Raw genomic sequence first — 101,760 nt, 5'->3', positions numbered from 1 at the left:
TAATATTAATTAAATGGCCGTGTCTGTATTTTTCAGGAAAGCTATATTTTCACAACTGATATTTAAATACATATTCACCAGTAGCTACATATTTCTACTAGCGAAAATATAATTTAACTGATATGTTCTAATATGCTGCTCTAAAATGTCTATTAAACGCGATTGCCAGTTGTAAACGTACTTTTGCTGTTCAAACCCAAACTTAAGCAAATGCAAGTTTTAAATTTTTTATTTTTTAGAACTTATCTCTCAAGGGAAAATAAGCGAAAGAGTAAGTACATATATAGTATCTCGCGTATTGGTCTACTCGGGTATTACACTCTGTTTAAAATATACAGTAGCTATCCTTACCGATAAAACTACAGATTTCTGATATAAGAGTATTGGTTTATATATATATTGAAACCGAATTTTGGTCAATAGTATGGCGCAAAAACAATTATCACTTCTCAGAAGACAAAAATTCACGTCTAAAGCGTGTCGGCACCGTCGAACGTCGTTATAGATAACCGAGCGTTTCTACTGCGACGGTGAAGACACGATTGTATTGCTTTTGACGTGGATTTTTGACTTCTGAGATGTGATAATTGTTTTTGCGCCCTACTATTGTACAGGGTTAAATAATATGTAATAAGCTTCATTTTTGTGATTAAATGAATTGGCGCACAGTGGATTCAATAAAAAAAAACATTTGTCCGGCAAAGGTTAATTAATGCCTTTGGTTACAACTAGATGAGATTGATAAATTACAGTTTTCCATAGAGGAGCAGCAAAAAAATATTATAAAGGGGGTATTGTGGAATGAAAGTTAGGTGAACTATGTAAAATATGGCAATTTTAATATGTTGGTATTGATCTATTTCGCATTTATAGGAAAATAACATTATTTTACATATTATCGATGAAAATATTGTTTCATGTAATATCGAAGGGTTGTGTATAAGCCGACCTTAATATTGCTTAGCACGTGTCACGCATACTAACACATTGTTGACATGTTTTAATTAAGAGCTAATGTTTTTATGTGTGTTAGTGGTTTGTTTTGATTTCCGTTTCCGGTTCATCTCGTATGATTCTTCTACTAAAACAAATCTTAATATGAATTTAATCATTTATAAAAGAAATGTACATATTATATATGTATAGTTATAATTTTGTGAATAATTGATCTCATTATTGAATAATTAAAAATATTAATATAACTAACATAATCTAGCCTTACAGAATAGATAACATTAACTATATATATATATATTTAATCTGGAATACCAAACACTATCCAACTAACTTATTGAAGATAAAAACATTCCTTTAGTGTTCACACAATAAAAGTTGAATCATATATTTAGAAACAATGATGATATTTTCTAGAAAGATGTATAATTACATCTTCAAGTGTAATTAAAGAGAGATGGCATAATAAGTTTTTGAGATCTGTTCGGAAATTCACTTTAAATTGACGCAAAGTTCAATTTTTCACTAATTAAACAAGTTAAGAAGATGGTGAAAGGTTCGTAGAAAGGTTTGCAGATAACTTTTGTGTAACAATATAACTATTAAAATATTATTTATCAAGAATTTATGCACATATGTCTGGAATATTAGTATTTATCAAGACTTTATTGATATGTCTGGAGTAAAAAAGCAGTGCTTCAGATTTTATAGTTATTAATGTTTCATTTTGTTGTATTATGTAATGTGAAATTATGATCTTATAATCTAATTCATACGAAAGAAATACACATACATGTTCAACTTGCAATGTATTTTGTTCATAAAAAACAGAAGCAATCGTTTCTGGGAAGAAATCAAGTCGTAAATTTGTTCTAAATATAGAAAGGTTACAAAACAGGTATGTAATGTGCTTGGTTAAATAGCACGAATTGCGTTGTTCGACCCTCTAAATTCTAAAACTTTTCAGTTTTAATATTATAACGTTATACTTATGCATACATGTGCAGTATGTAATTATATATTTATTTATAATTTTATAGCTGCATGGTGATGGTAAAACCGAGATCGGAAATTATCCGAAATATCTAGATTTCTATGTCTGTATTATAATCCAATAAAATAGAACAATCATTTCATTATATTTCGAGTTTTATTTAGGACAAACTCGGTTTTAAACTCATATCAATTGTAATATTTTTTTTTTTTTCGATTAAATTAAGACCATCGTGGCCTAACATGTTACCCCAATGCGCCACGATGGTCGAAAGCAAATTATAAATTTATAAAACATAAAAAAACGTATATATATAAATAAATATAACAATACTTAAACATTACAAAAAAAAATATAAAATATTAAAATTAAAAGATATAAACCGGATCAGATCCTCGTAGCTAACATTAAATAAATCAATTTTCAATGCCAGCATATTAAGGAGCCGTATGGCCACAGCTATAGGCGAGTCGGCAAGTGCGGATGTCCTAGCCTTAACTGCCATCAAAAGAGGTCTCGATCGTGATTCTCGAAAATGTTCCGGAACCCAAAACTGGAATTCCTCGAGAATAGCTGGATTGTCGACAGCACCTTTTAGTAGTTTGAAAAAATGCTTAGCGACATACAGCTTTCTGCGAGAATTCAGCGAATCGTATCCCAACGCTCCTAAAAGAAAGGCGCTGGGATATAAGAACGGATAATAACCAAATGTCCTTTTGTAAAGGTATCTTAAATACCTTTTTTGAATTTTTTCTACTCAAAGGGAATATTTGGCTATTCGGGGATTCCAAATTATAGATCCCGATTCAAGAATGCTACGAACTAAGGTGTCATAGAGGATGCGAATAACTGACGGATCGTCAAAGTGAAAGGCATTCCTCATAACAAAACCGAGCATCTTGGAAGATTTATCACAGACGTCGTGTATGTGTAGAGAGAACCTCCATTTGCTCTCGAAAGTGATTCCGAGATCTTTAATGGAAGTTTCTCTAGGCAAAATGTTACCACCGAGATGGTAGAAATAAGCTGATGGCGAACGGGATCGAGAAAATGACACAGTATGGCACTTTCCGACACTAAAGGGCTGACGGTTAACGGAAGCCCATCTCCACAGAGAGTCTAAATCACTTTGTAGAGAGAAGGAGTCCGCAACAGATCGAATGCATTTATATAATTTTAAATCATCTGCGTACAGAAGAAAACTTGAATTTTTAATTGCTGTATTTATGTCATTAATAAATAACACAAAAAGCAGAGGTCCCAAATTGGATCCTTGAGGAACCCCCGAAGGGGTAAAATATTCTTTTGACAATCGGCCACCATAGGTTACAAACTGTCTACGATTGCTTAAATAACTCTAAAATAACCGAGTTAAATTATCTGAGCAACCGAGGTTCGACAATTTTTTTAATAATAACGTATGACAAACTTTGTCAAAGGCTTTCTCAAAAGCTGTATACACGACGTCTACTTGAATTCCGGCATCGAGAGAAGTTGTCACCGTTTTGGTGAACGACAGAAGATTAGTAACAGTGGAACGGGCAGGACGAAACCCGTGCTGTTGGTCTAATAAAACTTGCTGTATCGTAGCCTACGCTGGTCTAATAAAACTATGCTGTATCGATACCTAGAGAGTTGGTCTAATAAATCTGTAATATCTATGTAATATAGTGTTATATACTCTGATTTTGAATCTATGAATTCCTATAATTATATAATTCAATAAGATTGCGACGCAATTGCGATGATGCAATGTAATTAGTTCATCGACCTAAAAATCGTGTTATATGAACGTTGTTTATACTAAAGCAATTAGAGCAAACAAGGGATCGATTCAGTATCATTCGTTTGAACGAAACGATAAATCGATGGGACATTTGAAACTGGAAACAGTACTATACTTGTTCTCTTTGTCACAAAGAGATGTTGCGTCACATGTTATATCACAGGTCGATCGAAGGGACAAATCGATGGTGTACATGTTACTTTATGGAATATGTCTTAAGGAAATGCGTCACGTGTGCAATGTATATAAATATGGGAATTGAATAAACAATAGATATAGACTTAACAATAGATATAGGCTATATTATCTTAATTACTAAAGAAGAGAATTTCGTTTTCAACGAAAATGATCAATTCATCAGTAATTGTTGTTTCCATAATATTTATATGCTTTTTTTTAAATATAAGTCGTTTTTTAGTTTCAGAAGAATCCCATATTCCTACTATGTGAACTAGAGTAAAAAATTTTATCATATTTTCAGTGTGCGAGATGATATTAAAATATTATATATCCTATTTCTCAAACTTGTTCATTCATTCATGGTTAATCAAAATAACTATTTGATACTTTTTATTTCGTAAATAATTTTCTTTATGTAATATATTCACGAATAGAAGTACTATTTGTATCACTTCTATAAAAATACAATATTCATCAGCTAGTCGTATCTATATATTATATATGGGATATAATGAAGACACGACAATTAGCTGAGCAATAATCTTGACGACATTAAACTTTTTTCTATAATAGTGTTATAAAATTTGCGGGTACCCGATGAAAATCGGTATTTAGGGACATTCCCCTATTTATATAAGTATGCTAATTAGATGTAAGAAAGGGGTGTCCACGTCGTCTTAGTCTAAAAATAGACTTGCTGGATCAAAACTCGTATGAAGGGTTTTTGATCTTACGAAAACAAAAAGTTATAATATATAAAGCTTGCACTTCACTCTCCGAAAGTAGGCGACAGTTGGCCAAGGACGGGAAATATAATGTGAAAATTCGGGCTTACTTCGGTTGAGCTCGGTTGTCCCCGCGCTAAAATCTCTCGCAAGTTCTCCGAGGTCACCGCGAACGGGAGGTAAAGTGGGGGTAATTTATCAACTTCGACCGCCTCGAAAAATTTCGTCGCTTTCCGAAGTTGTACCCGAAGACGCTTCGAGCGCGAGCGGCGAGATACTTCCCCTTTCGCTCTCTCGCGTGACGAGAGAGAGAGATAGAGATGGTTTATCGCAAACTGAGATAGAACGATTCAATTTTAATATGGGCGTCTTCACGATCGCTGCACTGTGTGGTATTTTTGCCCGATCTGGACGGCCAAAATTATTTCTCCACTTCAGTTGATTCCATAAGTGCTCTTAGTCAAATATATAATATTATAAGTGCTAAAAAATACAATTATTTAAAGTATTTCTTTAATTGTAGGCCCGAGGAATAGGAATTCCGTGTTGAACGGTCGTGCGAATTTAGCCGCGTAGCGTAAAAAAAAAAAATTGTATATGTCACAAATTTGCTGTTTTTTATTAAGAAAAAGTATTTGACTAGCATTTTATCATACTCGGTATCGTTTTTTTAAATATGTATATATTTAGTCATTCCAAACAAATTTTTATTTTATTTCATTAGTACGCGATCCACAATTTGACGTTTACTGATTTTACCACGGTAACCATATTATTAAAAAATTACAATCATTACAAAACTGTATTTTAAATTTGACGTTAACATTTCTTTAATTGTAGGCCCGAGGAAGAGGAATTCCGTGTTTAACGGCCGTGCGTAGCGTAATAAAAAAATTTAGCCGCGTAGCGTAAAAAAAAAAATTGTAAATGTCGCAAATTTGCTGTTTTATATTAAGAAAAAGTATTTGACTAGCATTTTATCATACCCGGTATCGTTTTTTTTAAATATGTGTATATTTGGTGATTCTGAACAAATTTTTAGGTCGTAACTTTCGCGACTAAGCCCCGTCCCATTTTTAAGAATAATACATTTTTAAGGTATGCAATGTGTTAAAAACCGCAAAAATCCGCAGTCAATTTTGCATGTATCATAAAGAGAAAGACCTAAGCTATATATTGTATATAAAATCTCAATTCAGCAAATTGACTTTCCATACTTTTCCTTAAAAAATAATAGAAATTATTCATTAGTTGCACACTTGAACGTTTCCTGTTTATTATTTATTAGTGACAGTGAAGCCTCGATTCAACATAAAATGTCTTATTTACTAACATTGATCTATTCCGGTGCATTGCAATCATCCACCATCTCCTTTTTCTCCATTTGGCTTTAATTTTTTTTGTGTTTAAAACACGCACGTAGTTATAATACGCGAGGGCACATAGGGCGGTGACGGCACGTTCTCCATGTTGAGAAGCGCGCACGCGTATGAAATTCCCGGCTGTGCGAACGCTATTCGAAAAACTGCGACCTTGACCGACTTCGGTCGAACTTCCACTAGGACAACTTTCGGAGAGTGAAGTGCAGGTATAACAATATATAACAATAGACTTTATGTAAATCTCGGCTAAACTAACTTGTTTTAAAATTGCGGCAATCCAAAAAATAGTAACTCTGATAAAAATAATCTTAGAGAAAAAATTAAAGATGTAAAAAACATTTAATAATAATTATATTATTGGAACTACAATTAATGATAAACATTAAAAATAATATTAATTGTTAATTATGTAGAATTAAACAGTTTTTAAGGACACATAAACCGCCATAGTTAACAAGAAAATTATTATAAAAATAAAATTTAAGATTCAAAAGTAATATTTTATCAAAATGGCAACTATTTGAAAAACTAAAGAAATCGTAGTTATTTTAATCCGGCAGGAATTCGGTGAAATATTGTGTAAAGTTGTAACGTATTTTCGTTAAACTGAGATCAGTCTTCGTTACAATGAAAACATTTTGTATGAAGTTTTTGGGGGACAAATTGAAGATTCGATATACTGGGAATTTCGTTATTTCGGTATTCGTTACAAAGAAATTAAACTTGTTCTAAAAATAGATATTTACGTAGATCTAAAATTGTAAAGAAAAAAATAGGTTCCTGATTCGGTGAATGCCTTAAATGAGGTGGGGTTTTCAATGGGGACGTTCGGCTAAGGACGGAAGCATGATTTTCCGCTGCAATGCTGGCATGATTTGAGATTTGCAATAGCGGCCCGACAAGTGCCAAGCAAAATATAAGTGCGCTATCTATCTGCTCTGATTGACGACCTCAGAACAACTATCTAAAAATGGTGATGGATATTGGAAATGGTTTACATTCTAGATTAACTGCAATTAAAAATGGTGATCATTTTGTGAAACAAGTTTTTAAAATGGAATGAAATTTACTCTACCAGACTATCACTGCAGCACTGTCGCTGCCACAAGTACAAGACCTCTGAGGATCTTCCACTGACATCATCCTTCCGTCAGCTTCTTCACCACCGCTCGGAGAATAACCATACTCGCCCACCATAGTTTGTAATACATTATTACCAGTTTCCAACGGCGTCATTTTGGCTGTGAAGTCGCACCCTTAGAGCTAGTAAATCCTAAAAAACAAAACATTTTTAAGAAAGTTTTTCGTCGTGAAGATCAAATTATGTTTAACCTTGCCGCAGCTTTATGCATCGAAGTTATTCATATCTTAGCACAAAATACACGATTTTAAAATAAGCTTACTATAGACAAATTAGTGTTTTTTTCTGCTAAATATGTCCCCTCCCCCTGCGTCCGCGACCGTAGTTTCAGAAGTAATGCTCTAAAGGTATATCAGGTGTTATTATTTATTTTGTATTTGATATATAACATAGTAATTTAAATTTTTTCCAGAGCTTAAGAATTACGATCGAATAACAGTCGTAGTTAAGCATCGTGGCATCGTTTGTTAGCTTTGCGTAGCAACCGCGTTGTTTACTACGACATTTCGTAGCAACGCCTCGTTTTGACATTGTTAGCTTGTTTTGTGGAGTTTAGTTACAGTTTTGAGATTACAATCTGTCACCGCAAAGCCTAGTACGAAATGGACAAACTGCGCATTTCTGAGTCGCCCTTCGACAAAAGCGCGAATGCTCAGGAGAGCGCGCGCACTGATGACAGTCAAGGCAACAATCATAGCAAAAAAACCAACGTGCTAAGCGAAATTTCGAGAAAGGACTTCTTCGACTTCATGAGGACTGCCTATTTGGTCTATGAATGCGTCGAAGGGAACGTGGAGATTCCGAACAATCCGAAGATCGACTGGGACGAGTTGGAGAAAAATCCGGTGATAAAGCTACTCATGGACAATCTGCCTGCCAGCAATGAAGATCTGATGGGAAGAAGGGGCTCGCTGGGTGGTGTGGCTATGGAGTGTATGGAAGGAGCTTCAACGTCGTATCATGACGGAAAGGATCCATCGCAGTTGGGAAAATTTAGAAAAGGTAAAAAAAAACATTATATTTATTTTAATACATCTGCTACTTACAATAAAATGCATAATTATGAATATTAATATAAGTTACAATTATTGTAATATAAGTTATGAAAATCAATAATTGCATTAAACATTGCGATTATTTTGTATACATCCACCTAAAACGACAGTTCACAAGTAACGAGATGTCATCATGAATAATTGAGTTAGCTTCCGATGATATTTGATTGTAATATTTTTGTACTATTTCAAATGTATCTTGCTGCCTTTAATGGAATTATACCCCACCATTTTTATTTTATTATTAGTTGTATTATTAGGTTTTATGAAAATGTTTTTGTCAGCTTTTGTTGTTTCTGATATATTTTTTTGAAAGCTGTCAGTCAACTGACTATACTATATTTGCGTTAACACAGTCAGTTCAAGAGCTATCCATTTCATCATTATCCATAATTGAAAAATATGTCAAGTTTTACCATTAGCTCTAAAGCACACGATATAAAAATACGTTCGATCTACTTATCATTACTCCTGTATATTATATTTTAAACAAATTTATAGAAATTAAAATAATTACTACATTTTTTTATATTTATCGATCAATGATTAGTATATCGAACGCATATCCGTATCGTGTACTTTAAACTCAAACTTGCCATATCTTTCTCAATTATGAATAATGATGAAATGGATAGCTTTCGAACTGACCGTGTTAACGTAAATAGAGTATAGGTAATTACTAGAGAACAATTCAGACTTACACCTGAATGAACACAAATAAATCTGAGAATTCCAGCAAGCGATAACAGATATATCTTAATTTTTTACGATTTTGAGAAGTGATGCGGTTTTTTTGCACGCGACTATATTTCTACTAGCGAAAATATAATTTAACTAAGATGACGTAATGAAAGTTTTAAAACTAATTATAGTTTTATAGCTTTCATTAGGTCAAGTCCAAAATACAAACTTTAGCCAACTCATCTTTCATGGGTAAATAGTGTAAGCGAAAGAAGTACAGATAAACGTCGCATATTGCTCCATAGTTTCTCTGAACTTGGATATTACACTATATTTAAAAAATATTATATGAATGACTTCTGATATGAAAGTATTAGTTAAAGTATATTCAAACCAAATTTGGTCAATAGGAGGGCGCAAAAACAATTATCATTACTCAGAAGTCAAAAATTCACGTCAAAAGCAATAAAATCGTGTCAGCGCCGTCACAGTGAGAACGCTCGGCAACGAGCATGCCCACTCCGTTCACGATCGCGTCCTCCTTTGATGTACGTTAGGGCTAGGACGTCCGCACTAACCGACTCGCCTATGGCTGTCGCCATCCGGCTCCTTAATATGCTGCCATTGCACACTGATCTGTTCAATGTCAGCTACGAGGAGCTGGTCCGGTTCGTATCATTGAATTTTAATATTTTATGATTTATTTTTATTGTTTCTTTTTACGTATTATTTTTTTGTTTCTTTATTATATTTTTTCTGTGTATTGAAATAATACTATGTATTGTTTTTTGACCATTGTGACACATTGGGGTAACCTGTTAGGTCACGTTAATTAATTTAAATAAATAAATAAATTATGAAGTTTGATTTCGAATACTTTGGCTTGTGCTGATTAAATCGACACCGGTTTATAATTCTATATCATAGATTCGTATCCCTGTGAAAGTTATTTTTGTAATTTTTCATATATCGAGAAATTATATTTATATTAAATAAAAACCATTTATAATTTTTTTAGGGACATTTATGCAAAAAGTCACCGTTGATAAAATAATTTGATTAGTATTATATTTATTATTATTATCAAGCATATATAATATTGTATATGAAGTAACTAATTATTAGAGAATTTTTAATACCGACATGTACGACTTAGCTTAGCTCGGTTTAATTAATTATTACGAGATCAGGAAAATCTAGGAAAACCTAATCTAATCACTAATTCCGATTTCATAGACAGTTGGTATTCGAATCTAGGTCTTTCAGGTAATAGTAACCGACTTGTTGTTTGCATTTAACATGTCACTTCGGTTGTTAAAATGTTTACTTCACACATCTCATTATACATAAACAACGTTTTATTATCAAAGTCAAGCTGAACGATAGAAATATTGCACATACATATATGTATGTATGTTTGTTATTATTGAAACTTGTTTGACTTTCTATATTTAGCACAAATTTACGACTTGAATTCTTCCCTGAAACGATTGTCTCTGTTATGAACAAAGCATTTCACCTCTGTATATAATCCTTAATAAAATTATTTCTTTAATTCATACATACATATGTACATACATAAGTATGTATGTAGTATGTACATATGTATGAATTAAAGAAATAATTGGTTATTGTATTGTCGATTTGATCATATATATTAATTATAATATTGACTAAGTTTTAAGAATTTGTTGTAAGGATAATTAAATTAATTGACAAAATCAATTCGATATATAAATGTCCAATACGTAGTTTATTTAGGGGCAGGAACATATGTGTTAAAACCATTATTAAGGATCTTAAAGTGATATAAAACTATTTTTATTATGTGTGGATAATCGCTTATATGAATCTATCAAAAATGCTTTTCATTTTTAATAATTGAAAGTGGAAAGTTAGTTACTGAAGGTTGATTTATAAGAACCTTGAATTGATCTATTAAAATTATTTAACTCAATCAAAGCTTTATTTTTTTAATTCCAAAATACGACACAATTTGTGAGATTCAATCTGTACATACATTACATACTTGTAAGCGTGGTCAAAAATGAAGCGAAAATATGAAATTGTAGCAAAACCTATAAAACTATGCGACACATTTTTAGTTCAAGGGGTTGCGTTTCGTTTGTGCTATATTTTAGGTTGAACCAAAAACCATGAGGCATGACGAGACGCAATTTATTGCGGTTTGTTCCAGTGGAGCAGAAAGCACATAACGAACAATATGCCGATTCTCGGAATTCGTCTTACCTCAAAGTTTACTAATGTCTTTCGGATGTTTTGCCACCTTTCGTTTTCATTTAAGCAGAAAGTTCGCTTTTTAGTCTTATTATGTCGAAGCGTGCGTTCGCAAAATCGAGTTCAATGTCAAGAATGCAGTATGCATAGTATTAGATCGATATTCAATTTATGTTTATAATTTTTTCTGTATTTGCTAGGTGACTTTAGAAGAAATTCCGTCAGCGTGTTCAGCAGAAAGGCCCTATCTAACAAAAGGGATCCAAATGTCGACCCAGAAGAGAGTTTTATTGAGTCGGCCCTGAAATCCAAGCTGTCCGATGTGAGCATTTATGATTTATGACGCATAATTTATTTTTTATTAATTGTGTTTATATTTTTTTAGATTCTAAACGAAGGTATACTGGATTCAGTTCTGCCGTACATGGTCGGCCACTCTAAATCTTCGAAGTCAGTCACGTGTCATCAACCGATTATCAAAAAGGGGGCAGCTTCAGCATCTGGAAACGATACGAAAAAGTCCACGACTTTCAGCGGTAAGTTACAAACAACTCTTGTTAGATGACGTGCTGCGCGTGGGAGTTTCAAAGCATGGGTAGTTTTTATAGGGATAGAAAATATTACAGAATTTTATTGAGGTAATTTACAAAATTAACATACGATTTCACAGGCATGAACTAATAAAATATTTTATTTACTGCTGTTCAAAACCCTTTATGTGCTAGGTGCGGCTTGTAAGTGCGAAATTCAGATTTATCCCACGCTCAAGTGCCGAATTAATTTTCATAAAAGTCACGTAATTAATAAAAAAGTAAAAAAATAAAGATTTAATTTTGAAGGTGAATATAGATTCAGCTTAGAATAAATATAAGCTTATAAATAATTAAATCATTAAATTTATTTTTCACTGTATAATTGATTAATTAGATGACTTTTTATGAAAATTAATTCAGCACTTAAAGGGTTAAGGCGCGTGCAGATTAATCATTTTTGTTATCTTATTATTTGTATATTTTAGTGCCCCGTTGATGTTAGATGCAGTATAATGTCAAATATGTTTATATGTTTTGTTGTTTTATATGTTTATCGGCTAAAAGCGGGAGACTGGGACGAATAATTTTTGTATTGGGATGTTTGGATTTCGTTTATTTACGTCCAACTTATGTCGTAAATATTTATTATTTAAAGAAAGAATTGACATTAATATTTATTAATTTTCGCTAATAGCGCGTGCAGATCGACTATTTTTGTTATAATTCTAATTAAATTTTTTAGTGATTTCAAACCCGTTGACGTAAGATGTAATGTAAACCTAAAATTAATTGTGAAATGTGTATTATATGCAAGAGACGCGAATCTTCGTTTTGCGATAATCAGTTAAAAGCGGGAGGCGAGGACGAAACTATTTTATACTGCGATGTTAGGTTTTTGTTTATCTTTTTTTTGTAAATATTCACTATTTATTGTGGAAATCTACTTTACACAGTCGACCGTTTTTTAAACTAAAATAAACACACAAAACATTTTTATTATAAGAATGGTTTTAAAATCACAGTATTCACGTGTACACGTGTGCACTCCAAAAAGCAACTCAAGACACACTGCATGGGCAGTGGAAGAGGTTCCAAATGTAAGTCAAGGGCAAGAAGTGGAAATAAACTTTGCTTTTATACAACTTTGCGCTTCACGTGTGGAACCAAATATGTTTGATTTAGAGAATTTAAAAAAAAAATCTTTACTACGTGTTGAGTGAAACAGCGGAAAACGAGTACCGCGTAAATTGAGGGATAAGTGTATATATTTTAATTATATTTTTTTGTTTTTTTACATTTAATTTATTATACAAAACAATGTGTTTTTTGCCACAAAGATTTATTTATTTATTTATTTCATTAGAGTTTATAAAAAAAAAACTAAAATTAATCGTTCTTCAACGCTTTTACTTTGACAATATATAAAAAATATTTGTTATTATATATTTTTTAAGACTGTTTATGATAGACAATGATAAATACAGGCAGTTCTCGAGTTACGACCATTCGGAGTTACGATGAAAAAAAAGTTGTAAAAATTTTTTTTTTTATGTCATATACATAATTTCAAGACTGGTTTGATAACTGTTCTATTCCAGAAGTAAAGAAGAACTGTGATGAAAACGACATAGCCTTTAAAATTTTATTGATTCTTGACAATGCTCCAGGCCATCCTCCACACTTAGGGGAATCACATCCAAATATAAAAGTGGTTTATTTACTTCCAAACACCACCAGCATTCTACAGCCGATGGATCAAGGGGGTATTGCTAATTTCAAAGCCCATTATTTAAGAATCACTTTTGCCCAAGCAATTGCAGGAACAGAAAAACATCAGACATTGAGAGAATTTTGGAAAAATTACATCTTTCATGCAATAAACAATATCTCAAAAGGATGGTCCAAAGTAACGACGAATTGTATGAACGGCATATGGAACAAACTCTTTAAAAGATATAATGACAATATGTATTTTAATAAAGAAGGGGAAATAGATGAGATAGCAAATATTATTTAAAAATGTGCTCAACAACTTAATCTGGAAGTTGATAATGAAGATGTAATTCATCTTTTGGAAAATGATGTTGAGGAACTCACAAACCAAGATTTGATTGAGATTGAGGAACAACGAGTTGCAGAAAAAATGTGATGGATCTAAAAGAATTAGATGAACTCGAAGAACCACCAAAAAAATTTGTGTTAAAAGACATGGCTGCAGCTTTGAGCCAAATCAATGATGCTATTAAAAAATTTGAAAATATGGACCAAGACATCGATAGATCTTCGAGGGTACACGGCCTTATTCAGCAAGCACTTGCGTGTTATTATGAAATTTATAGAGAAAAGAAACAACAAACTGTACAAACAAACCTGGACGTTTTTTTAAGAAAAACAAGCACTATCACTGCACTCGCTGAAAAATCTCAAGAATTAACAATGGATATCAGTAGCACAGATGATAAAAATACTCTAGATCAATTCTTATAAATAAATTATTTATGTAGATATTTGCTAAAAAGTATTTAGTTAACAACTTGAAGTCAGCAATAAAAGTGGTTTTTGTATTTCGCATGTATGCATTGTTTTTAATTATTTTTTGTATGATTTTCGATTTACGACCTTTTCGAGTTACGACCAAGGTGGTGGAACGGAACCCCGTCGTAACTCGAGAACTGACTGTAGTACATTTTTAATTTATTTAAAGCTAAGTTTTAGGCTTCAGAATCTGGAATAGATTATGTAGAAAAGGAAGTAGAAAAAGTTTCCTCTACGAATAATGCTGCAATATTTTTTACAAAATCAATTTAAATTGTCATTTTGTGAAAAGTGCTTCGGTTGAGTTAATTTCTTATATTAATATTTATTTATTATTATAATTTAGTTTTATGGAACATTGTATTTATTTAAATGCTAAATCGCTTAAAATAGTTCCGTCAAATAGCACCCTTGCAAACCTATCTTAATAATGTATCGATAGCTTATGATTTTTTGCCACAAAGATTAAATTATCTGATTTATATATCGTTTTTTTTAAATCGGTTAATGAACGATACAGTTTATTTTGACTTATAAATGATGGTTTGAAAGCAGCGCATTATTTTACTTATGAATTATTTAAATTTGTTGTAGCAAAACATTGTAAGCAAAATAATGTTTTAAGACAGCTACACGTCACACTTAGCCGTAAAATGGTAAAAGCGTCAATAACGAAATACTTTATTATTGACAAGACCCAAATTTTACTTGGAAAAATTATAAGTATATTGTAGAACTCAAAACTCAATCGAGTTTATAATGTACAATTCCTCATATTTTTTTTTATTATTTATTTAAAACAAATAGTTTTGCCTATTTTGTCAAATAAAAATGATTAACTTTGTGGGAGAAATCTTGCAATACAGTGCAATTATTTATATATTTGTATTATACATTTGCTATAAAATGTTTGGAGCCGCTGAATCACTTAATAGCCTCAAGCGTTAACGATTACAGAATGTGTTGACACACGTGGTCAGACTCGAATGAGCAGCAACCCTCGACATTTTTTTTAATACCCATATTAGCCGACACCTTTGTGCTATGTTAATATTTCAACCGAACTATAAAAAGCAAATTAGTTTATGAGGGTAGAAGTTAAAATAAACAATAAAACCGCCGACAAGGAGAATCTTGGAAAATATGATTTTATAAGCTCTTCATATTTATTATTCAAGGATTACTGAACGATCAGAAAGCCAAAGACAAATCAAGCGTAGTACCGCGCATAGGTCGCAGAAAATCTTCGACTAGCGGCGATAAATATTTTTCTAAATCTGAGTAAGTCTTATTACATCCATAAGTGCAATTGATATTGGTTGTATTTACAATGCTAATAGTTGTTATATTGTAAAACAGAGGCGAAGTAGAAATTCATGTGTGCGACGAAGTGAAAGGTCTGAAGAAGGACTTCAAATGTCCTCAGAAACTCCTGGTATCCAAGATGGGTTATTTCGCTGACGTCACTTCGGGTCAAAAATTGGAAGATATGGACATATCAGTGCACTGCGATATACAGATCTTCGACTGGTTGATGAGATGGGTGAAGAAAGATTCGATTCTGGTATCCGATTGGCCTCAATTGAACCCGACGAACGTCGTTCCTATATTGGTTTCAGCATCGTTTCTACAGGTATAATTAATATAATGACTATATAGTACATAGAACATAATCTTAAGTTACTACTAATCAAAATTGTTTTACAGATGGATCCTCTGCTTCACGACTGTTTGATGTTTTGTCACGCAAACATGAGTGATATAGTAAAGACTAACACAAACCTGGCGTGCCTCAACGATTCTATATTGACTAGGTTGAGAATATTTTTTTAACATCTTCGTAAGATTCGCACACTTTGTTTAACTTTATTATGGATTATCAAAACATTTATATTGAAAGTTACTCAAGTATGTATATCAACTTTTAATTAGGAATATTCAACACTAAAACCGCTAAGTTAGATTTCTGGCTTAACTGTTTTATTGTTAAATAATTAATTCGTCAATATTTTGATAGTTGATGGAAAAAAAATATCCATTGATATGATCTAACTCGTATTTATTTAATCATTATGATATTCATCCGGTAGAAATCGAAAAAAACTGAGAACATATGGGATTCGAACCCAGGTCTTTCTGATTAGCGACTCATTAGTAAACCAGCAATATGCGCTCATTCTGCAGTACCACAAGGATCCAATCTGGGTCCTCTGCTCTATCTTCTCTTCATTAACGACATACATGCATGTTTCAGAGTATTCGCACAAATGCCTACTATTAATTTTCGACATTTTAAAAAAAATAACTTGAGAATAATATTGGAGTATAATATATTTTTTGCAACCAGTTTTGGTATGTATGTGTGTAGTAATTATTACATATCTGTTTTACTGTAGATGTTTATTGAAGTTGGTTATCATTTATATAAAATAAAACTAGAATTTATCAAAGATTCCAAAATTTTAAGTTCTGCTACTGGATTAGACAGTTAAAATATTCTAATGAAAAATACCGTTTCAGACTCGGCGCCATGTACACCAATACGGAAATGGAAGCGATCAAGGACAGAAAGGACAAAATTCAATCTAGGCTGTTCTGCAAGATGATATTGTCATTGGGTGAACCAGTACCCGAAACGCTGAGGGGACACTATGCAACTTTGGCGACTTTGTACAAGTGTAGCAAGTACTTATTTTTTAATTTATTTTATTATTTAATGATTTAATAAATATATGGCTTGATATGAGAAGCAGCAATGTTGAAAGATTTGCATGCTGCAGGACTTCATACTCGATTTGTGAGATGATATCCAGTCGACCAATCTTTCGTAGTATACCCTAACAATACGGGAGATAAAGCGTTACCTTGACGTATCTCGATTGCACTCTGATGTTGAAAGTTCTTATAGAATCAGCACACGACTTTCTATGGTGTTCCTCTTTTGTATTAGTTTAGTGTGCGTGTTTTTTGGATAAAAAGTGGAAGCTGTGGCGTACGCTGCTTTATACGATTAATGATTCTTCATTTTATTACAGATGCAATAAACACTTACAAAAGCACTTAGCCAATCATATTCCATGCGTACCTTCGAGTATGACCATAGACCGGTGGGGTAATATCATCAGCTCACATTCCAGGTAATCCACTGTGATTCATAAAACTCAATCATTTTACTCTAATAATTAAATTATATTTAACAGAGAACTGAGTTGGAATCCGAGTGAGTACATTTCATCGTTACACAGCGAATTGAAATCGTGGCGCAAGGTTTACTGGAGACTCTGGGGAGAATCTCATTTCTTAAAATGCTCTGTTTGTGAAAATTGGTTTCCGGTGTATCAAGTAATTTGTTGTTCATCTGCTACATTTAAATGACAATTTAATTATTAATGTTATTTCTTGAATGAAGATGGAGTGGTGTTGCTATCACGCTGATATGCCACAGTATTTCTCGCTGGAGCCGACTAGATCCACCTGCTTACCGATAGGTCGCTATTCATGCTGTGGAGAACGAGCGTTTAGGTTTCAAGTTTTAGGCAATAGCACGGTGAGTCGTAATTATTATTATTTAAGTGACGTTGAATTTTGTGTAAATGTATATATATAAATATTTTCAATAATTATGCAAGAGTGGCATAAAACCACTCTTGTTTTGATTAATTTGCGACATGACCGATACAAATGCTATTATGGCCAAGAAATGTTTGGCCCAAACCGAACGGGAAATTACCACTCTGTCGTTCTTGTACTACTATTTTACGTACTGTGCTGAATTTTAACCAATAGGAGAGCGAAAAAAAACAATTGTCCTTTCTCGGAAGTCAAAAATCCACGTCAAAAGCATAGACATTTTAGAGCAGCATATAATTTCACTAGTGCCTATAAGTTAAATTATATTTTCGCTAGTAAAAATATATGTATATCTACTAGAGAAAATGTACTAGGGAAAATATAACTTGACTGAAAAATACTCATTCACTGAAATATTTATACACCGTACGTAAATAAATAATGATAAGTATGTGTATAAATGTATATATTACTAGGTATGAAAACGTTGAAATTATATAATTTTACTTGCACTTGTCAGATAAATTATATTTTCACCGGTAAAAATATATATCTACCGGTGAAAATGTATTCCGAATTGATTTCACTAAAATTATATTTAAAAAAATATTTTCTGGATAGATTCGAGACTGTTTTTTCTAGATTTTCTTTGCGGGATAATTGGAGCTTCTTCAGCTTTTTCAGCTTTTTCCAGGGGGGGGGGGCAACAGTTGGCCAGTTAGTAGTTGTCTTTTAATATTTCAATTTCATTAAGATTCATAGAATTTTATTAAATGACATGCATTTTTCTGGCCAAATTCAAAGGGGGGGGGGGGCAAACTTGACCCCCTTAAATGCCATGTCTGTCAAATTAATAAAAAAATCGCACGTTCCTTAGATATTCCAAACAGTCTGTCGCTGTAGATTCGTCCAAGCCCTTATATACCATTTTCTGAAAAGGAGGGCGTGCTTGCTGTATAGTTACCCTACTAACTCCAGGACTATACCACTTAGGATTTCTATTTGTATCGCCCTTATAAAATTATTTATTATTTTTCAGCAAGGGTGTCAATTTAGAGAGCATTGCCCAGAGCAAAAGACTGATCACGACGTAGCTATTCTGACTGTGTATGGTGAATTCAGAGATATTATTTTTGTGGATCCTTCCAGGCACGTCGTTCAGGATAGATCGACAAGATTAGTTATGAAAGGTTTGGTGTATTACTAAGCAATAATTCTCGGGAAGATATTAATTTATATATTTTTAGATGGAAACAACGATGATGGTGGTAAAAATAGCAATAAAGAAGTGTTTTGGTGGGACGGTTTGAAGCTAGCACCGCCTCGTCAGCCCCTAGGTCTTTTGGGTAAACTCTATTCCGGTTCCATAATAGGAAAAGCTCAATGTAAGTTATTATTTTTTTAATATGTCTAATAATTGTGTAATTATCATGATTATTTTTTTGTAGCGAATAATAAAATGCAACAAAACGAACCATCTCCTACTGAAAGTATTACTAAAAGCATATCTATGCTACAATTTTCATCTTCTAATACAGCTGTTAATTTATCAGTGAGCAGTAGTTCAAATTTTATTAATACAGAGGCAGATTCAAAGCCAGAGTTATCTAAAACAGTCGTGGTATTAATTAGTGTTATTTAATAATATTTATAGTTTGAGGATAGATACATAACCACTTTAAAATTTTACAGCCAATTGTTTCGCCTAACACTACCAACAAAGAACAGAAGAGTAACGTCGAACCCAAGGAAGTGTCTTCGTCTGATAGTGGAGAAGCGGAAGAATCAGACACTTCAAGTGTAGAATCTTCTCATAGTGAAGAAAGTAGTCCTCCTCGTTCTCCTGTTCATCGAAGAGGTTTAATGCGAAGGCGTCCCCGATTTCTTACTAGAAGGTATAGAAGAAGAATTGTATATGTTATATTAGAAAGATTTTTAATAATTGAAGCAATTTATTATAGACGTTTAGGAATGGGTGGAAGACAATGGGCGGCAGCTCTGTCTGCTAGAAGTAACCAAGATCAGCAGAGACAGTATGAAGAACGTGCTGCTAGACAAATGAGAATTCTTTTAGCTCGAAAAGCTGCAGTGCCTCAGTCGAGATTGATGCAGCCGTTAGGTATGTAATTATGCTATTTGTAAAAAATTACTCTTATTTTGTAAAATTGTTAATGTATATAATTTTAGGTGGAGTTTATGTCCGTTTGGAAGCAGAGTGGAGGGAATCGAATTTGCCTCCGACAGTTAATGCTCAAAGACCAACTCGTCATCTATACTCTGCAAAAGGAATAAGAGCTAAAACTACGAAATAGTTCAATTTTACAGTATTAAATTGACATATATCAACGTCTTTTCTATCACAACTTAGCGAAAAATCTAATTTAAAAATTTACGGACATATACCATAATAAATAATAATTAAAATATCTTTAAATTCTGTTTTGTTCAATGTTTTGTGTTTTGTTGATCATATCTAATGAGAGTAGAATGAAAAATGCCATTTTACTGTATTGCCATCTATCGACAGATTAATGTAACTAAGAAATCGCTGATATTTTTTTCTGAAAAGATAAAGACTGAATGACTTATTTATCTTTCTATATATTTAATGTGATTTTAGTAGTTTTATTTTATATCTATGAGTAGACTATGAAATTACTTATTTTATATTATTAAATTACTTAATATTAATGCCATCTAGCGGCAAATTTACTCAGCTAAGAACCTGTTCAGATTTTAAATATCAGTTGGTTATACTAAAATTTGATTTAAACGACAATTTTTTTAATACCAAAGTCAGGCCATTTTTATATAATAGTCCACGATGTAAAAGTTATCTTGAATATAAATAGTTATTTATATAGTTTTTCAGGTGATAATCACTGGAAAAACCATGAAAAATATCGATTACATACAGTTTATTCACAAACCATACTTCTAATTGTGACATTTTGTAAAATGAAAAGTTGCTATGTACAATACATACATATTTATGGCATATTAAATAATTATTTTAGGTGTGTTAACTGTTTTAGGTGTGTGAGAGTACAAATCAGAATCTAAAGCATTAAATAATTATTTTAGGTGTGTTAACTATTTTAGTGTGTGAGAGTACAAATCAGAATCTAAAGCATTTTTTCTCAAACCAGTTAAAACTAGCATAATTACAGCAATAAAATTAGTGAAAAACCTGTTAACTAGTCTGTTGGCGCCTGTCTGTTTTCCCATCCTCCACACATTTCCGCTTCTATCTCAGTGTCTGTCCGGTCTCTTCGTCCCCCTACAGAGTGTATCTAGACTTTGTGCAGTACACGTATCATAGTGCTCTGAGCTTTAATTAAAATACTTTTTAGTTACCCAGTGTTTGTGATTGTTTTTTTTAACAACTATGGCTTCTTAAGGATGTGGCAACTCACCAGATTGTTTTTGCTTTATTTGTGGCAATTATATTGTAAAAAAACAACAAAGAAACATTTCAGATTTGGTGGAAAAAGTGTACTTTGCTTATTTTGGCATGAAGTTGGAGGATCAGGACAAGCCTTGGGCTAAATTTTGTACGATTTGCGTGAAAGAACTGAGGCAGTGGTTTCATGGTGAAAAGAAATATTTCCGATCTGATATACCAATGGTTTGGAAGGAGCCAAAAAATCATAGTGATGACTGCTACTTTTGTTCTAGTAATGTGCAAGGTTTTAATCTGAAGAACAAAAATGTGATTTATTATCCTAACATTCCGTCAGCAATATGACCTATCCCACATTAATCTAGAATATCTGTTCCCACTAGAAAATATTTTAGACGATATTGAAACACTGCCCCAGACATGACAGTGATGACAGTCCTAGCAGCAATGATCCAAAACTTTTCACCCAGTTCAAGTTAAATGATTTAGTCAGAGACTTAGATCTTCCTAAGGAATCTGCAGAACTTATCGGTTCCAGATTGAATGAAAAAATCTTGGCCAATTACAGCCTGGAATAAAAAAGCACTGAAAGAGAGTGCCTTATTGATCCGAAAAAGTTCTACGTCCACCACTTTACAAAACAAAGCTTTGCCAAAAGAAAGATAATGTTTTAAGTATCTCGGTGACCGATTTTCTAGTTTGTCAGAGGCAACGTTGAAGAAAGGTATTTTTGCTGGACCTGACATCGAAAACTTATGAAGAATGAAAATTTCAAAACAAAAATGAAAAAAATGAGAAAGAGGCATGAAAAGCATTTAAACTTGTTGTAACCAACTTTCAAACTACGAGTATATTGTTGAAGATATGTTGAAAAATTCAAGATCTTGGGCTGTAACGTGAGTTTAAAAGTACATTTTCTCCATTAATATCTAGACTACTTTCCTAAAAATTTGGGTGCAATAAGCGAGGAGTAAGGTAAAAGATTTCATCAAGACACAAAGATAATGGAAATGCGATACCAATGGAGATGGAGTGTAAACATGATCGCGGAGTATTGCTGGATGTTGAAACAAGTCTATAAAAGAAAAAGTGGAAAAAAAGAAAGAAAGAGAAAACGTAATTATAATGACTTGTAATTTTTTTGGTATTTTTGGAAACATTTATAATGATTTTAGTTTTCATATTTGTGTATTTCTGGTTTATGTGTCAGTGTCAAGATTAAAACACAAATATATTAAAATTGCATTTTGTGTCATTTTTTTAATCTTTTTGTGAAATAACCCAAGTGATAGAAAAAATGGATGTAATTTTTAAAATCAGAACTAAATCAGTATAATAAAAATATTTTTTTTATTTTAAATAAATAAATATTTATACAAAATTAGTGATTAAAAAAGTATTAAAAAATAAATGAATGTATGTATATGTATTAAAATTTAGAAAAGGTATTTTTAATCGTCATGTTCATGGCCGATTGTTGTCGTTCGCTTCGGTTGGCAGTTTCGTTCGCTGCGGTTGGCAGCGCGCCAGGTTGACAGTTGCGGCGTTGCGGCGTTGCGGCCGGCGGGGCGAAGACGACGTCGCGTGTCACATCCATGTAGGATGCAGAACTCCGGGGGCGGCGGGGTCGGAGGGGGCGCGGCCCACTCGTCGTTCTGGAGGCGCGGCGGCGGCGTCCCCGGCAGGCCGAGCCCCAGGGCGGCGCCCCCCCAGGCGGCAGCCTCGTTCCGCGACTTTCAAGAGTCCGTGGACGACGCTTGGGACTTGGGCGACGACGATATAGTCTCGGGGATGGCCAACGCGAACATATCCAAGGTGATCTCCTTGTCGGCCGCTTGGAGCGTGATCGACTCCCACAGGAGGGAGTCCGAGGCGAACGCCGTCGCCAATGAAGTTTCGGCATCCGTTCCCGCGCGGGCGCCCGCCGTCGAGCCTCCGCAGCCCCCTCAGCCGCCGGCTCCTCCGGCGAGGCACTATCCGGGTCGGCCCGAACAAGTCCGTCCCGGTACGTTCGCCGCTAAGGAAGATAACTACGAATCCAAGCTGGAGCGGTTCAACCAGCTCAAGGAGAGCGAGGTGCTAGATATAAACGAACTGAAACAACTCAGCTGGTCTGGTGTGCCGGTTAAAGTGAGTATCTTGTACATCCGATCGCAAATTATTAATCTCGGTGAGATTAGAAAAATATAGGAAAACCTAATTTGTGATGATGTATCCCTGATATGTTCTTGCGCATACTCAGCATCAACTCTATGAATACCGTCATTCACCTAGTTACAGAATTTAACTGATTGTTCACTGGTCGCTTATAGAGCAGACGCGACGCTCTCTATTCAAAGCTTGTGTACATGTAAACGTATCGAATTGTTATAGTGAAAAAAGGTTGCCAAATTATGTCTTTTAATTATATTAAAAGTTCTGTCTGGATTGACTTGGAAGTTATGAAAAATTAACATGATAATTTTTTTCATTTTTTTTACAATAAAATATCCGTTCAAGGTAAATATTTAATGTATTAAAAAGAAAAAAGTCATTACATAATTATATTTAAAGTGAACTAATCGTAAATCGTGGCATTACACTGTGTGATACTATCTTAGCTTTAACCGTTTAAGGACGCCGGTTTCCGTTTACGAACGACGATATGATTTGACACGATTCCACCATATTTTCCAACGTTTACATTTGTTCCATCACAGCTGATAGCAAGTAAATGTTCAAATGAAATTTTCTTCTGATATTATTGTTTCAATTTTCCAGATGCTATAATATTTTGAATCTGTCTTCTTCCTAAGCTAAATACAAAGCTGAAATATGCGAAACTCTCTTGTTTTCTGTTTTACTCTGCGCAGCTTATCGTGGTGGTCGTTCAGTTAGTCTTTTATCACCTTCATCCTTATAATTGTCATAATAACAAGACGAATTAAAAATTAATAGTTTAAATGAAAATACATTGGAGGATATTTTATAATTATAAATAAATATACTTCGACATATTTATATACTTTAGTTCTAATTACAATACCTTTAAATAATTAGTAATTATTATTATTTATGTAATATTATTGTATCAATTAATATAGTATGCTTATTACAAAAGAAGGAATAAAATGTTCTAAATTATGGTAGAAAATATTTTTTTAACCGCCGAATAGCCACCTCTCAATTCTTAATGTTTTAAGTTGAAATATCGAATATTTATTTATTTTTTGTTTATTTTAGTGTTATATAAATAAAATTAATAAATTCTTTAAAACTTTTATTTACATAACGAAAGAAGAAAAATAAAATTATAAATATTTTAAAAGTAAAATATAATTTTTTTACATATATAGTTAAAACTTTAAAAATAACATAAAAAAATATATATTATTTTTATTGGGTTATAGCACATGTGGCATTTGATAGTGATTTTGCGATTTTTTTCCTAGGCCAAAAATAACATTTTGGACGATTCTATTCACTTGGTTCTGGGTCATGAATTATCGCAGTATCAGGTTTCTCTCCTAAATACTCCTATATTTGCAAAATAAAAATATAGGAGTATTTAGAACGAAAACAGGAACCCTACTAATATTTTTTTTAATTGAATCGGAACGAAAACCCAAATGAAAAAAACACGGTTTGAAGCCCTCTTAGATTATCATGTTGAAAGAATTACATTTTTTCATAAATATTTTTAAAACCTAACGAATGTTTCAGGTACGCGCTGTGACCTGGCGTCTTCTATCAGGCTACTTGCCCGCTAACTCGGAACGGCGCCAAGAAGTCTTGGAGCGGAAGCGTCTCGATTATTGGCATTTAGTGAAGCAGTATTATGAAGCCGAAAGAGACGACGAAACGTACCGTCAGATTCATATTGACATTCCGCGAATGAGTCCCCTCGTTTCACTGTTCCAACAGACTACCGTGCAAATGATGTTTGAACGCATTCTGTACATATGGGCCATAAGACATCCGGCGTCCGGTTACGTCCAAGGCATCAACGATCTGGTGACACCGTTCTTCATGGTGTTCCTGCAAGAGGTGGTGCCCATCGGGGAGGACTTGGACAACTGGCAAGTAGACACTTTGTCGGAGCAGCAGCGAAGAGTCATCGAAGCCGACTCTTTCTGGTGTCTCTCAAAGTTCCTGGATAGCATTCAAGATAATTATATTTTTGCTCAATTAGGAATACAGCACAAGGTGATTTAATTTTTTATTATTATTTTAATACAGAAATGAGTTCTTATAATTCTTACAATTCTTTCTCCAACACTCTTGTGATGGAGGAAGTGCTTTTGGGCAATAAATTAAATAGTTAGAATTTAAATCTACTTTGGGTCAGAATAAAAATCAAATCTTTGTTAAAATTTTATAAACAGGCTGGTTATAATTATGTTATTTAGGGTCAGAATAAATATCAAATGGTTAGAATAAAAATATAGGACAATCATGGGAATTAAAAAATTATTATAACATTAATAAATATAAATGGGCAATAAATTATTTATTTTAGAAATATTTTAGAAATTATTTATTATATTATTCAGGGTCAGAACTAATATCAAATTCTTAGAATAAAAATAGATCATTATTTAATTCTATTATTCAATAAATAATTTATTTTAGAAATATCTTATAAAATGTCAAAATAGTCAACACTCCATGAATAACTCTCAATAAATCTATTAAATTGTATGTAGAACGTATGATACGCAATGCAGGCTAGCTAACGAGAGCACGTCTCCTCGCGCGCTCAAGAGAAATACTATTGAAACTCTGATAAATATGTAGTACTACGAGGGGGTAGGTCCCGCTCATCCGGCTGTTAAAAGCTGGGTGCCCGCCCATAGGGTTGGACTCGTAGGGCCCAAGTACTGGTAACGGCAGTGGTGCACGCAAAGGATGCTAAAGTAGTTATACTCCCGTATGTATTATAGAATGTGGAAGTTCTACATACAATTAAACAGACAGAGCGACAAACGAAGCGGCGGCGGAGAGCTCTCTTGCTTTGTTGTGATGACCATGTATTATTATGCTGATTAACTGTCAGCATAAAATTGCCGTTGAAGTTAAAATACAGATTATATAATATAAATACTGGCTATTCTTTATAAAGACTGACCAATGAACTGCAATAAATACTGATAAACACCAAAACGATTCTGATTATCTGTCTAAATAATTCTTACCATTTAATATTTATTCTGACCGATGTACTCTAACCTTAAAAATATGAACCCTTTTTTGTGTGGGGCAAGGTGTAGGTTAGTTTGTCATAGAACTCATGTTATTTTGGGGCTTCCTACTCCACTTCTAGACTATACATAAATTTCAGTACGTTTCGTCCCTTTTTTTTATTATTATTAATTATTGAAAAATCTATAGCACATGCTGTGGTGTGAGCTGGTGCATTGTCGTGATGAAGCAGCTGGCGTTGTTTTAGATGCTGTCAGTTTTAATGATTTATTTCACAAATTTTTGGTATAGATATATCTTTTAACTCTGCTACAAATTAATCAGTTTAGGTAAATAGATATAACCTTAAATTGTGAATTATTTAATAAGTCCATGCCACATTTCAGGTCCATCAACTGAGAGAACTGATCTGTCGGATAGATTCGCCGCTGCACCAACACCTCCAAACGCACGGCGTCGACTATCTGCAATTCTCGTTCAGGTGGATGAACAACTTACTGACGAGAGAGCTTCCCTTGTCTTGCACGATCCGTCTGTGGGACACGTACCTCGCCGAATCGGATGGTTTCGCCATATTCCAGTTGTACGTGTGCGCCGCCTTCTTGCTGCACTGGCGCGACAAACTCCTCAAAGAGAAAGACTTTCAAGGGCTGATGATACTGCTGCAGAATGTACCGACGCAGAATTGGCAAGACTCGCACATCGAGATGCTTGTGGCCGAAGCGTATCGGCTCAAGTTCGCTTTTGCCGATGCGCCTAATCATCTTCAAAGTCCGGCTAATAGTCTACCAAAAAATATGTCGGGCGCGAGATGACGGGCGCGGGACGAACTCATCGGTTTCGAAGTCGGCCTCGGTAATCTATATGCTTATCGAAAATGTCAGGCCTAACTGAACAATTATACTGTCGTTGAGGAGTAGTTTTTAATGACGCCACAATTGAATTAAGTGAGATTCCTAGAATCAATCCTAGACTTGTTCGATTTATTTGAAGATATATATCAAATTATAATGTTTCTGGGTAATAAGATAACTCATAGATTGAGAATTTATAGAAGTATTTCTAAAGTATAAATACGACCAGTGTAACAATATGTTGAGCTTATATGATTGCAATTGAGTGAAGTGTTGCGTTGATAAAAATCAATTCAAGGAATCTTATTATTCTAATAAGTATATTTTATCGATTGTATTACATCTGTTATATGTATGTATCAGATTTATTAAACGAGACCTCTGATCTAATATCAAATATTTTTTACAAGTATGGGATTGATACTATGCGTTGCAAATAAACTCATGTCTTTGATATTTTTGTAATTTTTATTATTACATAATATATACTACAGTAATAATGTGTATGTATACTTTTAACAGTTATGAATTATATTTTGTAATGTTTGATTAAGATCTTGTATGTTTTATGTTAATATTTTCAAAATTTACGTTTATTTTAGTTAGTAATCGTACTTCTGTGACAATACTGTTTTTTGTCGTTATTTAAATGTGTAATTTTCGCACGATTGAATTGAGAATGTTAGAATAATTAGTAAATCCACTGAATGTATAGTTATTGTATTTTTTTATGATTAGTCATTTTCAAGTTTTAAATTGTGATTTAACACAATAAGATGCAGCTGCATAAAAATAATTACAATTATAAGTTGATTAAATTGCTTTATTTATTGTTGCAGAAGTAATAAATATATGTTTATATTTTATCTCTAAAACCGTCGTTATGTATCGTTGATGGATATAGAAATATATTTTTAAAACATATTATCACTTTAATAACAGCGTATTTATTGCACTGCATAAATTTCTATAGCTAATATTTCTCGTCATCATATACAGTGATATCTTTGGAATTTTCTCATCAGATATGTATTTTTATTTTATTTTTTATGTACAGGTGCCTTATAAAATATTTTTTAATGCTCATAGTTATCAAAGATCAATATCAATAACGTAATGGATGCGACAGTCGTTTAAAAAAATGTTCGTAATAGATTAATGTTACAAAAAATATTTCAAAGGAGAGATGGATGATATTTTGAGTGTGTGAACTATTGTTTTTGTAGCATTAATAATACACATGACATGAGCATTTAAAAATATGTTTTAGATCATCTGTGTATTATACATATAAGGTTCTAATTGTAGTGTTATTTCGTTTAGTTAATTTTGAACAAAATATGAACGAACAGCCATCGTTTAACATTCATATTGAAACATTTGCCAAAAGCTTTCGATTGATGTAACTTTAATCGACATATCAATGAAGTATGCAAAAAATTTAACAATTTTCAGATAATGTTTAGATAGAGTTATTCAAATTGTCAAATTGAAATGTAAATAATGTCATGCAAAGTATATAAGTGGGTTCTGCGGAATTCCAGGGTAGTTTTAAGGCGCATTTGATATGCAATATTTCGTTTTGGTGATTTGGCGAGTGGATTATATTTTGTCGGAAGCGTGTTTGTTGTTGTATTTTTTTCGGTTGCGTATATTTTAATTTATTGTATGGATAAAATATGATAACGAACGGAAAGACTGTTGTAAGCTTTGAAAGACGTTTTTTAAAGCACGAAATTAGATCAAAAGCTCATCAGAAATATGTCTAATTAAGATTCAGAATTGTATATTATATACTTGTTTTTATTTTATCATTTTTATTAGGATTGTTTTTTATTCGACAATAAATTAAAATGTACTGCGACGACACTGAAAGAAATATTGTGATAAAATTTATATGAAATATATTATATATTTAAAAAAAGACTTGTAATTTTACATTGCTTATAAAATATCCCTTGTACTAGTGTAATGGTCGTTTGTCTAATGTATCCGGACATCTGAAATGTTTACTTTCGTGTCACTGGTGATATATCGACTGACCTCGGAGCTTCTCATTATTACGTTTATTTTGCACTAATCGTTAGTTTCGCGACTACGATATGATGATATCGTCAACAGGTAATTATTAAAAATTATATTTTTATTAAACTGTTTATCAAAATTATAAAGTAGATAATTAAAATTTATTAAATTAAGTTTATTTAATCTACTGAAGTTCATATCATTAAGGAATAGGATTATAATTATTTAAAAATAAACTCATACATTAACCCTTTGCACTCGTAATCGTTTTTGCACTAGGTAAGTAGCCAACTCGAGAAAAATTAAAAATTAAAGTTATATATTATATGTAGAGCATAAATATTAATAAACTAATACCAAACACGACGAAATCAGAACAAATACTTGCATTTCTCTGAATTATATTTTAATTTTTTTAAATTCTCTCAAGTACCATTGGTTGACAATCCATAACAATAAATTAACACAATAGGGTGACGACCCATTTTAAAATATTTTTGGGACCGAAAAATATTTTATAGAAAAAAAATAATACTAATATAATTCAAACTTTCAATTACAATTTAAAGGTTAAAAGTTCTAAAAAAATCAATATATTTCACACTGCTCAGTTTCAAATTAAGGATTAACAATAATAATTTAATTTTTTTATTTTTCTCTACAATGTATTCTAGATTGATATAATACTAATAAAATATCAAACACGTATATATCCTTTGGTTGTTTTAAGAATGTATTACTAGCGGCGTAAGGTAATCAAATTCTCACCATTATAATTACAATACATAGCTGAAATATTTTACTTTTCCTCTTTTATTTATCTTCAATGATAAAAGTATATTATTTTTGTTCATGTTGTCCATCTAGGGTTAACTTAAAAAAAGTGCAATCATACCGTTTTTGCTCCAAGTGATACATTTTTAGATTAACCAGATTTTTATTTGATATAAAAGCTGCACAAAAGCAATATATGTATAATAATAATGTGCGTACATAGCGATGTGCGAGTTTATTTTTATAAATACAAGGTTTAATAATAGGCAGCTGCTGCATTGCTCGGTCTTCTATGGGTCGTTTCGGTCGATATTTGGCGTGGCCCTGCTTGATGCGAGTTCAGATAAACTCGTTTATTCCAAGTCGGAAGCGAAGTGGTGGTAGGATTAAGTTTATGATGCAAGTGAGTTTATATGCTGTGCTCAACCTTAAATACCTTTTTAGAATTAGAGAAAATTTTTCGCCCTTCCAGTTCTTAATTGTCTGGCTAATGCGATGACTTTGGGTGGAAACAAATTACGAATGTTTGTCTAATAAATATCTAATCTATTTATTTTCAAAAATCATTGAAAAATACACACATAATTAACATGATCATTGGTAACTGAACTAAATTAAAACAAATTAAAAAATATGTAATTCTTAATAAATGCTTAAAGTAAATTGATTTATCACCTATTTTTGTTAAATATTTATTTAATAAAAAAAATATAATAAACTCAATTTAATCAGACAGAAAAAATACAGCACAGACCTTTCTTCGCATAGAATCTTCAATATAATTGGTTTCCGCTGGATACCACTTGAAAAACGATTTCACTTCTATATGCTTATTATTTTTAACGAAAAAAAATTCAATCATCAGTTTAGTATGTTTAAGGTAGTAAACTAAACAAAACTACAATATCTAATAAAATATAATATTAATATTAACTTCCTAATATTTTTAATAATATTTTTTTATAAAAACTTGAAAAGTATTGGGGAGATCTCAGATTTAATTGTCCACAAAATGAGGAATTTAATAAAGGCAATTTTAAAATAATTATGTTGCCAATATCTTGGTTGGTTTACGACCCCAGATTTATAACACGACCACTTATCGATAGAGCTTTTGCAGTGTAGTTGTTTTCCGAACACGGTGCTCAATGCACCATTGTTTAATAGCTTTTGAGTGTCGTTTATCTATCTAATATATAGTACATAAAATATTAGTTTAATAATACCACATCTTGACTTATATAAAATTATGGATAATGAAAATCCTACTCAGCGGGAAAGTGAAAATCTTTGAAGATTACCTGATCCGTCGGAGGAAGAGGTACGTAATATAATTTTATTTACATATATACGCAATACACTATAATCTTAGCAATATGGATATGTTGTAAATATGCATTGTATATGATTAAAAAAAGTATTATAAAATCGAATATCACGTGTGAGATTTTTTAAGATAAGCACGAAATTTTTATTAATCACGTGTGTTTTTGTTGATGTTGTTTGTTAAATTATCTTTTTAGGCTAAATACAAAGCCTGAGAAAGAGATGGCAGAAGGAGAAGTGGCAGTTGCTAGAGCTCATGCCTTCGTACTGTTCGTCTCAAGGATTGTGGGTTTGGCTCCTGTGCAGTTCAACCGACTCACAAAGCCTTTTAAGGACGTGCCTTCTAAATGGTCTTTAATTATATCGAAAAAATACTGTATCATCAGCTGTTTCATCTTCACTGTTTTGGGTATGTTATTTTTACATCAAACTGTGATAAAATTATTGACAAATTAAACATTTCAAAAGATCTTTTTCATAGTAAAGTCAGCATTATGTGGCCACTAGATTTTAATATAAATATATTTATTTATTACAATATAAACTATATAGGCTATAAACATTTATTTTAGCAGTATACATTTAAGATTTAGAAACCTAATTTTTTTTGTTTTTAAAGATGCAATTAAGCATATAAAGATTTTATATACGAGGAGCGGTTGATAATTAGTTGATGAGTGAATAACATCTCGGAACAAATATTAGGTGGTCCGTAAAATATTTCCAATTATTAACACAATTGTTTAGTCACGAGATCTCTCTTCTATTGTAATACAAAATAGAGTGTTTGGCGTACTTTAGAGATATTGTATTCGATTGTTCGAAATCGTTAATGAATGACCTTCAATTATAATAAATTGTGCAAGTGATAAAAACACAGTTTGATATGTATTATGTCATTAAAAAACATAAATATAATTTTATGTTTGTCAAGGTCGAGTGTTATATTTTACATATATAATACATCTTTGTAGCAAATGATTGTATAGTGTAATTATAAATAATATTTTAAATACAATTTGGCCCTTTCTTATTATGTGATAAAAATAAGAGTCTAATTTGTACATAATAAAAATATAATTGGTCAAAAATGTTACATACATATGATACTACTTAATTATTTTATAGTCTCAAAAGCCATGCATTTAGAATTTGATATCGAAATGGATATTTGACAGTTCGCTAATTGCCTTTCAGAATATAAGACTCATTATCTTTCAGGGCTGAAATAAAATCAATATTTTGGATTATTAGAGACAATAAAATATCTTATTATTATAGTCCATTTTTTTTGTCTTTAATACAACTTGTATCGAATATATTATATTTCTTATATATCTTAAAGTATTTAAATATGTTTTTTAGAGGAACTTTAAAATAGCTATTTGAATAATAAACACTTAATTCATTACTCATTAAAGTAAATAAATGTATATGATACGTTTTAAGGGATGTTTAGATATTATTTTATTAGTATAAATAGTACAAATACAAATATTTATCAGTATATGATTTCACATTTATCCTAATATCATAATACCACATAAAATAAATATTTAGTCCAATTATGCTTGGAATATGCCACATTTGGGATTATCTTTCCAGACGACGTGAAAGATTAAGAAGAGGAATGAATAATTTATTCACCTTTCGTGAGGAATTTTATCTCCGCACGTTTGTTTATTCCACGCCATCATTTTAATATTCTACAGGTGCTACCATAAAAAAATGAAATAAATTGGCAAAAGCATAATCTCTACGGATTTCTTTAGCACTTTCGAACACTTTTATTCCTCCGGCAACAATAACATTAATTCCTGAATTATTCAGCTAATATTTAGAATCTGAGTCCCTTGCCATAAGAGAGGTACTTTATATTCCAAACGCAGCTACCATCAAACTTTGATTGCTATGACATGAACCTCATAAACGGGTCATGTAAATTGCTTCCGAAGAGATGGTCAATCAGACGAGTGCTCCGGAAGTTTTATGATAATACTTTTTTTTAAAGGTTTAGGTTGGGATTTGATTGTTGTTTTACTGTGTAGTGATCTTCAGCATTTACGGATTGAGTCGAGAGCTTCGCACGCCGCCTAATATGTCTGTGCGCTTGAGGAGTATGACGGCTCGAGTTGTGGGCTCTGGAGATGTATCAGCTGTGCTAGTCACTTCGGCTGTTGGAATTTATGGTGCACCAAACCGATTAAAGAGGCTGCTGAAAGTGTTAGAGCTTCTATCAAAGGTATGTTATATGAATATTACTTATTTTAATTAGTAGTTAATAAGATTGCCAATTCTCAATCCAGTACAAGACTTCATAATCCGTTTCTTTTGTGCAACTTGTTTATGTTTATTGCAATGATGTTATGTACAAGTGAAATGTGTTAAATGATGCAGTGAATTAAATCCTGGCTAAAGAAGTGCTGTTCATGATTAAGATAGAAGTGTGTTTATCAGTGACAATCACTGATAAACACATTATTTGAAGAAAAACATATTTAGCTTGGTTAAGGAAGTAGATTAACAATATTTTATGTAATTATACATGGCTCACAGATCCATTGCGCATCGAGAAATATAATCTTAACATTAAAGGGGTATAATATTAATACTAAACATTTCTGTCGAAGAGTGTATAAATAAAAAAACAACCCGAACACTAGAATCAATATTTTACGAGGGTGTTTTTCGCGTTTTAAGTGGTTGTGAAACAATTTTTTTTTGGCACGGTGGAGGGTGGTGTAATCCCTCGTCGCGGTAAAACACTTAGTAAAATTCCATAATATCCGCAAGTCCATTAACGTCAAGCTCGCGTCAATGGAAAATTATATGGCGACGTCTTGGGAAGGGAGACTATGTGACGTCTTCCCCAAAGAATATTCGATTCTATAAAAAATACTGTCATTGTTATATTATATGTGTTTATACTCTGATTTATATTATTAAATATGCTTTTAGGTGGATAATAGTCTGGGAGTCAAAATGGTTTATAAGAAAGAAAAAAAATTGTGCATCATTATAATCGTTGTGCTGATTGCTTGGACTTGTTTACTCATCGACGACTTTAGTCTGTATGAAAAGATAGCTGAAAGTACTAACAGTCAATGTAAGTATTAGGGGTACCCATAAGTAATGTCGTATTTTTTAATGAAACTCAAATTTATTTTTTTAATTATTTATTTAATATATTTATACAAAATTATTTCCATGATTTGCGATGACTTTGCTCCATCTATTTTGTAAATCAAAAATTCCTTTCTTATACAATTCTGTAGGTTTAGAGTCGAAAAAGGACGAAAGGGTCGATTTTATCTCATCTTGTGTTTTGAATTTTTTTTCTTTTAAGAAATGTTCCAATGAGCGAAAAATATGGTAGTTAGTTGGTGCCATATCTGGAGAATAGGCCGGAAGCAATAAAGACCTCAAATTCAATTCGTCCATTTTTTTTTTGGTCAAACCAGCTGAGCGTTGTCATGCAGGAGGATTAGCTTTTCGTTTATATTCACTAAAGCTGGTATTTTTTTACGCAACTTAGCGCTTAAGTGTTTTAATTGGTCACAGTACTCTTGTGATGTTAAAATATCGCCTTGTTTTAATAATTCATAATAAATTATTACTTTTGCATCCCACCATACACAAAATACCACTTTTTTTTGGTGTAATCCAAGTTTTGGGATCGGGGCTGCTTTATCTCCTTGATTTAACCATTGTTTCTTTTTGTAGCGTTTGAATAGAGTACCCATTTCTCGTCTCCCGTGATAAAATTATGCAAAAACGAGCTCGACTATTTTTTTTAAACAATAGTTCGCAGATAGTTCGCCTCGAGTGCCTGTTACGGTCGGTCAACGCATGTAGGACTCAGATTCCTTTTTTTCACATCTTCTCCATATTTTCAAGCACCTTTGAGTTGTCGACAATGAAGTACAGACTTGACTCGATAATTCCTTGATGGTGAGACTAGGATTTTTGTCTATGTCTTCTCTTAGGGCTGCTTCATCCCCTTCACGGGGTTGTTCACTTTTCAGCTCATTTTTTAAATCAAAATTTCCCGATTTAAATTTATTAAACCATTTTTTCCATTCCTGGATAGTTAATGCGCCTTAATAAACCTCGCAAATGTTTCTTGTTGCCTCCAATGCGTTTTTTTTTGCATAAAACTGAAAAAGCATGCAACTTCGCAAATATTCTTCAGATGGACACGTCTCTATCATTATTAAAAGGGACACGTAAAAAATTTTTTTTTCTCCGCAAAATGAAGATAAAGACCTTTCACAACACACCAAATATTCGGATACGTCTTTCTTAGCCAAATGACTGAATGCAACTAACCTAAAACCATGCTTTCTGAAAATACGACATTACTTATGGGTACCCCTAATATGTATGGAATTGTTTATAAATAGCTTCATTATTTTCATACTTAACTCTATGTACACATGATGCAAAGTAAAAAAAAAGTTTTAATAAATAAATTTAAAATGGTCAGACATATTTACGCTTGCTACACCTTAAATATTATTTCTGGGGTTAATAAAATTATTTTTTAATTATATAAATATGTATTCTGTTACATTTTTTTAAGTTACGTTGCTGCAAAATTATTTGCCATTTTATTTGCTGTACTACGTGGTTGTGATGCTGGAGGTGCAGTTCGCTTTCCTGGCATATTCCATTTATATACGCCTAAAGAGGCTCAACGAAGTATTAGCGACGACCGGAAGAAATTTGTCCTTGGTAAAAGGTATATAAAGTACGAGTTTTTCCATTCTATTTTATCCTGCACGTGAAAGCAGGAAACGTGACCGAAATTAATTTGACAGTCTTTTATGACGCTGTGAAAAACTTTCAGATCGAATCCTTGTGGATTCCAAGAGAAATATTTCGCTCGTTGCTGAGAGTAGCAACAAAAATGGTTATATTTTTATCCTTCAACAATTAAATAGATAGAAAGTAATTTATTATATATGACGATATTATTAATCATAGATACAAAAATGGAGGATTTGCCAACGACTAACACTGAAGTATTTGTCATCAAAATGAGTCTACATGACGTGGGACCTAAAAAGATGGGCAATTTTGTGGACACTCTGGGATTTGTGACAGGTAACGAATCATTTCATGTCAGATTTTTATTAAAATGTAGCAATAATTAAGAATGATTTATACGCTTTATATTTATTTATAATATATCTCATTGCTTTGTGTCGAAATGGTTGCAATTTTTTTATCACATCTTCTCTAAAAAAATAAGGTTCTACAATATTTTAATTGAAATAATGATTTTATATATATTCAATAAAAATTTATCTTAATCTGATTAATTATCATAATATTTTAAATCTTTTTTAATATATTATCAAAGGATTTATATTTTTTTAATTATCATCAATATATATTTTACAGTATTTAATTATATTAACCAATTCTATTTTGCACCCATTAATTATTACTTCCGCATTTTCTTCAATATCTCCCTTACTATTTAATAAAATTAATTTCAATTTAAATTTTTTAAGCAATCATTAACCAGTTTTAATAATTAATAATATTAATGTCACTAATTTACAAACTTTGATTTAGGTCTGGTATCTCACTACTTACTTAGTAGTGTTTGTATTTACTCCACTGTAACGCATTGGGCTTACGCCTGTCATGTTGCAATGAAAGATTTACAATAAATAAAAATAAAGTGCATACAAAAATACATTATTTTAATTATAAGCTCTGTTATTTTCTTTGAAGCAAATATCTAGATTAATTTTTTTAAATAATATGATATTTATGTAAGAAAGTGAAAAACTTTTTTTGCAATTTTTTAGATAAGTAATTAATGAATTATTAATTTATTATATAGCCTAATTTTATTTTATTTTAAAATATAGCCTGAATTTTGTTGATATTTAAGATTGTACTTTCACTGACGTAAACAATCACTTTTTTTGTGTTCTCCTTTGATTGATTGATTGTCGCGTATTTTTTTAGTAAAAAAAGTGCTTGATGTCTAAGAAAAATGTTAGTTTTTTGCGATTCCCTTATTTTTACTATATGGAAAATTTTTTATGAAACGCTTGTTGATATTGACATACAAAAATAAAAATACATATTTTTATTGTTATAATTTGTTATTAAAAATATTTTTTTAATATAAATACGACATTTAATACGCATCCTACAGTCTACATATTAAATTATATCACACCATAGTAGCTTCTCACAATAATCTAATAATTGCTATTTGACTCATTTCAGACGAGGACAACGTGACTTCTCAGGAACCGGCCGAATGTATAAGACGACTCTCTGACTTGCACGGTGTCCTTTGTGCTGCTGCACGCGAAGTGGACACCAGTTTTGGACTTCCTGTCTTGATCATCTTGATTAGTACTCTACTGCATCTGATCGTGACGCCTTACTTCCTAATTTTGGAAGTGGGTAAGCACTGAGACTAAAAATTGCCACCGATTAAGGACGTGAATCACTTGCGGTCGTGACCGGGAGCACATTCTACCATTTTTTTACTTGTATCTATTATACGGATTTTATGCTTCTTTGTTTCTCTTCTACTTATATGAAGTAGGCAGTACTACAATACGCAATTAGAGAATATTTTAAAATGATTATAAATGGATTTTATGTAATGGATGATTAACTCATAATATGTTAAGTATATGTCTCTTTCGTCATTCATTTTTTATTAAGGATTAAAGTAAGATCTCATTTATCGATTATTGGTATAGAATAAATCTGTAAAAGTCATGGATGCATTTAAAACAACAATCGTTGCACTAACACGATAATGCACCGGCACACACCGCAGCACGAGCAATGTATTAAGATGAGAAATAAATGTTGGTAGCTCTGTTATACTGCTGAAGAATTTGACTCGCATGTTAAAAGGCGTTGTGCCAATCATAAAATAAGAAAGTAGATAAATCATAAGAACAATCGCCCAATCTGATGCTTGATACAAAAGCTGTCATGTAATAATTATTTCTCAGTGGTGTACATACGCTTATAATATAAATATTTATTTAAACAACATTTTAGGTAAACACAAAATATGCCAGTACACGTAAAGTGTCGATCGTGAATGATTACATGAATCATACAATTTATAGGTGCTAGATTGTAAATCACGCAGTGGCGTTGTTTTTCCATTGTTCACATAAATAGTGACACAGATAAGCATCGTGTTTTAAGCACACTAAGCACAAATCGCACTCTCATTATCCCTATTGAACTGAAAAACGCAATTTTATTTATATATAATGATAGGCGGACCTCGTCGACCTCACAATTTGATCCTACAGTTCCTATGGTGTACTGCTCATGGTCTAAGATTGTTCATGTTAGTCGAACCATGCCACCGAACCAAAAAAGAGGTATTTCATATTTGAGCTAAAATATTTATTAGTCAACATTAACGCACGTCGTTTTACAGGCAGCCAAGACCGGAGACATTGTTGGAGAAATGCTGGGACATTGGAAGGCAAATAGCGTCGTTTTGAGAAGATTAGAATTGTTCTCTAGGCAACTTTTGCATCGTTCTCCGGACTTTACAGCTTTGGGAGTTAGTAGCTTAGATCGTCCGCTTATAGCTAGTGTAAGTATATATAGATTTATACATAGCTTTAATATTTAAAAAAAATAATATAAGACTGACCAAATTTTTTTTACGATGCTTGAAGCCTTAGAAGTTTATCTGGCATTTTTTTATTAATTTATCACACACCAGATAATGCAATGTCATGTAAAGAAATCGGTGTCGGTTATGACAGAAATTATAAAAAGTAGTTTCGGTCCGTCTCTTATTGCTAACAGTATTACTAATAATCGTAATTATGTTTGATTCTATATATTTATAGGTAACTGCAGCAGTGACGACCTATCTAGTAATACTGATTCAATTTCAAAAGCAAGATGATGAAGAAAAACATTGAGTATCTAATTATTCGAATCACATATATTTATTTTTATAATATATAATTATTCCTATTAAATATTTATATTTATTATACAATTAGCGATAGTGTGTGTAAATAAATAATGGCATATCGTTTGTGTGTTTATTTGCCTCATTACTCATTGATCTGAGTCACATGAATGAATCATGGGGTTAGCGAGGGTGAATGTTTTTTTTTTCGGAACATCGTTTGTGCTTTCATGGGTAGAAATGACAAATCTGGCTGCTCGTTACGTCACCATAAACGCTATACATAAGTTTCGTGCTATAAACGTTTTGAATAGTGGATGAATTTTGTATAAATTATATAAAATCATTCAGTTCACGTTAGACCACGGCGCTACCCTCTGATTGGTTGAAAGTGCAGTTCTACTGCAAGGGTTGGCAAAATTAAAATATTTAAAAAATCAAGATTTTAATATGATTTAGTTTGGAGATTATCTAGATTAATTCATTCCTTAAATGTTATGTAAAAACTCTTTATTGATTTTTTGAGTAAAAAGAGTAGTTTTGATAAGGCCTATAACAACGGTAATAAACTTGATATAACTAAATTATCATAGCCGTTTAAAAATCAAACAAGGGTTAATAAAATCAATAAAAAAATATACGTTATGTATATTTATCAGGGCTGTGGAGTCGTTAAAAAAAAACACGACTCCGACTCCGACTCCAATTCCGATATTTACCAACAACACGACTCCACTCCGACTCCGACTCCGACTTCGACTCCGACTCAAAAAAGTTTAATTTTATCAGGTATTTTTGGTGTTTTTCTACAAGTTTAATATTCATACGCTATACACATTCATTATTACGCAATTAAAAATTGATAAATTTCATAATTTAAAAAATGCTCGGAGTCGCTCATTTTTCACGACTCCGACTCCGACTCCAACTCCGGCCAAAACACCACGACTCCACGACTCCAACTCCGACTCCGACTCCGACTCCACAGCCCTGATATTTATACTAGCTGTCAGTATCTCACTATCGTGAGGTACCGAAGCTAGCGAGTGTGGGACTACCGGACCCTCAACTTTTTGGGTTTTAAATACTATTTTTGTTTTAAAGGGTCTTATTTTCAAAACTTGCGTAAATTTACTATGACCAAAATGATCATCCATCAACAAGGAAACAAGACAATAGAGTAAACCATCGTTATGAGCAGAAAAAATCACATAAATAACATGCAGGTGTTCCTACAGTAATATATATTCTCCGTCATTGAGAGAATATTTATTTGTTGCAAAACGGTCACGGATATAATAAATCATGATTCCCGTTGCAATATACGGCCTTGAACAATCCACATGATTCCCGTTGCAATATACGGCCTTGAACAATGCCCATCGAGTGAATGTCGCTTTTTAAAGGCGTATACCTATTTCGCTGTTCTAAGAAACGAGTACATCTATTGGCTGGATGATCGCTGCATGAATGTGATTCGTCAGAATGCTTTGCAGCCCTGGATACGTAAGCCTGGACTTCGATGAGGAGAAGTCAGTCACAAGCAGCTACTCGCAATCCGACTCCGTCGGACACTCGAATACGATCATGGACGCACACAGCTTCTGCGCTGTCACACCAGTCAGAACTCTAAGGATCGTCTACTGACATCATCCTTCCGCCAGCTTATCCACCACCGCTCGGATAAAACATCTCGTCATTTATCGTCTGTCGCAACATATGTAAATATAATGTAATAAAACTAGTTTTCACCAAATGTCTTACTTTCTAAGAAGTTACACCTTTAGGGTTCTCAAAGCTTAAAATTTTATCATTAACTGTGAGCTTAAGTGTAAAATAAATCGAATCATGATATGAAATTTAAAATAAAATAAAAAGGAAAGACTAAAAGTAAAAAATATTAAGATCAGAATCATCAAAATATTAGGAATATCATTTATAAACTTATGTAAGTTAGATGCGGGAAATAGTTAAAAAAGTTCAATACAAACATTAGTGGTCAAGAGTTAAATAGTAGCAGCAGGCGTAGGAATTGTGTTCATGTGAGGGGTGTCATTTTTAATAATTTTACTCATGTAATTTTATAAAATATTTTTAAATGCAGCTTATTAGAAGACAATTTGTTTTACTATACTTTTTTTGAAATTTAAAGTTACATTAATATTTGCTTACAAATTAAATAACATGTACACAAAAGCGACAAATAAAATAACACATAAGCACAAAAATTAAACTGCTAGAACATTACAAAAGTAATTTACATATATCAAAATTCAGGAAATAACACTTATTTCCAAAAAACTTAAATGAATAAATTTAATTAAGCTACAATACCACTAACTTCATTTCATAATTTTGCTACTTATGTATCTGACTTTTTTAATTTTGCGCAGAATTTCAAAGATCCTTTAAATAAATATAATTATTATAGTCATTATAAAATGTGTACTTACTATTGTTGTTTCCAAAAGCAATAAAATATTTGTATTTATTATAAGAAAAGAGCATTATTATATAATAAAAATAAAATGTTGAATATTTCTTTTGAAGCGCAGGCTAACACCTTCCACGATGTATGGCTGAGAGGCAAATAGTAGTGGATTCTAATTAGAATGTAACGGTAAACCGTCGAGCTCGATAGGGAATCTTATGATGCCGATGTATTATATGAAACGACCATATCTACAATTAGAATATATTAATAGAGGTGCAAGAATATTAATTTGACACATCTTTAATATAGCGCTATGGGTTTTAAACTTCATTTGAAAAATGTATTTAAACTATACCTAAAACAGTTGTGAGCTCAAGATGATTCATCATATATAGATAAAATACTCAACAAAATTATATGGAATCCATGAATATTTACGAATAAACGTTTTGACAACCCTACGCGGAAGTAGCTGCGCACGCATCCCCATATTCCCGCCCCCTCCTTATTGCAGACTTTTAGTGTCCGGGCATTCATTCTATCAGGTGTTGGCCTCAGCACTCCACTGCTTCATTACTGACACCGCATTACATAAAAGTAAGTCGATTCACGTTATTCTACACGTCAAACTTATACGGCACACAAAATTATCTCGTTTAATCTAGTTGAATAAACTTGACTGCCTATTAAACGTCGTAATTTCGTTTTAAAACACTTTCTTACATTACTTCCAAACTTGGTATCGAGTTAACTCGAAACAAAACCATACATAATTAAGTGGAGGGTGAATTAAATTAAAGTTATTTAATAAACATTAATATTCATGTGAGTGTTAAAAAATATGAACAAGCACAAAAAATGAATGAATTATTTATGATTGTAAATTTAATTAAAAAAAAAAATAGGGTCAAAAAAAAAATGTTTTTGCGTGCCTCGTACATTTTACCTTAAAAATTCATGCATGTTAATCGCATATGTATTTTTAATTTACCTGAAAAGTATTTTTTGGTCACGATATGTATTTAAAGTTTTTTTTTTTAATTTTACAATTTAATTATAATCCAATCGATATAATTTTGTTACGTATCAAACGCTTCGTTTATAGTTTTCCGGTTGGGAAAATAGCATAAAGCAACCCATATGTGTTCGATACGGCATTAGATAATGTCGAACGTGAGCTGCGCCGCGGACAATGGACAAATCGATAAACAAGAATAAAAATATAAAACGAACTATAGAATTTTGCGCTTCTAACGCTTGAACTTTACATTAAGTAAATAAATGGCCTTATTTATAAATTGAAAAAATCTTAATATTGTTAGTGTCATTAAAAATAATTTACTTTTATAATAAAATTAGCTGCAATTGAAGATTTAATTGAATTCAATAATTAAAATAATAAAGTCAACACGTTTTTAAAGCGATAGGCGTCGTCAGAGTTGCGTCAGAGCTTGCGCATTAACCAGTGCTTTTCAAAGTCTGTGTATAAAATATTTTATTTTTATTGTTGTAAACTACAGGCTTGGCCATAATAATGGGGCACCCCAATAAATTTAATATATCTTAAAAAATCATAAAAATAAAAATGAAAAACCGATCAAGGTTGCTTAAAGTATTTAGTAGGCTTACACTTTTTTTTGTAGCGCAATTTTGGATTTAAAATTGGGTGGGGCAAACATTCCTTTTATTTTTTTTATAAATGCACTATAAAATTTAGGTCTAGTAACTGTGCAGGCCATTCTAAAAGCGTCAAAATCTTTGACGCAAACAAACCCCTGATTTTTCGCGAAGTATGGATTGCCTTCCTGGAATCGGGTGGTAGCTTGGAAATATTTTCCTGTAGGAATCCAATAAAATGAATTCCAACATTGAATTATAAATGTTACTATTCATACTAACCTTTCAAATGTTCAGGTTTCCTATCGTTGCTGCTGCCATGCAACGCTTCCGCAACAATTTGACTTTGGGTACTACGCAATCAGCTATATATTTTTCTCCGACTCTTCGGCGCATGCGTACTACACCAGAGGTCCCAAAAAACTAAAATAAATTAAGATTTTAATATTTTTTTATATTAACCAATATTAGTTTAAAGTTACCTCAATAGCCTAATCTTCAAACGTCCAATCTCGGTGTTTTCCGGCCCACTCTAACCTTCGAGTTTTATTTATTCATGAAAGCCACAGTTTGTGTCGGGCTTTACAACCTCTGAATCCCACATTGTTAAGCCGTCTTCTCACCGTCTGCGAATAAACGGATGGCTATTCGCTTGCATAAATTTCAGCAGCCAGCTTTGACGATGACTCACGAACAAAGATTCATTCTTCCTGGGCAGTTGTCTTTCGTTTTCTTCCAGTTTTCGGCTTTGATTTGTAATACCCAGATTCGTTGAACCGTTTCAAATCATTTTGGACAGTGTGTCGTGAACAATTAATGAGATTTATACAATAATTTCCGATATATTCAGTCAATAATATGCAATAAAATTATATTCGCTATTTAGCTTCACTTAAATCGCGTTTTCTAGCATTTGAAATAAAATATATTTATTTTCTTATTGTTCATTTATTTATACAAATTCCTTTGTTTAGTGTTCAAAACTAAAATATTTCGGCCAGACTATGTTCTTATAAAGAGTTACACACCATTTTAAGGCGTTCCTCATAATCATGGCCAAGGCTGTATATTATCGATTAAGTCAGGTCAGTTTTTAATATTTATTTTACACTAACATTCAACGTATACATTTATATACAATTATTTCCTTTGTATTCTTAGCTTATGAAGCAAATATTTATTTGTTGTTAACTGAAAAACAAATGCACTCATTGATAAATCAACGGATAGTACATGTAAGTGTTTTTTAAAAATGATTTAAATCGGTTATAACGCATAAGAATAATATTGTTGTATTTTATAAAATCAGACAGTATTTCTAGTAAGTCTTACTATCAATCTATTTTTTTACATACCCAAAAAAATTAATTAGCTCAGATTTAAAAGCATAAACATATTTACTAATATTTGGGTCACAACTAACTTCAAAAATATGTTTCTTATTTTACTTTTAATACAATATTTTACTATAAAAATTTATAGAAAGCCGCTAAATTAAATAATTAATAACTTTATATTATTATTTCGCATTTGAAAGATTGTGAATATATAATTTAGATTAGTTTTACCATATCTCGTTAGGAATTAAAAACCTCTATAGAATGTCAGAATTTGATATAATACCCGAAAAAATATAGGTTCAAATCAGAGCGCTTTTTAATTTCTTTTCTATTAAGAAAATTTGATTTCAGTATTATTATATAATTATAATTCCAATCGATAATTACAGATTTCCGTAATAATAGTAAATAATTATTAAAATATATATCATTAACTTACAGATTGATTTCAGTCTGGTGTGCCACTACTTACTTAGTAGTTGTTGATTGTACTTATCCCATTGTAACGCATTGTATGTCATATTGCAAGAGTACAATAAATAGTAATACAAATTTAGTTCTTACTGTTCCATTAATTGTAAGCTGTTGAGTAATTAAAAATATTTTCTTGGTCATAATAGTACCTGTTAGTTTTTATACTGATTTAGCTAAGCACACGTACGGATTTGCCCGAAGGACACTCGGACAGATCTGTCCGGGCTCTCTCATATTTTTTAATACTCTTCGTGGCATCGGAAAATCTGCTTTAAATTTAATTTAAATGATATTTTTTTTAGTAAAAAGCTTGACAAAATGTGAGTTCCGGCACATTTTTTGTTTAAAAAAGCCCTGCTTGTAAGTGTTGATTGTTACTCTATTGTAACTCATGTTTTAGGAACATTTACATAAAATAATATATCTGCATATTAAAATAATACAGGCACGATTGTATCGTTTATGACTAAGAGCATAACTCTGCCTAAGACTGCATATTCATAGTAAATTGACCACTCATATGTCACGAGTCATTATTATATACTTTACACTGGATCATATCACGTGTTCAGTTTATAATCGAGTATCTAGTTAATATGTTCTGTATAGAAGGCGTTTTTCTATTATGTAACTATTGCTGATACAAATTAAAATAATATTTAAAGAGTAGCCAATAGATCTGATCAAACATTCACATTCAAAGCCTATCACTCTCCCTTACTTATAGATTATTATCTTATGTAATAAACGTGTACTCGCAAGGTTTGCGTCGTCATATTATATAAGCACACAGTTTTCTTTTCATCAAACGTGTCAAGCATGCTTTGGCGCAGACACACAAGCTCACACTTCATACAAACACTCCATGATCGATCGGCAAAGTTGCTTTAGTTACGTGTTTTATTTTTTTGTAACTCCAGTTGAACGGTCTTCGTAGAAATTTCCGAAGGATGTTTCATCCCTGGAATAAATTTTCATAGCGGGCGCAAAACAGCGCGGTAAGAATTTTCCAATAATCACGTATACCGCCAAGGCCTCTCGGAGATTAAGGGACTACTTTTTGTTAATCGGGACGCCATTAATATTAATTAACAAAGATGTTATGCCAAAGTTTGCTTTGATTTATAATAAGGTCTGTAATGAAGCGTTTTTGCGAATAATTATCCATGAAGATACATGTTTATGTGTATAACTATCATTAATAATAATATTAGCTGTTGTGTTTGTGAGTAAATGTGATGAATGTATGGTTATAAATAATATACAATAACAATATCGATTTGTATATGTTAACAATTTATTATGGACGATGTATTTTAATCTGCTAGCACGTTAAGGTGTAGCTTGAAATATTTTTTTACGAAATCTGGTACGCATACCATCTAAATATATTATATTTGACCCTAAGTATTCATTAATTAAATATCAGCTCTCTAGGATATATTTAACGAATCGACGAATCAATGAGCCTCAATTTTTTTTATTTGACGGTATCGATGCACAAAACTCGAAATATTTTCTTTGTTCAAATTAGTAGCTATTTTTAATTTTATTTTTTGATCAAACTCCTTGTCAAATAGTGACGATACAGCTATTTCGTCAGTTGAATACCATAAATGCTGACTAAACTTCTTTAAGGCTACTTTTGAGACGATATCGTCAATATTTTAATATGCCTTCATCGACTTGAAGAAGCACAGATCTTAGTGAAGAGCTTCTACTGCTGATATACATTGCATTCATAGCTTAACATAGGATGACACAATAAAATAAACAGAAACTTAACTACGTGTTATCAATTGCGTGCACCATTGCCGTTACCGGTAATAAATCCTTACGAGTCCAACCCTATGGGTGGACACCCAGCTTGTGACGGCCGGGTGAGCGGTTCCGCCACCCCCCGTATTACTAATTTTCTCTCCCAAGCGTCTTAGGGAGACGGGCTCTTGCTCGCTGGTCGGCATTGCGTATCATCCTCATGTTAGCACCACCCTGCAGGTATTCATGCTACCTCAGTCGCAGCCTTTAGCCCTCGGACCCCAGGAAAAGTCGATCCCTTTGGCCTGCTTACGTTACTTTGCTATGCTTTGTTCTTCCTAGGTAGTGCCTCGCGCTCTACCTCAGATGGCTAGCCCGAGAGGTCACTTCCCCTCAAGAATTTGTGATTTAATTCTAGAAGACACTCTCCCACACTGATGAATGGCGTGCGTCCAGCGTGTGGTGGACTGGCGCCCAGAATGAAACAAAAATTAATTTATATTTCAAAACATTTTTACGGGTAACCAGTGAAAATATAATTTATTTGGCAGGTGTTAGTAAAGTTATATTATTTAATATATAGATTTACATACTTATTTATTTATATGCGATGTATAAATGTTACAGTGAATGTGTATTTTTTGAAGAAGTTATATTTTCATTAGTGAAGTCCAAATACATTTTCATTAGTAGATATCTGTTTCTTAATTTAACTGATAGGCGCTAATATGCTGCTCTAATATGTCTATGAAGGTCAATTTTACAGTTGCGAAACGTCCATTTGCTGTTCAAACCCAAACCTAACCTAATGACTTCTAAAAATAATTATTGTTTTAGAACTTAGATTAGGTCAAGTGCAAAACATAAACTTAGCCAACTCAACTCTCAAAGGAAAATAAGCAGAAGTATAGACAGAAGTCACATTTCGCATATTTTCTGCAATTCGATTTTACACTACGTTGTAAAAATATGTTAGCTATCCTTACCGATAAAACTATGGATTTCTGATATATGAGAGTATTGATCAAAGTGTATTGTAAGACGGCACGATTTTATTGCTTTTGACGCGGATTTTTGACTTCTGAGAAAGGATAATTGTTTTTTGCGCTCTCCTATTGATCAAAATTCGGTTTAAATATGCTTTCTTTATTCGATATTCACTTATTTTAAGTCATAATATTGTTATAAAAAGTCTAGATAACCGAGCGTTTCTACTGTTAATCACTATTTATTGAATCAGAACCAAATTAAACATGAAATTAAATTCCCACGCCAGTTTAACAAGGTTCTTTGCCAAATAAGCTTCATTATGATATTATATAAAAGGTGTTATATATACTTTGTATTAGCTGATCATAATCTGTCAGCTGATATTTTTTATGTATGTGTAATACATTCTGTATTAAATATTTTTTTAGTACAAAATGGCGAGACTTATTGAAAGCACTGTATTATAAAAATATTTGTATTTAAAAATAATTATTTTAACACTACATAATTACAAAATAAAGACGTAGGAAAAAACAGAAGAGCAAAAAGCTTTGCGTCCGGTATTCGTATTCGTCTGTTAGCTACGGTAACTCGCAACAGTGAGATATTGCTTACTAGTTAAAAATAATAATGAAAAAATATATTTATTTTAATATTAAAAAATATATACAATATATATATATATATATATATATATATATATATATATATATATATATATATATATATATATATATATATATATTAATGCAAACATTAAGAACTTAAAAGACACTTACTAATCATACGTTAGAACCAGTTTCAATTGTACATAATTTGTTAATCACGAGCACTTTTCATATCTCGTGATATTAATAACAACTCACTAGTCATATGTACATAACTTATTTTTTTTATTATCTTAATTTGTTGTATGTATGAGTTGTATGATCGATAAGAAATATTTGTATTCTTAGTCAATCGGTATTTTATGGTAATGTAGAAGCTTGTTAGTTCGATAATTTATTGGATTAAAAAGTTACTATTTGTGAGAAAACACAAACGTTTCATGTTTGTAAACATACATATGAAAGAAAGAAAAACTTTTACTGGATTGATCTCGACATAAACTTTTCCTAATCCGTTTGGACAATAGGACTCTTACAGTTCGGATCATTTTCGTTTGATATATGAAATTGAGTTTAATTCTGATAAGCGCCTTAATACCTAGTGTACAAAAAATATCATCTTACATTATTTCTTATAGCCCATATTGTTTACATTATGATCCATTTTCAAGTATGCTTACTGTTAAATTAGGAGAATAATATGGCTTATTATAGATCATATATCTTTAGATGTGCATACTTTGCATCTTTACAAACTTTAAACTCATATATATTTATTGTGGTATGGCTCAGGCTTCTAGCAAGAGTTTTGGTGTACCGTGGATGAAAATATATGTTTATTTTACATATACTGTGAATTAAAAAAGCTACTCTCTTTCGTTGTATAAAGCAATACTGTCAGTCGATACATCCCCCGAGGGATTTCATCAACATTTCGTTCAAAAAAATGTTCAGTTACATAACCCCAATATTTTATTACATTACGTAACGACACATTTGCCTATCGGCACCGTCAGCAATTATGATACATTTGTTTGTCGAAAACGTTATGCGGGCATAAAAGCGTCCCAACTCTGACAACTGCCCTTTATGATTTATGTACAAAGCAAACTTGGCCATAAACCCAAGAAAAACACGGGGACCCGGAATAAATCGCTTTTTGCCACCCACAGCCAACCAACCATCCATGACACGACCAAAGATCAACATTGGCCAAATTGCCAATTTAATCGAAGATCTCTCTCAAAGCAAACATCCGCCTATATGATTAATGCCTCTTGGGAATCATTGCCAAGATCAAACATTTTTATTTTTATTTTGATAAAGAGTGTGATTTTGCACTTCTGTCTTACTAAAAAATCGTGAATCAGTGTATCACTAGCGATATGATTTTATTTTTGCATTTTTTAAAAATAAAATTATGTGAATTTTTATTTTTTTAAATTAAAATTTACTAGTTGGGATCTGGAATTCCTAATATACCTGTAGATAAGCACAGTAAAAACTAGCTCTTAATGTGCCGTTTAAGAATTTAGATTAGAACTTGCAATAGAGTTTGCAATATGATGTATTTTTTATTGACTCTCAATTACCAATTTGATTCACGTTGAAAGCTGCACTCGTGGGCAATTTGATGTCGCAATGTCACAAGCGATACATTAGATCTGCAATATAACTGGGATCAAAAAGGGAAAATATAACTTCACATTGTATTAGTTTTTTAATAATCTTGCGATACTATTCGTTTTCATCCGATCAAAATAAGGATTTGCTTTAAGTATGGGTTTTTATTTAGTTTTTATCGCATGGTTAAGCTTTGTACTCTTACTTACAAAATCCACGTAAATAAAAATCAGGATTACTGAGCAATCTTGTGATTATTTTGTTTAGTGTTTGGATTGGTTTCTCTCCCGACTTGTAAGTTGAATCATTTTGCGATCACTCTATATTACCATAATTTCTACCCTTACCCGACTGACGTGTGCTTATATTACCCCTAAATTAATATCATTAAATTAATATAAATTTTGCGCGATAAAATATTAACGCGGCAAAGCGAGTTTATGAAGTCATTAAAAATGTTGGAGAATTTAATTTTACGATCGCGAAAATCATTACAGCCAAGACGATTCGCTCTTGGTGTTATGGTTGTCGGGGTGCTATTTCATGCAATTTAGGGGTGCTATTTCGACTTAATGAGTGTTCGCCAGGGCGCAAAATGACATCCGAGCGCCGCTGGCGACAAATCAGTGCTAAACTTGGACGATTTCAACTATACTACCGGTGGAAATTAAGAAAGTTCCGACCGAAAGAAAGAAATCTTCGTCGAGAAGATTTCTTTCTCTGTACATCGGAACAATACATTGGGCGAAACACGAGTATTACTATAAAAAGAAACGTAAATATGTTCATAATGGTGTTTCCAAATAATTTTAATATATTTAAAAAAAAAAAATATCTAACCGATACAACTTGTATGTCTGTACAATCATAATTTTTTATGACATTTTGCTGTAAATGTACCATGATTTTAGTCAACAAGGTCTTAGATATAATCATTAGCAACAAATCCTCATCATAATATAATAAATTAAACTGAAAATTATAGAGATATTAAACAATATTCGTGAAACACATTTATTGCGGTCGCCTATTGTGTATTCGGATTATAACGGTAACGAACCTTTTCCTTTTGTATTATAATTATTAAATTCAAGTGACTATCGCTTGATGAAAGTGAAGCACCTTTAAAAGATTTTATATTGTATATATTGTATAATAATGTCGACTATTATGTAAAAAATAGCATATCGATATTTTTTAATAGTGAATATAAAGATTTAGCTTTCGATTCTTAAGCTTTTTAACTATATTTTTGTAAGTAAATAAAAAATAAATTGAGAATATGGTAATTGAAATCAGTACAGAACAAGAAAAATATATTTTTTGGGAAGTCATCTGAATTATTTCAAAAATTCGCTCTGTGCAAAAATAAAAAAAAGTATTTATTAGACAATAATTAAGAATAATTTTTCCTCCACTTAATTCAGATATATTATTAGTTTTCCGTCAAAAAAAACTTTGGCAAAATATTTTTTAATTACATTTTTATTATCAACTAGTAAGACATACTATTATTTAATTAAAAAAATCATTAAACAATAACTAATCGTAAAAAAAATAATATCTCACTTAATGAATTAGAAAATAGTTTATATTTGTAGATGGAAGAACGCAATCTCAACATTGTAGTCCAAAAAAAATTGTCCTTGTCTCCTGGTTTTATCCAATAAGCGCCGCAAAACGAAAATTCTCGTCTCCCATATGTAGTGTTATTCCTATATAATATATACATAATTATGATTTTTAAGTAGAAAAATCACATCCAGGTTGATGTAGTCTATACTGACTCAAAAAGTATTCGACAAAGTTTGTCATAAGCTACTTTTTCGAAGGAGCTCAAGCTAGAGAGTCGCGATTGCGCTCTTTATTCTTTTCCGTTGCGGCCAAGACGTCAGCGCTTGAGAACGCTATTATTACATGAGCCACCCTGATATTTTCGGCAATAAAAAGCTATTAAAAATATGTTGGATGGTGCTCATCTATTTTAGATGTGTACCATAACTATTTTTTTAGATTTGTAATAAAAAATAAATAAAAATAAAATAAATAAGAAGTCGCTACAAAAACTGTGCTTAGTATTTTTTTTAGAAAACATTACTTCAATATAGCATTTAAAGTCTATGAATTTATAAGCTGTTTTTTTAATAACGGAATTTACGATTTATTTTCATTAAATCTTAAGGTCATGATCCAGTAACAATTTATTTATTAAACGATTCTAAAAGCGTTTACAAACAAGTTATGTAAAGACTTGTTTTAGATTATAAATATGAACAGCAATTCGAAACAATTACGTATATCAACAAGTTTAATAGTTGGATTTTAGTAAAATTTTCTGTAATTTCGTTTAACCTAATTTGCTGACGTCTGTTATGATAAGGACGATATCATTATATCAGTTACAGTATTATCAGACTATTTTACATATTTATTAATAATTATGTAATTATAAAAATGCCAATTGGAAAGCCTTCTTAAACATGATGACATTCTGAAACACATATACATCTTCACTGCTTAAAAATTTATTCTTAAAATGATGCAATAAAAATACGCCATATTGTGCGCATATGGATTTTTTGTTATCAAACTTTGTCGGTCACCGCTACACACTATGGCGCGATGCCATACCGGTGAGCAATGGCAGTTAACGCGTTAAAGATGTAATGGACACAACATTGCATACGAAACATCTCACTATACTCAAACGTATTAACGCATCTCATAAACTTGACATTCCACCCATGAAACATGGACTCATTCAAACAATGAACAATGTCAAGAGATTGATGGCGAACTAAATTGCCACGATTTAAAACCCTAATAAACAAAAGTATCTGTGTTATTATAAGAATAATTTCTAGAATGTCATACAGTACTGCAGGGATGACAAACCTTTTTGTGTGTTACTACAAAAATAAATTAAAAATTATATTTTTTAAGTTTATTGTATCAAGTTAGTACACATAGACAAATTAATATAGTTAAGCATGTAAAAAAGCAACATGATCTTTTTATTTATGAAATTTTTGATTCCAAATATTATGAAAAAAATTATGACTCTCACTATTTCTTTATTATGTTTTTTTTTTAATTACATCTAATAATCTATTATAATTAAATTGATAAAATTTTATTTTTGATTATATATTAAAATCTATTAATTGCAATTCAAGATCTTCCTAATACATTTACTTAAAATATTTCTTATCTTAAAATTTTTAATTTATTAAACTAACATCCTAAATGCATCCTTATTATTAGGACATTTTTGAATGGATTGTAAAGCATACAATATAATTATCACTTATGCAACTACAATTATTAAAATCAATATAAATTATCATATATCCAATTTGATTATTGTGTACTCAATGATACTCAAAGATCAATTTATTTTTCAAGAATTTTTTATTTATAAAAGTACAGGCTATTAGATGTTAAATTCGACAGAAGCGTTTGACACTTCTGTCGAATTTAAATAATAGTGAAGATCATGCCAAGTTATTAGTTCCAAGTTTAAGGGTTATGAAGGTTATGATGCTTTGAATTTCAAAATAAATGTGTCGGTAGAAGTATCACAGAAAGTTTCTAAGGGAGTGTCTGAGGAAGTGATAGTTGCTTACCCGCGTTCCCAAATTTATACCCATGGCCTCCCCAATACAACAGATTGTCGTTAGCCGCCAGAGCAGATTACGAACGGGCGTTTAGATAGCAATCCCGAATGCACGTGTTATCCCATATTAAGCATTTACCACGGTTACCTTAAATCTTCATGATTCATGACGCCTACAAACTGCGACGTTATGGATGTTTTAATGACATATTTATTCCACTTGAATTTGCCAATATTTGTAGCAATATTATTTATTTATTACTTTAAATAATTTATTTGTGAAATGTTAGCATCTCAATGGCTCATCACGTATCGTCAGATATATTTCAATCTAAAATCGATAATTTTCCTATTTACTTTATTAGCACATTCATGTTTTTTTTATGAAACATCACGTGTAAAACAGCCTCAGATGTTGGAGACAGTAATGTGTACTGTTTACCGAGCACAAGGTTCAAAAAGGGTAATCGACCCGCCAAACCACCTGACTAAACTCCACACAGCTCGTATCCTCGACCCTTTGTGTCGCTTCAAAGGAGCGGAAAGGGTTGAAATCTGCGCATATTTTCTCTTTTTCCTTCATATTTTCCAAATTTTCCAACCGCCCGTCGCTCGGTCGACCGCGTCAACTTTAATCTTTTGAAGTACTGCCTATAATTGAACATACGTTGTTTACAGTTAAATTAAACAGTTACGTGTACGCTCAAAGGGTTAAATTCTATTTAAAGTTTTCCAATTGAAATTCTGCGGTCATTTATAGACACAATTCACTACTTTGGAATTTATAATACAATTAACATGTGTCATATAACTTTTAATTAAGTTGACATGTTTTTGAATCATTTATTCATAGCACTAGATTAAGCTATCTAGATATTTATTCAGAAACGGCTTTGGGTTATAATTAAATTAAAAAATGTGGCATTTATTAACTGGACACAAAGGACAAAGTAACCACAAAAACTCGCTTTAAGCAAAACGGAATGTAGGGATAAAAAATATTTTGCATAACCGAACAATACATTAAAAATTTATAAAAAAACGGTATAATCAACTAAAAATACGTTTATATTATAATATTATATTAAATGCATATATAAAATAAATAAATATAAAAGGCGTGTAAGTGAGTAAAAGTAATATTATAATTTCGATTATATGTATCTATTAAGATAATGTAAGATTATATATGTGAAATAAAAATGCAAGTGCCCTTTTCGCAGTTTAAAACTGATTTTTTCTGTTTTCTGGTTCCTCTTGAGCTCAGCTAAATCAAATTGGTGAATCTTGAGAGTCCTAGAGCTTCGCCTTCCGTACATCCCTTAGTGAAAGAGTGTCTTCCAATAGGTAATTTATGGCCATTCATCCGATAATGATAACAAATACGTACTACAATGCTATTTGGTGTGCAGAGTCATGTGTAGACGTGTCTTAGTGGTTATTGTATATTAACTTATTAGCTTATAAATTATACCAGTGATTTTAATTTTTATATAATTGCTTGAGATATAAAATATATTGATGATGATAAATCACAGTGATATATAAAAATATTCAATTTTTGCCTTTTCTCTTTTTTAGTTATATAAATAAAAATTTGATCGATCGACTAAAAAAAATATGTTTTGAAAAACAGTACTCTGTAAACTTTCTCATTCTATTGATTTCATTTTTTATAAACAGTTTATTACTGTTGACATGATTGCATATTTTTACATAATAAATCAATTTCCGGTATAATGTTAAAAATGCTTTTTGTAGGTTTTCTCAAAAAATTATTTATTTATTTTTTGTTATCAATAATGATATTTTTGCATATAGATTTGACACAGTATCACCTTCATCTGAATTAATCTAATCTAATATAATTTTAAAATGCTTGAACTACTAATATGGTCATATTATAAGGATATAACGAATGGTGTTTTTATCTGATTTATAACTTTTGTTTCTCATTTAAGTTGAAAAATCGATGTGACTCGGCAAAGTGCTTTTATAACACTTCTAAGAAACTCAACTTAGTATGAGCAAATCTCAGTGCTTTCTTGATTAATATTCTTTGACTACGAAGAAAGCTTGAAGTTTGGTATTCTGAATTATTTTCAATTAGTTTACTTTGTTTTTACTTTTTGAAACAAAAATATATTTTTTGCCACGAAGGAAGGAACGGAGTTGAATTAAATTATTTTTAAAATCCATCGTAAATAAAACGATGTGATATTATATGTAGTAGATATTTATGCGCCGATTTGATTAACATATTTTCTTAAATGTTAAAATATTTCTAAGAGATTACAAAGCACTAGTATAAAGAGTTCCCAATGACTTCAAAGAACATAGAATTAGATGAAATACATTTGAACCAAAATTTGTTCAATATGAATGCACATCTATTAAGTCAAAATTTAACGACAAAAGCAATACAAATGCTCATTAAAGTACTAGTTTTAATATTTTTATGAATTATAGAAATTTGTTAAGTCAAGTGGTGACTGTATCAGACTGCTGCTAGACTTAAGCACAACAGAGCGCTGCTCGTTAATGGTACACTCATTGATAGGCACCACCATTTTGCAATAGTTTGTACCCCATTTTACTCTCGCACGGTGCTGTCATCATGCGACAATAATTCAAATCGCATCTTTCAGAGACGTACGATACTATTTGAATTTTGAACTTACTGACTTTCCATCGTAAATATACAATAAAAATAAAGTACCACGCTTCAACCTTTTTCGTATTCGGTGATTTATTTTTAAAGCGTGTGAGTATGTACGTTAAAAAAATATAAACGCACGGGCTCAAACGTCAAGTGTTGCCGCGTGTAAAAATTGCGCTTTTTGATATATACATATAATTCTGTCTGTCGCCAGCACATGCCGCCCGGTACTGTGGCTGTATAAAATATGACATTACAGCACAAACCAGTCGAGGGTTTGGGGTCGAAAAATAAAAAGGGGAGTGAGTGAAAGAAGTAAAGTCGTTATTCGACGAAATATTATTATGCATAAAAAGCGAATCTAAAAATGTAAAATTGCGCACGCACGTTTCAAATCGAATGTCGTGACGCGGTTTGTTTTTTTAAAGCTCGGCGTGTTCGCGAGCGCGAGTAAAAATGTAATGTTTTGGCCGAAGCGCGCGTTTTAACGTCCATGGCGTAATTTGGTTTAGAATTATAACGCCAGCAATTATGCTCTTTTACGCGCACGTTAAAATGTTACACTTAATAAAATGTGAATTAATTGAATTATAATTAAATTTAATGGGATATTTATATATTATTACGTCAGAGATATTCAACCCTTTTTTTATTTGCTTGAAAAATAAAAACAAATTTATAATATGATACAAAATTCATTCTAACTAACTTCAATTAAAAAGTGGCAATCTTCATTTTTTCTCTAATAAATAAACTACTGTTGAAAAATAGGCTCATATCTTAATAGAGTGTACCATTTACAAACAGAGCTATGTTGAGCGAATTTTAACCGGTAACTGTCTAAGCTTAACCTGTCATCGACATTATAGCCTCTGTTGGCGTTGAATGAGAGCTTAGAATTTTGCAAAGTGCGCGAAGGGTGCCGCACGCGTTGGTAATACACCAATAGCTAAAATTTAAACTATATAGAATTTTAATGACAAACAATTTTTGTATGGTGATTTAGTAAAAAAATCACGTAAATATTATACGCATCTGATTTTCAAGGACTCGTCGAAAGCTACGTGTCTTTGCTTCTTTAACGATTTATAATGTGATTATTGTGAAAAAATAACACAATTTATAAAACATCAACAATATGTTACGATTGTTTATTATTTTTATTTTAATAAAATAAAAATACTAAAAAAACTCACTTAAAGCTATTTAATTTGTGAAGGGATGGGAATGAGTTTTGTGTCGGCGCTTTAAATTTTTTATACCCTTATATTTCTGCCTAAATGTGGAAGAGGCTTATATTAAAAAATGTTGCTTTCATATCAGTAATCTTATTTGTTTTATTTATAGCTCGATTTGTACATTATTTACAACACATTTAGAAAACCTCTATAATATAATACATATGTATGTATAAATATTATTATTATCATATTACACACAAATATACGAAATTCACTAGCATTCTAGACTCATGATTAATTTTTAAATTTATACAAAATGCATTCACTAGTTCTTAGCACTTTTATTACGATAATTGTATCGACTTAAACTATATATATTATGATTATTTTCTAATAACATTAATGTTACTCCAATTTTAATAAATCATTCGCATTCTGTCATAACGTTCACTTGAGAACGTTTCTTTTGAACGAGCCATCCAACTCCTCAACAAATATGTTTTCAGCGATAGCTATGAGGAGCTGGAAACAATTATATAGACCGTGCTTATCTATTTTAGGTGTACAAAATAACTGTTTAATTATTAATTTAAATCTTTGATTATATTATGGTCATAATAGTGCTTTGGGAAAACTTGTAAAGTGGCCAGATTTATTATAAAAAATAATGTGTAAAGATTTAGGGATTTTTTATAGAAAAATAAAATAAAAATATATAAGTTTTTCCTAGATTTTCTTTTTCTTACGGATGCATATCGTGATAAAAAATTATATTTAGATTATGCTAGATCGTTAGATGTATAATATATATAATGGATGTATATACATACATACATTATATATTAACATTTCTGTTCATTCAATCTGCCTCGAGTTACATTCGCGAATTCTTCCAATCCATTAGAGAGGCGAAAGGGAAAATTGAAAAAAAGAAATATATTTTACGTTTCCTTTAAATACACACAAATGTACGCTCAGCACGGCCTTTATTAGTGTGCGCCTATGCGGTAAATTGGTACTAAAATTCGTATCGAAAATTTCGTCATTAAACCTATTACACACAATACATAATCATAACGCTGAATTGACACAAAATCAATATGGCGCATTTGAAGCCGTAAATTTGTTAACGTCGACTATTGAGTTGGTACATTTATAAAGAAAAGGGCATATGTCAATTTTTAATTAAGTTTCCAATTAGGATACGAATATGAAGAGTATATTCAGTAGTCAGATACCATTATTTTGGATTAGGAAAATCTTCCATATAGCGATTAGCATTATCTATAAATTATGTAGGATCCTTTAAGAAGCTTTCGATTATTATTATTATCGATGATTGATAAGATAATCCAAACTATGTATAATATATTTATAAACGCATTAGAATTTTTGAGAACCTCACTAAAATTTTCAAATATTAGTACAATTTTTTCTAAGCGCATTTATATTGGTACATTTAAATCCAATTTGGTGGATGTTTTCCAGTAAAGTTTTACATTAGTTAGTGCCGTCTTGTGACTAATGTAATTAATAGTATCTTCTTCACTTGTATTCTCACTACTACTCTCTTCCTCTTTTGTTTGAGTGACAATAGAAACGATATCATTCAAGCATGGAAACTCGGAGCACTAAAATTGCGATCAAACCACTCCTTGATATTTTTCCGATCAATATTTTCAAAGCATTTTAAATTTTATATTAATCTGCATATTTTAAATATAACACTTTAGAATCCAATACATCTACTTCCACGTTAGATTTTTTTTTATTTTTGACCAAGATAGTACTACAAGAAATTTATTAAAAGCAGTTTCATTTATAATATAACACCTTGGTCTATGTGTCGAATTAAACTTGTAACATCAAGCGGTGAAACTTTTGCAATAAAAAAATCACTTCCTTCAAAAACCTATTTGGTTTTGAATCAATCTTATGCTCCTTTTTGGTTAAAATAATCAATATATTTTTTTATTTTAGTCCTCTTAAATGATCTATGTTTTTTTCTTTTTTAATTTTAACAAAAAAAAATTAAAAAGTAAATGTTCTTTAAATGTTTATTTTAAGCAATGATAATCCGTACCTGGATAATCGAGAATACACTATAATAATAATTTTGTATAATACAGGCTTGGCCATAATAATGGGGCAACCCAATAAATGTGTTATATCTAAAAAAATCGTGGAAATAAAATAAAAAACCGATTAAGGTCGATGGTACGTGTTTATTTTAAGTTTATTTTTAATATTTAGTAGGCCCCACCCTTAGCTATAATTATAGCTGCAACACTTTTTGCCATACTGGCAACTAATGACTACAATTTTCTGCATTCCATCTGCAATTTTTTTTTTGGGTTTGCAGTCGTGTTGGGCAACCTTTTATGTTTATACGGTTTTGGTCTATTGACTCTGTAGGTCATCCTAAAAGCGTCAAACATTTCCCGCAAACTAACCTATGCTTTTTAGAGAAGTATGGCATGAAGCGTTTTCTTGCTGGAATCGGAAGATAGCGTGTTTTGTGCTTGGAAATATTTTCCAGTAGGAATCCAACATTGAAATATAAATATCACTATTCATATTACCATCGCAAATGTACAGTGCTGCTACTGCCATGAAACCCCAGACCATCATGCTTCCGCCATCATATTTGACTTCGGGTACTACGACTCTTCGACGCACGTGTACTACACCAGGGTCCCAAAAACTTTGTGAAAAAAAAAATGTTAAAAATAGTATGATTATTTTAAACAATTATTTCTTTTAAAAATTTTGAATAAATTAAGTTTTTATTTTTTTTATATCAACCTATTATCTTGAAGTTGGATTCATCAGACCAAATGACTTTCGCCTATTCTTCAGATGTCTAATCTCGGTGTTTTTGGTACTACTCTAATTTTATTTATTTATTTGTGTCGGGCTTTACAACCTCTGAGTTCCATATTGTTGAGTTTTCTTCTCAAAATGAATGGCCCTTTGCTTGCAGAAACTTTTTTTGACGATATTTAAGGAATTCGCGAATCTACATTTGATCTTCATGGGGAGTTGTATTTAATTATTGTGTTTTCTAATTTCCGATATATTCAGTTAATAATATGCAATATACGAATGCAATAAAATTATATTAGGTATTTTAGCATCACTTAATTCGCGTTTTTTGGCATTTTTAAAATGTTTAAGAAATTCCAGAAAAACGCGAATCATAGATAAAAAATGTATTTTTATTGATGCAAATTTTCCGTTGAAACAAAACAGGAATTAATCTAATGCGTTACACCTGGGTCAACACAATCAACACCTACTAAATAAATAGTGATATTATAATTATAAAATATTAGGGGTCATATGAGATTTAAACCCAGGTCTTTCAATTATTAGTAGTTAATCGTATTATAAAATACTTATAGAGCTTTTCATGATAGATTGACTTAAACATAATGTCTTTAAAACATATCTTTATTTATTTGTCAATATAGTCATTGTGGATTCCATGCATTGAGTGTGCCTGTGAACTATTTTTTTTATTCTTACACGCTTGCTCTTTTTGGGCACCCAACACTCGCAAAAATATTGCGTGATTTCGGCCTTTATTTGCTGTTATAATTTTTTTTATTTACTAATTTATTTTTAAAAATAAATTATTAAATATTAAACAATTTGACCTGCAATATTTTTTTAAGACTCAAATGAGCAATTAAAAACAAAAAAAATCTTTTTATAGTCCTTAGAATTACGGTTGAAACTACCTACTAAAATAATTCGCTCAGACAATGCACTTGTAAAGAGTTACATGCCATTTTAAGGGGTGCCCCATTATTATGGCCAAGGCTGTATAATGAACACTTATTTGCAAAACGATTTTCATACAAAAATATAATTTCTATATCATAAATCAATTGTTAAAATTTAGAGAGAAAATAGTTAATCATGGTCAAGCATAACAATAAAATTAAAAATATTTTGTCAAAGCATAAGCGTTTTTTTTTATTTTGATGTCTAAAAACTAAGGTAAAAATATTAACGGAGCTGAAAAAAACTTGTGAGTTTATATATGAATTAGGTTATTTTTTCTTTGTGATAAAATAGTAATACAGTGGTAATTTTTAATCAGTTCCTTGATTTATTAAAATTGATTTTTGTGTAAATTAATTCGTTTGTAATATAGGCAAATTTAAGTCTAAGTGCTATATATACAATAATTACGAAAAAGTCTTAAAAAACATATAGCGTTATATTTTACCATAATATAGAAAATTATTATTGGTAACTTTAAACACAGAACATTCAAATAGCACAATAAATTTGAGCCTTCTTATATATAGGTATATATTTAACATTTTATTTACTAAGTTAAATTTCTAAATTAATTCAATAAGCAAGAAGAGCCAATACACTCCAAAAACGTTTCATTAAGTCGAAAGTTGCAAAACTGGACTGCCTCTTTGAAGGGGTTACAAAATCGAAAACTCACCCCCAAACAAATAAGCACAATGAGCGCAAAGCCTACTGTAAAATCAATTGTTCTTTTGATCGCATCCAATCCCAGTTTTCGTTGGTAGTGGAAAAGAGCGCAACCGATCGGACCAACCGGTTAATTTATTCCTTTGTGCCCAAAGGTCCGAAAGAGGGCTTCAAAGAGGTCCAAGAAAATCTGTTGCGCGCCCGTCGAATGTTAATTGGGAGGTTTATAATTTTATCGACCCTCGAGGGCCTGTCGTCGAAGCTTAATTAAATTATGCCAAAACGGCCGTAATAAAATTATCCCTAATCATATAAAGCCACGTTTTGATTACGGCCATTACGCAAGGGTTGTATAGTTCAAGAACTACTGAATCGGAGATAATCTAATTTCGGCTATAGATTAAAACCACATTAGCGGGTTAAAATCAAAATATAGTAACGCAATATAAGATAAGGTTAAGGTAGAATAGGTATCGTGTTTAGGCAAATATGTGAGTTAATTTATTGAAGCTAAAATATGATAAATTAAGTTAGTGGCACAAGAATAATATATATATAGAAACTGCTGTTTAAGTTCATGTTTATATATGAAAATAATAATATATTTTTTCAGCCATTTTTATATTAAACATATTATTAATCATAACATATTAATTAAATATTACATTTATCTAACAATCCTCAAATATAGAATACAATTTATATGAATTTTATTGTCTACATAATAAATAAGTTTCTAGAATAACATTGTGATTAAGCAGTGACTAACTAGGACGCAATTAACCAGTTGATATTTGTTAAGGGTGTATAATAGACGACGAAAACAAAAAAAAGCGTAAAGGTCAGCACCGAGAAACGCCCACGTTAGATTTAACCCGGGAATTCTTTCTAAGTAGCTCGTCGGATATACGAAACCTTGACTTGGACCTCGCTGTTAATTGCTTAATGAGTTTATCGTGTATTATAGTAGACAAGTTTTACTTTGCCATAAATTTACGGGTTTTTCTGATTCAAAACAAAATTATCAGTAAAATATAGATAACCGAAACTGGTACCTTACAATAAATATAGATAATAGTCCAATGTAACTTTAACCACTAAAATAATATATTATACAGACGTTTTCTTTAGAATGTATGTGACCTCAGTCGCAATAAAATTGTGCTTGTATTGTGTGCTTAAAATAGCCGTGTATCTCTTAAAATAGATTCGTTTAGTGATCAGTTTATTCCATGCAGTTGAAATACATCGTTAATTACATTATAAAAGGTGACTGATAATGATAAAAAAATTAGTGAAATTATCCCTTATCTTAAGATCACTATCTTTGAGAGTGCTAGATGCTGAAAAAGACCAAAAGTGAGATTTATATAATGTAAAATAAAAAAAATAGTTCACAGGCACAGATCCATAGTGACTATATTGGTAAATAAAAAAATATATGTTCTAAAGACATTGTGATGGCTTAGATCGAGAATGGAGGCGGGTTGCTAATAGGTCTATGATCTATTATAAATTGTGTATGAAAATATTCAGATTTTTTTCCGGTCATTCATGCAGGTTACAATTGGATTGAGCAATTCCCGAAAAGGCAATCCTCAAGTAGCACGTGTTATTTCAATGCATTTCCGACAGCGATTATAGTGAGTACTTTATGACTTAATATGCAAAAAAGTTTTCTCACGGTGGTGTTCCATTTTAACAAGGAACCCCTTTTTGTCTTTTTGTTGAAACTGGAACTATTTTGATTTGCTTTTAATCGGCGTTTATGATTTAATAGCATAATATTTAGTTTCTTACGCCTGTTAATTTGACTAGAAGCTTCTCGACCGTGTTGGACCTGTCCAATTGTGAATTAAAGCGTGATTATTTTGATGAACCCGACAAACATTTTATCGATAACCATGTAAATGTATGCCAAAGAATTGGTGCAGCAAATACTAGTCACTATAAAGTCTATCAAAGTTTAACAGTCATCATTTTATTTTAGAAATATTCGATTCATTTTAATTTTTTTATGATTTTTTCAAGGAATTATACAATTTTCTGGAGGAATCGCCATACAAAACCCATGCAGACTTCTAAAAATAAGTGTCAGATTGAGATAATAGGATGGAAGTGAATCCTTTTGTAGAGATACACCGCCGTCTTGTGCTTTCGAAAAAATAGATAGCAAAACGAGCCTTTAACAATGACCTTTTTTATACAAACCACTGGCGAAACAACTAAACCAGATGTTGTCTATCCATGTCGTGTGTGATTAGATTATACGTAGGTTGACTATATTTTCTTGCGACAAAAATGGGATATTATTTTATTTTCCGTAAATAAAATTTCGAGGTTTTAATTATTATTCACGCAAAAAAAATTATGTCTTTGAATAAAAACTACTTCTGTTCATTCAGGTAATATTTCAGTAAAATCTACTGTTTTTTCGAAAATCTTTATTTACATTTTTTTTTGACATATTTACGAAAAATATGTGACGATCATATGAAAATGGGACGTGCGTTTAGCCTTATTAGAAAATACTATTAACAAAAGCTTTTTTGTTTTTCAATTACTAATGATGGTTGTATAGGTATGGAGTTTTTGAATATTAATGTTTATTGTAAAAGTAGTACTAGAAAGTGGGTGATTTTGAAGGCAATGTTCCGTTCCTTATATTTATTGTATGTATAAAAAGCGCTAAAGGAACTATACCTAAAATACATCAGTAAATAAATCTCAAACAATTGTAATTTATTTCATATTCATTATTTCAGGTTGGTTTTTACTTTTTTTATACATATATTCTTGCTATGATTTTTTTCCAGAGTCGGACCAGTATATCAGTACATATTATACATTACCTATAATTTTAAATTGGATCACATTATACAGATAAAAGCCTGATTGCATTCACTTAAACTCCGCATATTACATCGTAAGGTTCTCCGTCGTAATCACAATGTCTATTGATCTGTTGTCTCGTACCCTGTCATAAATCGAATTATAGTTTTCCCCGTGGACGATGGGGCGACGCGACACGACGGCAACGTCACCGTGTACAGGTCGGCATCCTTCGGAAGGTGACGACGAGGGTAGGAGCCGGGATATCGACCGTGTCTGCCGCCGGCCCCACCCCTGTGTCCTCCCACCCACCCACCTCGCCTCGCATTGTCTGGCAATAGGGAAATATATATAATATTACGTCACCTGGAAAATTACGGTTAAATAAATATTTAGGACGCCCGATGCGCCCCTGTGCTTTTTCGCTGTGCAGCCATGCCGACGCCATGCGAGCCTTTGAACACGTCATTAAAATTTCAAATAGCACGGCTGGTTTTGTCGTGAGTGTTTGCTTATTAAATTTTGTATGCGGTATCAAAATAATTGTTTTTGAGGACGTGGCATCGTTGCAACTGTGAATCTCCATAGAATTCCAAACTTATTTGCGCTGCGGCGCACGAATCAAATTATACTTTTGTTTATCTTCACCAAAAGCTCGTGTGCGTCATCGTGGTGTAATCAGCAATGTACCTGAGGACTGTTTTCTTCTGACAAAAATAATTCTTCATGATACATTTCTCTCATTCAATTCAGTTTTTGGATCATATTTTAACATCTATAAATCTATTGTTATTTCAAACAATTTTTTCGCACGTCTGTTAAAATGATATTTTTAACCAATTCGGTTTATTCTGACATTCAAACATTGAGCTTGCACAATTTCCCCATTGTCTAGCATTTTTTGGCTCTATTAAAAAGTTTCATTTTACAAACATATTAATTATATACAATATAGAGGGTGATTCAACTAAAAAAACAACACAAATTTAAGGATATCTTCTGATTTTTTATTAATTGAGCATTTGAAGTATTTTATAAATTATAAAAAAAAATAATAAAATGAACTCTTCTGGATCATTTATAGCAGCCGATCTTTTCGATGTAATATCCATTAATTTTTTCGTACATTTCGAGCGGTAACGCGGTTATAACTTGGCGGATGTTGGTTTTTAGGTGCTTTAACGTTTCGGGATTCTCGGCGTAGACACGATTTAGCGTTACTCTACTATGTTAAATCGCATGATCTTGGCGGCGAGTTGACTTTACTAAAACGTGAAATAATGTGTGGTGTTTTTAGTCGGCTAGGTATCTCTGGAAAGCGATGTCCGAGTTAGAATTCCGGGTCTTGATTTTTATATAGTGGTCTCGGCGAATCTGGATGCTGGTCCGTGTCGGGAAGGTAGCGTGGTCGATATGTCTGCGGTGTTCGATCCGATGAAGTGTCGACTGGGGTTTTTGACCCCGTGTGAATATATTTCGTCCGGCTTCTCTGATTGGTTGATTGATCTGCGTACGGGATTGGTCGAGGGTGAGTTATCGAGTGGTTGATTGCTACATATCGCCATAAATGTGACCTGGAAACTTTCAACTAAAAACATCCAACGTTACACTCGATGCGGAAGGTCCTTGGGCACAACCCCTCCTCCCACGGTTGCATCAGGCTTAGGAGTTTCGGCGCACGAGTGACCGGTTGCACTCAACGTGTGGATGATAGTAACCACATGATTTGATGCCAAAAATAATTGGTTATCATGCGCCTATAGCGCTCGCCGTTGACTATTAAAGTCCGACTTTCATTGTTTTTAAAAAAAATTAGACCCAATGACGCCGCCTGACCACAATGCGCACCAAGCAGTCATTTTTTGGGCATGGAATGGTTTCACGTAAAACGCATGAGAATTTTCCTTGCCCTATCAGAGAAATATATTTCATTAAAATATCATCATCAACTTCCTGCTGCTCTAAGACCCAATCTGCGTAAATTATTCGCTGTCTTTGGGCTTCAGTTCTTGTGTTATCTGAATTTCATATTGAAAAATGCGCCAAAGGTAGCCATAAGATAAGCCCCAAAAGTTGTGAATCGACAATTCTGGGTCTTTGGCCATATTTTCACTTATAGCAGCAATATTCTCAGCTGAGCAGGCGCCACAACAACGCACATACCTAACTCTATCTTTAACGCTTCTTTAATTGTTAACAACTTTAACGAATTTCATAGATGTGTTGTTGCAAACTAGCATTTGACACTTTGAACACGCGTGATTATTGACAGCTGTCTGATTTACAGTACTGCCATCATAAAAAAACTCGAATTGGATCTCCTGTACAAGTAACTAGCTTATAACCATTTTCATGTTTACAATTTGTTATTAACAACAATTTGATCAAAAATAAGAATTTAAAATATAACGTTAGTGGTTATAAAAAATCTTTTACAATTTAAGCAAAAAAAATATTGCTAATTTGAGTTCATTTTATTAAAGATCCAAAACCAGTAATATGTTGTCTTTAGCCTCTTAAGAATTTTGGCATTTTGTGCTTAATGGGTTAGTGTGGTTTCGCGAGGTATTTTGATAATATTTTCTAGTATGAAAATAAAAATGTTCTTTAATTTTTAGTTTTGTTTGTTCATCTTGATCGCACTACTTATAGGGTCGTTTTTTTATCTTGTTACATGAGCAATAAATTATATTATAAAATAAAAATTTCTCTGTATAAATACTTTACATATAAAATAAACATTTTTTCCACTATCATATTTTTTGCAATACTAATTCCTTAAATTTAATTAAATAGCTTGATATTTTTCGACGGAAATTTATTTTTTAACATTTAAAATTTTCATTTATAGTTGATGTGGTACATTGTCAAAATCAATATTATAGGGGTATAAAAACATTTTCATTTATTTAAGAATAAGGAACGTGATCGCAACTCTCTAGGGCACTTTAAACCTCGGAAATGAAAGTCACCTCCCCTTAGCAACTTTTAAAAGTATGTACTTCAATGGCACTAGGATACAAACACGATAAAAATAGTTAAATTCGCCTCCAGCCTCTTATTATGATCAAATATATTTTTGAGATGGAGAACTATTTATTAGCCTATTTACAATTTTAGATTTCGAAGTCATTTAATATGGCATTACTTTAACGTATTCAAGTTAATTAATTTTTATTCTAAAAGCTGAAACCGAGGTCGTTGCTCGTCGCGACAGTCCCAAAATGGGTCCCCGCGGTCCGATTTGGAAAAGCCAACTGCGATACATATTTTATGAAGCGGAGTGAAACCCTGGCGGGGATTTCCGACAATGAGTACGATTCGTTTCGGAGTTAGGTAACACCAAATCGAGGCCGTTTTCTAAGGTCCCACAGGAGTAGATAACGATCGCTTAAGACGCTGTTTCGATGTCCATCATGACATTAAGAATTCAAGAAGGGTTTCAGACCTTTGGTTTGCTGTTTCGATGGTCAGGGTTATTAAGAGCGCCGATGAAGGGAATTAAGTGTTATTTTTTAAATGACAGTAACTATTTATATTATGTATAGATTATATACACTATGTTTAATAAGCGTAATTAAATTATATTTTAGTTAAGCTTATTATAATGCTTAAAATAGATTTCTTTAGCATTAACAATTCGTAAGATACGTACGATAATATTAATATTTTTTGCGCCATCCTGTATATTTGCGATGGTGCACAGAGAAATGTAAAGTATAGAAAAGTTTGATAGTCCCCGTGGAGTTGAACCAATAAAATAGAGTATGTTACATAAGGGTTAAGGTAAAAATGTGAGTAGTAAACCTAATAGTCCAAGTGGCAAGCTGGCTATTATATCTATTGCAATAATTTATAATATGATAAACATATGTGTTTATGTATTGGATTCAATAGTATTTAATAACAGAGACATCCAAATAATATAATATTAATAAATTAAATATGTAACTTGATTTTTTATAGTGTGTAATTAAGTAAAGAACTATAAAATAAAATTAAAAACACTCTGGACTACTAAATTTGTATAAATAACAAATAATTTATATTTAAATGTTAGTTTAATATTTGTTTTATTTTATTTTAATCAATTTATATCTATTTAGAAATTAAAAATACTAAAATGTAGCACAATCGAGATAACAACTAGTGGAATATTTATGACAACTGCTAATCTAAAAATTATTGACGAGGTTATGTGACCAAATTTTAAGATCTGATTGTTCGTTTTAATATAACTTAATTCTGATAACGTAATTCTTGCACTACACTCTCTGGAAGTTGTCCGAACCTAAGCTTAACTGAAGTCGACCGAAGTCGCCGACTTCCGAGTAGCGGCCACACTGCCACAAAAATTTCATATGCCGTCCGGACGGTGGGCGTGAATGATGTCCGCACAGCGGCTGCTGTCATGTACAGCTGGCATATTTGCGCGCGATCGAAAGATGTGCTAAATAATCGCAATTTTTAAATTGACATATTATTAAAATTACGCTACTGATAATTATAAACGTTTATGTGGGCACTCACCAATACAATATCAGTGAAAACTTTCGGTCGTAAATATTCAATTTACGCAAAATCTTTGTCGGCTTTTGCAAAATGCCATAAAGCATAAAAATTATACTTCAGAATACGAACACCACATTGGTGACTATCCTAGAATTTTTCACCATCGATTCTAAATAAGAATTCGTTATGGTGTGACGTTTATATAAACCGATCTAGGAAAATACATAAGGATATTCGAAACGATTTTTTTAAACAAAATCAAGTACCACTAATTATTTAATTTTATATGAAAAAAAATATAATAACGATATCTGTTAGAAGAATATACTATCAAAAATATAATTAATCTCTTTTGGTTCCCTAAAATATTCAAAGATGTCAGTAAGAATCTGTTGAAGTCTCCGATAAGCATGTGGTATTATAACTTGACCATGATGCAGCGCTTGTCATGCGTGTTAACCATAGGACGCCTACGTGCATACTGAAATTGAACCGAGTTACTCGTTCTATCTCAGTTTGCGAAAAACCATATCATTATCTCTCTCACTCTGATCACTTAACACGCGAGAGAGCGAAAGGTGAAGTATCTCACCGCTCGCGCTCGAAAGAGCAGCTCCGACTTCGGTCCGTTTGCCGACAATGTTCGGAAGCGCTCAAAGATGGCCAAGTCGACTGAATTAATCCCACTTTACCTCCCGTTCTCGGTAGCCTCGGACAACTTCCGAGAGATTTTAGAGCGGGCAGAACCGAGCTCGACTGAAGTAACCCACTATATTCTCCGTCCTTGGTCAACCTTGGCCAACTTCCAGAGAGTGTAGTGTAGTAAAACATTTTGGATTCCAGTAAAACATTTTGGATTTCTAAAAAAATCTATTTTGTTCTTTATTTCTGAATATATTGTGATAGAATACAAAAAATGTGTTTTCTATATATTTATTTGTATTTATAAAAAAGCAGTTTTATTGAAACTATTTAAAAATAAGATAATAAAAAAATATGAATACATAAATAAAAATTAAAATAAATCGTTATTAATTTTGTATATATTTATTGAAAATATTTTAGATTGAATTTCCTTATAATCACTTTTTATTGATTTTAGCAATTAATTAAAAGTTTTGATAGCAATGTATTTCAATTAATTTATACCGATTTTGTAGAAATTGTTTTAAGTGTATATACATACATATACTATATGTGTTATACTTTTGGATTTATAATTGAATTTCCCTGTAGCATATTTATCGTAATATAATTTTAGCATATACGGAAATAGATTGAATTTTCGAATTTGTATATACATGTACCCTAGCTTAAATTAATTAATAGGCAATTGTAAAATGCAACGTTAAATAAACTAGAACGTACATATAAAATACAATATAAATAATAAGTTTCATTTATATACATAGAAAACAGCTGATTTTTATTTATTTTTAATGTAACTTTATTATTACATATATAAAAACACAATCTGCCATTATTTTTATATCTAGCTACTATTAAATTATCTGTTTTATAATAAAAATAAGTGAATGAAAAGTATAGCATATATATGCCGTCCGAACAGGGGGACAACTGAACCCCAAAGCCTTACTACAAATTAATGTAATTTAGACAAAAATTATATGCGCAATGTCTTAAGTATGTATTTGTATAATTATAATATAGTTACATATTTAATATTTTTGGTATTTAATGCATTTTTTGTGCAAATAGATTTATATTTAGCAATATACATGAATTTTTTTTTGCTTTTTGTAACTACTAAAGTTGGTCTTTAATCGTAGTTGTAATCGGAATTCCGTGCCCTTTGCAGATAAACGCTCTCACTACCTGCTTTGCATGCAGCTGTGAATTTAGCGTATTTCTACCACTGCTTGTTTTAAAAGCTACAGCAGTTGGGATCTATTAAAAATATAACAATATCGCTTAATATGCTTTATGAATAAGATTAGAATATGTTGCAAAAAATACAAAATTGAGTATAGTTAAAATATTTTCACTACTTGTAAAATATGATTGAAAAATTGAAATGGTTGGATATTCCAGAAATATTAAAAGTGATTGAATTAGTAAGAAATTAAAAATAAATAAAATATTATATATTTTAATTTATTGCAAATCTTTCAAAATAATTTTAGAATAATAAGCCTCGACATTTTTGTATGAAATAAAATGATATTTTATTTTATACGAAACATTAGTACAACAGTCAAATATAAAAAAAATAAAGTGTACAACTAAATATTTATATTTATTTATTTTTTGCCATAAACATTGTTGCAACATGACAAGCGTTAGCCCAATACGTTAGAACGGGGTGAACCCAATCAACAAATACTAAAAAAATAAGCTATTATAACAACTTACAGTCAATATATGCACAATATATTCTGATTTTGTTTGATTATTTATCTGCGAGATTAGGTAAATACAGGAAAACTTAATCTGTGATGATCGATAGAATTAAATATTATATAATAATCACCAATTCTGATATTTTAGACATAATAGAAATTGAAAAAAAATTAAAATTAGAGTCAACGATTTATACCATTAGTCCAATGCTATAAATTGCGATTATCGATTTAATACTAAAAAATAAGGATTGATAAGTATAAATATAGAATGATGTCCGAAGATGTGAATTTATATAATAATATTTCTAGGACAATCTGTAGTAGTAAAAATTTAGCTGTTTCTCTTAATCTTATAAAGAAGCACCAAGACATTTATGAGACCTTATTAATTATATTTCTTTCATTTTTAAAATATATAATATTAAAAAAATATATTGCTACTAGCTTCGCGAGAATAATGCTCTTCTTTTTTTTCATAAATTATTACTAAAGCTACTTTATCATAGTTCACCATTCATTTAGCATAAATGTTAATGTTTCAGTTCCACGCTCGTTAAAATCGGACTAAGTATTTTGGCGCATATATTAGTTAATAACTCGTTGACTTTGCATAATGACACGTCGGTTTCACAAGTCAACGTTTCACTATTTCACCATTACACATTGTTTCGGAACACGCTGTATGTGTGTGCACAAAATTACACAGAATATAAACAACCCCGGGCGTTCCGTGAACATTTCACACCCTGTGGGAAATCGCGGTTTTCCCACAACTTGATTGCCACCTTGTCTACACAGCTTTCGGTTAGGGATAAATGTAATTAAATCAGTTTCGATTCTAAATCGAATCGAAAAATAATAGCAATACGGTTAAACTGAAAATTATGTTGTTATACTTTGTTTTCAATTCCCAGTAGTGATATTTCATTGACGGATCTCATACATTTATATAACCCTTTTAAAGCTTTCAGTAAAGTATAAAACGAACGTTAGTATTTATCTCACGTACCATTTAATTGGGGCTCCCGTATCCCATGGGGGTACGCTAACCGCTAGTTTGCAACCGCTGAGTCGAAGGCGGAATACGAAAGATGGTTTATTTTGCTTTTTCTTTTCAAAATAGTGATTTGTTTCAAAGAGTTCTTGTGTTTGTATTGTGGCTTAAGTGATACACAGTTCAATTTAGCGTATCTATTTTAGTTATACATATTATTTCGCCTATGTAAATTGATTTTCGATTAGATAGGATTTAATTAAAATTTGCCTATGGAAGTTTGCGTTCGAGTGAAAGTTTTGTGATCAAATAAGCGTATTAATTTTAGCTTTTAATCAAAAGCGTCTAAAGCGTAAACATATTTGCGTTGTATGAATTAAACCAATTATAATTTTCTGTGTATGTAAATTGATATTACTTATTCGATAAGGGCAAAAATCTTTGAGAAATAAAATACACGATGCTTCATTAAAAAGTTTTATTTGACTAATATAATTACGTTTGTTAAAACTTTAAAATTCTACACAATAGAAGTAAAATAAACTATGTTATCTACAATTTTTTTTATTTACATTATATGTAAAAATTGAAAGCACTTATATACCCATTCTGTCTTTTAAAACTACAATAAAAATAATGATTTGTATAGTTTTTTACTAGCTTATGCTTTAGTAGTTATTATTATTATCATTTTCCTAACAAATATTTGGAGCTCGTATCTAATTTATGTATATACATATATAATATATACATTATTTTGGTAATAATATTTTGATTTGCTAACCTGATAATTTAGGTAGATTTTTTTTGTCGATTCATTATTTGTTCAACCCCTTAATGAACATTTTTGTACAATATGTTTTCAAAATCATCAGGTTTTTGTTTGTTTTTTTTTTATTTTAAATATTTAATATTCACATCTTTCATTTAAATATCATTCTCTATTCTTAATATTTCTTAAACAAAAATTATCTGATTTAAAAAATATTTATATATAAAATAAGAAAAATATTGTTAAAAAAAATGTATTGATTTGAAATGATTTGACATAGAAAAAGTTTGAAAAAAATGGTGATATCTAATATATGGTGATAATCTGATTGAATTTTAGTTGTTTTTTAATGTTATCTATTTATCATTTATATCTATATTTTTATTTAATAAAATTAACATGTACAAAAAATGTGTTAAAAAAAATTTCAATAAATTAAAACATGGAAACGTTAAGGGACGATTAAAACATTACTTGCAGTGGCGTAGCTAGGGTATGTGCTGCCCAGGGCGATCCTTAAAATTGCCGCCCCCCCCCCCCATACATTTTTTGCAGATTCATAAAACTAGCATTTCTTAAAATAATAAATTGGTTATTATTAAGTTCTTGTTATTCGTGGATTTATATATATTTTAGTGCATTCAGGGTAAGAACTACACTAGACGATCCCATCGCGAATTAGCCGCCCCCAAGCAAGTGCCGTCCGGGGCGACCCGCCCTCTCCGCCCCCCATAGCTACGCCACTGATTACTTGATACCAAAAATTATAATTTTGGGTGATGTTTTTCAGACTAGTAATTCTGAGATTGCGTGTTCGAGCCCCGACAGCGACACTTTTATTTATATGTAAAAATGCGCTATTATTAAAAAAACGGCCCCAGCTGCAGTAACATCTATTGATTATAAATTGTATAGCACATGCTAATTTATAAATAATAATATAGATGTCACCAATTCCCAGCTTTTCAGTCTGGTGGGTAATACTTACTTGTAGGTCTGATTGACTTTATTCAGTTGGTACATATTTGCCCGTTGTAGCGCATTTGGCTTACGCCTGTCAGGTTACAATGGATGATTTAATAATAAAAAAAAAATTGTATTATATGTTGTAAAGAACCCTATAAATATTTTTTGACAAGAAAAATAAAATCGATAATGCCCAAAATACTTAAAAATTACATGTGATAAAACTAAATTTATAACTCCAATCCCATCAATATAAATATGATAAAAATAACGATTAAAAAAAATATATTATATATATGAACATACTATGATAACAAAAATTATGGTTACTATACAAAATTCTAAATAATCTTAGGTAAACATTATTTTTGGTGAGACTTTAACTTTTAATGATATTATATTGCATTATAAATTGTAATTGAAAAAGGATTTGTTTCTATTTTGCAATTTTTTTTTGAAACGCTTTTTTTAGTTTTTATCATACTTTATCATATTTTATCATTCAGTGAAATTACATGTGTTAAAATCACAATAAAGTAAAATATATAGCTACGCGTCCAAAATATCAATAAAACATTCGATTATATTTTTTTTGTAAAGTTATTTTATTTAAGAGTATAAACTTAGCATTGAATAATATACTATAATATCTTAAATATTATAATACATAGCATAAAGAATTATTATGTATAATTGTAATTGCTCAAAGTAAAAATTGATTTTTTTAAATAGCAAAAATAGGAAAATCGAAATCATTGATTTTTTTTAACACTAGATATTTTAGCGAAAAGCTAACGATTCATCTGAAATAAGCATGTAATAGTTTATCTATGGAGTACATTGAAAAATAAAGATAAAATTTTAAAGCAAGTTATTGAATCTTTGATTTAAAAATATATATTGAAATTTTATTTAGCAAAATAAAGATTAGAGAAGTTAGGAATAGTTATACAATATATTTTAACTGAAGAAGTAGCCTTAAAAAATTTTTGCATCAAATTTATTATGTAGTTGAAACGTTAGCTTTAAATACGGTTAAACTATAATACAAATATGGTTCATTATAATTTGGTATATTATATAAATATATTTTATTATCAAAATGATTAAAAAATTTTGTATTGAAAAAAATGGTACCTACAGCAAAATTCATTCAGCATTTATTCTTCATCAAGAATCTTAGCTCTTTGGAGTCCTTTGTCCACACATTGACATTTTCTCTAAAGCTAGTATTATAATTAAATAAATAAATAATATTAGAACAATTCTTGAATTAAAATAAAATTAATTTCAATAAAATAAGTCAATATAATACTATTTATATTATACACAAATAATTTAACTTCCAAAGTTAATTCTGCCATAATAGAATTTATTTATAAATAATATATTTTATAAAATGGCATTGCAATAAAATTGTTAAAAACCCTTGTTCTATATATCTTTGTGACAATAAAAATGTTGTAAATTGTCATCTACTCTGTAACGTATTTTTACAATAGTATGTTTTTATTAAAAAAATCATATGATTACTTTTACAGTTTGATTGATTGCCAACTATAAGCAATCAAATTTTGACCACGAACCCAGCGTTATTTTTAAAATGACACTTTAATACATAATAATACATAATATATTACGTGGCAATGCAATTTCCGTCCGAAACGAAATTTCCTGCGATACAGGACCGCCCCGGGATACATGATATATTGTAATTGAACGACGATTCGATTTCCTGGAAACTCCTCGCGAAAGTGATCGTTGCTTTATTTTTTCTTGGAAATGTTTTCCCTCTCGCCTGCCTTGAGCTTAATTTATCTACTTTGGCATTAATGAGATGGGAGACTGGCTAAATTTGTCGACCTCCGCAAATCAAATACGGTCGGAGGTATTTCGCATTGGGATCAATAGGCATTATCGTAGGTACATACCTCCTTTGAAGGGACAGAACAGTAAATAGGATCGTGTAGTATTTGTTGCGTTGACAATCACATCGAGAGGCTTTTGACTATGTCGTACCAGAACAAATTGCTTTGTATTATTGTACTATATCTTGAAACGTGATTACGCGTTCGCATTCCGCCGATTCGATCATGCCTCTTATGTAATAAATCGCTAGGGTTGACTTGCGATACGTATTATGCTATGTACCTACATATTTTATAAATGAATTGATTATACAGAGTATTGATTTTATCGGGCCTTACTGTGACTATATGCAATTTATTGTGAAGTTTCAATTTTGAATATTCGTTATACAGATATAATATAACTATTTTAATAGTCAGATATTTAATTGAAATTTAAGTGAAAATATTCTAAATATTCTCGTTATTTTTTAGTCACACCATAAATATATGTTTCTGATATAGATATATAATAACATTGGCGTTCGTATATTTTATTTAAAAAAATTACTATGAGATAAGAAACATAGTCAAAATATAAATTTACATTTAATTAATCAAATTTTACTAAAAAAATATGACATAGCATTCATAAAAAAATATCGTCGTATATATTAATTGAAGTATGGTATTTTTTCATACTATTTTTCAACTGTATATTTTTGCTTGTTAAACTTTCTGGATTTAATATCTAAATATCGACGTATGGCTAGAGTAAATATCCTACAGATCATTATTTTTAATGGGCTGTGTATTTATATATGAAGAAAATTTCATAAATCCAATTAAAAACATATTAAATTTTTGCTTTCCTTAATAACTTCAGATCCAGTAATTCTTTCCATAGCAAATAATCAAATTATTTATAATGATATTTTTTATTCACATTAAAAAATCAATCTTTATTTGATTGATTCTGTATAAAAAAATAATAAATAAAATACGAAAAGAGTAAATTTTGCAGAAACGACAGTATTTTCTGAATAGTATTTTTTTGACTAAATTTGTATTAGTAACTATATATTGTTATGATATTATCGATGTTTTTATAACATTAGTATAAAAAGCTAGAAGATCAGACTTTTTTATAAATTAATCTTGAGACTATATTTATGTTTTGAGGACTTTATTTATTTTCCCAATATATATAAAAAAACAGAGAAATTGAGTAACTAATTATTTTTGGTATATTATGCATGTAAATTTTAAGCTTTGTGTCATGCTATATGTATTGTATTATACGTGTTAGTTACTTTATAATTTTTTTTAATAAAATTCATAGAAAAAAATAATAATTGTTAAATAACATATTATACATATTGGATTGTGAGAAAATTTTCCGTTGGGCGGCCTAATAAATAGCAGTTTTAATAATTATTTATACAAATATTGTAAAATTAAAAAAAAAACCCAATTAATTCTAATGTCATCTTATTAAATATTTTTTTTAAATAAAAATATATATATGTACATGTATTAACTGAAGATTAATATATTATCAATTTAGTATTCAGCATTAATTTGCTAAAAGCCTTTAAAACTTTTACTTTACTAAAGTATTTGGCTTACGACTGTTATTTTATAATACAACGAAAAATTTACAATAAATACTCGCATATTTTGTTGCCTCAGAAATGCACTTTGCCCAGAAAGTACTGAACAAAAGATATCGTCGGTACCAAAATACCAAAGCCGACCGGTCGGTGAACTATGATTGAAATTAGAGACTCCTAATACAAATATTATTTCTTAATACCAAATTTATTTACCCATTATTTTAATATTATTCGTTATTTGAATATTTGTATTATTTCATATTTGTCGAGAATTTTTTTTTTTTTTTTAATTCTTAAAACATTCAGAAAGTTGTTTATTATTTATTTGTGTATTGAAAAAAATCAAGTAATGTTTTGACCCTGATGATGAACAATGCTTTTTATGATTTCGCAAAATTTAATAATTAGATGTTTAGTAGGCAATACCAAATAGTTTCCAAGCCGAATCATTGCATTGGCCAGATAATCAAAAATAAAAAGGCAAAGGACTTTTTTGAACTCTAAAATAGTATAAATCACTTCGCTTCCGACTTGAAACAGACGAGCGTTTAGTCACAATCAAACCAAGCGGAGCTACGCAGTGCAGCGTACTTTCCACCTCACGTAGATCTTATAAAATATTTGCAGACAATGAAAATAATGTAATAATAAGTGTATAAATGGTATGAAATGTCGTTTTTTTAATGAAACTATAAAATACTAAGCAATCGTAGGCTCATTAAATGTATTGCGTTCATTAATAATTGTATTTAAAATTAAATAAAGAAAAGTTCTAAATGCTTTCAAGATAATTTATTTTTTAATCAAACTATTTGACTATTAAATATAAATTCCAATCATTAAAATATCTTAAGTACTCAAACAAATTTAAGTTAAATTTAGCAAAATGACCTTACACCTTTATAGTATAGATATACCAACCATAATTAAGAACAACGATGATATTATAATCGATGTTATAATTAAATTGAACGAGAATAATTGCTAATTGGAGTGCTTTCGTGCCCTTCGGGCATCAACCCTTTTTCATAGAGAATCCCAAGGGAATAGCTCGGAGCGGTGTTTGAGTGCTAATTAAAAATACTCTAATTGACCTGCTCGTCAGTTGTTCGCTTCGTTGAGAGAAAACATCTCAAATTTTCACTAAAAAAAAAATAAACGAAATTCGCACATTATTTATGAGGAGGAAATTAAGTTATCTTCTTAATATCCCAAGGCAAGGTGGTGAGCGGAAATTAAATTCAATCTCTTCCCATTCGCCAATTATTTACTCTTGGCTGTTTAATAATCTTTAAAGGTAAATAAAAACAAAACTGGGAAAACTCCTTAACTTATGTATCAGAGCCTTAGAGTAAATGCGAAATTAAAATATTTGCAAGCACGTCATATTGAATTGAAAAGTAGGGGAGTTTTGTCGGAAATGTTTGCTAAAGTATTTTTTCACTGCCGATCGTTTGCCGAGTTTCAAGTGTTACCATTTTTGCTCATTTCTGCGATAAGTCGAAGTAATGGCCATAAATCATAAGCGTTATCTGGATGGAATATTGTGCGTTTGTTTATTCAGAAAACGTAGCGAACAGTATTTAAATGAAATTCCGAGGAAATTCAATTCCCAGAAACATTTTCATTGCTTGCAAAATCTGAAGAGAATTATTTTTAATTAAAGGTGTTTATCAAAATCAGTTTTGTTTATCAATTCTTTAAGTGCCGTCATCTGTTACGGATTTTAGGTACAGTTACAAATTACATTAGCACAAAGCGTGTAACAATACTTCAAACAAACAAAGTCTGACAATGTTGGAATTATTTATAATATAATTTCAATTAATCAACGAACAACTTCGGAGCGGTATTTTAATTAATAGTAAATTAATTTAAACATAACTTTAACTTAACTGTCCCTTGTCACTCTATTGATACGCTATTTAATCATTATAATTTAGCAGATTTTTGTAAAACAGTATTTAATAATTTTAAATACATAAAGTAATTGCTTATTAAATAATATATATTCAACAAAATTTAAATATAAATATTGATAAATATCGAACGATAAAACATTTTAATATAACCGATCAAGTTTTTTTATTAACCCATATAAAAATATTGTTTCACTCAATATTTTATATTTGAGAAAGTTAAACATGAATTTTAGAATATTTTAATTACAACCTGAAAATCTCCATTGAATATTTAGACTATAATAACTTATTATCTTCATTGAATATTCTGTAAAAAAGTTTTGAGCGTCAAATTTTAAAATATTAAATCTTGCTTTATAAAGTTTTAAATAATAAAACAGATTGCCTTGTGCTATTAATTTGGAATATAATTATATATTGTATTACATTAATTCTACATTTATTTTATATTTTAATTAATTAAAAGAAACAATAAGGATTATATGTATTAATTTACTTAAAGTTTAAATTTATAATTGTTTTAATTTTATATGTTATACAATAAATATGTATATGTTAAGAAAAAATAATATGTTAGGGTTGATAAGGTAAAAAAATTGCAGTTAAATATTTATAATAATTAAATAATATTTTTTTCAAAAATAATTATTTGTTTAAATTCATTTTGTTTTTAATTGAAATATTTATATACAATTGACAATGATTACAAAATATATAGAATTAATTTAAAAACTCTATCCAAATTATGATTTATAAAGACGCAAAAATTATAAGTATTCCATTTTTAAATTGTAAAGTAAAATTTTAAAATATACATTAATAAAAATTGCTCATATTTTTTACATTTTTTCTTAATTAAAATGGGTGTATCAAATATTCTTGGCTTGTTTCGAATATACTATGTATAGTAAATTTCCTCAGAGAGTTTTACAAGTCGGTGACTAATTCTGGAGAGATCTGAGATTTCTTTTTTAATTACTATCGTGTTTAAAAGATCGGAACTAATAATTATTATATAATTATAATTCAGATCGATTATCACAAATCAGATTTTTTAATCTGACGAAAAAATATCGAAATAAATTATTAAAAAAATCAATTGCAGTAATAATAGTTGAAAAATTATAAAATTATACTCACTGATTTTCAGACTGATTTCAGTCTGCTCTCTCACTACTTACTTAGTATTAGTTGATTATTTTTTACCTCTTTGTAAAAAACCAGGCTAACAATGTCATGTTGCAACGGAATATTTACAATAAATAAACCAGTAAAACACAATCAACCAATTTCTGAGCTATATTATTATATTAACCTTTGAAATTTTCATAGTAGTTGTTAACGCATTACAGCCCGATATTTTGATTGTATATATATGTATGTATTTTTTTAAACCTTAAAAATAATTATAAATGTATATACTGCCATCTTTTGATAAAAGTTTACATCTTTACTACGTTCGCAGTATATTCTTACATGTATATTATTTGTAACCCGCGAAAACGCGTGATCGGACCGTAATGTATTAAATATGTAAACGCATTGAGTCTTGTTGCATCGGAAGATTCCTGATAAATTAACTATGAAAATACAAAAATATTCTGAATGTATGGCGGATAAACCCTGTTTGTTAAAAAAAGTCAATGCAAATTTCTGAAATATTCTTAGTAGGCATTGATTGTTCTTACTTCGTTGTAACGCATGTTGCAACGAAAGATTTATGATGAATCAGTTAGTAAAATACAGCAATTTTCCAATTGAATGCTGTTTGCTAAAATCAGTATGTTAAAAATATTTTTATTATTTATAATAACAATATCAATATCATAGCAACACAAATACTTGTATTCTGCCATAAAAATGATTAATAATAAAATTACGACTATAATTTTTGACAGTATATTTGTATAAATTAAACACAAATTGGGTCGCTGCAGTAGTAGTTTATTGCTAGTTACATGATTATTAAATCATAATACAGATGATCGGCGGACGAGGCGCCGCCGGTCGTGGTCCAGCAAATAATGTGTTGCCCTCTGCCACGGTTGCGTTAGTGTTACTACCTAGTTTTTTGTCCATAGAAAATAAATCAGCCCCTCGCAAATCAATTTGTGGAAAAAATGTATTTATCAATAGTCGAAAAAGCTATTTTAGATTCTAATACAAATATTTTTTTGTTAATGGCAAATCAATTTTATGTATACGTATGTTTGACTAAACAGCTTTAACTAATGTAATATGATACTAAGTATCATATTCAATTACAATCAATAATAAATATAGTCGTACATAAGTAAAAATAAAATAAAGCCACAAATAATGTATATCTCTGACTGTCTCCTTATTCCTTATTTAATATAGTGTCGAATGGAATAGTATTTCTTTTTGTATTACAAACAATTTATTATTATATAACATAATATATAATGTAACAAATGGTACTACAACAGATGGAGTAAATAATGGATTTATGAAATATAGATGGCATTTTTAAAAAGTCTCGATGTTTTCTCGAAGCAGTCGGCAGCCCTCGGCCATTAAGTAAGTAATGGAGCGCATTAGACACTAGCTTCGGGCTTGAGGAATAAGCTTCATTTATTACATGGAGCTATATGGAGTCAAGTCCTCTGTAGGGAGTATATACTTCCATACTTCTCGCATACCATCGCAATACCCCAGGCCGTTCCGCTTTCGTACATTTTTAAAACCCCTCACCACTCTTAACATTGACTTATGCGTCTGGTGAACATTTTATATTTTTCCTGCTGCTATTATTGTACATATTATATAATAAAACACATACTATATATCCGCATTAGGATGAGATTGTAGATTGTGAATTTATGAATGGATGGTATACTTTTAAGAGCTCAATAAAGCACGATTTTTTACGAAATTAATATATTATAGTATTTGCAGTTTTATGAAATGAGTATCAATAAGTAATATCGACAAATAATATATTTAATGTTAGATTTTATTTATATTATAATCTTTTAAGCTTAGCTAATTAAGTCTTGGAATTTTCTTAAATTAAAATAGCAGTTTATAAACAAAATACTTGAAATATTTTCGCTTTGTAAATAGGTGTTTTTCGTTTACATTTTCTTGACTTTCAAAAAGAAAAATCGATTTACAGCAATTTGGATATATTTGTAACTTATAAATCCGAATTAGTTAATTGTGTGTATGTTCTAAGTACAATTATTTTAAGTTGTATTGCATAAATACATTTTTAATCATTACTGGTGTATGCTTCTCGAGCAGCAACATGGTTTCTGTCACTAATCTTATGATTTTTTCTAACTGTGTTTCACAATTATTAGACTCTGGTGTACAAGTGACGTTATATACACAGATTTTGAAAAGGCATTCGATAAAGTTAATCATGCTTTACTTGTGAATAAATAAGACCCCTACTAGAGTACCTCAATTGGGTCCATTTCTGCTTCTATTGTTCATTAATGACAATAGAAGCAGATTCAATTTTTTTATTATATTCAGATGACTTGAAAATTTTCAAGAAAGTGCAGTCGATTTCAGATTCCCTCGACCTGCAGTAGGATCTCAATTCTTTACGTATGTGGGATTGCTATAACCAATTGCCTTTCAGTGTAAAGAAACGCCACACCTCTAAATCACCAAGAGCTAGCTCGAGCTTTGATACGGTTTGAAGATTTGCCATGACCTAAACGATCTCTCCTTTATCTACATTAGGGTGTCGCTTATACAGGCTAAAATATTTTTATACGAAATCCGATACGCATACCCTCTAAATTTATTCTATTTAACCCTAAACACGCAACAGTGAAATATCAACTTCCTAGAATAACGTTAACGTTATTACTGCGTTGATAAGAAAAAATTGTATTTATATTGTAAATTGATAAACATTTTACATTTAAACAACAAAATAATGAGATGGTATGCGTCAAAAAATAATGGACACTACCTTATTTATAATATATAGTATATCTAAACAACCTAAGATAAGAGCAGTTTTATATTAAGTTAAAGTGCAGATACCAATATGCCATATATGTATATATTCAAAAAACGAAAATGTATAAAAATATATGTTCAGTATGAGCAAATTCTATTCAAGGAAAAGACCACGCGTTCGTCGTACCTGACTACAATAACACAATTTTATTATTATATTATAAAATTCTATTATATTATGCAGTTCTGCTCCATATGGGTTTGAAGGGGAGGAAAGGGTGCATATATAAATTGCATATTTTTATTATTTCCAGTAGGAAATGTATTTTAAATTAGAACCAATACATATAATTTTGCAGCTAGGGCTTATTTTTAATAATAGCGCATTTTTTATAAATAAAAATGTGAGTCTGCTGCGGTGATTCGAACCCGTGAGTTCTGTGTTACTAGTTTAGATGTAACGGACTTTTTTAAAAAGTTTCTCAAAAAATTATTGACATTCTTAGATTATTTTTTGGACAATCAGACCTCGACGAATTATATTTTTTTTAATAAAATAAATATAGCTCGGTAATATTATAAAACATTATAGTATAGATTACCTTTGCTATTATTTAGTACCAAAAATCAATTTCTCTGCAACCGAAAATTTTGCACGTGCAAGTTCAATTAAAACACATTAACCACTGTTCCCGCACTACTGCGTAAGTGATCGAAAAATTGCGCCCCAAGTAAACGACTATTTTCGTAATATTTAACTATTGCTTAACATAGAGCCATTTTTGAATAAATTTTGTTGAATTTTTGAATCAGTTAAAAACGAGTTGGCAGCTTAGATAATAATAATTATAAAACGTACCATTTTATATGATTTAAAAATAAGTTTGTAACTTTTTTAATTTTATATAATTGCCAAATAGTTTTGCACCATTTTTAATTACTTTATAACTTATCTTAATTACCACATTTTACATAATTTAAATCATTTAATTCAAAAATAGTTTGCAACTTTGCTAAATAATATTAAAGCGTGACATCTTACATATACGCTCTGTAAATCGTATCGCTTTATATGAACGTGTATATAATATAATAATACACGTAAACAAAGGAAATATATTTAATTATAATAATACAAATAAAAATTATATTTGCTCGGTAATGAATTCTGTTGTTTCGACCAATGAAAAATAAGCATTCAAATATAAAACAAGATGGCCGGCAGTAACGTGACAACAGTTATAAATAATTTTGCTACGCGACTATAATTTGTATTATTTTGTCATGTGCATCGTTCGATTTGATTGAATATAAATATTCGGATTGCAAATTAATTAGGTGTGTTATAACTGTGAAAATTAAGTGTGTGAGGATTAGAAAAATACATTAACATATAAACAGTCATAAAACAATATGCGTGTTGAAATCTTCAAATTTTTCGAGGCTGAAAAGTGAGTTTTTTCTTTTACAATACATAAACATTATCATTGCTTCCGATTTAATGCATATATTCGTCGTTAGATTTGACTGAATATAATTACTCGAATAGCAAATAATCCAGGTAATATATACTTATGAGGATTGAAAGCTACGTACGTATGAGAATTCTAAGTCAATGTCGATAAAAAAAAACATATTTTTATCTATTGATACTTGGGGATACTATCTTTCACGACGATCATATAATAATGATTGGCATGCAGGCGGTTTTTTATCTGAGGAAATTTGGTTCCATTTCAGTGTAGTCATTTTATTGCTCGCTCATGGCTTCTAAAAAATATTTATGAGCAATAAAACATTAAAATCTATAATATAATTATTTAAAAAGTTTTAGGATAATTTTTTAATGTAATCATATTTTAATGACCAATTTTTTTTTTTTAAATATCCATTGAATATTAGATAATAATAACTGAGAGGCGGGATTTTTTGTTAAGAAAAATTTAATCGCTCCTCTGATATAAAAAATCTCAATAAACATTTAGTATGACCCTCAAATAAACATTTACTATGATATATATGAAGTTTATAAGACATTTATTTTTTATGAAAAAATCACTGAAAAGTTTTGCCTTTAATTAAAAAAATATTTCACCTTTCCGCTGCAGTAAAATAGCATGATGAAAGTATAAACTTTGCTAACTAAACTTGACCGTACATTTTGGTACGCTGCCAACTAAAAATGCAATTATAAATTGAATGCGACGACCTTCCCTTGAACTTTACAACTTGCCAATATTGATTCGTTTCAGAAAGAAAATGCTTTCGGTTCACCAAATACATATATTATACATGAGCACTTGTAACACAAGGATCATCTGCCGACCATTAATCTCACCCTCATTTTTCCCCTAAACCCAAACACCTTTCACGGCCATGACAAATGTACGGCGATAATCTCTTGAACCCTTTTTTCTGAATGTGTATTTTTCTTTTTTCAGGTTGGAAAGCGGCTTTTTCCGACGGGACAAATGGATCCTGCTCATCACCATCGGCTTCATCTGCTGCTCTACGCTTTGTTCACACTCATAACTACATCATCATGCGCCACCAAATTATTGGTAACTCCGAACGTCGAAAGTTTGACCACGGCCACTCCAAACGACGTCTTCAGTGAGACGTCATTGCTCAAATGGCACGGTGAGTGATTTTATAGAAATATTTATTAATATTAATATTTTATATGTTACAGCGAATGTGCATTTTTTAGTCAAGTTATATTTTCACTAGTATAAATATAATTTAATCTAAATACATTTTTACCGTAGATATACATATATAGTTCTACTAGCGACAGTATATTTTTACTGATCTATGAAAATCAATTTTTCAGTTGCGAAACGTCTATTCGCTGTTCAAACCCAAACCAAACTTAAACAAATTTACTATAGTATGTTGAATTTTAAGTTGAACAGATGCCCTACAACTATTTTTTCAGTTAAAGACCACTACTTATATATTACACGCCTATCAAATGACAGTTTGAAACAGTTTGAAATATATATCTATCAGTAAAAATAAATTCTGATATGATTTCACTGAAATTCCAGTAAAAAAATATTTTTATTGGTAATATACATTCACTGTAACATATACACAAACAAATGCTTAAAAATATATTAGATGAACTATATATATTAGCACGTGTACCTTTTGCAAAGGGTCTTATATTTATTTCTTTAAATTAAGACTCAATAAAATTAAAAAGCTCGACAATCATAAAATATTAAAATAAAATTATACAAACTGGATCAATTTATCGTGGCTCGCAATAAATAGATCAACGTGCAATGTTGCCAGCCTTCAAGGAGCTAGATGGAAACAGCTATAGGCGATTATATACGTTCTGGCTCTTTTGTGATTCTCGAAGACGTCCCGAAACTCGAAACAGAAAATCCTTGAAAATATTGTCAGTAGAAGTCTTCAGCTGTTTAAAAAAATGCTAGATACATACAAATTTCTGCGAGAAGTTAGCGAATATTATTATTTTTACGTTTACTTCTATTCATTTATCAGGAGATTTTGTCGCTGTTTTGGAAAATAAAGGGAAAAAAATCGCATGACAATAAGACATTATAGAAAAAAGGTGTCGTGGCTCGAAAATGTGAGCAATTTAAAAGCAGCGTATATAATTACCACGAATTATTTTTAAAGGTGAAAGCGGTCACGATGAACAGCAACAATAATTTAATATAAAAATAAATATTCTCTATAAGCTATATTAGCTCATTATTAGAGAATTTTCAATAGCAGATACATACGATCTAATTTGACTTTAATTATTCATTACGATATTCTAAATCTAGGTTAACCTAATCTGTGATGATCGATCGGAATTATAATTATATATTAATCACTAATTTTGATCTCCCAGATGCGATAGAAATTTAAAAACACTAAAGTCGGTATGGGATTCGAACCTAAGTATTTCAGGTCAATAGGAGACTTATACCACTCGTTTGTTTATTAACGTATTTAGTAAATTACCAGAGAAATATATTTTGAACTTGAAGATAAAAGATTCGGTTACATTATTTGTAGAATATATTTGAGAAAACTGTGCATTAAGTGATAAATTAATTCCAATACCTTGCACGACTTACTGTATTTATTTTCTATAATATGCTAATGTAATTTGTAATCCGCTTGATATAAACAACCCACATTAATTAAAAAATCAGTGCGATGAAACACGTTACAACGAACATTTCATGACCAAAAGTCCATAAAACAGACAAAAAAAAAAATTACTCGAATTTTTATTCATAAAAAATGCGCTATTATTAAAAAAAGGCCCTTACTGGATTGGTTATAAATTGTATAGCACATAATAATTTATAATTTGTAATATAGATGTCACTTATTCTCAGACTTTCAGTCTGGTGATTAATACTTACTTGTGGGTATTCATTATATCTGATTAACTTACTCAGTTGGTACAGATTTACCACGTTGTAACGCATTGGGCTTACACCTGTCAGGTTACAGCGAAATATTTAATTTACTAGCAACTTAAAAAGGTGCTTTCTTAAATATACTTGTCGATGCGACTTAAGGAAATCATATCCCAGCATACCATGTAAGAATTTTGTGGGAAATAAAAATGGAAAACATGTTTGTCAACAAAACCAGAGAAGCATGCTCAAGGATACTGCGTACTAGGTCTTTGAGCTTCTTAGTTTATGCGCATATCGAAAAAACAGCTTTATTATTACATTGGTAATCTATATACTCCTCTAGAAATTGGACATCTAAATCGGTTACAACTTATGTGCGATTAAATACATTATTATTCATTTCATAATCAAATAGCTGGCCATACACGCACGGATCTGTCTGTCACGAATGTCTGGCACACAAATTCGATCGTGTGTGGTGTGAAAAACACAAATGTGTCTGTCCGCTGTCTTTTTGTTTTTTATGAATTTTACAAACATTAACAACATCAATGTAGATGTCATCTACTTGATTGCATATATTAAGATTTTATTACGACTAATCAAATAACCTACGATATGTTTTAAAGCATATTATGAAGTATGACTTTAAATACTTTGTCTGGGCTAATAAAATAAACATCGACTGATAATTGTTTCTTAAGACAGGTACTATTTTGTCTTGTTGCATATTTTATTTTAGTAAGTTAGATAGCGACTTAGCTCAACGTAAACTGTTACTCGATTAAAAAATTTAGAAAAACCTAAAATAAATCATTATAAATAATATTATTCATTAATTCTCTTCTTTCATATGATATTCGAGCCCAAGATTTTAAATTAAATAAGCATGACTTATACCAACGTGCTTGTTAAATGTTAATATGTACAATATTAACGATTTTCAATTACTTTATTCCAGAATCAATATCTCACTTTTATATTATATATAATATATACATATATATATATTCACATTTTGGCTTTTCTACCATTCAATTTAGAGTTGAAAAATGTTTTATATACATTCATGTATATATAATGATCGAATTCCAGATTATATTTTGCGAAATATATAACATACATTTCTACCCTTTGTAATACATATTTGTTCTACCATGAAACACCTTGGATCTTGTTTTATTCGCAGAAGTTCACTGCGAGCCTTACTCCTTCATATATGCTCACTAGTAAATGTACAATAGAGGACGCCCAGTATGTAATCATTTTCCTGAGTTATTTGTTAGAACGACGGCACGTGTGTAAACACATTTCGGCTATCATTATTAAAGCACGTACATAGTTCAGAACCAACGCAATATATGCACACTCGGTTCTCTGAAATAACGACGGGCTGGCACTGCTGCGCTCTGTTCAATTTGTCCACTCAGCACTGCATTAGCTGGAAATAATTCAAATGAACTGTCAACAGAGGGACCGCTGATTATACTTTATTATATATTTGCCGCGGTGCTGTAATCAACGTTAACAACGATGGGCTGGGGATTTTCGAAATGTTTGATTGTAATTGGAAATACCATGGGGGAAATTGAGCGTATTAACTGCTCAAAATGACGCGGGTTGTTTGGATAAATTGATAAATAAATTCAATAATACACTGTATAACTAGTTTTTTATTGTAACTCGATTTATGTGTAAAATTGGTTAATAAGCAATCGAGAAAACAAGCAGTGGTGCAATGAAAATACATTAACTACATAAAAAAAAACGGTTAATTACACTGTACAATATTTTTTTCACAAAGACAACATTTATATTGTCTTTATATTTTATTCAACTTAATTCTGATTTTAAATTACTCGTTAATTAATTTTTCCTATAACTGTGAGAAAACATATTTTTCAACAAGTTCATTACAATGAAAAAATAAATAAATTTACTGTACTTTTATTAATCAAGAAAACAATATTTGTGTTAACACAGTCAGTTCAAAATAAAATTTTACAAAGCAGCATTTGCTTATATTTTTAAATATTGTAACGCAAAAATATGATACAATAAATTATATATAAAATTACTAAGTTAATTTGCCAGGTTTTTATTTTTATTTTCAGCACAAAAATCTATAAACGTTACATATGATCAAATTAAAATCAGTGTAAATTCATATATGTAAATATAATTTTTTTTTGGCGTAAACGTGTTGGTAAAATCCTTGTCTTCAATTCCATCCGTAAACATAAAATTTTCTTTTACGAATCCCTTCTTATTATATAGGTGTTATTTCAGATTGCAACACGAGCCAAATCTGGGTGAAAATACCGCGACACCACCTTGACATCCTAGATCCATTTATTACTAGAACAATTTGCCCTGAAAATCCGCCGGCTTTGGCGGATAGCCACCGATCGGTATCTTCACTCAACTTCCACCCAGAAAACAGTGCTAAGGGTCCGTTTAGGGTCACGCGCAATATTATTCACCGTCGGTTAAGCCAAAGGTCTAACGTCAACTTGGAAATTAATTATTTCCATGTACCACTTTTTTCCGCAGGCTTATCTTCGATTACCACAGCGGCCACGAATCGGATGGAATTAATAAGGCGAAACGAAATAAAGAAAGGCTCAAGGTCGTAGGGATTGGGCGGAAAATGGGTGGGGTTGGAAAAGTTAGACTTTCATACGATTACGTGTGGTCGCAAATTGAGAAAAATCCAAGAGGGAAAATTTTGTGCGAGACGATTTATCTCGATAAACCACTTTAAGTTTTAATACTAGTATGAATTATGTTTTCTTATTCAAGTCAAATGAACAAAATTATAATAACTGAATATTTAAGTGTCATAAGCTACATGCTATTTTAGGGTTGTCAAATATTACATGTCTGAAAACAGATTAAATATATTATGTATATGCTACTTTTACCGCAAGAGTCATGCAAAAAAATTCGATGATATATTACTTAATCCAATATTTTTACTAGAATGTGTGATTTTATTTACCGTAACATGTAGTCATTTGTACAATAAATTATTATTAGTATAATAAAAACGATAAAATCTAAATCATTTCAATGTCATGTCAAGATTAATCTATGTAAATTAATGTGACATGACATTGCATATAAAATGAGCAAATTGAATTGAATTATATATTTCAAAGCAATATTATCATTATCTTCTATATTAAATATGCAACCGTTTTATTATTATATATCTTTACATAAACACTGTATTGATTTCTTACCCTTTACGTGCCGCCCTTGATCAAACACGTAATTTCTATAAAGCGCCATACTCATATTTACTCAAAACCCAATAAATTCTTCCAATTAATCACACGCCACTTTAATTGATGCCATGGAAAATGTTTTAAAATGTCTCGTCGATTTTCTAATTATTAACTTCGATATTTGTCAAATGGAAAACTCATTTACGTTATACGAAAATATTTCCTTGAGCAAATAGAATATATCTGTATGTTATTATATCAAAACATCAGACAATATTTATTCCTGCCTTGTTTAATGCTAGAGAGAATTATTAATGACTTGATATATAAAACATAAAAGCATGATTGTTATCTCAACAAAATCTTTGTCTCAACTCTGAGATAAAACTTGATAAAAAAACACACCTTAATTAGAGTCTACCAACTAATGATTTTGATTAAATTTTGGAGAGCACAACTGATGAGTTATTTAGTTACATAATGCGAATCAAATTGCATTTTTTATAAATATAAGTATGTTTGATATATTCACAAACTCAAGGTCAATTTAACTGCGTCACGCAAATATTTTTCAACAAAAGGCTTTCAAATTTTCTAAATTATTTATTGTACAACCAATTCTGGAAAAGGTAAAATTGGCTAGCGATACATTCGTATTTTTCGTGAAATACGAATCGGAGAATTCAATGGCTTCTAAAATACGTATCGTTTGTACAAAATAAGGTATGCTTTTTTGTACGTATACGTTTATTAAAATAAAATGTAGCACATATTTGGACTAAGCGACGTGACTTTTAAAAATATGTTTTTAACTCTTGATTAACAGCCAAATCACACATAATATTTTCAAGGTGCATCATTCTGAACCTTTATAAATATAATTATATTTTTTTTCATTATAAATCTGACATTATTATATTGTACAATTAAATATTTTTACAATATATAATATATAATAAAAATATAGTATAGTGCACACCGCCCAAAACATCCTTATATTTGACAAGCTCGTTGAGAGGCTGGATGGCTCGTGCTAAAGGAGCGTTCTCGAGCGCTGACGGGCAAGAATAAGGGACGTGATCGCGACTCTCTAGAGCAGTGTTTCCCACGGTGGGGCGTACGCCCCACCGGTGGGGCACCACGCCTCAGAGGTGGGGCACCACGCTTCAGAGATGGAACATCACGCTTCAGAGATGGGAAATTATCAAATATTCCACATATAAATATAATTTGCTCGTTCACGACTAAATATACCTACGTGCGTAGGATTTCTTAAAATTTGGATTTATACCTGCTGGGCATGACGAATGCCTACTTTTTGTCTTCTGTGTGAGAAATCCTTTACCAATGAAACAATGAAACGAGGTCGTCTTGAAGCACATTTTAAGGCGAAACATAGTACTCATATTAATTCAGATATTATTTTCTTTCAAAATCTTTAAAAAAATTTGGAAAACGAAAAACATTAACAAATCTATTTTGTGCACAAACTGCAAGTATTGATCGTAGTCTTGAGGCTAGTTACCATATTTCATTGCTCATCGCTAAATGTGGAAAAAACCATACTATAGGAGAGGATCTAACCAAGCCATCAATATCAGCATTTCTTAAAACAGTTCTACAACAACATGACAAACTCGTGAAGGCTATGCCCCTCAGCAACACTACTGTTTGCAGAAAAATAGACGAATTGAGTGAAAACGTTGAAATCCAACTTGTTGAAAAGCTGAAAACAAGAAAATTTTCACTTCAAATGGATGAATCAATTTTGAGAGACAGTGAAGCTAGCTTACGTAAGATATATTCGATACCCTTTGTGATTTTTTAAGCAACCGATCTGATATGAAGTTTTTGATGACGGTCGACGGTAAAGCATTTGTAAGCTATTTAACTGATATATTTGAAAAATTAAATATTTTAAATAGCCAACTTCAAGGATCGGAGAAAACACTTGTCGATGCAAAAGCAAAGATATTTGCATTTACCACTTTTATCGAATTATCTAAAAAAAATATTTTTAACAACAATTTTGAAAAATTTTACTGGCTCCAAAAATGTGAAGTGACTAATAATGCTAAACGTGTGATTTTGGACCATCTGCAAACTTTATCAACTGATTTTAAAGAACGATTTGCTGATTTAAAAGAGATACATTTTCCAGCTTGGTTGACACAACCAATGCTGGTAGATATTTCAAATGAAAATTTGTATGAAGAACTTTCGGAAATGCAAAATGATGATTCGATTACAAATTTATTCAATATAAAAGGAATAATGGCATGGATGTGAGAAGAAACTAACACAAAATATCCTAATATTACTTTGCATGCTAGAAATTTATTATTACCCTTTCCATCATCTTATTTAGTGGAATGTGGTTTTAGCGCCATAAGCGATTAACTCATTAAAAAAAATCGATTGAATTTTTACAAATAGAGGGGACTTAAGACTGAAATTAACCAAGTTAGATCCAGACATAAAATTTCTTTGTAGCAAGCGTAAGTGAATTTAATAATTTAATAATGGATTAGGCATTACCATTTTATTTTATTTTACTTACATTTTTAATTTGTATTTTGTAATTATTTCAATTATAATATACGTTTTGAAAATTTACCTACTGTTTTATTAAAAAAGATGCCGGTGGGGCATATGACTTTTGAAAAGACTACGGTGGGGCATGGCATAAAGAAGGCTGGGAAACACTGCTCTAGAGCATCTGGAAGTCGTCGACATTGCCCATGGGCGCCAGTCCACCACATGCTGAGCTCCCGCCATTCATCAGTGTGGGAGAGTGTCTTCTTGGGTTAAATCCCAAACACTCAAGAGGAGCGGACCTCTCTGGCTGACCGTCTGAGGTAGAGCGCGAGAAGCATTACCTAGTAACGCAAGCGGGCCAAAGAGCTCGGCCCGAAAAACAAAAATAAACACCCCCGATACGAAGTGCAGGACAATTACATTGACAAAAGTAGCTAGTTGAATGCATCGACAAATAGAAAGAGGTGCCAAATCTTTAACTGTTCAACCTCAACAAGCATGCAAGAAATAAACAAATCCAATTACATCTCTAAATCTTGGTAGTTGGCCGTCGCGTTGAAAGTGGCGAACCAGAAACCTTCCCCAGTTATACTAGGCGTATATAAGCGCATACTTAGCACATACATATATTCTTCTGTCGGAACATCTTCAAGAACTTTCACCTGATATCCCTGATTTGGGACACATGAGAATTTGTAGATATCACACTAAGTAGAACTACGCCGATCGTCAATAAAAACTGAGAAAACAGGATAAGCAGCCGCTTCTCTCTTCACATCAACTTTAGTCCAGATATTCGGAAACGAGAACATCGAGTATCTTATATATACAATTGTTCTAGGATGCTTTTGCTTTATATATTTTTATACTAAAAGTGGTTTTAAGCGATAATTAAAATACAAATAGATGACCGATATTAAAATGACAGCAATATATGTTTCTTTTGTTTGATTTAACGCACATAATCGTTTGATTTGCCTGGATTGAGAAGACCGTGTAAGCAGCCGCTTCTCTCTTCACGTCAATTATAGTCCAATTACTACGTTTAACTTAATCTTCGGAGACGAGAACATCAAGTCCATAAAATATTTACCTAAATTGTACGTGAACTCAAATAAATTGTTAAGCAATAATAATAATTTATAATTAAATAACTTTGCTTTTTATAAAAAAGTCTGGTCGCAATATTTGTATAATTTATTTTTAATATAGTAAAAGTATAAAATCATAATATTAATAGCAATATATTTAAATATTGCTTATTGAGTGTCATACTTATTTAACGTTTTTCTATTTATCGACTTTGATATCTGTCAAACGGAACACTTTACCTCGCAATGCGAAAACATTTTCTTCCGCAAATCGCATTAGGCACGCGTGGAAGACAGTCGATGGGCCCTAGACGAGGCTCTATCCCCCTATAAATGACAATTTCAGAAAATAATGAGGATGGTGGTTGGGCAGGTGCTACTCAGAGGGCTCTACATTGGCTGGAGCAACAGAGGTGCGCCAATTTCGGATGGGGCAACGACACGCACAGGGCACTCATTGCACTACAAGTGAGTTAATGGATAATAAACGAGATTCTTTATCATGAAATAGCGTACTAAATAAAATAAATATCTTTAAAGGTAGCTAACGAGTCCAAGAATGAAGTGGAATCATCTCAACCCTCGCTGGAAATGCAACTGTCTGCGAAGCAGCTCGAAATTGAAGTCTTGCTACTACTATGGAAGTAAGTATCTTATATCACATATTTATTGTAATGGGTATAGGGCCGCCGAGATCGAACCCAGATCCTGGAAAAACAATGATTCCGGGCCTCATGATGAAAATGCCATTTTATATATTTTTAACATCGTATTATAATTTCTTGAATAAATAATAATAGGTACGAGTTAACTCTTTCTATGCTACAAATAAATATAAAAATTAGTCACCGTGCGACATATTTTCCAAAATCATATTTTACCGAGCGTTTCCACTGCGACGGCGCCGACACGATTTTATTGCTTTTGACGTTAATTTTTGCCTTCTGAGAAGTGATAATTGTTTTTGCGCTCCCCTATTGACCAAAATTCGGTTTGAATATACTTTGATCAGCCCTCTTATATAGTAATATCGGTAAGGATAGTTATCATATTTTTAAAACATAGTGTAATATCGAAATTCAGACAAACTATGGATCAATATGGGAGATGCGATATCTGTTTGTACTTATTCTTGCGCTTATTTCCCCCTGAGAGATGAATTGGCTTAGTTTGTATTTTGGACTTGTCCTAATGAAAGTTGTAAAACTATTATTAGTTAGGTTAGGTTTGGGTTTAAACAGCAAATAGACGTTTCGCAACTGTCAAATTGAGTTTCATATACATTTTAGAGCAGCATATTAGCGGCAAATAGTTAAATTATATTTTCGCTAGTAAACATATATATCTACTGGTGAAAATGTGATACTAGTAATACACATTCACCGTAACATTCATACATCAATGTAAATAAATAATGATAAGCGTGTAAATATATATATTACTACATTTAGAAAAGTTGAAATCATATAATTTTACTAGCACGTGCCAGATAATTTATATTTTCACTGGTAAAAATATATATCTACTGCTGAAAATGTATTCCAATATGATTTTACTGAAATAGCATATTTTTAAAAATATTTTCTGGATTGATTAGAGACACGCAGTAAAATATCAATCATACAAATTCAAAACGCTGATAGCTAGTAGTGGATACAAATAAAAAGTTACTGTTAATTATAGGTTAAATATTGGTGTAATTAACATACACAATACAACGCGAAATAAGATAATAAACAAACGTTTATTACATCATCTTCTTTAAACGTAACAAGATTATTTTTTAAATAGTTTGCTAAGATTTTATTATTCCTGTAGGCATAGGGAGACTCCAGTTTCATCAAGACAGTTGGCTGAGTACACTCTAGCTCTGGTGGCACTGTGCAGAGATCCGCGCAGATTCCACGGACACGACTTGGTCGGTGCTCTACTCCATAGGGAGCCTGCGCACGCTCAAGAGCTGGCTTTAGCTTCTCTAGCAGCCTGTAGTGCCGGTGCTAGAGCGAGACGTCGTCATGTCAGACGTCTTCTGGATGCAGTCAGCGCACCAGCAGACCATAATTTAGGTTACATATTACCGATCGATACAGCGACGGCCGGTGAAGCGTTGTGTCTCTGTCCCACGATAGCAAAACACCGTTCTGATGCATGCGTGTGACAGAATGAGAGAGATGCAGGCCCCCACCACTCTCACTCTGTCACACCTTTGCACCAGCGCAGTGTTTTGCGATCGTGCGACTGAAACACAGCTCTGCACCGGCCGCCTCTGCTTATATAGCATATAAAATCAAAATGCTTTATAATATGAAGCATTTTAATCGTAGATACAATGGCTAGTGTGATTCTTGCCCTTCGATGTATCGTACGTGATCATAGACATCGCAGTCTACAGCCGTTCTTGAGGAGACCACTTACTGGACTTGCCAGGCAGCAATCGCCAGATGGAAGCTTTGGAAATTTGAAGACAACGGCTCTTGCGATTCAAGTATGTTATATTTGATTAATTATGAGTATATTATCTGTCCACTGTTATAATTCTATGCTTGTATTAGGCTCTAGAAGAAACTGAGAATGAATCTATGCAACAATGGAATAGATCTGCAGCCATCAGATGGGTTATCCAACAGCAAGGACATAATGGCGGCTTCGGAGATGTTGCTACTACTGCCGAAGTTGCTTTAGCGCTTTCTGGTGCCACAATAGCCACAACTCGTCGTTGTCCTCATTCTGAACACCCTCTTCTTGATGCTCATGGTAAGATCTTATATATATATATCACTTTAGATATTATCTATTTAATATAACTACTTTCATTTCTATATTCTATGATAAATAAAGTCTAAACTATTATATTTCAGTTAAATATTCTTTAACTCAAATTTTTTGCATTAAAATTTATGTTTTCTATCTATCATTTTTTTATTTAATAAATACTTAGATCAACTCTTAATTATCCTACAATATCAGTGGTTATATTTAAAATTATTAAATTATTCTTGTTTAACAACAATAACATTCAATTCATTGCGCGAGTAGTTGCGCGCAGTGTAAACGCAAGTCTCTTTGTTGACTCGCAGCGAAACTGACTCGCGCAATAATTGCGCGAGTAGTTGCGCGTTATAAACGCATTCATGCTCTTGCTGCGAGTAGTTGCTGCGCGCAACTGTTGCGCAGAATAACTCGCCCAACTATTGCGCAGAATAACTTGCCCGAGTGCCGACACGCCCTTCCGATTTACACGGGCGAAACAGGCGCGAAAGGTCAACTGTCAGTTTTGGCGAGTCTGTCGAGAATGCTGGATTTGAACAAAATAAAAGGAAACGAAGCAAAGTCAACCCGATGGAGTCTGTATGATCCCATCATAGTTGGGATCCCATAAAAACGAATGATTTGTATACGATTTGATGAGGCGGATTATATATGATTACTCTTGATTCATTCCCTCGCGCGCAAAAAGTATTGACACGTTTACACTGCGCGCAACAGGAGCAGCGAGTCTCTTGGGCGGAATAGCGTAGTCCATAATGTCTCAGACTAGTAACTCTAATGCCTCCTCCACACTCTCTCGAAGTTGACCGAGGACGGAGAGTGTAGTGGGCTACTTCAGTCGACTTGGCTAGCTTCGGGCGACTTCCAAATCGTGTCGGTATTTGTAGACCGAGTCAAAGGTACCGAAGTAGGAGCACAAAATGTATTACTCTTTCAAGCGCGAGCGATGAGATACTTTCCCTTTCGCTTTCTTGCGTGTTAAGTGATGAAAGTGAGTGAGAGATAAGGGCATAGTGGTCCACATAATGAAATATAACGAGTAGCTTGTTATATTTTAGTATGCTCGTAGGCGTCATGTGATTCGCACGCATGATGAGCACTGCAACGTCATGACCACGGAGCAAACGTTTTGCTATTTGGAATTGCTTCAGCCGGAGCCATGTATTTGGGACCCTAATGATATAGTGCACAAGTACTAAAAGAAAGTCCACGATGCCTGGGTACAAATCCAGCAAATTAACAGAATTCCGATAAAGGAATTAAGGAAATTATTTGTCAGATACAGTGGCTACAATAAAAAAAATAACATCGTCGCCTAAATCTGGCACTGGAGTGGACGGTGCATTGCAGTCATCCACTCCTTTTTCTCAATTTGTTTTATTTTTTTGTGTTCAAAACACGAATATAGTTATCGTTATACACGCATATAGATCGCACACAGCAGTGGACGTCATTCACTAAAAAACAACTAAACAATAAAAAAAAATCTGAGTACATAAGCCATTATTGCCAAATTTATTTATTAAAATGTTATTTGCGGTTTAAAATTTCAAAACACGGCATAATTTAATTTAAAGTGATATTGATGAAAATTATGTTTTTATGATTCCAGAGCCTTCCGAAGGAGCTCCACGTGCAGCTCAAGGAACTCCAAGGCAATACAATGAGTCAGACTCCAGAAACGTCTCATTTACATATACCTTGTGGGTTGGAACCAACGTTACCGATAATTATACCTTGTATATGGTAGCTCCAAGGTTAGTGTTTAATTTAAAGTCGCACTTTTTCTTAGGTATTATAAAAAACATATATTTCAGGAATATTTCGTTCTATCACGTGATGCAAATGGCTGCTGAGTTAGATCCCAGATTCGAGTTTTCTGCTAGCGAATGGCCCAACGGCCATTACGTGCACACTTTGGCAGGCTGCCGAGAAGAACCGATGGGATATCATTATTGGCTGCTGTACCGCTTACCGGAGCAACCGGATCCTGCCAACCCGCCAGGAAACCAGCTTGTGTCGCCAGTTGGTGAGTTACCAAACTGAAAGTTTCTATTGAAATTTGTGTTCTACAACTTTGATATACGAGATGGTTATATAATCAAAAATGACACACTTCAGCTTGTAGTTTTTGTTTAGCTCTATTACTTATAAATTTTATTTATATGGTATAATTATATGGTAGCTTAACATTTTCGTTGCTAAAATCGGCTTTTACTACTTTGACGAAAAAAAAAAAAAATTTGTTTAGACATTATATGAGAACCTTAATATTATTATTAATATATTATAATATATTTTATATTTGTTTTTACGGAGTAAATTAAATAATATTATTATTACCAGTGAAAATTGGAAATTTAAAAACATAATATTTTATATACAAATCAGACCATTTAATAATAATTATTGATGGTTTATCAACTTAGTATTTAATGAAACTATTTACTGTTAAATTATTTTAATTCAATAGTGCCCAGCAATTATGACGTTTTACATATTTTAAATACAACTTGATCAGTGCAGTTGTCTTTCTGAGTCGGCCGGCAAATAATTAATAACTTGCCAATCGACCGGTTCGTGAATGGACGAGCAAATAATTTGTAGCGTTTATAACGAGCTATATGCACTACTGCCAATTATGGCGTCTGATATTTTTTTGTCTTCTGTGACACATTTATTAGTCACATACAGAAACGCCTCTCTACCATTAAAGTAATATAAAAACGAATTATTAGCAGTATATCATACTTATTAGATTAAATATAGTATCTTAACTAAGGAGCAAAAAAACGCATTAATGTTATGAAATTCGTACAGATTATTATCAAAATTTTACTAGAAATATTGCATATTTATAATACATCATATTTTTCAATTGAATAATATAAAGACTAAATTAAAATGAATTAAATATATTTTATTGAAAATCGATTAATTTGCAGATTTTTTTATTTAATATTTTTAACAATTTTTATATCTTTTCAGGTGTGGACGATCTACTAGTAGAAGAAGGCGAGCATTATCTATTTTGGTATAAGAAACTGTAAACGACCTGCAATTGGTACAATGGATTAAACTACAACTAAATCCATAACTCAAGATGACTGTAGTTTCGCTAAGTTATTTAAAATCGGCGAAGTATCTTTACAATTAAATTTAAAAGTTAAAGTCCATAAAAAAGTAAAGATGCTTACAAAACCGACTTCACTTTACACAACATAAAAAAATAACTGTGTATAAAAAAATTAATATGCATTGACGATTTAACTTTAGAGACGAATCGCAATGTAATTGTTTCTCATATCACTATATAACATAACGTGTGTAATTAATTATTTAAATTAAAAAGTGTGTCTGTGGTGGTTATTACGATGAGTCTGAATGATGCATTTATATAATACATAATGAATAACTCACGTGTCTTTTATATACAAATACAAAAGTTTATTTTCATTTATATTGTTTACATGAATAGTTTCTGTGTAGCGTTAATTGTTAATAAACAGTGAAATAACCAACCATTTTATAAAAAAAATATAATAAAGTAGATGAAACGCTAATTATTGAATACTAGATTGGCCCTTAGCGATTTAAGAAACACTAATTAGCAACTTAATACGTGCAAAATACTTTAATGGTAACTGAATTTAATATGTTTTTATCTGTGGGGAAAGTGCGGCCCTGGTTTATATAGTCACTATCGCTGTGTGCATTTTATATTATTTTTTTATTAAATTTATTTTTGACTCGATCGAAAATTATTCATATCATAATGTGATGTACAAATACGGTTGCGAAATTCTAAAAATAAATCAGATAATGTGATTTGTATATATTTATTGAAAAGCGGCAGTTGTGGTGTGCTAAGTAAACCAGGGCCGCATTTAAAGTTTATTTAAGTCTGTCACGCATTTTCGCCATTATTATATAAAATA

General features: G+C 31.2%; 4 protein-coding genes across 5 annotated transcripts; all 4 read left to right on the top strand.

Annotated features, from left to right (window-relative positions):
• The first annotated feature begins 11,549 nt into the window (after positions 1 to 11,549).
• LOC148238509 (SANT and BTB domain regulator of class switch recombination) lies at positions 11,550 to 20,203 on the top strand. The gene is made up of 14 exons (XM_088187425.1): positions 11,550 to 11,672; positions 15,383 to 15,485; positions 15,564 to 15,837; positions 15,912 to 16,018; positions 16,725 to 16,889; positions 17,240 to 17,341; positions 17,405 to 17,546; positions 17,614 to 17,751; positions 18,814 to 18,964; positions 19,022 to 19,159; positions 19,223 to 19,395; positions 19,467 to 19,669; positions 19,736 to 19,893; positions 19,962 to 20,203. The coding sequence occupies exons 1-14, from the start codon at positions 11,561 to 11,563 to the stop codon at positions 20,084 to 20,086; spliced, it is 2,091 nt and encodes a 696-aa protein (XP_088043551.1). The 5' UTR covers positions 11,550 to 11,560; the 3' UTR covers positions 20,087 to 20,203.
• Positions 20,204 to 22,670: 2,467 nt separating this feature from the next.
• Tbc1d22 (TBC1 domain family member 22) lies at positions 22,671 to 28,285 on the top strand. The gene is made up of 3 exons (XM_088191556.1): positions 22,671 to 23,307; positions 24,880 to 25,362; positions 26,745 to 28,285. Exons 1-3 carry the CDS (start codon positions 22,780 to 22,782, stop codon positions 27,171 to 27,173), a joined length of 1,440 nt encoding a protein of 479 aa, XP_088047682.1. The 5' UTR covers positions 22,671 to 22,779; the 3' UTR covers positions 27,174 to 28,285.
• A 3,355-nt stretch (positions 28,286 to 31,640) lies between these two features.
• On the top strand, positions 31,641 to 39,374 carry LOC148238507 (gustatory receptor for sugar taste 43a-like). Its single transcript, XM_088205077.1, has 9 exons — positions 31,641 to 31,746; positions 33,386 to 33,579; positions 34,296 to 34,443; positions 35,920 to 36,078; positions 36,324 to 36,443; positions 37,590 to 37,772; positions 38,616 to 38,722; positions 38,782 to 38,943; positions 39,206 to 39,374. The coding sequence occupies exons 2-9, from the start codon at positions 33,436 to 33,438 to the stop codon at positions 39,278 to 39,280; spliced, it is 1,098 nt and encodes a 365-aa protein (XP_088061203.1). The 5' UTR covers positions 31,641 to 31,746; positions 33,386 to 33,435; the 3' UTR covers positions 39,281 to 39,374.
• Positions 39,375 to 42,214: 2,840 nt separating this feature from the next.
• LOC148238506 (uncharacterized protein CG3556) lies at positions 42,215 to 101,452 on the top strand. 2 transcript variants are annotated; one of them, XM_088187793.1, is made up of 10 exons: positions 42,215 to 42,304; positions 86,239 to 86,437; positions 95,427 to 95,521; positions 95,594 to 95,697; positions 96,872 to 97,119; positions 97,378 to 97,538; positions 97,606 to 97,807; positions 99,435 to 99,579; positions 99,640 to 99,851; positions 100,811 to 101,452. In XM_088187793.1, exons 2-10 carry the CDS (start codon positions 86,269 to 86,271, stop codon positions 100,870 to 100,872), a joined length of 1,398 nt encoding a protein of 465 aa, XP_088043919.1. In that variant the 5' UTR covers positions 42,215 to 42,304; positions 86,239 to 86,268; the 3' UTR covers positions 100,873 to 101,452. The 2 variants fall into 2 exon arrangements, with proteins under 2 accessions (XP_088043919.1, XP_088043913.1); XM_088187787.1 differs by having other exon boundaries at positions 95,400 to 95,521.
• The last annotated feature ends 308 nt before the right edge of the window (positions 101,453 to 101,760 follow it).

This window comes from Plectrocnemia conspersa, unplaced genomic scaffold (assembly GCF_051122295.1).
Source record: "Plectrocnemia conspersa isolate PC_06_02 unplaced genomic scaffold, ASM5112229v1 ptg000001l, whole genome shotgun sequence".
NCBI classification, from domain to species: domain Eukaryota; kingdom Metazoa; phylum Arthropoda; class Insecta; order Trichoptera; family Polycentropodidae; genus Plectrocnemia; species Plectrocnemia conspersa.
Note: the sequence above shows the minus strand (reverse complement) of the source record. Positions and strands in the feature narration are given on the sequence as shown.

What these genes read in the sequence shown, in the direction of transcription:
- LOC148238509 (XM_088187425.1), top strand. Translation starts at nt 11,561, where the DNA reads ATGGTCGGCCACTCTAAATCTTCGAAGTCAGTCACGTGTCATCAACCG. An exon ending in AAAGTCCACGACTTTCAGCG is followed by an intron (nt 11,673 to 15,382) that starts GTAAGTTACAAA and finishes TTATTATTCAAG; the next exon opens with GATTACTGAACGATCAGAAA. An exon ending in ACTTTGTACAAGTGTAGCAA is followed by an intron (nt 16,890 to 17,239) that starts GTACTTATTTTT and finishes ATTTTATTACAG; the next exon opens with ATGCAATAAACACTTACAAA.
- Tbc1d22 (XM_088191556.1), top strand. Translation starts at nt 22,780, where the DNA reads ATGCAGAACTCCGGGGGCGGCGGGGTCGGAGGGGGCGCGGCCCACTCG. An exon ending in GGTCTGGTGTGCCGGTTAAA is followed by an intron (nt 23,308 to 24,879) that starts GTGAGTATCTTG and finishes CGAATGTTTCAG; the next exon opens with GTACGCGCTGTGACCTGGCG. An exon ending in AATTAGGAATACAGCACAAG is followed by an intron (nt 25,363 to 26,744) that starts GTGATTTAATTT and finishes GCCACATTTCAG; the next exon opens with GTCCATCAACTGAGAGAACT.
- LOC148238507 (XM_088205077.1), top strand. Translation starts at nt 33,436, where the DNA reads ATGTCTGTGCGCTTGAGGAGTATGACGGCTCGAGTTGTGGGCTCTGGA. An exon ending in TGTTAGAGCTTCTATCAAAG is followed by an intron (nt 33,580 to 34,295) that starts GTATGTTATATG and finishes ATATGCTTTTAG; the next exon opens with GTGGATAATAGTCTGGGAGT. An exon ending in GCCACCGAACCAAAAAAGAG is followed by an intron (nt 38,723 to 38,781) that starts GTATTTCATATT and finishes GTCGTTTTACAG; the next exon opens with GCAGCCAAGACCGGAGACAT.
- LOC148238506 (XM_088187787.1), top strand. Translation starts at nt 86,269, where the DNA reads ATGGATCCTGCTCATCACCATCGGCTTCATCTGCTGCTCTACGCTTTG. An exon ending in CAACGGCTCTTGCGATTCAA is followed by an intron (nt 97,539 to 97,605) that starts GTATGTTATATT and finishes TGCTTGTATTAG; the next exon opens with GCTCTAGAAGAAACTGAGAA. An exon ending in CCCTCTTCTTGATGCTCATG is followed by an intron (nt 97,808 to 99,434) that starts GTAAGATCTTAT and finishes TTATGATTCCAG; the next exon opens with AGCCTTCCGAAGGAGCTCCA.